The 144179-nt window shown below is 39.5% G+C and overlaps 1 protein-coding gene and 2 pseudogenes across 3 annotated transcripts; 2 read left to right on the top strand and 1 right to left on the bottom strand.

Moving 5' to 3' along the window:
* Positions 1–8780: 8780 nt before the first annotated feature.
* On the bottom strand, positions 8781–9200 carry LOC125403382 (small ribosomal subunit protein eS19 pseudogene; annotated as a pseudogene).
* Positions 9201–16271: 7071 nt separating this feature from the next.
* On the top strand, positions 16272–16556 carry LOC125403383 (ribosomal biogenesis factor pseudogene; annotated as a pseudogene).
* Positions 16557–39867: 23311 nt separating this feature from the next.
* Positions 39868–97051, top strand: Kif20b (kinesin family member 20B). Of its 3 annotated transcripts, none has more exons than XM_048438903.3 (32): positions 39868–39957; positions 42161–42308; positions 45595–45681; positions 45765–45881; positions 46646–46784; positions 48710–48894; positions 55322–55358; positions 55799–56023; positions 56527–56638; positions 57670–57741; positions 57825–57971; positions 58830–58992; positions 60079–60363; positions 63249–63388; positions 63560–63698; positions 64803–64911; positions 66064–66107; positions 67063–67204; positions 69745–70981; positions 71502–71640; positions 72900–73019; positions 73777–73837; positions 74994–75119; positions 76453–76580; positions 79448–79603; positions 83897–84073; positions 86730–86840; positions 89558–89755; positions 91167–91268; positions 91623–91773; positions 93253–93395; positions 96820–97051. In XM_048438903.3, the coding sequence occupies exons 2-32, from the start codon at positions 42162–42164 to the stop codon at positions 96895–96897; spliced, it is 5217 nt and encodes a 1738-aa protein (XP_048294860.3). In that variant the 5' UTR covers positions 39868–39957; position 42161; the 3' UTR covers positions 96898–97051. The 3 variants fall into 3 exon arrangements, with proteins under 3 accessions (XP_048294860.3, XP_085549928.2, XP_048294856.3); XM_085693802.2 differs by having other exon boundaries at positions 64683–64911; positions 71502–71628; XM_048438899.3 differs by having other exon boundaries at positions 64683–64911.
* The last annotated feature ends 47128 nt before the right edge of the window (positions 97052–144179 follow it).

The raw sequence follows: 144179 nt of genomic DNA, 5'->3' as shown, positions 1-144179 counted from the left end.
CCACTGGAGATGGATAGATATACAACTGTAAGCTGCCTGACATGGGGACAAGGAACTGAATTCGGGTCCTCTGAAAGAGTAAGCCCGGTGAGTGCTCTTACAGTCTCACAAAATATGTAAACAACTGTTTTAACTGATGGTCACCGCTACAAGTATTGAGTTTACAGAACTGGGGATATGGCTTAGGGGTAGAACACTTGCCTGCAAAGCCTAACTGTTAGAGAAAAAAAAATCCTGTCAAGTACTAGATTACCTTAATAACTGAGGGGGGGGGGAAATGTCCCCTCCCACTACAGATTGCACATTCTTCTTGGGGAAGAATATAGCCAATGTGTAAGTCAATAAATAAATACAGGTTCTTAAGAGACACAACAATTAAAATAGTATAAAACACAGTAAGTGGAAGAAGGGCGTCTTAGGGTTTACTACTGCTGTGAAGAGACACCATGACATGGCAACTCTTATTAAGAAAGCATTTAATTGAGGGTGGCTCGCTTACAGTTTCAGAGGTTCAGTCCATTATGATCATGAAGGGGAGCACGGTGGCATGCAGGCAGACGTGGTGCTGGGGTTGACAGTGCTACATCTTGTAGCTGTCACACTGAGTGAAGCTTGAGAAAAAGCCCCCAAGCCCACCCCCACAGTCACACTTCCTCCAACAAGGCCACAACTCCTAATAGCGCCACCCCTGTGGGGGGCTGTTTTCTTTCAAACCACCACAAGGGGTCTATTTGTAAGGGAGTCATAAAGAAATCACATTATGTTGGTAACTGAAAGATGAGGTATGACCTATCGTGTAATGAAATGGAAGAAAAAAATGAATACCTCTGTGCATGAGTGTGTGTGTGTGTGTCTGTGCATGTGTGTACATACACTCTTGCCTACATACCATTTCTCTAGAATCAAAGTTCCAGCCAGGCATGGATCTGGAGCAGTAGCTGAGAGCTTATATCGGATTACAAGTACAAGACAAAGAGAGAGCTAACTAGGAATGCTTGGGTTTTTGCAACCTCAAAGGTCCCTCCTAGAGACACACCTCCTCCAACAAGACCTCTCAATCCTTCCCAACTTCCTTCCCGATGTGGACCAAACATTCAAACATAGGAGCTTATGGAGGCCATTCTTGTTCAAACCACAACACTGGGGATACTGGTGAAGAGAGAATGTGCACACGTCCTCAAGAATATTAGAAACGAAGGGAGGTTCTAACATGATAGGCCCTTCTGGACTTCTGGATTTGCCTGACCTGCTTATTAGCTGCAAATGAAGCTACCAGGTTTTCTCTTTTTCATATTTAACACAGCCCACAACATTCCTATGACCAAAATGTATGGGAATCTCCTACCCATCACACATATACCGAGGAAATAGCCAGCAATATCGTCAACCTGCAATCCAATTCAGTTCTGCCACTTTTCAGATCCCGCAGGCCAAGTGCCAGTCTCCTAAGACCTCTACTGTCATCCAGTGCTAAGTGTAAGTGCCAGGTTGTGGCCTCTATTTCTGACCGGCCAGCTACAGAATCAGGGTTCTCATACTTCCTCCTTAGCTTTGATAATTGGCTAGAGGAGTAGCTCGAAGACCTGCAGTGACTGTGAAGGATATTGGAAGGATACAGATGAGCAGGAAGGTAAAGAGATGCATGAGTCAAGGTATTGTGGAGGAGTTGGGGACGGAAATGGACTTTTTTTTATTCTGCAAGACATCCCTTAGATGATTTCAGGATAGATGACAGATGATTTCAGAATGTTAGCAATGCTTTGAGAAGAAGGTGAATGACCTAATTCCACCCATTCCTGTCTGCTCGCTTATGGTAGACATTTGATACAACTGTAGTCCAAGAAAGATGATGTAAATTGGTCGAGAGATATTTTAGAAGTGAGGCATGGTAGTACAGACCTGTAACCCCAGCACTCAGGAGGAAGAGGTAGGAAGATGACCTCAAGTTCATGGCCAGCTTAACCTACATAGTGAGTTTCAGGTCACCCAGGGTTATATAGCAAGACCCTATCTCAAAAAATTTGTTTTGATTTGAATATGAGATATAATCCCATAGGCTTATGTGTTAAACATTTGATCCCCAGCTGGTGATATGATGGTGAGAGGCTCTGGAAACTTTAAAAGATAGGGCCTCGCTGTAAGAACTAAGTCACCGAGGGTGAGTCCTATACATGTGTGCATGTGTGGGGAATGTGTCTTGTGCCTGATCCCATCCCATCAGTCTCTTGGCCTCCTGTTTGTTCTCCATGATGTTAGTGACTCCCCTGCCCCTGCTCCTCTACCCTGAGGACAAACATGAATAAGCTTAATCCTTCAAAACCACGAGCAACACACATTTTCTGTCTGAAGCTGCTTCTGTCAACTGTTCTGTCACAGCAGGGTGGCTTGACTAGGAATGGACCCCAGGGACTCCTGTGATTGAACGCTTGACCCATTGGGAGTGCCAATATTAGGAGGTGTGACTTTATTGGAGGAAGTGTGTCACTAAGGCAAGCTCTGAGGTCTCAGATGCTCAAGCTATGCTCAGTGTGGCTAACAGTGTCCTCCTGCTGCCTGCAGATCAAGGTATAGAACCCTAGCACCATGTCTGCCCAAGTGCTACCGTGTTTCTTGCCATGAAGATAATGGACTAAATCTCTGAAACTGTAGGTCCCAATTAAACGTTTTCCTTTAAAAGAGCTGCTGTGGTCACGGTGTCTTTTCACAGTGATAGAAACCCTAACTAAGATACACAGCAGCACAGAGTAATGAATACAAAGGAACTGACTGGAAACCAATCTGAGGTTGCTGCCAATGGCAAACAACGGGACAAATCTGCACAAAAATTATTTGGGAATTTATCAAAATATATAGAATATGTTGAAATCTGCAAGGTCATCCTGTCTCTTGCATGGCGCTGGGGATTGAACACAAGACTGGGTTGCATGCACTCATTACAAATATTGTCTGAACTATATCCCTAGCCCCAAATTATTATTTTTGAATTGGTTATCATTAGAGAATTTTGATAAATAGATTCTCTATTTTGGATAGTGGTAGGCCAAGGGAGATATAAAACATTTGCTTCTCCTTTATTATCTGTACATGCTAGATAGTTTAATAAGAAACTTTCTTTTCATACATCTGATTTTTACAGTTTCTCTTTATTGAAAAAAAAAGGAATTTTTTCCCTTTGAGACATAATCTCACTATGTACCCATGGCTAGTCTGAGACTTGCTGTAGAAGTCACAAAGCCCTCACACTTGCCACAGTCATCCTGGCTGTAATGGTCTGTCTTGTCCCTTTAATAGACCAGTCCCCCCATTCCCCCCTTTTTGGGGGCAAGGGGATGTTCCTTCTGCTCCCTGTCTGTGCTCTGTGTCCAGTCCCTCTTCTGAAGAGGTGGCTGCTACCTTTGCCGCCCCCCCCCCAGCCCCCGTCCCTCTCACCCTTCCCTCCCATAACCCACTGAATAAACTATACCCAAACCCTCTCTCTGCATGGCATGCCTAATTGCCTCTCACTCACCTCAGCTTCTTCTGGGACAGGCTACCCTGCCAATGACCTGCCGAGGTCTCTCACCCACCTGGGACCCACAGAGACCTCGGGTGGGACCCGGATGCTCCTCCTGGCCACTGCTGGCTGCGCCCCGCAGGAAACTGCATCGTTTTTTATCATTACACTTGCCACCAAGACTGATGACTTGAATTCAATCCCCAGAATCCACATTGTGGAGAAAACTGATTTCGGCAGGTTGCCCTTTGAACGCCACACATGCATTGTGGGCCTGTGGTTGGTTTGGTACAGATGTGTATGTGTATGTGTGTGTGTGTGTGTGTAATGCGTACGTACACACGCGCTCACATGCACGCATACACAAAGTAAATAAAAAATATTTTGCCTAAATGAAGAGTAACTGATCCCAGGCATGGTGGCACAAAAGGCTGAAGCAGGAGAATTATCATGACTTAGAGAGTATCCTGGGCTACAGTGCGACATCCTATTTCTAAACTCAAAGGAAACAACAAATAGAATTAAAATAACATTTTAGTTGAGTGTAAGCCAGGTGTGCAGGCTTCAGCAGAAGGATTAATAAACAGCAAGCCCCTGTCACAACCTAATTGCTACCACCAAAAACCCAAACTAAACCTAAAATCATTGCTTCTCTATTTGATGTTTTTAGACAGAGGTAGCCTGGTAACCCTTATGTAACCTATCTTAGCCTCAAACTCATTATCTTTCTGTCACCCTCCCCAATGTTGGAATTATAGGCATTGAAATTACCTGACGCGAGTGAGAAGGAAGCACGGAACACAACAAACCCACTTAGGAGTTTATTAGATGAAGCGTGTACAAGTCTGGTGAAGTCTGGAGTGCAGAAAGAGGAAGAGAAGGCTGAAGATGGTGCGTCCAGCTTTTAAAAGCTGCCTTGTACATGCGCACAGGGGGTTGGCGTGACTACGTCACACTGATGACATAGCTGATGGGTGACTCACGCATGCGTGCAAAGGTTTAGCTGAGTCATACGCGGATGTAACCACACATGTGCGCACGTGGGTCACGCAGGGTCCTTTGTCCCGAGGGTCTGTCCTCACGTGCCTGCCTTTAGAACCCGGAAGTGCAGCCTTATCTATGGTTGAATAATTACACTTGGGAAGCTCTTGGAGGTTTTGGGGTGTCAACCAAAAGCAGTCCCTTGAAGAGAAAGTCTGATGAAAACAGGTCATTGACGAGAACGGCAGGGGTAATGTGTATCTCATATACGACAAGTCTTAAAGCAAAAAGCCTGAGTCTTGGATGCTGGAGCAAGATTGTGTCTCCTTGCTTGAAGCAAATAGTTGGAGTCCTGGAGGCTGACTCCAGTGAGTTCTCTATCCACCGGAGAAACCGAAGTGTGGTAAGCCCCCTTTAAGTCTTTCTCCAAGAAGGCTCCTTCCTAAAAACTAGGAGCTTCAGTCTTCAGGAGAGCCTATCTTCAACACTCTTCCTTCTCCTCGTTTTCCATTGAGTTTCAGAATTTCCCTCTCCACAGCCCTGAAGTTTCAGGATTTATGAAGTGTCAACTGGATCCCGACTGGCTAAGAGTGTGCAAATCAGGTGAAAATTGTAACCAGTCACGGAAGAACTATCGAAACGTTCTGTCCTGGTTGCTTATGGTGATCCTTGCACAGCTTCTGCCTGCTGCTTTTGGGCATGGTCAGGCTTTAGGTTTTAGCAGTCAAGAGCTGGAATTTTTGTGCAACTGGAGGTTTTGCTTTCTTTGCCACAAATTTGATTTTATTGCCCATCAAAGGTCCTTGAACAGGTTTGGAAGTACTGTATTAGGAGTCCATCCTACCCCAATTATCAGCACACTTTCTTAAGAATCGGGATCTCTCAGCAGGACCCAGTAGCTCATGCTTGTAATCCTAGTACTGGGAAGACAGAGGCAGGGGAAGTCAGCTAGTTTGCGTCAGTCTGAGTGCACAGTGAATTCTAGGCTAGCCTGCATTACAAGAGCAAAACCTCATCTCAAAACCACAAAATCCAATGAATTTTGCCAGGAGTGGTGAAGCATGCCTTTAATCTTATCACTTTGAAGGCAGAAGCAGAAAGGTCTCCATGAGTTTGAGACCAGCCAGGGCTACATAGTGAGACCCTATCTTGAAGTATAAATAAATAATGGGCCAGACACAATGGCATTGGCTTTTAATCCCAGTACTCTGGAAGCATGGGCAGGTGGATCTCTGTAAGTCTGAGGTCAGGTTGGTCTACATAGTGAGTTTCAGGATAGCCAGGGCTATGTAGAGGAACATAGCAATAAACAAACAAAAGCAATAAACAAATAAAATAAAATGGATTTAGATATTAGTCTTTAAAAGCTAATGTGCTGCGGGTGCTGAACCTACTTGGAACTTTTTTTAAAAGCCTTTTCAGACCCTGTGTCTAGATTTAGTGATGGAAAGATAAATTCACTTCTTTCTCTCCTATAAGTGAAATATAAGGTTAGATTATTAGCTTATAAAATGAGGACAAAGGGAGACAAAGTCTTGAGGAAGGTGAAATACATGAAACAATAGGATATCAGATTAATTTTACAAGTGAGTGTTGAGCAACTATTTGAGGCTAGTAAGAGGAATATAACATCATCTGGAAAATGCCCAAGTGATCTCTAACTTGACCTTATTGTTAAATGTTAGGAAAATAAACATCATTTACTATTTGACAACATTACTGCTAGGGGTCTACACAAGTAGGTGCTCTTCTATTTTCACATTTGTTTTTCTGTGATGCTGGAGATGGAACAGTGGTCTTGTGTTTACCAGGAAGGTGTTCTACCATTGAGCTAGCTACATCTCTAGTCTTAGCTTCATTAAAGAAAAGAACACATGGGCTAGAGATGCGGCTGGGTTGGTAGAGTACTCAACTAGCATGAATGAAGCCCTGGGCTCAATTCCCAGCACCACAGAAACACTGTGTACGGTTGAGCAGACCTGTAATCTGAGTTTGTGGGAAGTAGACATAGGCAGATCAGAAGTTCAATATCTGCCTTAGCGAGTTCAAGGTCAACCTAGGATAAATGATACCCTGTCTCAACAAACACTAGATAAAAAATTTCCTCGGCAAGATGGCTCTTGCTTGAATAATCTCCATACTTGGGAGGCTAAAACAAGAGAGTTGCCATGATTTTGAGGACAGCCTGGTCTGTAACGGGAGCAAGGCCCATTAGAGTTACAGAGTGATAGCTTATCTCTAACTATAAAAGAAATAAAATAGAAAATGTAAAATAAAATCAGGTGGCATACTCATGTAATTCAAGTGCTTCGGAGGCAGAAGCAGGAGGACTACTATGAATTTGTGGTCAGCCTGGTGTACCTATGGAGGTCTGGGCCAGCCAAGACTACATACTAAGACTTTCTCTCAAAAAAAAAAAGGAAATGTTCAGTGTGCCCAAGTCCATCAAGTTGCCCAGAGTCATGCAACCAGCTCATGTAGCAAAGCAGAAGAGTGTTTGAACCCATGTTTAGCCACCCTGAAAGCCACACCACCACATACAAGATAGGCAGAGCTAGTGGCTAGAGACTGCAGAGTGATTCCAGAGTGTTCTGGCATTCACGCCCAGACTTCTCGGCCAGACCCTTCCAAGGCCAGCTTTTAGCTGCAGTCCCTGCTGCTGCCCCACAGAGCTCACACACGTGACTAAGAAAGTCTGCCAATATTGACCAACTGCTTTTTAACATTAGGAAAAATGAACAGATGATATGGGGTCAGTTCAGCCAGAGTAGTGTCAGAGGACAAAAATCACAACAACTCTGCTTGACAATTTTTATTGGCTTTATTTTAATTACAGAACTGGGCAATACTACATTAAACAGAAAATGAGCTCCAGTGAAGTAAGCTGAAGTTGGTTTTAAGGCCAGAAAACAGATGAATAAATGTGGACGTCCAAAAATGTGAGCCTATTCCACCTTGTCTGAAGGTCAGAGAGTTCTTCTTTTGAAATAGGAAGCTTGACCAAGGGAGTGACTGCCTTCAGGACACTTGGTCTAGGGTATTTTCACTGCCCCAAATATCTAATACTTTGCTCAGGAAAGAATGATTTGACGTCTCAAGTGTTGGAGCAAATAACCGTTCTGGTTGTCCTTTGTATCATATTAAAGCAGTCTTTTGCCTTCTTTCCCCTTTTGTATTGGGGTATAAAAATGTATGGAAAATTAAACATGGGCACACTCAAGAGAACTCAGACGAAGAATTAAGCATTCAGTATTCGCTGAGCTGCCCTCCTGTTACTATCCTGTGTCTCTGTGTTTCCTTCTTATCTCTATTCCTCCTACCTAAGATTTCAAATTCTCATGCCTCTTCCCTGAGGAACGTGAGAACCAGCCGAGGCTAGGATAGCGATAGCGGCAGAAGTCATTCCAAAAAGGTGGCTCCCAACAAAGAAAGGAGAAAAACAATACACCGTGAAACCAAAGTTCAGCAAGGATGTCTGTTACTTGCCCATGCTGGCCTAATATTCAGTGTGTATACCAGGATGGCCTCAAATTCATGATCCTCCTGTCTGCTGAGATTACAGGTATGTGCCAGCATGTTCGATTTGGTCACTTCAAGGTTACTTTTTTTTTTAAGACTGGTATAGGGATATGGGACAATAGAGAAATAACCTATCTGTAGCACAAATAATAAAAACCCAGAGACAGATATAGGGGTTAAAGCTGAAGATCAGAAAAGCAGAGCAGTCAGCCATTGGAGAGACCTTTAACCTCTACCAAACCTTCAAACCGAAAGGTCGAGATCCTCTCTCCACGAATCCTCAGACTCCACACTCCACTGAGTTCCTGTCTCTTCCCTTTATATTCCTCTCTGTCAAGTCATATCGCTCCTGCCTCCACCTTCTTAGGGCTGGGATTAAACGTGTGTGACTCCCAAACACTGGGATTAATGGTGTGAGTCACCACCACCTGGATCTGTTTCTGGATCAATCTTGTGTAGCCCAGAATAGCCTTGAACTCACAGAGAGTCGCCTACCTCTTTCTCGTGAGTTCTGTGATTAAAGGTGTGCGCCACCACTTCCTGGCCTCTAGTAGTTTAATTTTGCATTCTCATCTCAGGCAAGCTTTATTTACTAAAATACAAATAAAATATCACTACACCTATGAGTTATCATTACTGGGTTACTTCAGGTTAGTTGTTTCTGTGTAAGGATTAAGGTAGAAAGAACGTCATTATCACGTCAATTTGCAGGAAGCCAAGACCTGTATTTTGAGATCTGTATTTTTTTTCTTTGAATGAGGCAATTTATTAACCCAGCATTCTTTGTTCTAATGCTTCTTGTTGGCAGCTGCCACCTGTCCGGCAATCCTGTCCAGATCTCTGTCCCTGAGGTGTTAGCTTGCGGCCCCCATCTTGGTCCTTTCCCACCATTTTCAGCCCCTCCAGGGCTTGGAGAACACGGCGGGCCACACTCTTGGAGCCTCTGCTGAAGTGGCTGGGCCTGACACCGTTTCTCTGCCGTCCTCCATAGATCTTGGTCATGGAGTCAACCCCTGCACCACCACGCAGGTACAGGTGCCGTGCTGTAGAAGCAGCTCCTGTGTAGAACCAGTTCTCATCATAGGGGGCAAGCTCTTTATGTTTGGCCAGCTTGATTATGTCCACCCATTCGGGACTTTTTGAGGACGGCTGCCAGAGCTCTGACCAACTCCTGCTGGTTAACGTCTTTTACAGTAACGCCAGGCATCGTGCGGCCTCCACGCTGATAGCCAGGGAAAGGGCGAGATCTGTATTTTCTTTACAGCCATCTTAAGTTTACAAGTTAAGTAAAATATTCACCTCTATAACCTCTGCAAGGTAAATTCTAGGCCTAGGAAATTAACCTGGTATTTTATCTCCTAGTGAGTCTACAGGCTCCAGGCTTTAGAAGCAATTAGCGCCTCCTTTGTTAGTTAATATCTCTTTCTCTCAGCCAGAGACCTTCCAGACTTGAATTTCAGCACACCGGACTTTCCTGACACCCTACCCTCCCTCCTGCCTGTTTGCTGTATAACAGCTCATGAGAAAAAATAAAATTTGCAGCTTGATCAGAAAGCCTGTCTTACTGTCATTTCTCGTGTCTCTTGCCCTTCCATTCCTCCCCTCCAGGTTTATCTGGGACCCCCATTCATGTCCCTCTGGCTGGGATATTAATTGGGCAATTGAGGAAATGTGGTGTTATCTTTCTAATTCTAGTTTCTTTTTTCCTTTTTCTTTCTTTTTCCTTTTCTTTTTAATTCTAGTTTCTTATAGGTAAGATAAACAGCGTAGTCTCTCCTTTGGTGGCATGGAAGTTCAGACTGATTCTGGTCACCTGAATTACGGCCCAGTGTAGGAATACTCAGTTCAAAGCAATGGTCCACTGTTATTTTTATTTAGCAATAGTATTTGAACTTGTTTTCAACAGGTGCTTTTCATTTAAATATCTTTTGGTACTCCATGGTAGATAAATGGATGGATCTAGAAAATATCATATTGAGTGAGGTAACCCAGATCCAGAAAGACAAATATAATACGTACTCACTCATAAGTGGCTTTTAGACATAAAGCAATGAAAACCAGCTCAGAAATCAAATCCCAGAGAACCTAGACAACAATGAAGACCCTAAGAGAGACATACATGGATCTAATTTACATGGAAGGTAGAAGAAGACAAGATCTCCTGAGTAAATTGGGAGCATGGGGACCAAGAGAGAGGGTTGAAGGGGAAGGGGAAGGGAGGGAGGGGAGTAAAGAAAATCATATAGCTCAATAAAACAAAAAGACACTGAGACCTGGAGAGATGGTTCGGTGGTTAAAAATGCTTGCTGATGTCCTCTGAGTTCCACACAAACACAGGCAACATACAGACAGCTTCCACAGCTTCATAACCAGCAGAGAAGGCAACAGAAAATGAGGAGTAAAACAACTGCTCAGGAAAGGCCAGAATCCAGCATCTAGACTTACAATCTTCTGGAACCCAGATGCCTAGAAGGCAACATAAAAACATAATCAAAAACACCATGGGCAATATGTCTCACCTGGAACCCAGTAACCCTACCACAGTTGGCACTGAAAATTCCAACATACCTGAAGCACCAGACAAAGATCTTAGAATAGCATTTATGAATATGATAGAGATCCTTAAAGAGGAAATGGACAAATCCCTTAAGGAAACCTATGAAAGCACAAAACACAGTGGAAGGAAAGTAATAAAATAGTTCAAGTCACTGTTCTGTTGCTGTGAAGAGACACCACGACCAAGGCAACTTTTATCAAAGAAAGCATTTATTTGGGGGGCTGGTTTACAGTTTCAGAGGCTTAGTCATTATCTTCACGGTGGGGAGCATGGTGCCATATACAGTGCTGGAGAAGTAACTGATAGTTCTATATTCTGATATACAGGCAACAGGAAGAGACAGTGTAGTGATATATTATTTGTGTTTTGATGAATAAAGCTTGCCTGAAGATCAGTGCAAAGCAGCCTCACTAGTCAGTCAGACAGGCCAGGCAGTGGGTGCACACACCTTTACTCCTGGCAGCCGCACTAGTTAGCCATAGAGGCTGGGCAGGGCATGCCTTTAATCCCAGCACTAAAGAGAAATAGAAGATGGAAGAAGACAGGTCTCAGGCTCAGTCTTCAGTCTGAGAATTTTTGGAGGCAGGGTCGCCCATTTTTGGTCTGAAGCAAAGGTAAAAGCTAGTAGCTGACTGGTTTGCTTTCCTGATCTTCAGGTTGAACCCCAGATCTGTCTCTGGGTTTTTATTACTTTTGTTACAAGAGAGTCTAGGTCTGGCATGGGCTTTTGAAACCTCAAAGCCCACTACACACTTCTTCCAATAATCCCATATTCCCTAACCCTTCTAATTCTATCAAAGAGTTCTACTCCCAGGTAACTAAGTAATTAAATATAGGAGACAAACGGGGCCATTCAACTCAACCACCACAATCCAAACGTGGAATAAACTCAATAAGTAAAACCCAAAGTGAGGGAAATCTGGAAATGAGAAATTTAGGAATTCAAACAAGAATCTCAGAACCTATCCTCACCAATAGAGTACAAAATGGAAGAGAGAATCTTGGGCATTGAAGACATAATAGGAGAAAACGTAACATTTTCTTAAAGAAAATATTGAAACAAACAAACAAAAAACAGACACAAACTGTCCAGGAAATCTGGGATACCATGAAAAGATCAAATCTAAGAATAATAGGAATAGAGGAAGAAGAAACCCGGGTACAGAAAATATTTTCAACAAAATCATATAAGAAAATTTCCTTAACTTAAGGAGATACAAATCAACGTACAAGAAGCACACAGAACACCAAATAGACTGGACAAGAAGAGAAACTACCCTCAGCACATAATAATCAAAACACCAAAGGTCTGTGATAGACAATGGGGACTTCAAAGCTGAACTGAATGCATTTTTGCATTATGATATGACTATAAGCCTTTGAGGTTCAGACAGTAGAATGCGGTGGTTTGAAGAAAATGGTCTCCAAAGGGAGTGTCACTATTAGGAGGTCTGGTCTTGTTGGAGAAGGTATGATCTTGTTGGAGGAAGCGTGCCGCTGTGGGCTTTGAGGCCTCATATATGAGGCACACCCACTGCCTCAGTGTACTTCCTGTTATCTGTGCAAGATGAAGAACTCTCAGTTACGTCTCCAGCACCATGTCTGTCTGCACGCTGCCATATCGCACCATAATGATGATGGACTGAACCTCTGAAACTGTAAGACACCCCACTAAATGATGTTTTCCTTTATAAGAGTTACCATGGTCACACCATGGGACTATATAGGTAAATCGCAAATGAAAAAAAAATAAAAACAAAGGTGCAAAACAAAGAAAGAATATTAAAAGTTGAAAGAGAAAAAGACCAAGTAATATATAAAGGCAATTCTATTAGGAAAATACCTGACTTCTCATTGGAGAATCTAAACCCAGATGAGCCTGGACAGAAGTTCTACAGACTCTAAGAGACCACAGATGCTAGCTAAGACTATTATATCCAGCAAATCTTTGAATTATAATAGATGGGGAAAATAAGATATTTCATGATAAAGCAAAATTCAAGCAATATCTACCGATAAATCCAGCTCTTCAGAAAACATTAGAAGAAAAACTTAGACCTAAAGAGGCTGATGACACCTGTGAAAACATAAGGAATAAACAATCCCAGACCAGCAAAATAAAAGAGGGGAAACACACACACACACACACACACTAGTAAAATAACAGGAGTCAACACACACTGCTCATTGTTACCTTACAACATCGGTGGTTTCAATCCCCAAATAAAATGGCACAGACTAACAGAATGGATTCAAAAACAGACTCCATCCTTCTGCTGCATCCAAGAAACACGTCTTAACATCAATAATAGATAGCACCTCAGGTTAAAAAGATGGAAAAAGTTATTCTAAGGAAATGGATCTAAGAAGCAAGGAGGTATAGCCATTTTAATATCTGATAAAATAGGCTTCAAAGCAAAACTAATCAGAAGAAATAGGGATGGACACCATATACTCATCAAAGGAGAAACTTACCAAGAGGATTTTGGATTTTGCAGTTTTTAATATCTATGCACCAAACATAAGGGAACCCAAGTTCATAAAAGAAACACTACTGCAACTTAAAGAACATAATGACCTCATACACTGATAATGGCAGATTTCAATACCACACTCTTGCTAATAGTCAGGTCACCCAGATAAAAAGTAAGCAAAGAAGACAGACCGGGGGTAGGGGTGGGCGCTGGAGAGAGGGCTCAGAGGTTAAGAGCACTGGCTGCTCTTCCAGAGGTCCCGAGTTCAATTTCCAGCAACCACGTAATGTTTCCCAACCATCTGTAATGAGATCTGGTGCCCTCTTCTGGCATGGAGATGTATCTGCACAAGGAACATTGTATACATAATAAATAATTTAAAAAAAAGGACAGACTGGTGGTGGTGCACACCTTTAATCCCAGCACTCAGGCAGCAGAGGCAGGTGAATCTCTGTGAGTTCAAGGCCAGCCTGGTCTACAAGAGTGAGTTTCAGGACAGGCTCCAAAGCTGCAGAGAAACCCCATCTCAAAAAACAAAACACAAAGCAAAACAAAACAAAAGTAAGCAAAGAAATACTGGAGCTAATGGACAACCAAATGGACCTAACAGATGCTTATAGAACATTTCATCCAAACAAACACAAAACAACACCTTCTTCCTAGCACCTCACGGGACTTTTCCCAAAATTGACTGCATATTCAGACACAAAACAAGTCTCAACATAGACAAGATATTTGAAATAATAGCTTGCATCCTATCTGACCACCATAGATTAAAAATGGATATCAACAACACCAAAAGCAATAAAAACCTTACAAACTCATGGACACTGAAAACTCACTACAGAATGAAAATGGGTCAAGACAGAAATTAAGAAACAAGATTAAAACTTTCTATAATTAAATGAAAATGAATATACAGCATACCCAAATTTATGGGACACAGTAAAGGTAGTTCTAAGAGGCAAGTTCACAGCACTAAGGGCCTATATAAAAAAAAAATAGAGCGATCTCATACTAGTAACTTAACAGCATGCCTGAAAGCTCTAGAACAAAAAGAAATGACTGTTGTGTGATTACTTTGTGTTCTGGGAAATAAAACTTGCCTGGAGAGCAGATGGTGGAGCTTACAGCTAATTAACTATAGAGGCCAGGCAGTGGTGGCACACACCTTTAATCCCAGCTTTTGGGAGGAGGAAGCAGGAAGATCCGGAGTTCAAGGCCACCCTGAGCTATGCGAGATTGAACCAGTCTAAATGAAGCAGCGGGACAGTGGCTCAGACCTTCGATCCCAGCACGTGGGATCTCATGCCTTTGATCCTGGTACTTGGGAGGCACACACCTTTTATCCCAGCACCAAGGAGGTAAGACAGGAATATAAGATGGGTGGAGACAGACTCTCTGGCCCATTCAGTCTGAGGATTCATAGAGACATGATCTCCCCCTCCCCCATTCAGTCTGAAGATTCACAGAAACAGGATCTTCCCCATTTGGTCTGAGAATTCATAAAGACAGAATCTCTCCTATTCGGTCTGAGATTTAGTAGAGTTAAGTTTCTGGTAGCTGACTGCTCTGCTTCTCTGATATTTCAGCTTTCACCCCAATATCTGATTCCTGGTTTTGTTTGAGAAGTCTAATTAGGATCATGCTTCAAGTTACAGTGACCCCTGAGAATCCACAGGGGAACTCCAACGGCTGGTAAACACTTTCAGCAAAGTAGCTGGACACAAAAATTAACTCACAAAAATCAGTAGCCCTTGCATAAATAAATGACAGATGGACTGAGAAAGACATTGGGGAAACAAGACCTTTCATAAATGGTCCTAAATAATGCAAAGTATCTTGGCATAACTCTAACCAAGCAAATAATAGGCCTGTATGATGAAAGCTTCAAGTCTTCGGAGAAACTGAAGAAGATATCAGAAGATGGAAAGATCTCCAGTGCTCATGAATCAGTAGGATTAACAGAGTAAAAATTGCCAACCTACCAAAAGCAATCTACAGATTCAATGCAATCCCCATCAAAATTCCAACACAATTCTTCACAGATCTTGAAGAGACCTCAACTTCATATGGAAACATAAAAAACCCAGGGTGACAAAAACCATCTCAAACAATAAAATAACTGCAAGAGGCTCACCATTCCTGATCTCAAGTTATACTACAAAGCTATAGAAGTTTTAAAAGAGCATGGTATTAGCAGAAAAACATGTTGATTAATGGAATCAAATATAAGACCCAGACTTAAATCCACACACATATGAACACCTGATTTTTTTTTCTTATAAAGAAGCCATAAATACATACTGGGAAAAAGACAGCATCTTCAAAAAAAAAATTGTTGGTAAAACTGGATGACTACATGTAGAAGAATGCAAATAGATCCATATTTATCACTGTATACAAAATTCAACTCCAAATTAATCAAAAACTCAACAGAAAACCAAATAAATACATTGGGCTTACGAGGTTTGTCTGCATGCTGGGGTGAAATGTTTGGGCCCAGGCAGGGCGTAGTGGGATTTCTGGCTGCAGTAGCTCCCATGGCTCTTTTATGCCTCCCCCCCCCCAGGATGCCTGTTCCTCAGGACTGTGGACCCACCCACCTAGGCCCGAAACATGTGGCCACCCTTTGGCTGGTTGCCTGTGTTTTGAGTGTGTCTTCACCACAGCCTTCATGAGACAGTCAGCTTTCTCCATCCCTGGCTTCAGTTAGGTTGTTGGTGTGCTTGAACTGTTCTTGTCCTAGCTTAGGAAACGTCTTTTATCATTTGGGTGTGTTACATCTTTACACCTGTGTATGCTTTATGTTGACTTCTTTGTGTATATAAAATATCTAATTATGGATTAGTCCTTCAGATTTACTACTGATTAGTAAATCATTTTACTTTTTTGTCTACTGTTTACTCCTATAATCATATATTTTCTACTGTCGTGTGTGTGTGTGTGTGTGTGCATATTGATTATTGATTTTTCGAGACAGGGTTTCTTTGTGTAGCCCTGGCTGCAGGCTGGCCTGGAACTTAAAGAGATCCGTCTGCTCCTTCCTCCTGAGAGCTGGGACTAAAGGTGTGTACCAGCATGAACCTTTTGTGTGTGTGTGTGTGTGTGTGTGTGTGTGTGTTTGCAAAACAAATCCTTAAATCTTGGCAAACTCTTTGTATCATTTTTTTAAAAATCTGTAGAATGAAAATAATATTATTTACCAAAAGGGTTGTGGTGAAGAATAACTGAGTTAAATCGCATAAAACACAATGGCCAAGAACAAATTAGAAGGGCAGAAGTCCAGGAATGTATTTCATATAGCCAGCCAAAAAATCTTCAAGGCTAAAAACAAGGCAAAATCAGTTACTACTAATCTTAAGAAGATAAACATTATGAATGATGAAAAAGTCAACAAAATGAACAGAGCTTTGGTAGACATAGAGAAAGAACTTGCAAGCTTTTCAAAAAGCCTTTCTCTTAAATCTGTGCAGAAAGAGCTGAAGCAGCTAATGTTGATGAAGCAACAAGACTAACAGCTCAGTTGTAACACAGTGACAGTATAGCACACTCCCCCAAAGATCAATAAATTGAACAGTTTACAAAAAAATACAAAAAAAAAAAACAAAGCAAAAGAATAAAACAAATACATTGAACCTGATAGATGAGAAGATAAGAACAACCTTGAACTAATTGGCACTGGAGAATACTGTCTGGACAGAAGGCTATTGATGCACACACTAAGATCAGCAAAGGCTTCCACATGGTAAAGCACATTGTCATCCAGACAAAGCAGTAGCCTACAGTACAGGAAAGGATGTTTATCAACTGCATTCAATAGATGTGCTGTAGACCAGGCTGACCTCAAACTCAAGACATCTGCCTGCCTCTGTCTCCTAAGTGCTGGGACTAAAGACCATGTGCCTTTATACCAACTGTTATTTTATTATTATTCCTAAGATGTCTGTTGGTTTTCTAATGAGAGAGAGAAAGGGAGTGGATCTGGATGGCAAGGGAGGTTAGGAGAAACTGGAAAGAGTAGACGGAAAGGAAACTGTAATCAGGATATATTATGTGAGAATAAAAGCTATTTTCAATGAAAGAAAAATTATATTAAAACACATTGTGAAGCTGGGCCAGTTGGCCAAAGCTCATTGATCTCCAGCTGCATGACCTTGAAGGAACACTCAGTGTACTTGGCCTGACCTGCATGATTACTCCATATCTGCCAGGGCTGCTGGATGCCCTTCAAGCTGGCATCTCCTTGGCACAAGCAACATGTGGTGAAGTTGTCACTGGATATAAAAAAATCCAGAAAAAAGTCTTCATCTTGTAATGTGTCTTTAAACTTTTGTTTTGTGGGTCTTTACCTTGAGTCAACTTTAAAGGGAAGGAAGGAAGAGGAGGCAATATATGTATTCCACAAGGAAGGAATATGTGTGGGATGGGTAGAGATTATAGAAATGGCATTTATTTCAAATCCTTGTCTTGCCCTTCACTGACTAGCTGTGAGGTGATTTGAGGCAAGTTGCCTAACTGCTTTCTGTTTCAGTTTTCTCAACTTTAAAATGGTGATAATATCTATCTTAGAGAATTGTTCAAAGCTTGAGATGATATGTGAAAAGCAATTTGAACAGTGCCTGGAAGCACTAGTTATAATTAGTAGTAGTTATAATTATTGATTTGAAGAAAAGTATTTATTGGAACCTACTGGTGACAGATATTAGACTGCTAGAAATAATAAATCAAAAAGAACATGATTCCTATTGTGCTAAGAATGATAGGCACAAAATATATGTGGAAAGTAGAAGAATGGGGAGAAATTCACATTCATCTAGGATTACAGAAAGTGGAGCATTTCCTTTCTTATGGGGAAGGTACGAGATATTCCCTACAGGAGGTGATCTTTAATACCAACTATTAAAAGACTGAGTAGATATTTGCCATGTATGTGGGGAAAAAAACGAAGAAGGAAAGTTATTCTGGGTGGACACATATACACAATTACTTCCTGCTTTTCAGGGAACATAGAAGGTATATGGTGAGGTAGGGCTGGTGAAGATGCTGATGTATCTGAATGTAATGCACAGTATGTTTGTGTTATGATGAATATAAATCCCAAACAAGTATTGCAAAGATATTAGTGAACCACGTTTGTTTCTGTGACAGATGGTGATGGGAGTTATTTCCTAAGCAGAGTATGAGAGTTGTTTCTAAAGCAATGGCCCCTTGCAGCAAAGGAGGCATGTGTATTTTATTCAGGAGCCTACACATATAGAAGAATGCAATCAGCTGACAATATCAAGAAGAAAAATGGGCTCATTTTTGAACATGCATAATTCAAAAAGGTTAATAGATAGATAGGAATGCCTATGGGCAACTTTGCTTGTATCACAGTTTTAGCAGAATATATGTGGTAGTCTGAATGTAATTTGCTCCCATAAGCTCATAAGGAGTGGCACTATTAGGAGGTGTGGCTTGTTGGAGTAGGTATGGCCCTGTTGGAGAAGTGTGTCATTGTGGAGGTGGGCCTTAATTCTCATACATATGCTCAAGCCATACACAGTGTTTCAGACCACTTCCTGCTGCCTGCAGAATCAAGATGTAGCTTCTTCTCCACTCTCAGTTCCTTTTCCAGCACCATGTCTGCCTGTCTGCAACCATGTCCCACCATGGCAATAATGGCCTAAACCTCTGAAACTGTAAACCAGCCCTAATTAAATGTTTTCCTTTATAAAAGTTGCCATGGTGATGGTATCTCTTCACAGCAATAGAAACCCCAAAACAATGTAAAAGAATGGATGCTTTAAAAAATGTTTTTAAGATTTATTTTATTTTAAGTGTATGAGTATTTTTCCTGCATATATATATATACATGCATGATATACATATATATATACACACATATATATATATGTATATCATGCATATACCTAGTGTCCACAAAGGCCATAAAAGGGCATCAGATCCACAGATGGTTGTGATCTACCCTGTGGGTTCTGGGAAACAAACTTGGGTCTTCTGGAGAGCAGCCAGTACTCTTAACTGCTGAGTCAACTGTCTAGCCCTAGGACATTGCTTTTTTCAGATAATGTCTCAGTATATAGCTGAGGCTCACCCTGAACATGTGGCAATCTTCTGCCTCAGCCTCTAAATGCCAGGATTATAAGCATGAGCCATGCACAATGCATCCTGACACTTTGTGTACTTGCATGTTTGTGCAGTTATATACATACATGTAGGGACTAGAGGTCAAACTCTGGTGTCTTTTCTCAAGCTGTCCACTTTGTTGGAGAGATAGGGTCTCTCACTGGGACTCAGATCAAGCCTATTAGACTAGGTTGGCTGACCAGCAAACCCCAGGAATCTACACTGGGATTATATGTATACCACCACGTCCATCTTATTATGTGGATTGTAGCATGGAAGGCTGGCTTGTTGGGGTTTCTGTCCCGCCCAGTACCCTACAGCCGGCAAGTCCCAAAGAAAATCACACTGAAGACTCCATAAGATTATAAAACTGATTGGCCCATTAGCTCAGGCTTCTTGTTAACTCTTGTAGTTTATATTAACCCATTATTCTGATCTATGTTAGCCATATGGCTTGGTACCTTTTTCTAGCTGGGCAGCTCATATGTTGCTTCTTCAGTGATCTGGGCTGGAATGGGGAGGGAGCCTCCTGCTTCCCAGAATACTCCCATTCTCTTTGTTCCACCTCTACTTCCTGTCTGGTTTTCCTGCCTATACTTCATGCCTGGCCAATCAGCATTTATTTAAAATATGATTGACAGAATACAGACAATTCTCCTGCACCAGTGGATGTTGGGATTTGAACGCCAATCCTCAAGCTTGTTTGGCAAGCACTCAATTGACTATGCTATCACTCTAGCCCCTGCTTTGTTTTGTTTTTGAGGCAGAGTCTCATGTAATCTAGGCTGGCTTTGAACTCCTGGTTTTTCTGGTTATACTTTGAAAATAATTGCTGGGATTACAGGTATGGTCCATATCTAATTTTATTTGATACTGGGGATCAAATCCAGGTTTTTTTGAAAGCTCGGCAGCACTCTACCAACTGAGCTACATCCCCAGCCCCATAGTAACGTTTTTGAAGGTATATTAATATAGTTTTTTTTTCCTTAAAGTGCCTGTCTTTGGAGTTAATCATGAGGTTGCCAACATCTGGAGGTATATGTGGGTAATTTAACTGTAGTTTGCTCTCTAAAGGAGAGCTGGTTGCAAGTCCTTGAAGAAGTGTGTTTGACGCCTGGCTCCTAAGTGTTGCATGGCAGCTTGATAGATGACCATCATTAACCAGGATATCAATTAGGGAATATTTGTAGACATCTAGGCAAGAGAGCAGTAGGAGGAGAAGTCTAGGTGTAGCCCAGGCTTTTGGCTTAGCAGGCCTGGGCAGATGAAGGAATATGATTAGTTAGAGAGAATGCCAAATGGTCTCAGGTGTAATCCTTACAAATGCTGTATGGCAACATAGGAAAAAACACCCATGATCTTATAGTAACTGACAAAAGCAGCCAAATCGTGTCTGCACTGTTTATGACCAGATACCCACCCATGTTGTATATAGTAAGTAGATGAGGTTCTAGGTTGCTGTGTAATTGGTGCACTCCATCAGCGTGTGTATAGCTGAGCTTTTCTGTATGTGTGTCTGTACATTTGTGTGCATCTGTCTTTTCTTAATTCCCTCACAGCCCCAGTTAGATTTTTAGAATCATACCATATTGGGCAAGACAGGACAGTCTATGGTGTTTAGAGAGACCATATCTCAAACCAGAATTAAAATCCCCCAAACCCAAAAAACACACCAGCTTCTTTTATTACATTTATTTATTTATTGTGTGTGTGTGTGTGTGTGTGTGTGTGTGTGTGTGTATGCATGCGTGTGAATGTGTCAGGGCACAAGTATGGAAGTCAGTGGACACCTGTGGAAGTTGGCTCTCTCCTTTTACCATGTGGCTGACTCATCTTGTCGGCCCTTGCTTCTTTTAATAATTCCAGACTCTCAGGGGCTTTATTCAAGAAGAATCTTTTTGTTGTTCGGTGTGGTCAAGTGGGAGCTTTGCTAACTGAATAGTTTTAGAATGCTTGGGCACTTCACCCAGTGAGTAGATGATGGGTGGAAGAGCATGGAGGATGGTGTGGAATGTTTTCAGGATTATACCTGTTTTAGTTAGTGTTCTATTGCTATGAAGAGACACCATGACCAAGGCAACGTAAAGAAGAGAGCGTTTAATTGGTAGCTTGTTTACTCTATCGAAGGGTGAGCTCATAGCTATTATGGTGGAAAGCATGGCGGCAGGCAGGCAGGCAAGCATAGTGCGTGAGCAGCTGAGAGCTTAAATCTGATCCACAAGCAGGAGTCAGAGAGAGAGAGAGAGAGAGAGAGAGAGAGAGAGAGGATTACACAGAGAGAGAAATACCACAGAGACGGACACTACTTGGTGTGGGCTTTTGAAGTCCCACAGTGCATCCCCAGTGACACATCCCTCAAACAAGGCCATATTTACTCCATCAAGGTCACACCTTCTAATCCTTCTCAAACAGTTCTACTAACTGGGTATCAAACATTCAAACATATGGGCCTATGGGGCCATTAGCATATAAACCATCAGAATATTTGGTGTGACAACTTTGCCCAGGTTTAATTGGCCAGAACTAAATTACCTGGCCCTTTACATTTAACTAACTGTGGCACAGGTGAGAAATGTTTAAGTCAGTGCCAATGAGGAAAAAGAAATAAATTTGGAAAACATATGGCCATTCTCTGCCATTTTTTTCTTTCAGTCAATAATTTTCCATTTCTTCTTTTTCCCATATAGAGAATGTCTTTTCCCACCATGACTCTCAATAAATTAAATTACTCAAAGACACTATATTCAACCAAAATCCCTGGGTGATGTGTCTAACCCTAACTAGTTCATCTAACACTGATACGATTTTTCCTTTGAGTAATTTAAAACCAGGATCTCTACTTCCTTTGCTGTCCACACCTCCAAATACATGTATGGAGAGATAACTTCAGTGGCCAACTTGGAGCACATAGACTGTCACTTGTAGTCGGGGGCTGTTTGTTCCTGGACGCTTTGACTAGAAATAAGCACACAGAAATTATATACCGTTTGGGCAATAACTTAAGCATATTTCTGGCTAACTCTTATGTCTTAAATTAACCCATTTCTATTATTCTGTGTATCAACATGTGGCTGTGGCTTACCAGCAAGGTTCAGCATATCTGTCTCTGGATGCAACTATACAGCTTTTCCCTGACTCTGCCTACTCTCTCTATAGATCTCTTTCAGCCTGGCTTTACTCTGTTAAGCCATTGGCCCAAAGCAGCTTCTTTATTAACCAATGGCAATAAAACATATTCGCAGCATACATCACCTCCCATATCACCTACTCACCTAAAGAAGGTAAAAGATTGATTCCTAGGTCAGAAAACATATGAAAAGTTACTATTTTAAAAAATTGGCAGCGGGGAGCAGCTGGTGAGATGGTTCAATTGTTAAAAACTTGTTACCAAGTCAGACAACATGACTTTGATCTCTGGGACTCACAAGTTAGGATGGGAGGGCTGACTTCTGCAGCTTCTGACCTTCATACACACATCATAGCATGAGCCCTCCCCTCTTGAAATAAATAAATGTAAAAAAATGATTACTAGTGTAGGTACACAGGTCTTTTCCCTTTTCTTCCTTGGCAATTCACAGGGCTGTTTGACCTCTGGCTCCCTGGAGATTCTGCACTAGCACTGGCTTGAGGGTATAGCTTAGGAAGAATTTGGCTCTCTTTTGTTATGGTGATTCCACCTGTAATCAAGGTTCTAGCAGTGGGCCCCATAGGCCTGCCTCCCCCAGCTGATTCTGCCTGAGGCGCCCCTGGGCACCTGTAATCTCCTTCCACTGCTCCTGATGGGAGGAGGCCGTGCCCTTTTGAACCCTCATGCCCACTAGTATAAATACCCGACTTGAGTTTAATAAAGTGGCCATTTACTCTTTGGTAAGTGAGCAGGTCTCTTTTGTGTGTGTCTATTTAAATCCTTAGGACAGTCGTCCATTCTCGTGGGCCCGAGTTCGGGAAAGCGCAAGCCTGGATTGGGTGTGGGTATCTACAGAAAAGTGCGGAGGCTTACATACTAGCACATATTCATTATACAAAGTAGTAAGTTTAAGGCAATTATTTTTGTTCATCTATATGTACTTTGAGCACATTGTCTCTAGTTAACCTTTCTTTTTTCCCTTTCTCTCTCCCCATATTCTTCCCTCCTCTTTTAAAATCACTTCACTTTATATTAATGTTTGAGTGTGTGTTCTACAGATGAGAGAAAACACATGATAGCAGGATGGAGGGGTCTGGCTTATTTCATGTCATATGCTGATCTCCAGTTATTTCCATTTTTCCTTCCAATATCACAATTTCATCTTTATGGTGGCATAAACTCACCACATGTCCACAGCACCTGAGATAATTGTTTCAATCATCTGTCCTTATGAAAATTTGGTTTTATTTCTTGAGAATTCCCTTTGTTGTGCATTACCTTACATGGTGATTTTAAGGTTGGTGAATGGGAGTAGGCTTTCTTCAAGGTTTACGGTGGATTTTTGAGTCCATTTTGAAGTCTACTCTCTTCATTCATGGATCTGAAAGCTGTTTTATTCCTTTACTAGTCTTTATCATAGAGTTTTGTTTAGTTTTTTGTTTTTTGGAAACAACTTTCTTCAGAAATTTAAGACTTTACATTACTTTCATATATAGTTTCTAAGGCCTTATATACTTTCTTGATATAGTCTCATTTTTCTTTTAATTTTTCTTTTGATTTTTGAGACAGGGTTTCTCTGTAACTTTGGAACCTGCCATGGAACTAGCTCTTGTAGAGCAGGTTGGCCTAGAACTCACAGAGATCTGCCTGCCTCTGCCTTCCAAGTGCTGGGATTAAAGGCATGCATCACCACTCGGCTCAGTTTTTTATTTTGTTCGATTCATTCCCTCTTGGACGATGCATCTTCGTGGTAGGCCCTGTAGTGCAGTCTGGACTGATGGGAAGACTACATGTCTGATGTGCTCTTTGCCATAAAATAGTAAATTAACAGACTTTTTTTGCTACCATTTTTCTAAATATAATTCCCTGCAACTTGAGATCAGCAAGTAGTTTAGTTTAAGATCCCTTACATATTTTCCAATTTTTCTTTTGCAAATTGCCAGTGCTTGCTAGCCAACAGTAGCCAATATACATGAACAGTTTGGTTCCCTGTAGCTGCTTCTCTTGGACCAGACAGATCAGAGAGCATGTAGCTTGCCTTCTAAGTTATTATTATAAGGATTTTTGCCAAGTGCTTTGCTACTGCAGATCATAGATCGCCAACTTTTCTGCCTCTAGCATTAGTTTTCTTTCTTTCCATAACTGGTAGTCAGTGTCCCCTATTTTAGTTTACTTCAAGGTTTCATCATGGTTTTATTTGATATAAGTGTTGGTTACATGAAAAATGACTTTCAGATCCCAGCAGCTTAAGACAGAAAACACGCCGGGTGGTGGCACATGTCTTTAATCCCAGAACTCGGAAGGTAGAGGCAGGCGGATCTCTATGAGTTCGAGGCCAGCCTGGTCTACAGAGTGAGTTCCAGGGCAGGCTCCAAAGCTACAGAGAAGCCCTGTCTCGGAAAAAAGAAAAAAAAAAGACAGAAAACACACTACACCAACACTCATTCTGCAGTCCATTAGTAGCTTGAACTGGTCTTCCAAATCATTCTGCCTCATCCTCCAGAGTGCTGGGATTACAAGTCTCTGTTGCGACCAGGCTGAAGTTTCTTTTTAAAATGAACAAACCACTTGTTTTACAATATTAAACATGAGAAATGTCACATAAATGTTGTCTGGCTCTGACTATAAGGCAGATAGTAACTATAACAAAGAGGACATTGGGACATCCACTTACATATGTGTGTGTTAGAATGAAAAAACAAGTAGGCCAAAATGCTCACAGTGAGAATCTGGGAGTCTTTGGGTGGTGGATCTTCAGGATAATTTTTTTTTCATATAAAATATGTCTAAAGTATTTACTATAGAAAATTAAACTGGATAAACAAAATACTATTGATCCCAAAGTCTTCACTTACAGAAACTTGAATTTTATAATTCTTTATTTTGCCTGGTTAGAGGATTTACTCCATCTATGCTAGCTCAGCTTTTTTAAAAGTATCAATGTGTTTTTAACAGTTGAGGTCAATATAAAAAATATTACTATAAACATGAGACTAAGTGGCTTGTTGTTTTCCTGTAGCTTTACTCCTTATTTAAGACAGTATTTTTATTTATTTATTTATTTTAAGACAGTATTTTTTAAATGATCAAATCCATATTGGTGTTGTAAAAATAAAAATTAATCTAGAACAAAAGTGAAGCTTTTGTTGTTTGATATAGGATTAAAGGGGGATGAAAGATCATTCAAGGATTAAAATCACTCACCTTCAACCCTGATGACCTAAGTTTGATCCTGGAAGCCACAGTGAATGGAGAGAATTGACTCGTAACAAACATACACATAATATTCTTTTAAATTTTTTAAAAAAGATGTATTTCATTTTATGTGCATGAGTGTTTTGCATGTATATACACCACATGCATGCCCAGTGCCTGCAGACATCAAAAGAAAGTGCCAGATCTCCTGGAACTGGAGTTACAGATGTCTGTGATCCACCATATGGGAGCTGGGAACTGAATCCAGGTCCTCTGTAAGAGCAGGAGACTTTCTTAACCACTGAGACATCACTCCAGTCCCTAATAAGTTTTTTTTTTTAGAAGTAGAATTGAAAGTCTTCTATGGGGATATATGAGATTATTTCTTGAGTGGATACAATTTAAAAATTCACAAGAAATAATTCTACATGAAAGTCACTCCATTTTACATCTTTCTTATACAAAATATTGATTTCAATATGAGAAGGCATCCAGATTTGTTTCAGTTAAGTGTTCCTTAATAAAGTTGTCAGTCTATTTCTGGCAAGCACAGCTTCCCACAAGCTTAAGTCATGTGGACATTTCAAGATAAAAATAATTCAGATTCTGCTGTTGGGATACATGGCACTTGCCTAGTGTTTAATAATGGGATGTATTGTTGAAAGGGAGACTGTTCTGGCTTTGGATTTCAAACCCAGGTCAGTCCTTGGGCGTCCTGACTTGTAGTCTATCAGAGTGGCCACAGGGCAGCTAGTAAGAGCCTGCAGCTGCTGCTCTTCCCAGGCCAGGAGCACCTGTCCCGCGACAACTGGAGCTTGATCTTTATACGAATTTCTATTTAGGTTTGAGTGGCGAGTGCCTTTACCTGCTGAGTCATCTTGCCAGCCCTATTCTGTAAGCTTGAAAAGGTTTTCTCTAATAGGAAACTGCCGAAAAATGGCAAGAGCTAGTCTTAGTATCTAGGCACACAGGAGAGTGAGGGAAAGGAAGGGAGGAACCAGTAGAGCCAGATGTACCTGAACTATAGATAACTCCAGTGATTTCTAAGTGAATCTTCAGGGTTCTAAGATTCCATGAAGGGTTTCAGTAGCTATAGTGGCAAACAAGGAAGACATGAGTAGTTCACAATTAAGGAAGGCTCTCTCTTTTGTTCTAGTCCAATCATATTGCTCTTATTTCTTTACTGTAGTGACTTTCTCTATACACTTCATTTTAAGAGTAGTATTTGTACTAAAAGGTTTTGAAAACTTCTGCAGAACTGCAACACTCAGGAGGTAGAGGCAGGCAGATTGCTGCAAGTGCATGCATTCCTCTCATGATTGAAACCCTAACAGTTACATACAGGAAATGTCTTTGTGTGCCCACATGTTTGGGCACATGTGTACACAGACACACACCCCATGCTGTAAGACAAATGGGATCATAACTATAGAAAAAGAAAATGGAGTTGAGATAACATTGAAAGAAGAAATCGCTGCCCTAAACTCACGAAAGTGGCAGCATCTGTAATTGTGAAAGGCTTCAGTCTTGCTCCAGGTTTGGGGAAAATAAACCTTGGGACTGTAAGGCATGCCTGGATCAAACAGTCAAGATGATTTTTGTGACATCACCAGCAGCAGGGACAATCAAGCAGCTCTTTTGGTCCTTTCATTGCTCTGGGTAGCAAACAGGAAAAGCAATTCCAGGGCAGTGACAGCTGGGCACCAGAAGCAGTGTAGTACTCCCCAGGAGTGTTGTGTCTCTTAAAAAGCAAGAGATTCCATTCCCAAATGTGCCACCGGCTCCATAACCCTAGAAGGGAACCCATCTCTCCCCTGTGTCCATCAGAAAGATAGAATGCGGCAAACAGACGCACACTCACACACAGACAGGAAGCTTAGCGACTAAGTGAAAGAGCAGACATCAGGACACAACCATAACTCGCCAAATACTTCATGAAAACTAGGATAGAGTTCTGGAGGAAGAGTTTGGTGAAAATAATGAAGAATAAATTTCCGAAGAGATAACAGTACAGCATCTCTCACAGAAAATGAAAGATGGGAACATCAGTGGAAGGGCCTGTGACTGCTACTTAAAATGAGGAGGAAAACAAATAGAAAACTCCAGACTAAATTTGGGTGCTTAGTGGTAAAATTTCAAAAAACGAAGGATAAAAGGAAAAATTATAAAACAAAAGAAAATAAAATCAAATAACAACGAAAGTATGAAGGCTTTGAAGACAGTGCAATATTTTCAAAATAAAACCATTAAATAGAGATGATTTCAAATGAGCCCAAATTTGTTAATTCCCATGAATATCATATAAATAAAGGGAAATGGGCTCATGGAATATTCCCAGCTTTAGGACTGTGATAGAAAAAAAATGTTGCATTAGTGAGATCTGTATCCAGGTTAAATGTAGTAGTAGTAGAATTCATAACAATAAGAAAACAATCATTTTCTTAACTTTCTTGGGAATCTGAGAATGGATGGACTAAAATTCCCCTTGGGCTGCCAAGAGAGGGGCCTGGAATAAACCACCTCTTGTTTAAGCACATTGATGAGTTTTTTTTATTTCTGGCATTCACAACTGGATCTTGTGTAGTCCAATCTGATGCTGAGGATGACTTAAACTCCTGATCTTTCTGCCTTCACGCCCAAATAAGTATAAGACTGTAATGAAACATAATGACATTTTTGCATGGTGACACATACCCTTAGTACCAGCACTTGCGAGGCAGAGGCAGAAGAAATTTTACATTAATAAATCTATCAAAAAATGTAATTTGTTCATAAATTTATTGGTAAATAAAACAGGATAAATATATAATGTGCTCTTCAAGCTTTTTGAAAGATACAACTTTCAAGAAATTAAAAGGCATTTAAATTTATACATGTATGTGTGTGAATATGTAACATAACATAGATACATGGAATAAATGTCATTTCTGGCTGCTTGAGAATCTTGGTGAAAAGGTTATACTACCATTACCATTGTCTATGAGACTAGGCTGGACCTGGACATTCTGTAAGATAGAAATACACTGTCAAGTTTGCAGGAGACACTACCAGAGAGCCTTTAAAAACATTTTTTTTCCCATATCATGTTTTCTCAACATGGGTTTCTGTCTAAGGGTTTCTCTCTAATTAAATACAGTACCATAAGCTCTTTCTCACTGATGAATGCTCACTGCTGAAGGTCAGTTATTAACTGGGCACATGTTTATATCATTTGACCTATAGATTTTTTCCCCCTGTGTTCTCAGTGTTATCAGTGATACTACTGTCTGCATCATGATCTGTATTTAATACTATCTCAGTAATTTCTCCCTCACATAAAGGATGTACAACTGGTGCATCATTGTCAATACTCAACACTTCCTCAATGTCAGCTTCTTCCAGTTTATTTGCACTTTCATCTGACAAGCTTTTGGCATAAGTCATGAGTTTGATATCATGATCTTTTCATTAGAGCCTTTAAACCCTTTAAAACCTTCATCAGCAAGGTCATTTTCAAATGTCCTTGTAACCCAAAGTCTGTGCCAAGCATTTGCTAATGTTGGTAAGTCAATTCCAAGCATTAGCAATGGCATAGATAGCATCCTTAAGACTAAACTGTTGCTGGAAGTCCTGAATTTTGAGACATCCCTTGAAGTAAACGAGCTGTGCAAAAAGAAGTGCTTGTACTTGTTCTTCATAGAGTGTAAGATTCCTAGGTTACAAGGGCGTTGCACCAACCTTTTTTCTTTTGGGTCACCAACCAGCTCCCAAATCGGCTTCTCTTTGTCTAGCTTTTGCCTTGGGGATCTTTATCTTTCTTTCCTTCTGTATATCTTACTTTCTCTGCTTCTCATGTTTAACTGACTGGCAGTGGCTGCCCAGCTTCTCGTGCTGGGTGTCTCCCTCATTCTTTCCTCCTTCTTCTTTCATTCCTCCTTCTTTTTTTTTTAAATATTTATTTATTTATTATGTATACAATATTCTGTCTGTGTGTGTGCCTGCAGGCCAGAAGAGGGCACCAGACCCCATTACAGATAGTTGTGAGCTACCATGTGGTTGTTGGGAATTGAACTCAGGACCTTTGGAAGAGCAGGCAATGCTCTTAACCTCTGAGCCATTTCTCCAGCCCCCTCATTCCTCCTTCTTAAGACTAGATTTCTCCTCCTATTTATCCTCTCTTCCTGCTACTATCCCCACCTATCCTTTCTCTGCCTAGCTATTGACCGTTCAGCCCTTCATTAGACCAGTTGGGTACCTTGGGCCGGCAAGGTAAAACAGCAACAGATTCTTACATAATTAAACACAAATCCTTACATCATTAAACACATGCATCATAAATGAATGTAACACACCTTACACAGTTAAAGTAACATTCCATGGCATAAACAAATGTAATACATGTTTAGATAGTGAAAATAATATTCTACAATAGGCTGTATAATAGATGCCATGTTAGTCAGAAGGTAAATTCCAAAAACATTACTTTTCATGAGAATTTCTGGAGGAGGGTACTCAGAACAGTTGTCTAGAAATAGTAGAATTTTGCAATTTCCTTCCAGTCCAGCCTGTGTACTGCTGCTGGTATAAAATGCTTATTGAACCAGTCAGAAAAGACTTCTCTTGTTACTGATACTTTCTTATTTGCATAGTAATACACTTGTAAACTGTCCACCTTTTTAAATAATTTGGATGTGGACTTCATCCAGTCACTGCTAGCTTCAGCTTGTGTGTGCCTGCAGCATTAGCACACCCAAGAACAGTCAGCCTTTGCTTGGCATCCCTGAAATTCGTTGATGCCTTTTCATTGGCCATGGTTAACGCCTTTCTAGGAACATAGCACCAATGAAGGGCTATTTCACCAGTTTTATAAATTTGTTCAGAGCTGAGGTTTTTATCATCAGACATTATCTTAGCAAGTTCGTCAATATGATTTTCAGCATGTATGATCAGTAGGATACTATCCAACCTCTTTTTAAGATACTTGATTCCAAGATGCTTTGCAGATTTCTGCAGCCAGACTTCTCAGTAGTCACACTCACTTTCAATGTTTTGTTCCTCATGGTATAATCTAGCTTGTTTCATGACCAACAGGCCTGTCTGTGGTGTATCTTTTTTCTTTGTTGAATCCAACGAACACATGATTCAGTTCTTCATTTTTGGTTTCTATGCAATGTTTTTCTATTTTTAACTAGTTCTTGGTTATCACTGTCACTGTAAAATGTAACAACCTATCTTTTTCTGTTTCTTTAAGTCATATATGGTAGTGGTTCCCATACCATAGTCTTCAGTAAGATGTCTCAGTTACACCAGCATCAAGCTTCTGCAATAATTCTACTTTCTGAGCTATTGATAGAGACAAATGCTTACTCTTCTTCTTACCATTATCGAGAGGTACATCTTTAACACTTTTGGACATCTTCCAGTGCAATTAATCATCATGTTGCAAAATTTGAGCAAGTAAAGAGGAACATGTGATGGATGGATGGAGAGAAATCATCCAAAATGAGAATTCAGAGGTTTCATGTTGGCTCACTGCATGTTTTGTTGCCCAATAGTCCTGCTGCCAAGTGTACTAAATACTTTTTTGGGTTTCAGAGTCTTTTCTGCTTTTGTCTTATTTTTCAGTTGCACAATAAAGAGTTGACCTGTATTAAAGTTACCAGTTCAGTGATGAAAAGACTGAAGCTCAGTTAGAAACTTGGTCAAGATTATGAAGCTCTTTCATATCTGTTCTTCTTATTATATTATCTTAAAATTTGGTCATTTGACTGGATTTGTCTTTGTTTTTGTTTTTAGTTTTCTGAGACCAGGTGTCTCTGTACACAGCCCTGGCTGTCCTGGAACTTACTTTGGAGACCAGGCTGGCCTTGAACTCACAAAGATTCACCTGCTTCTGCCTCCCAATTGCTGGAATTATAGGCGTTCATCACCACCGCCCCACTTCACATTTTCCTTGTTGTACTAACTAATCTGTTGGCACTTATGTAGTGATTATTTACTGCTTTGCTGTGAAATCAGGCAAAACAAAGAAAAAGAGCTCATTTTAGACGTATCTCTAGTATCCTCATTATTTTCACAAACTGATTTGTCCGGGGAGACAAATGTTCATTGCTCTGAGACCACACCAATACAATCCAACCTCGATTCAGAGAGTGGAGTCCACATTCAGCTGGCTGGGGTGGACGATAGAGTCCTAGTGGACTCAGAGGGAGATAGAAGGACACACGGAAGAGAAGGAGCCCAGGGGTTGTGTGGTCCTTTTTGATCTAAGATGTGTAGAGAGGCAAGACTGTGTCTCGGTAGCTTTTTTGGATCTCCCGGGTTTGTTTTTTTGTTTTTAGTTGTTGTTGTTCGTTTGTTTGTTTTGCCTTGTTTTGTAATAGAAAAGATCTCATTATGTAGCTCTAGTTGACTTGCTATTCACTACATAGTCCAGACTCCCCTCAAACTCCTGGCAATCCTCCTGCCTCTACCTCCCAAATGTTGGAATTATAGGTGTGCACTATGATGGCTGTTCAACCAGTTTTTAACTGCTTCATAAATTGTAAACCAAAATGCGACTCTAAGTTATTGTTTTCAAGTCTAAAATTGAAATACGTTAGACATTCAACAACTAGATGCTTCTAGAAATGACAGAGTTCATCTTCTGCAATCTGGTCCTTATTTCATGCACTACTTATGAATTTCTACTGAACAGCAACTTTCTCCTTCCTCATTCCCATCATCTTCATATTTTTCGTATCTTTATCAAATGCTAAAGGAGTTTATTACAGAAACCTGAAGACGGTTTATTTACTCTCAAGTCTTTCTCTACTTTCTCATTAGGGGCAAGGACAGTTTAGTCCATTTCTATGATTCCAGAAGTGTGGAAAACCCAGAAAACAAGTACAGAACATTTGTAAAATGCAGCAAGACGGGAAGAAATCACATATTTGTGGTGAAGTGTGAAGACATGGAGACTATTTCAACAGTATTCTTTCCTACCAGCTTGTAATGTGATTATGTATTGAGTGCCTTCTTTGTACTCAGCTGGCACACAGGCAGCCTCAAGGCACTGACTTGTACTTGCGAAGCCCTGCAAACTTCTTATTGACGGAGGAAAGTCGTCACTCCTCTCGTGATCATAAAATCCCATCCATTTTCTCTTTACATCAACACACTCTGCCATACATAAGCACTCTGTAACATTTCTTTCGTTATAATCTTGTCTCCTACCTTATGAGAGAAAGGCATTACATAGATTCCCGGCTCTGTCCCCCTCCTCCCTCAAGATACGGTATCACAGTGTACCTCTAGCTGACTTGAAACTTTCTATGAAGACCAGATTGGCCTCTTCTTGTGGTATAATGTCTCAAGGAGCAAAAATCTGACTGCTCACCACAGGAGCAATATAAACGATTAGTTTAGGGGCTCCTCTCTGAAATAATTGACCAAACCACATAAAAGCCCCTAGCATTTCCCCGTACCTTTCTGTTCAGTGTGCAGAGCTGCTTCAGAACTCAGGCATTGTTTGCTCAGTGGAGATTTCTGAACGAGCAAGGGCAGTGTGAGTGACTGTTAAGTTCTCATTTTTTTCAACTACTGTCAATGAGATTAATGCTTGAGATTCAGAAAGGGAATTCCACAATAATAAAATCAGGTTATTTAAAAATATAAAAAGCTTTCAATGGAAGTTTTATGATAGGTGATTTTCTTAAAGAATCCCATACTATGCTCTCTTTAGTATGTCTTATTTTCTTCCCAAGCACCTTTTCCTTTCTCTTAACTCTTTTTTTTTTTTAAAGATTTATTTATTTATTGTGTACACAGTGTTCAGTCTCCAGGTATGCCCGCACGCCAGAAGAGGGCACCAGATCTCATTACAGATGGTTGTGAGCCACCATGTGGTTGCTGGGAATTGAACTCAGGACCTCCAGAAGAGCAGTCAGTGCTCTTAACCTCTGAGCCATCTTTCCAGCCCCTTTCTTTTAACTCTTGTGCTTAAAATACATATTAAAAACATCCTTTGATAAACACCTCTCTCTCTCAAAAAAAAAAAATTAAATAAAACAAACACGTGCCAAACCTCATCCTAGGTCATCTCACTTGCTGGAAAGGTGAGTATCCCCAAATAGTTCCCACCGCAGTGGCAGCAATGTTCCTGCCTGTAACTGCTTTTCAGTGACGTCAAACTTTTCAAGAGGCACCACTGAATCCTAGCTGGTGGTGGTGGGGGGAGAGGCTATATTCTTTCTTTCTTTCTTTCTTTCTTTCTTTCTTTCTTTCTTTCTCTCTTTCTTCCTTCCTTCCTTCCTTCCTTTTTTTTTTTTTTGGTTTTTTTGAGACAGGGAGCTTGGAGCTTGTCCTGGACCTAGCTCTTATAGACCAGGCTGGCCTCAAATTCACAGAGATCCACCTGCCTCTGCCTCCCGAGTGCTGGGATTAAAGGCATGTGCCATCACCACCCGGCTCTTCTTTGTATTCATATTCTTCCCCGGTACTAAGCAGTGATGATTACTTGTGCATATCAATTAATTTTCCAGAACATTTTATTTTGACTGTAAGAAATGAAAGATCACTTGTAGTTTCTCCCTCCTTACTCTCACTCTTTTTCCTCTCTACTGGGATTGGAGCCAGGGCCTTGCACATGCATTATGTGGCAAGTGCACTATGACTAAGCATTATGGCCAACCTTCTTTTTTATTTTAAAAAGACAAGGTTTTATTATGCAGGCTCAGCTGGCTGGAAATGATCTGCCTAGATAAAAGTGGCCTTGACCTCACAACATTTCTGTCTCTGTCTCCGAATGCTGGTGTTATAGACATGTGCCATCATATTTAGCATGTAGGCCCTCACATGCCCTGATAGTCTATTTCTGTATTGCAAGGCTAAGTCATTAGATGAGTATAAGCAAAATAAATGCTTTTTTTTGTTGTTTTTTTGGCCAGGTGTGGTGTCTCATGCCTATAATCCCAGAATTAGTAAGTAGAGACTGAAGGATTAAGTTTGAGGCCAGCCTGGACCACATAGTGAGCTTCAGGTTATCCTGGGCTACATAGTCTGACACTGTTTCAAACAAAAAAGCAACCCATGCCAGGCGGTGGTGGTGCATGCCTTTAATACCAGCACTCGGATCTCTGTGAGTCCAAGGCCAGCCTGGTCTACTAGAGCTAGTTCCAGACAGGCTCCAAAGCTACAGAGAAACCTTGTTTTGAAAAGCTAAAAAAACCCAAAAACCCCAAAAAACAAAACACCTGAAAAAAAACCAAAAAAAAAAAAACCAAAACCAAAACAACTTACATCTTTTTCCTTTTTCTCATTTTCCTCCCTCCCTTTTATTATTCTTTATTCCTAATATTATAAAGGCCTTATTTGCACACATTAAATTTTACATTTTTACTGAAATTAGTCTGTTTTTGTTTGTTTTATTTTGAGTCAGGATCTCCCTGTATAACTCTGGATGTTCCGGAACTCACTAAGTAGACCAAGCTAACCTCTAACTCCCAGAGATCTACCTGCCTTTGCCTCTCAGGTGCTGGGACTGAAGGCGAGAACCACTGCACCCAACTTTTAGTCTTAATTAATTCAGCAATTAATTATATTAATTCGGTGGCTTTCATTAATTAACAAGCTATCTGTGATATCTTTTCTTGGATAACTGAAATATCATAAGCACATATTAAAACATTTTCTAAATTAAAAGGGTCACCCAGGCATAGATCCTACTGTTTCTAAAGGAAGCTAGAGTTCACCTCAGCAGGCCTGTGATGGTTGCCAAGGATACTCTGTAAAGTCTTTTAGCACCATCTTGTGCTGTTTCCAACCCAATTCCCCATGTGATCTCTGTAAGCATTGCCATTTGGATCTTAAGCAGTTGCATTTTGGCAATCCCAAATAGAACCTTCCATTGGGTGGTGTGGTTTCATGTATTTGACAGATTATGAGCAGTGAGGGAAGGCTCTGAAATGTCAGCACTGTGCTTTCTTTCTTGTGTTCATCTTCATAGTCAGATTCATCTTCATTGACTTTGAACTGAGATTTTTATTTTATCATTGATACAAAGGCAAAGAAATAGTCAATATTCAAATTAACGACTTCAGAAAACTGGTAAGGTAGGACAGAGAACCTTGCACAGACATGGTAGGGTAGGACAGAGAACCTCGCACAGACATGGTTCTTGGCTAGTAGTGAAGCCTCAAGCCATCTTTTACAATTTATGTAAGTATGACACTGGGGGAGCGAAGCCACAAGAAGTGCACATACATACATGCAAGCCAACATACATAAACATAAACAAACACAAATCTTAAAATTAAAAATCACTCCAAGGACAGATTCAACGCAATGCCCAGCAAAATCCCAACAAAATTCTTAAAAGACCTAGAAAGAATTGTATTCAACTTCATATAGAAAAGCAAAAAACCCAGGCTAGGCAAAACAATCCTGTACAATAAAAGAACTTCTGGAGGCATCACAATTCCTGACTTCAAACTCTACTACAGAGCTACAGTACTGAAAACAGCCTGGTATTGGCATAAGAACAGACAGGAAGACCAATGGAACCGAATAGAAGACCCGGATATCAATTCACACATCTTCGAACACCTGATCTTTCATAAAGAAGCAAAAAATATCAAATGGAAAAAAGAAAGCATATTTAACAAGTGGTCCTAGCATAACTGGATATCAACATGTAGAAGAATGAAAATAGACTCATATCTATCACCATGCACAAAACTCAAGTCTAAATGGACCAAAGACCTCAACATAAAGCCAACCACACTAAACCTTATAAAAGAGAAAATGGGAAGTACACTTGAACGCATTGGCACAGGGAATCCCATCAGCACAGATACTGAGAGAAACAATTAATAAATGGGACCTCCTGAAACTGAAAAGCTTCTGTAAAGCAAAGGACACGGTCAACAAGACAAAATGACAGCCTACAGAATGGGAAAAGATCTTCACTAACCCCACATCAGACAGAGGTCTGATCTCCAAAACATACAAAGAACTCAAGAAATTGGACACCTAAAGATCATATAATCCAATAAAAAAAAACAGAGTACAGACCTAAACAGAGGAATCTAAAATGGCTGAAAGACACTTAAGGAAATGTTCAACATCCTTAGTCATCAGAGAAATGCAAATCAAAACAACTGTGTGATTCTATCTTACACCTGTAAGAATGGCCAAGATTAAAAAACACTGATGACAACTTATGCTGGAGAGGTTGTGGGGAAAAGGGAACACTTCTGCATTGCTGGTGGGAGTGCAAGCTGATACAACCCCTTTGAATGTCAATGTGGCAATTTCTCAGACAATTAGGAAACAACCTTCCTCAAGACCCAATAATACCACTTTTGGATATATATCCAAAGGATGCTCAATCGTACTACAAGGACATGTGCGCAACTATGTTCATAGCAGCTTTGTCTGTCATAGCCAGAACCTGGAAACAACCTAAATGCCCCTCAACTGAAGAATGGATAATGAAAATGTGGTACATTTACACACTGGAGTACTATACAGCAGAAAAAAAATAATGACATCTTGAATTTTGCAGGCAAATGGATAAAGCTAGAAAACATTTTAAGTGAGGTAACCCAGACACAGAAAGACACTTATCACGTGTACTCACTCATAGGTGGTTTTTAAACATAAAGCAAAGGAAGCCAGTCTACAAACCACAATCCTAGAGAACTTAAACAACAATGAGGACACTAAGAGAGACTTACATAGATCTAATCTACATGGGAAGTAGAAAGTAGAAAAAGACAAGATCTGAGTAAATTGGGAGCATGGGGACCTTGGGGGAGAATTACAATAAAAATGTATAAAAATGTATACAATAAAAATGTATAAAAATAAAAAAATCTAAAATAAAATCACTCCAAGGTGGCCAGTCTTATTGACTCTTACCTATAATCCCAACAGTGGAGAGGATGAGGCAAGACTGTTGGGATCCAGGCTAGTTTGCATTAGAGAATGAGATATTTTCTCAAAAACCAAAACAAAACAATGTGCCAGGAAGTATAATTGCTTATGTACTGAGTGCTAAGGAAGAGGACACAATGATGAGTCCCTGGTTTTCAATGGAATCATTTACAAGACAGAAGAAACTAGGGAGGAAAAGGATTAGGATACTACAGTGAACCAGTCAGTCTTAAGACTGCTCACGGTATGTAGGAATCTGTCACACTTCATTAAGTGGGTAGTAGAATATTTTCATGTAGTTAAATCGCTGACATAAGGTCTGAGAATAATTTACCAGCTGTCTGCTGTTTATAAGAGTTGATGAACTTGTCAAGTAGAAAGCTAACTAGACAGGAGAGAAAGCAGGGGTCTCAGGACTCGATGTTCCTTTAATTTAGAGCTGGAGGAAAAGAGAAAGGAACCTCTGTGGCGGCTGAGATCAGAAGGGCAAAGGGAGAGTGCTGACCCCAGTAACCCAGGGAAGAGTGTTTCAAGCATGAAACTTGGAAATGCTGCTGAGAGTAAGAATCAAATAAAAGGTGATCCACTGGATTTTGTTTTCTCTCTGTCCCTTGTGCCTGGTATCATGTTTTCTTTGCCTGGAGTGTTTGTATTTCTTAACTAGTTAATTCCCAATGATCCTTGATGATACGGATCAAACATTTGCTCTGGTTTCCCCAGCACAATCTTACAGCCCTAAGACAATTCCCTTTAGACTACTCGGAATCGTTTCATTTATTTATTTTTTTGACTTGACTGTTGCCCCATTAGAATCTGTCCTTAGATGGCATTGTCTTTGTGTTCACCTTTCTCACCTAGCGTCTCTGTCACCCTAAACCCCAGAATATTGCAAAATTTCAACAAATGTTTGCCAAACCAATACATAAAGGTGCCACATGAAGGACTGGAAATAACCAGCAAAAGCAACATGGCACTGTGAGGTACGGTAGACAATTTCGATCCATGGAATAAATGTATCTGCCGGAGCAGTGAAAATTAGCAAAGTCCATTAAAGACTGACATTCAGCTGGGTGGTACTGGAATGCTTCTATGATTGCAGCATTGAAAAGAAGCTGAGATAGAAAGGTACGGAACTTGAGACCAGCCAGAGCTACATAGAAAAACCTTTCGTTAAAAACAAAAATAAAACAAACAAAAAAAGAGCTGCGTGGTGGTAGCACACACCTTTAATCCCAGTACAATGGCGACAGAGGCAGGCGAATTTCTGTGAGTTTGAGGCCAGCCTAGTCTCCAGGGAGATTTCTGGGACAGCTATGACACACAGAAAAAACCTGTCTCAAAAGAAAAAAAAAAGGCTTAAATTCCAGCTTGGAAAGTAAAAGTTTGTATTTTGATCTTTCCTCCTTTTACATTTACTTTTCTTTGTTCATTTTTCCTTTTGGCCTTGTGTCTACTTTTCTAATCCAAACTAGTTCTTCTCAAATTTTATACTGTGTGTGTGGGGGGGTGGGAGTGGAGTAGGCAAACTGAATGAGGCAGTGAGAAGTCCGTGGGAGATATAAAAACTGTATCAAGGGTGGAGAACACTTTTGTCAGGCAAGCGTGAATGCTTCTAAGCAAGAAAATAGGTGAAACTAGGATCACAGGAAAGCAGGGCCACAAAACTCTTCAGCTAAATTTAAATGTCGGTTCTATTTGCCTTTGTGTCATTACGTATTTTAGAATGTATAAAAAGGGACGATAGTAATACCTGTCTTAGAAGGTTGTTTTCTGGACCAGACAATAAAATATGACCTTTTCATGAACTTAGTGCCAGGGGAGGCGTAAGGTAAACGCTCAGTTTACGTTATTCAAAGCGAAGTCTAACCTCAGTAGTAAATCCCTGCCACATGAATGTATTAGTAAATTAGTACCTCACCCAAAGCAGAGAAGTATGCACGGGCACTTACATTTTGGGCACTGCAAACACCGTGCCTAAAGTAAAACTGTCAAAGCACAACGCCTCGCAGCGGTAGCTGGTTTAATACTTTCAGAGAAGCCAAAAGGAAAAAGAAGAGAAAAGAAATATAAAGGAAATGATTCTAAAATGCATTTTGAGGAAAAAAATCTGTCTCATCCACAACAGGTAGGATCACGTGGAAGTGACCCTGGTACCTGGTCCCAAGTATTTTCTGGCCCAGGAATGACACGACTCGGAGGAGACTAGTCCGCCATTCCCCGCTCCTGGGGGCATCTCGGGCCTAAGTGTGTCGGCAGCGGCCTGAGCTCTGGACAGTGACCTCCCCGGGTTTAGGGACCGAATCTGGGAAGGCTCACACCACCCGTGGTCGGGAGAAACTCGGAGAAGGAGCCCGCGCCAGGCCGCCCATTGGTCGCCCAGCCACCAAGTTCCGCCCCCAGATTTGAAAGCCTTTTCCGGAAGCCCAGGCAAAGGTCCCCCGCGCGCTAGCCCAGCTCCTAGGGCTCTCCGGAAGCCCCGCCCACTCCCAGGGTTCATTGCGCTGTTGGCCGCCATTGTTTGAATTTGAAAACGGAGTGGTGCTGGCTCTGCTCGTGGCGTTTGCGGAGGCCGGGGATGCTGCAGGTGAGGAGCTGGCACTTAGGAGGGTGACTGCTTGCACAGAGCTGAGTCTACGACGCCGCGGCAATGTCAGCGTCGGCCGGGCTCGTCACGCCCGTGGTCGAGCGAGGCTGCTGCAGGTGCGGGGCTGAACCGCAACTTTAGGTAGTTCAGACACACAAGACTTTAATCTCTGGGCCTTGGTTTCCTGCTCTGTTAAAGGAGATGCGAGTTATATTTAAAGACATGAATACTTTCCTAGGACAGGAAAAGACTTGCCACATCTAGTTCTCTGAATTCCGGAGGTGAGCAGTTTCGTCCCGTGACAAGGTCTCCTGGGCACAGGCCAGTCTTTTATGTCACGCCACTTTTATGTCACGGTAGAAAAAAAGCTTATTTGGGTTTTATGTGTATATAAAGAAAATGGAAGTGGACCAGTTTTATTTGGGCACTTCTGTTGACATGCATTTTGAAGCCTGCCGTAAACAAATGTAGGTGGATGACCGTCTCCAAATTGGGAATCTCCGTGTAGGTGTTTTAGATTGTTGTTTCTTAAAAACAAAACAAAACAAAACAAACAAGCAAAGAGACAGGAGAGAGGCAGCCTTTTCCCCCTCTGGTATTGTGCATCTGGTAGATTTTTGTTTGTTTTGTTTGTTTTTGTTTGAGATAGGGTTATTCTGTGTAGTCTTGGCTGCCCCGGAACTCGTTCTGTGGACTGGCTGGCATCAGCCTCTGGAGTGTTGAGTGGTGGGATTAAAGGAGTGAGGTCATCATTGCTTGGCACATCTGGTTGATTCTTAAAAATATTTCATTTTTTTGGGGGGGGGGTCAGGTTTACCCTGTAGTGATTTCATGTTCAGTTCAGATTTAATAATTCAATGATGGCTTTATTTCATATTCAGTTTAAGATTTGTGTTTGCCAGTTACCGAATTTTTTCTGATCTGTCTGTCTGTCTGTCTGTCTGTCTATCTATCTATCTATCTATCTATCTATCTATCTATCTATCTATCTATCTATCTATCGTGAGGGGGCGGTTGTCCTGGCCATGGACTCCAGAGCCTTAGCTACCCAGAATTTCTCGTTAAAACCCAGTCCTCTATTTCTCTCTCTCTCTCTCTCTCTCTCTCTCTCTCTCTCTCTCTCTCTCTCTCTCTCTCTCTCTCTCTCGCTTTTGGGATGGGGGTGGGATGGGGGTGGGGTGGGGACAGTTTTTCTGTAGTCTTGGAGGCTGTCCTGGAACTAGCTCTTGTAGTCCAGGCTGGCCTTGAACTCATCTGCCTTCCTAGTGCTGGTATTAAAGGTGTGTACCACTATTGCCCGGCCCAATCCTCTATTTTAAATGTAAAGTTTATATGCATTATTTCACTTTTTACTTAAAGTTGGAAGAATCAAATTGAAAGCCATTTTGCAAATAACTGAGTTTCAGCCCTGAGTGTTAATATTTGGTTTACAGCAATCTTGATTCAACCCATATTCTCTTTTCTGTTTGATTAATGAGATGAGGATTTCAGGTGGCGTGAATATTTCATACTCTTCTTTCACTAATTGCATTTGTTCATGGCATGTCTTTGGATGAATCTACCTAAGAGTTGGATCATATGAATAGTTGTAGGTAGTGGTCAATATTAGTATATTTGGAATCTGTCAATATAATTTGGCCTTTTGTCTTTTAATAGTTTGTTGTAGTGTAAATGAAACAGTCTAATTTTTTTTCTCTGATATCCAATTTCTTTGATGGGGGAAGTAGAAAATTTTAGTTTTTATATTAAGTAATCAGTTGATTTGAGACAGGGCTTTATTATATTGATCAAGCTTGCTTTAAACTCAGAGATCCACCTGCTTTTTCCTTGGAGGGGTCTGGGAACTGGGCTTAGACCATCATTCACAACCTTTTTTTGTTTTTCTTTTTATTTATTTATTTATTTATTTTTGTTCTTTGAGAAAAGATCTTTGCCTTAGCCTAGACTGGCCTTGGATCCCCTGTATAGCTAAGATGACCTGAAACTTCTTATTTTCCTGCACCACCTCTAGTGCTGAAATTGTAGACCCATGCCACCACACCCTGTTTATTGTGCTAGGGATGGAACCCAGGACTTTGTGCATGTTAGCAAAGTAGTATACTGACTGAACTACATCGAAGTTCCCTGGAGTGTAGACTTTAAATTGTGGGTGACTCATAGACTGATGTATTATACTTGTCTAAAGAGGTTACTGCTCTTTCAGAATGGAATCTCATTTGAATCAAGATGGATTGCCTAGACCATCTTATGTTTTTAGTGCTGACCCAATTGCAAGACCTTCGGAAATAAATTTTGATGGCATTAAGCTTGATCTCTCTCATGAGTTTTCCTTAGTTGCTGCAAACCCTGGGGTAAGTACAATGTAAGGAAAACCCTGTTTATTGTGCTCTGGGGAAAACGTGTTTATTTTGCAAAGTTTCCATAAACTTCCTATATTTAAAGCAGACTTGTATCCTGGCTTTTCAGTGGAGCCCTGTATCAAAAGAAATATATAACAGTTCATTTGTTCATTTTTCTTTCTTTCCTTCTTCTGTCTTTCTTTCCTTCTTCTGTCTTTCTGTCTTTCTTTCTTTCTTTCCTTCTTTCCTTCTTTCCTTCTTTCCTTCTTTCCTTCTTTCCTTCTTTCCTTCTTTCCTTCTTTCCTTCTTTCCTTCTTTCCTTCTTTCCTTCTTTCCTTCTTTCCTTCTTTCCTTCTTTCTTTCTTTCTTTCTTTCTTTCTTTCTTTCTTTCTTTCTTTCTTTCTTTCTTTCTTTTTGTTTTCTTGTTTTTCAAGATAGTTGCCCTGTGTAACAGCCCTGGCTGTCCTAGAACTACATTGGTAGACAAGGCTGACCTCCAACTGAGTTCCTCCTGCCTCTGCCTCCCAAATGCTGAGTTTAAAGGCCTGTGCCGCCACCATCTGGCAACAGTTCATTTTTAGACAGTGGGTCTAAACAACTTAGAATGTGTGTACCTGTATCCTAACTGTATCCATCTGAAGCAAAAGCATTTTCAGGTTTTATTCTTTGGTATTTAAACTAACTGGTGGAATATTCATGTGGTCTACTTTATTGTGGTGCTTGCTTTATTGTGCTGTTCTGGAAAGAACCTGCAGTGTCTTCATTGTCAGAGTGCACTGTGTGTGTAGCGTGGGTCCCCCTGAAGAAAGGCAATCCAGGATGAAATTTTAATGCCTATGTGGCAGCAGAAAGATCCAGCCTCTCTGATGGACTTAACCCCAAACAGCCATGCAAACATGTATTTATTGTTAATGCAAATTATTTCTCGTAACAAGGTCCCAAATCTAATGTACATGTCCTACTGAAGGAGAGCATGACATGCCCCCAAGGCTCTAGTCCTTTAATATGTCTCATTTGCATTACACAATAATACAGGAGCCTCAGGTGTGCCTGAGGCTTCTTGTGATCAAAGACTTGGGATGGGCATAAAACAGTTCTATAAATCACAGAAAACAATCACTTTCCCACAAGGGTTCTTCAAAGCCAAAGTACTTCTAAAAAACGTCTGCTCATTCTAATGTTTACCTTATACAGTGACTGCTAAATTACTACAACATCCATTGTATGCAAAAGTTCCAAAAGGCTTCTAATTAAGTAAATAACTGATATGAACATATAAAAGCAGGGTCACAGAAATCTTGAACTTTCTGACAGTAGGAAACTGAGTTTGTGAAGCATGAATAGTAAATATTGAAGTCAGGTAGTGTAGTGCTCCAACTTCTCAGAGCTGTTCACAGTTCTATGTAATTTATACTTTACCTTTCCATATCAGTTTTAAAATCAGTTTATCAGTTTCTTCATAAAAGCTCTTGGGAAGAAAATGCTTAATTAAGAATGCATTCATTGAATCTGTGTATCGGTTTGGGGAACATTCATCATAACAGGATTGAATCTTCCAAATACCGAGCAAGATGTGTCTTCTTTATTTTGGTTGGTTCTTTAATTTCTTTTAGCAATGTTTTGTAGCTTTCCAGCCTGTTCTCGTCTATTCTTATTTTGGAATTTTCTTTATTCTTGTGAATGGTATTGCTTTTTAAAATAAATCTTTAACTGTGTTCCTTTGCAGATAGAGCAGTTAATTGATTTTGCATATTAATTTGTATCATGATGCATGTTGACCTCTAATGGTTTTAGTAACTTCGATTTTGTAGGTAGATGGTTGTGTATGTGAGAAGGCATCTTCATTCCTAATTTGGGTGTGTTTTCTTTTTTTTTGTCTTTTTACAAATTGCACTGGGTAGAGCTATTTCTAGTGCAAGTGTTGAATAGAGTTGTTAAAATCATTCTTTCGTGATTATTTTTGTAAATGCCCTTTATCACGATAATGAATTGTGATTTTTTTAAACTTTTGTTCCTTTTTAAATGAAAATAAAATCACTTTAATTAATTTACAAACTAGAACATCACACAGCAGGTTTAAGGAAGCCACTCAAACATCCCAAACTCTACATCTGTGTGAACTGTATACAGGTAGGATAAAGTTTATTTGTTTATTTTTGAGGCATGGTCTCTCTTTGTAGCTTTCCCTTGTCCTACCCTCTAGCCTTCGCATTTCTGGAGTCCTGATATTATAGGCATGCAGTAACCTACAATCCTGGCCTCTGTGAAACAGCTCTGGATGTCCTGGAACTCAATCTGTAGACCAGGCTGGATTTGAATGTACAGAAATCCATCTGCCTCTGCCTCCCCAAGTACTGGGATTAAAGGCGTGTGCCACCACCACCTGACAGTTTGTTGGTTTTGAGATCTGGAGTCCTGGGATTATAAGAATGCACTTTGTTGGTTTTGAGACAGGGTATATCACATAGTGTAGGCTAGTCAGGAATTTGAATATGACTGAGAATGACATTGAATTACTGAACCACCTACTAAAATTACAGACCTGAGTTTTTACAATTATATTCCTCCTCCCTTCCCCTATCTATAGAGATAAAAACCTTCCCTTATTTATCTGTTTCTAAAAACAACTGAATTGTCTTGATAAAAGCCATGGCCTGTATATGATAGGCAATCATTCAATCACTGAACTATATCCGTAAGATCTTTTGAGTTGCCCAGACTGGCCTTGGAGCTTGTGTATATCTTGCAGGCTTCCAGTTTTGATTTTCTTGCTTTAGTCTTTAGAGTAGCTGGGATTGTAGATGTGTAAGACCATACCTGGACTACCAAGATTTTTCTTTTATTAATGTTTCTTTCAAGTATGTGGGCGTTCTGTCCGACTGTATGTATGTACACTATGTCTGGTGCCCTAGTAGGTCATAAGTTGTCATATCCTGGAACTGGAGTGAGAGATGGTAGTGGGCTGCCCGTGGGTGCTGGAAATTGACCTCAGGTCCTCTACAGGAGCATCACATACTCTTAATACCTAAGGCTTAAGGAGAGGACCAACACTTGAAAGTTGTCCCCTGAACTCCACTTTCCTCTGTCCCCAAACAAAACAAAATACCACCACCACCACCAACAAAAACTGTATTTTTGGCTAGCCTCAGCTATGTAGCAAGGCCTTGGTTGTAGAAATACTAAGAAACAAAACCAATATAGGTTAATGACTGAATAAAAATTCTGTAGGCTATTATGTAAATCAATCATATGAAGACAGTTAATCTCTTAAAAATTATATTTTTAATTTTTTTTTTAGGCAAACCGTTTGGGATCTAAAAATTACCTCCAAGTTTGCCTTCGAATAAGACCATTCACACAGTCAGAAAAAGAACATGAGACTGAGGTTTGTGTTGAATTTTCTTAGATTTTAATATTTTGTTTTCATTCCATCAATGCTACTCTTATTATTGTGTGCCTGTTTTCTAGGGCTGTGTACAAGTTCTGGACTCGCAAAATGTTCTGCTGAAAGATCCCCAAAGCATCTTTGGTCACCTGAATGAGAAGGGCTCTGCACAGATGGCACAGAAATTCAGTTTTTCTAGGGTAAGTAAGTTCCCTGGGAAACAGGGATTTGTGTGTGTGTGTGTGTGTGTGTGTGTGTGTGTGTGTGTGTGTGTGTGTGTGGTGTGGAGAGCTATGTTGTGGACATGTAAAGCACATATTCTATCTCTAAAGAACACCCCCGCTCGCTCTCTTTGCTCTATTTCAGTGTCATAGTTTCTTTTTTCTTTTTCATTTTTTTATTTTTTTATTTATTTTTTAAAATAGGGCAAGACTTGACATGGGCTCAGTTGTATAATTGTGTACAGTAGAGTGCATGTTTTATGCTCATAGAACTTCAGTCTTCGGTGCTGAGATATATACTTTTTCCCCCCCGGAAGTTAAGCCCAGGTCTGTAAATATATAATTTGAAGTGAGTAAGTCACTGAATTAACCTTTTTATTCTAATTAAAAATATTTTTAAAAACTCACGAACAATTGATTGACTGGGTTAGTGAGTTTTCTTAGAGTTGTTTTTTTTTATTATTTGTGTGTGCCTGCCGTGCTGTGCATGTGGAAGACCTTGCAGGAGGCTTTCCTCCTCTTTCCGCCATGTGGTTTTCAGGGATTTAACTCAGGTTGTCAGCCTTGCTGGCAGGGACCTTTACCCACTGAGCCCTTGCCAGTTTTGAAGTTTCTATCCTAAAAGTTTATAAATACTGGTGGTAGAAATATGGTACTTTTCTGAATTAATATTTCAAAATAAATATTTAATAATTTTGAACATGAATTTTATTAAAAGTCTTATCTTAAAAATGTTTCCTTAGGTTTTTGGACCTGAAACTTCCCAAAAAGAATTCTTTCTGGGTTGCATTATGCAGCCAGTAAAAGACCTCTTGAAAGGACATAGTCGGCTGATCTTTACATATGGACTGACCAATTCTGGAAAAACTTATACATTTCAAGGTAAATATTGTTTATTTTGACTAGAAAAATAAACCATTAATATTCATTCAGTATTTTCATAATTACATGTTATAGTTCCATCATCTAGTCCATATTTTTTATTTTCACTATTTTTTCATTAAAATATATAATCACATTATTTCTTCTTCCTCCAACTCCTTTTATATCACCTACTGTTCCTTCTCACATTCATTCCCTCTTTATTATTAATATAGCCTTCTAAATCTGTTAACTATTGCATATACGTATATGTTTTTTAAAAATATTTTTATTTTTTTATTTTAGTTTTTTGACAAAGGGTTTCTTTGTAGCTTTGGAGCCTGTCCTGGAACTAGCTCTTGTAGTTCGAATTCACAGTGATCCGCCTGCCTCTGCCTCCTGAGTGCTGGTATTAAAGGTGTGCACCACCACCGTCAGGCATATGTATATATTTTTAGGGCTTTAAAAAAATTAATATTAAAAAGTACTAGAGGTGGAGGTGTTGGTGTAATCCCAGCATTTAGGAGTTAGAGGCAGGATAGTCTGATCTACATAGTGAGTTCTACTCTAGCCAGAGCGACATAATGAGACCTTATCTCAGAAAGCAAAAAAACCCAAACAAACAAACAAACAAACAAACAAACAAAAAACAACAAAGTATTGGTTTAATTATGCCATGCTTGTACATACATATCATTATAATTTGTTCTTTTCCTTTCCCCTTATTTCAGTTCTCCACTCCCCCAATCCTTCTTCTGGTCCTCTTCCTCCTTGCAAAATAGTCTTTCCTTCTGGCTGCATATACAGAATGCTGTATACACACTCCCACATACACACACATGCATATGTATATACATATATATTATGTATAGAAAACACACACCCACACACCACGTTCCATAGATGCTCTTTTTGCCTTCCCTTAGTATTGCTTCTCCTCTTCCTCCTTTAGTGATTTCTCCCTCTGTCTTTCTCAGTTTAAATCTAGATTCTGCATATGAGAGGAAATAGTTTCTGCGCTTGACTTATTTCCCCAACACACTGGTATTCAGGTCTGTTTGCTTTGTTGCTTGGCAAGCACTTTCAAATTGTACTTTCTCCCCTATCCTGGCCAGCGGGACACGAATGGGGGTCCCTGATAAACCTGGAGGGGAAGAATGGAAGGACAGAAACATGAGAAATGACAGCAAGACAGGCTTTCTGATCAAGCTGCAAGTTTTATTTTTTCTCATATAGCAAACAGGCAGGGGAGACGGTAGGGTGTCAGGAAAGTCCAGTTTGTTGGAATTCAGGTCTGGAAGGTCTCTGGCTGAGAGAAAGAGATATTAACTAACAGATGAAATGCTAATTGCTTCTAAAGCCTGGAGCCTGCAGGTCTTGCAGGGAGCTAGGATTTCCTAGGCCCAGAACTTACCCTGCAGAGGTGATAGAGGTGAATATTTTACTTGTGAACTTCAGATGGCATTAACAAAATACAGGTCTTTGCTTCCGTCATTCCCCAAGCTGTAGTATGTTCTTTTCTTGTTCTAACTCTTCTTGAACAAACAGGGAAAGCTCCTAGCTAGTCATCTTATCTTGCTATCCCTTCAATTTTTTAAGCATATTCATATATATAGCTGATAGTTTTTAATTCAGATATATGTATAAGATTATTTTATACATGTTAGAGAGGAAAATATTGTTAAAAGTTAATATATATTCTAGAAAATTAAGCCTGGAATAAACATTTCATTTTGTGACTATGGGTGATAGGAAATAAATATTAAGACTAGATCTGAATGTAAAATTTCAGGATATTGAATCAGAATATGTTGATAATAAAGACTAAAATAATAGAAAACTAATAATTCCTTAACTTCTTGCATTTTCCCTTTTTTAACTTTATTATTGGCATCAAAGGTGCTTTTTAAATTCAAAAACATTGCCCTTTTCCTGTCTTTTTATAGGCACAGAGGAAAACATTGGCATTCTTCCTAGAACACTGAATGTATTGTTTGATAGTCTTCAGGAACGACTTTATACGAAAATGAACTTCAAGCCACATAGATGTAGAGACTACTTAAGGCTGTCATCTGACCAAGAGAAAGAGGAAGGTGCTAACAAAAGCGCGCTGCTGCGGCAGGTTAAAGAGGTACACCAGGATTTTAGTACAGAAAATAGCAAAATCATGGAAATTTTTTGAAAACTTTCATGATAATTTTAGCTTGTTTGTCTGTGTTTGGTCATGGTGGTTTTTTTTTTGTTGTTGTTTTTGAAAAAATATTTAAGACAGCAAATGGAAATACTAAATAGAAATGTAAACTATAGTGGTCTTTTTTGTTATAGAATTAGTATTACGCTTTTAAAATATGAAACATTTGAAAATAATAAAAACAAAAAAATTAAAAAAATAATGTAGGAAAGGAAAAGTGAATATTTGGAACAGTTTGATTTCTTGAGAGACTCCCTGTTTAGTTCAGCAGATCTCACTTTGCAATCTTCCTACTTTTGTCTCTTGAGTGCTAGATTTACTGAGTGCACCTCATACCTGTCACATGCAGAGGGTTTCTGTCTCTGAATGGATACACACAGTCATATGTAGCTACTTTCACATTTGATTGTTCCGATACTGGTTAGATCCAGGCCTCATGTATGCTAGGCAAGCACTATCATTGACCTATATTTTTGCTCCCTCTTTATATATAGATTACAGTTTTTTCTTTTAATCAGTAGTGAAATCTTATTCTTTTTAAAATAACCTAGTTTTTCACTAACCATCAAAATACCAAATAATTCAATTAAAAAATGGGGTACAGATCCAAACAGAATTCTCAACAGAAGAATCTCAAATGATTGAAATACACTTAAAGAATTGTTCAACATCTGTAGTCATCAGTGAAATGCAAATTGAAGTGACTCTGAGGTACCACTTTACACTTGTCAGAGTGGCTAAGATCAAAACCACTAATGACAGCTTATATTGGAGAGGATGTAGAGAAAGGGAACAGTCCTCTACTGCTGGTGGGAGTGCAAATTGGTACAACTACTTTGGAAATCAGTATGGCAGTTTCTCTCAAAATCTGCTTCAAGACCCAGCTATACCATTCTTAGACATATACCCAAAGGGTTCTCAATCATACCACAAGGACACTTGCTCAGCTATGTTCCTAGCCGTATTATTCACAATAGCCTGAACCTGGAAAAAAACCCAATGCCCCGCAGCTAAAGAAAGGATGGGGAAACTGGTACATTTGCACAATGGAGTACTGTTGTAGGAGGCTGCTTGTTTGTTTCCTGGCTACCCAGACTCAAGAAATAACCACACAGAAACTGTGTTAATTAAATCACTGATTGGCCTATTAGCTCTAGCTTCTTATTGGCTAGCTCTTACATCTTAATTTAACCCATTTCTATCAGTCTGTGTATCACCACGTGGCTGTTGCTTACCGGCACGGTTCCATCTGTGTCTTCTGGAGAAGGTAGACTTCTCCTTCTTTTTCCCAGCATTCAGTTTAGTCCTCTCCCCCCCCCCCCCCCCCCGCGCCGCCTACCTTTATGCTGCCCTATCACAGACTAAGATAGTTTAAATAAAAAATAAAAGCAACACATGCAGAAGGAGCTCCCACACCAGAGTACTACGCAACTGTAAAAAACAATGACCTCATGAAATTTGTAGGCAAATGGATGGGACTAGGAAAAAAAAAATCATCCTGAGTGAGGTAACCCAGACCCAGAATGACAAACGCAGTATGTAACCAGTCATAAGTGGATACTAGGAGTAACATACAGGATAACCAACTTACAAATCCACAGTCCCAGAGAGGCTAGAGAACAAGGAGGGCCCAAAGAGGGATGGATGGATGGATGGATTTCCCTGGGAAGGGGAATTAGAAGAGATTTCCTGGGTTAACCAGGGGCTGGGAGTAGAGGGGGTCGGGAAGGTGGAAATTTGAGGGAGCTGTTGGGCAAGCAGTTTTCTGGCTAGGCACTGCAGGCAGGTTGGGGTGGGAATAAAGAAAGACATTTGATGTGGGTGGGTATTTTGGGGTTAGGGAGAAACCTGTTGCCAGGGAAACTCCCAGGAATCCTCAAGGATGATCCCAGCTAAGACTCCTAGCAACAGTAGAGAGGGTGACTGAACTGGCCGTCTACTATAATCAGATTGGTGACTACTTTAAGTGTCATCAGAGCGCCTTCATCCAGTAACTGAAGCAGATGCAGAGATCCACAGACAAGCACTGGGCCGAGTTTCAGGAGTCCTGAAGAAAGGGAGAAGGGATTGTAGTAGCCAGGGGTGGGTGTTGTTAGTTATTGGCCAGTCAGCTTCTGTATTAAACCAATCACAGTGATATATATTCACACTCTTAGTACTCTAAATCATTGGTGTCTATTAGCAGTTAGGTCAGTGTGTTTTACTTACTTCCTTTAAAAAAAATCTGCTTAAAAACTAATTGTATATTGTTGAACTTACTATAAGCAGTGCTTTGCTTCAGTGAGGGAATGTTCTATTTCAGGTGTATTTCCTGTTACTTTCTCCAGACTGAGTTTAACAGTGAGTACTTTATTTTCCTTCTGTGGACACAGTTTCACTGTGTAGTCTTGGCTAGTCTTCTCAGTCTTCCTGCCTTAGCTCCCTGGTGCTGGGGTCACAAGCATATGCCCCAGCCCTTGGCCCTGGGAGCTATTTACTAGTCTTCAGACAGTCACTTAACAATAGTCTCAACTCAACCTTAGTTTGTTTCTTTATAAATGAGATAATTAGGGCATCTTAGAATTTTTTCCTCTGAATTTTCAGGTGTCATTTGCCATTTGATTTATTCTTTTTGTTTTTAAGAACTCATTTGTTAAAATGTAAGTCATAAGGGCTGTAGATTTAATGTGGTTGGTAGAATTCTAGCATAGCATATATAAAACACTCAATTCAGTCAAGCAAAAGCTAGATGCATTAATAGCTTACAAATTTTCCAAACCGTTGTTCACTTTCTTGTTTATTTTGCTTTTCTTTAAATATGTACACACATACACACACAAAGTTTTTATGTATTTGCATATGTGAGTATGCAAGTATGTGGTGCCCAGGTAAAAGGTTGGAGATCAAAGGACAACTTGGGAAAGTTTATTGTTTCTTCTGTTGGTTTTGGGGATCAAAATTGGAGCATCAGGTTTATGTGGCAAGCACTGTACTTGTTGAACAGTCACGCTGGCCTTTATTTGTTTTTTAATATTCAGTTAGTATGTAATTTTATTAATGCACTGTGATCTAGCAGTGTTTCCAATGTTTAGGTCATATGGTATTGTCATTGTGGAGACTATTATAGTTGTTATAGTTAAGTACTTTGGGTGGTTTATAAAGTTATAATTAGTCCATGGTTCTGCAGCCAGGAATTTTTTCAAAGTTAAATATATGCGTGTGTGCTTGTATGCATGTGTGTCTGTGTATGTGTCCATTTGTATGTCTGTTTGTCGAAGTTGTAGGAAAATTGAAGTCTGTTTTCTCCGGTATTTGGGTTAGGTTCTTAGGCTTAGCAGCAAGTGCTTGTACCCTCTGAACCATTTTACTGACCTCGAAGACAGGAAGTTGTAAGATCAAAATTTTCAGCTGGTGAGGGATTTCTTGTTGGTAGGGAGGTAGTACAGAGTTTCAAGATGATCCAGGGAATCACATGGCAGGCAGGATATACAAGAGCCAAGGTATAGAGCCAAACAGGCTTTTTTAGCACATCAGTTCCTGAAATAACCATTAATTCACTGATTAATGGATGAATTAATCCACCAGGTCAAAGCAGTTGTGATCTAATCACCTTTTCCCACCTCTAAATTGAGACAGGGTTCTCACTGCAGCGCTGGCCTGGAACTTGCTATGTGGACCAGGCAGCCCTGCCTTGAACTCTACCTGTCAGTATTGAAAGTAAAGGAGCCAATCACTGCGCCTGGCCTATTATCCCTTAATAATTCTCAGTGGTGTTATGTTTCAACGTAAACTTTAGTGGGAACATTCAAACCATAATACACTGACAAATAGAAAAATGCTTAGTATGCTATGGAGGGATGCTATTTTATATAAGATAGTACCATTTTAGTTTTAAAGAATTTTAAAATGAGTTTACCATCTAACCTGGGTTTTATGTTTTCAGATATTTTTACTGTTAAAGATATAAAAGGTATTAATTTGTTTTAATTATTACTTTCAAAATATTAATGATTTTCTTCATTAAGACTTTGAGCATGTGCTGTAGTCCAAATTACTCCATATTCTGGGGCAGGAGGATTTCTTAAGTTCAGGTATTTGGTGCCAGCCTTGAAAACATATGAGATCCTCCTTCACTTCTATCTTTTTAAAGACTTTTGTTTTTTATTTTATGTATTAGTGTTATATGTATGCGTGCATGTATGTATGTATGTATGTATGTATAAACATGTCCTTACCTGGTGCCCACACAGGTTAGTATCAGTGGGGTACTCAGCCACAAATGAAGCATCTATATCACACCTCCCTCTCCAAGGCCCAGGACCTGCTTTGGAAGAGGGAACAGAAAGACTGTAAGAGCCAAAGTTTGTAGAGACCAGAATGAAACAGTGTCTTGTTGATATGACAGGAAGGATCTCTCTATTCTTGAATTCACATCATTTGTGGTGGCCTGGACAATATCAATTTAGTGCTACTGCTAGCATGAGTGGGAAAGGGAATTCATGAGCCTCCAGCCCTAACTTAAGGAACTGTGGAAAGTTGATGTCTTTAGGGGAAGGAAAGTTAATTTTCATTAAGGGTGGGGTCCCTGGCCAGTCATTCATGCTTAATTGGATAGAGCCCTACATCCAAAAGGATATGGGTAGCACAAATTGGAGTTGAAAGAAATAAAAACACATTTATGGACTAGATATGTGGTTCCTTTGTTAGTGTTTGTTTAGCATTCACACAGCTCTAGATTCATGCCCTAGCACTCTGCATACAACTAGAATGGTAGCACATCCCTGTAGTTCTGGCAGCTTCAGAGGCATAAGCAGGCACATCAGAATTTCAAGGACATCCTATGGTACGCACATTGCAACTTTGAAGCCAGCCTGGGCTTCATAAGTCTTGCTTACCCCCCCCCCCCCCCGCCATGTGCCAAATTAGCCAAATTAGTGTGTCTAGAGAGATGGCTCAGGGTAAGAGCACTTGCTGCTCTTGCAGAGGACCTGGGGTTCAATTCCCAGCATCCATGTGGTGCTCACAAGACATCTATAACTCCAGTTCCAGATTTGAGATCTCTTCTGATCTTCTGGGGCACCAGGCATACACATTGTGTACATACATTCAGCTCAGGTAAAACATTCGTACACAGAAAAAAAAAAAGTCTTAAATATTAGAAACCAAATTTTAAATAATAATATAATAATAGTAATAGTAATATTAACAATAAGTGATTCACATTTGGTTGGCTGAGGTTGGAAGGTTGCATGTTTCCATACAAACTATATGGTTGTTTCCATACAACCATAGCAAAACCCTGTTTTGAAAAATAAAAGATGGTACTTGAGAGATGGCTCAGCAATTAAGAATGATTGATCTTGTAGAATAACCTTAGTTCCAGGAAAGTTCTGATACTGTATTTTGTAAGCCCTCTTCTGTTATTGTGTTCAGTGTACAAACTTGTGTACACACATCTGCGCATAATTTTAAGAATTTAAAGATGAAAGACGGAAGGTTTATTTGATCAGTGGAGTCCAAAGTATAGTCTCATAAAATGGTATTTTAGCAAATTATGGAGGTCTGTGGGTAATTGCATAAATTGCATAAGTAATTCATAAAGAAAAAATAAAATCATTGGTTAATTCCTAAATGAATTATCTACTTAAAAACGATACTAATCTATGAAAATCTAAACATGAAGGTGTTCTCTTCATGCTTTGCTTGTGAAATAATTATAGAAGGAAGTTTGGCCCTACTGTGTCAACCACTTCATTTTTTTGTTATATATTTTATGAAAGAAAAATGAAATATATAAAGATGTTCTTTTAGTATCACTTTTTACAGGCAAAATTTTGTTAAAAACCATCTGTTTACTAGTAAAGGAATAATTAAGTCATTTTATGTCTGTGTTAGACATTTATCACTTGTTTTTTTTTGGTTTTTCGAGACAGGGTTTCGTTGTAGCTTTAGAAGCCTGTCCTGCTGTCCTGGAGCTAGCTCTTGTAGACCAGGCTGGCCTCAAACTCACAGAGATTCTCCTGCCTCTGCCTCCCAAGTGCTGAGATTAAAGGCGTGCGCCACCACTGCCCGGCTTATCACATTTTTATAAGTAATCTTTACACATAGAAGCAACTTATATTAATTAAATGTAGGGAAAAATAATTAAATGAGCATACTTATATATATTTGCAGATATTTCTGGTTGTCATATATAATACAAGATATTCTTATTTGATACTTTGCCAAATTTCTTATGAGATTCTATTGTTCAATTAGGAAGTAAGCTATAAGCAGGAATCATTGAATTACATAGTTGAAAGATTATATTTATTGGTGGCTTAGTTGGATAGGTAATTTAATATCTCAGTTATTTAACAAAAATATTTTAAAACTTTTTTTTTTCTAGGTTACCATACATAATGACAGTTATGACATTCTTTGTGGTAAGAATTCTTTTCTCACCTTGTTAATTTGCTCATCATGAAATGTATTTGACAGGTTTTAATATCAAAATCTCTCCTAGTGTTAATTTTTGATGATGTGGTTTCTACAAAGTGTTAGAAAGCTATATGAACTGTGAGTAACTGCAAAGTTTCATTTGGGTTCAGTATCACAGATGTATATTTTCCTTGACTCGAATATTGAATTTGTGAATTGTTCCTATTTTTCTTTGTCTTTTGCATTAATTTGTATTTGATTCTTTCAAAATAAAAAGGTAAGATTAAAGGAAACTAAATTTTGATTGCCACAAATAGTTGTTCCTTTGCTCCCTAAAATGTTTTAATGTAGATGGTAAAGAAATGAAAGAGTCTAGGTATTATATTAAATTCTGCATTTTTTTTAAAGTCAGGGTCTTAATTTCATGCTTTTTTTTTTTTTACAGGAAGTTTAACAAACTCTTTGACTATCCCAGAATTTGAAGAATCCATGAACAATTGTGACCAATCTAGCCTGAATGTGGATAATATAAAATATTCTGTGTGGGTTTCTTTTTTTGAGATTTACAATGAAAGTATTTATGATTTGTTTGTTCCTGTATCATCTAAATTCCAAAAGAGAAAGATGCTACGCCTTTCCCAAGATGTAAAGGGCTATTCTTTTATTAAAGGTACATCAGCGAACATTGTTTTAATTTTATTGTTTCAAAGTTCACTTCTAATTTTGTGATAGCTATAGGCAACAGAAATGAAGCTTTTAAAAAATATTTTTATCCATTTTTAACATCAAGAAAATGAGTTTGTGCTTTGGAAATATTTTTTATGTTTATTATAATTGAGTAGAGGGGTGGGTCTGGCTTGATACTGTGTTTTCTTGAATGTTAATTACATTCTTGGTGTAAATGTAGATTGTTCCAATACTTATTATTCTACTTTGTATTTGGAACTTTAAAATATTACTAGTCTTCCATGTGAGCTTACATAACTTAAATATAAATGTCTTGCCTTATGTTTACGTGTCTTGTGGAGTAAGGAGTTGCTTAGTTGACTCTCTAGGATGGGTGACCAACAGAAAGATTTTATATGGTACTAGGTAAATACTTTGCAATGATCATACTGTAGTACAAATGTTACATTTTTATAAACTAGTACATATCTTCTTTATTTGTTAAAGATCTGCAGTGGATCCAGGTATCTGATTCTAAAGAAGCATACAGACTTTTAAAACTAGGAGTGAAGCATCAGAGTGTTGCCTTCACAAAACTGAACAATGCTTCTAGTAGAAGGTAAGTAGTGGGCCCTCAGGTACAATCCCAGGCAAGGACAGTACTCTGTGCAGATGTAGTAGCTGATTTTAGGAGATGTGGCCATCTCCTAAATAGGTTCTCTGAGATGTAGGTTCTCAGAGATGTTCTGTGAATGATAAAAAGGATTAGACAGTTATTTGAATAGTAGGTTTCCCAAATTGCAGGATGTTTTTGAGGTATTATTTTTACTCTTCCTTTATGTCAGCACCCTGGATTGTTTTCCCAGCTGCTTAAAGTAATCTTTCTATCTTTCCCTGGCATATGTACTATTTGAAAAATTATTTGGGTCATACTCTTAAATTGTTAAGGAAGAATGTTTGTGATGAGTGGGATTGGGGTCAGAGACAGAACGAGCTTTGGCAGGGAGACGCTTAAAGTACTTTGTCTTAAGGAGGAAAGGTGAGATGGTTGTGGGGTGGTACTGCGTACAGCAACCTGTGTATAGGCAGATTTATGTTTTGCTTTTATATTTTCAAAAACTATATCTGTTCACCACAACGTTCTCACTAATAGTATGATCTCTGCAAGAAAATTCTTGTTTACCCCCCAAAGTTGTGGAGATTGACCCCAGGATCTCATCTCTGATAGCCAGGCACTCTACTCCTGAGTTACATCCATCTCCAACCATCTTTTTACTTTTTATTTTTAAACAGGGTCTCACTTAGTAGCCCAGTCTGACCTTGAACTTTAGATCTTTTTGCTTTCTCCTAACGAATAGCTGCATACTGAGTCGTTATTACACATGATTTTATTAATAGAAATGGAGTCCTAAAAGGGAAATGTTTGACGGATTTGGGGTTTGGCAAGTGATACGGTGACACTAGACAATTGGGCAAGTGTAGGTGACAGTGCAGTAGAGGGCTGGCATATCTGGCAGCTAGTTGTAAAATGTATCCCTGGTAGATGATAGATTAAACTTGTGTTAAGAAGCCGGTCCATTTAGGTGCTTGTCTCCTGTAGATTGCATGCATTGGAATGGAGTGATAATACTTGGTCTTTGTTTCTTTTAGTCACAGCATATTTACTATTAGAATATTGCAGATAGAAGATTCTGAAATGCCTCGTGTAACTCGAGTTAGTGAGTAAGTTGAACATTCTTTAAATTGTAGTTATTTTGAATCATTTTGAAAAATTTTATAGTAACCATTTTTGGGGTTTGATTTAGATTGTCTTTATGTGATCTCGCTGGTTCAGAACGAAGCATGAAGACACAAAATGAAGGTGAAAGGTTAAGAGAGGCTGGGAATATCAACACTTCCTTATTGACTCTGGGAAAGTGTATCAGTGTTTTGAAGAACAGTGAAAAGTCAAAGTAAGTGCCATTAGTATAAATATCAAACTCTTTAAATTTTAAACTTTGCTTTTTTTAGAAAGTATTTTCTGAAAACCTGTTTCTTACACAGTGTGTGTAGTGATTATTTTCTACAGCAGGTATACACTAATGCTTTAGAAAACATGTCTCTGTGATGTTGATTCAGCCAGCATCTCAAGCTTCTTTGTGTGTGTCCTTGAGACAAGGTCTCAGATAGCCTGGGCTAGCTTTGAACTCAGTGTGCACTGAGGATGACTCTCAGCATGTATTCCTCCTACTTTCACTTCCCACATGGGATTCCAGATTTGTACCACTACGTGTGGTGCTTTAGAGTAAACTCAGAGCCTCGTGTGTGCGAGCTAGGTAACTCTGTTAGCCGAGCTACACCCCAGTCTGTAACTACTTTATTTTTAAGTGATGGATTGTATGCATTCTTGTAGATGTGATAGTTTACAGCATATCTTTTTAAGCTGATTAAATGATAGATTAATTAGCCTTCACAACTTTAGTCAAGGTATTTTATGATATATGCCATAGAGTTACTATATTATAGGGAATACTGTTCAGTTAGATGTTGCTTTTACATTTTTTTCTAAATTTTTTTTTTGGTGGCTTTTACATTTTGCCTAGTAGATTATTGTATTATTCTTAGCAGTATTTCTTAAAATAGAAAGACTATTATAAGGGTAAGTAATTAAATAAATTTTATTAGCAGCCCAACTAAAGTATTTGTTTCTTTAGTACTGGGAGTCAATATTGGGGCCCGGCACATGCTAGGCAGAGAACTAATGCTGAGCCATATTTCTAATCCTACATGAAATTTATTCTAACTTGCTGTGTTTTCAAATTTTCTCATAGGTTTCAACAGCATGTGCCTTTCCGGGAAAGTAAACTGACCCACTATTTCCAAAGTTTTTTCAATGGCAAAGGGAAAATATGTATGATCATAAATATTAGTCAGTGTTGTTCTGCGTATGATGAAACACTCAATGTATTGAAGTTCTCAACCATAGCTCAAAAGGTAAATGTGTTTGGATTGGTGCTAAGCTTATGAACATCTCATAGACTGTTAACCACTTGCCTTGAAAGAGCAAGTGTTTGGGTTTTGTTTTGTTTACTTTGCCTTTTAGTTTTTAAGATAGGCTCTCTGTAGCCCAGCCTGGCCTTGCAGTTGCAGCAACCCCCTGCCTTTGCTTTTTCAGTGTGAAACTACAAGTGTGGACTACTGTGCCTGAGTAATGGTTCTATGAAATAAGTAATGCTTTGTAAGTTACTCTGAGCCTAGGAAATATTTGAAGATAAAATTATAATACTTTAACCAACTAGAAAGACATAGAAAAAATTTAATGTTGTCCCTAAAGGAGTATAATGACATTAATACTAAATATTGTTTATAAGCATAAATTATAGATTCATTAGTAATTTTGGAATGAATTGTCCACTCTACTTTTGATCTGACTTAGGAGTGATGGTCATCAGAAAGTCTTTGCTATAAATGGTTTAAAGAATGCAGGAAGGCACGTTGACATGTAGATTGCATGCAAAGTAGACTTTTCTTCCCAGAAAGTTTATTTAGTAATTCCTTTTGTTAAATGTTTGTTTGCATAGAAAGAGAGAGAGAGGAGGTCACTGGTTGCTTCTCTGATCATTTAGTTCTTACCCTAATATCTGGCTCCCAAGTTTTTATTGATAAAGAATAATCAGATAAATGGTACAACTTGACTAATTTATTTATTTATTTATTTATTTGTTTATTTGTTTATTGGGTTTTTTGGGACTGGGTTTCTCTGTAGCTTTTGGAGCCTGTCCTGGCACTTGGTCTGTAGACTAGATTGGCCTCGAGATCCATCTGCCTCTGCCTCACGAGTACTGGGATTAAAGGCATGCGCTACCACCACCCAACCAATTTTACTACTTTATAAAGTTGTTTTCATTTGGTTAGGTGAAGTGGTACCTTTAACCCCAGCCTTTGGAGGCAGAGAGGCAGGTGGTCTCTTGAGTTCCGGGCAGACTGGTTCTAAACAGAGAGAACCTGTCTCAAACAATTACTTCAGAGAAAAAGTTCTTGTCTTTCCACTTGTAAACGCCACATTGGATATTTTAACAGGTGTATGTTCCAGATGCTTTAAGTTCTTCTCAAGAGAAATCTTTTGAGTCCATCAAATCTTCTCAAGATGTATCAGTAGACAATAATTTGGATAGTAAAATACTAAATGTTAAAAGAACCACTGTTTCATGGGAAAATAGTCTAGAAGATCTGGTTGAAAATGAAGATTTGGTTGAGGATTTAGAAAAAAGTGAAGAAACACAGAACACAGAAACTGAACTTACTGATGAAGATATAGATAAAACGTTAGAGGAATATAGAATCTTCAAAAGTCACCAGAACGAGGTATGCATTAAGATCTCTGTGCTTGGCTACTTTTTTCTGAAATTTAGACTTCATTCCTGAGTCTCTCTTTTTGTGTATGTGTGTGATCATTTGATTGTGTGCATGTAGAGATCAGATCAATATCAAATGTGAGTGTGTGTGGGGGTCAGAGAACAACTTTGTGGAGTAGATTCTTTACTTCCTGGGATCTGCCTGTCTCCCCACCACTGCTGAAATTTACATATGTGTGCTGTGTTTAGCTTTTTATGTGGGTGCCTGGGATTTTTAATTCAAATTGAGTATATGAGGCTATTTTACAAACAAGTATTTCAGCCTACCCCTCTGTTTTGGATTTTGAGATAGGGTCTTGCTCTGGGGCCCTTGTTGGCTTAGAGCATGTATTGTTGTCCACTCTGGCCCTAGAACTACCATCATCCTCTTGTTCCATCTCCCATGTGAAGATGTTACAGGTGCACTCAACCACACTCAGTTTTTCTTCCTAAGCTAGTGCTGGGGATTGAACTCAAGGTTTTACATCTGCTACTTAAGTGCTGTACTGAGCATATGCACAGTATATGCTTGGAAAGAGTGGGTGTGTGTCATCACATACATGTGTAAGTCACAAGACAACTCAAAACAGTCAGCCCTCTTCCTCCAGCATGGGAGTTCTGGAGGCTGAACTCAGGTTGTCAGACTTGTCACCAAACTCCTTTACCTACTGAACCATCTTGATTTAATGGTATAGCTTGTGGTAATGTTCTATAAGTGCATAATGAAGGCAGTAGTAGGTATTTTCAAGAAAAAAATTCACCAATATTTTGTTAAATACTTTTTTTTTTTTTAATGGTATGGAGCTTTGCACATGCTAGGCACACTCTCCTACTGGGATGCGTCCTCACTGCTAAATAGAAATGAGGTTTCCTACTCTTGCGTCAGTTTGAAGTATACTACCTTTTTACTCAGTGAACATAAATTGCATTTTAATTAGATGATAGATACCTTAAAATTATAATAAAATTTGTTGATAGTAGCATGTTTATTTATCCTTAGAATTTATTTAGTTAGAATAGCCAACAAGGATTTTTTTTTTAAAAAAAATCAAGACATTATTTGATGTTAAAAATAGTAAGAATAAGTTATTGGGGTAGTAAGGAGAGAGTTCATTTGATAAGTACTTGCTGCCTGAGCATGAGTAACTGAGTTTTAGAATCAGTTAAAAAAAAAAAAGAGCCTAGCATGGTGGTACCTCTTGTAATCCCAGTTCTGGGGAGGAGAAGACGAGTGGATCTTTGTGTTTTGTTGGGTAGCCAGTTTAGCCTAATAGGTGAGCCCAGGCGAATGGAAACAGAGTGGGTAGCATTTTAGGAGAAATGTTACCCATGTTGTCCAGACATGTTCACATGACTCTTGTGATTACATGCATACAAACCCACTTCCAAAAAGTTTTCTTACATTAATGCAGAATTTCATGTCTATAACACTTCTCCATCATTACTTACTGCATGATCATGATGTTTGCTCTATGGAAGCAGCACAATTGAGGCAATTCCTTGAATTGACTTTATTTTTTTTTTTAATAACAATACCTTATAACTACCACAAAAGTATACCAAGGTAATAAGCCTTCTTCCAGCCAGAAACCTGGACCATGTTAAATAATTATTTTCTCACATTAGTTCTTGATGAAGTTATTTTCAAACATAAAGTTGAGACAGTGAAGGATCTATAGTTTTTGAGAGTTTAATAGTTTGTTGTTGAGAACATAAATCACAGCCTTTAAGAATATCAGGGTGAGCCGGACAGTGGTGGCGCATGCCTTTAATCCCAGCAGATCGGGATTTTAATCGGGAGGCAGAGGCAGGCAGATCTCTGTGAGTTCGAGGCCTATAAGAGCTAGTTCTAGGATAGGCTCCAAAGCTACAGAGAAACCCTGTCTCAAAAAACAAACAATAACAGCAAAAAAATTTTTTTTTTAAAGATTTATTTATTATGTACACAGTGTTCAACTTCCATATATGCCTGCAGGCCAGAAGAGGGCACCAGATCTCATTACAGATGGTTGTGAGCCACCATGTGGTTGCTGGGAATTGAACTCAGGACCTCCGGAAAAGCAGTCAGTGCTCTTAACCTCTGAACCATCTCTCCAGCCCCCAGCAAAAAAAATTTAAGAAAAAACTGAGAATATATCAAGAAAGTATATAAGGCCTTAGAAACTGTTTTTGAAAGAATATCAGGGTGTTTTCTCGATGCTGTAACTTATTTGATCATGAATTTGTACCTGACATGTTAATTGTTAACTGCTATGTATCATATTATCATGTATGTTTTCAAAGTTGTGGAGTTGTTTATATCTTTTTATTATACATGTGCATACATATTTATGTATGAGTATATGTCTACACACACACACACACACACACACACACACGTATAGTAAAAAGCCTAAGACTACAAAGTTAATCTGTTTCTTAGGTATTTTGGAAGGCCGACATTTGTAGCAGTTTCTCTGCTCTGTACCATATGAGTGGTTCAGATTTTGATACTGTGTAGAGTTTGTGTCATTATGAGTGTGTGTGTGTGTGTGTGTGTGTATGTGTGTGTGCACACACATGATTGTAATATGTGTGAATCTGAGCTTGTGCTACAGTGAGTCATATATCCCTTTCTCTGACAGAGTACTTTTTCTATTTTTATGTACAGTCTCACTCTGTAGCCCAGTCTGGCCTGGAATTTGCAGAGATCCACCTGCCCTTTCCTTCTGAGTTCTGCTGTTAAAATCTTGGAGTATTACCATGCCCAGTGAATAGGACACGATTATAGTAGACTAAACTTTAAAGCTATCTTTGAACAGTCTATATTTCTCTTGGAGCTTACCCTTTTCTGTAAAGTATATGTCCTTATTTTAGAAACTTTTGGATTTAATAGAAGATTTGAAAAAAAGACTAATAAATGAAAAAAAGGAAAAGTTAACATTGGAATTTAAAATTCGAGAAGAAGTTACACAAGAGTTCACTCAGTATTGGACTCAACGGGAAGCCGATTTTAAGTAAGTTATTTCTTCATGAGCTAGTAAGAATTGAGATTTATTCATTTGTTAATTTTATAGCCATTTCTTAATTTATATTAGGTGACTTTTAAATGTGATGGCTTCTTTATATAGACAGTTGTTACACTTGAGCATTTAAATTGCTCTTTTAATAGAATTTATGTTTTAAAGGGAGACACTTCTTCAGGAACGAGAGACATTAGAAGAAAATGCTGAACGTCGCCTGGCAATCTTCAAAGATCTGGTTGGAAAATGTGACACCCAAGATGAACCAACAAATACAATTTGTGCCATGAAAGTTGGAACTGAAGTATGTTAATGAAAATATTAAAAATCAGTGAAGTTTTTGGTACCAGAATTTAATACCCCACATCAGTGATGAGAAATGTTAGAAATCATGGTTAAAGTTAAATATAACCCAAGCTGGTCTGTAACTCCAGTCTTCTTTCTATGGCTTCCTTAGTACCTTAGTGTGTGTCACCTTGCTAGACACAAACAGTTTAATAAACTTTCATTTTTGGAAAAGCTGTGTGTGTGTGTGTGTGTGTGTGTGTGTGTATGTGATTTGTTTCCATTTCATTTTTTTTTTGAGTCATTGTATTGCTTGTAGGCTGTGACAGTCATTTTTGTTGAATTACAGAATACCCCTTTCAGAAATGTCTTAAAATTTGTGAAGAAAAGGATATAAAGGGTCGATCACTTAATTGTTCTGATCAGACCAGAAACATTTATTTATATATAGAAAGGCTTGCCTTTGTTGGAAAAGTACTGTGGGTTGCCTCAAGGAAAGTTGATTAGTTTTTGCTGCTCCCACTGAAGCTGAGAGGGATTTTTGGAGGGATTGTTTTGGTTTCCTCTGGGGATACATGCTTTGTTCCTCAGCCACTGGATTCAGTGTCTGGGATAGAGATCTCCGGGCTCTCAAGGGCATTCCATCACGTTGTAATGTGTGCTTGGTTTGTGATGTGGACTTCTGCCCGAGAACAGAGACTAATTTCTGGGGTTACTGTAAAATACCATGTAAGAATCAATATGTGATTGAAGGTATACTTGAACTAGGTAATCAAAATTGTTCTGTAATAACTTATAGTATGGTTTGTGATATACTCCTGAGGAAATAAACTTCATGTTATATATTTTAGAAAGTGAAACACAAATTTTGAGAATTTGGGGGTTTCATGTAACTTAAAGAATTTTAAGTTGTGAGTTTTTGCTGTTTGAAAACTGACTAAAGTATTACCACATGAAGTGAATCCACTGTTAATGGTAGATGTGTGATTTCTGCTATTTTTAGGAAGCTCGTAATTATGTAGGAGTTGAAGATATTATTGATTCTCTTCAAGATGATGTCACTGATATTAAGAAACAGGCTGAACTTGCTCATTTATATATTACATCTCTTGCTGATCCCCAGGAAGCTATTGCTTGTTTGCAGTTAAAATTTAATCAAGTTAAAGAGGAATTAGCCCAAACTAAAGAAGAATTACTTAAAGCCCAAGAAGAGCTAAAAAGTAGAGAGAATGGTAAGTGTATGTGTACCCTTATTTGAGTTTTACAAATACATTAAAAAGTGGAGTATAGAGATTTGTGCAACTTTCTTTTACCTTTGTGACTAGAAATTGTTTTTAAGCTATATAAAAATCTTAACATTTTTACCATTGGTATGTTGATTTACTACAAAAAATACATAAATATGTGTGTGTGTGTGTGTGTGTGTGTGTGTGTATGTGTGTGTGTTGTTTTTGCTTGTTGAGACAGGGTTTCTCTGTATAATAGCCCTAGCTGTCCTGAAACTCGCTTTTAAACTTTTAAATTTTAAACTATTTTTAGACCAGACTGGCCTCTAACTCACAGAAATCTGCCTGCCTTTGCCTCCTGAGTGCTAGGATTAAAGGTGTGTGCCACCAGTCCTGGCCTAAAAGTAGTTTTTAGGGCTGACAGATAGCTCAGTAATGTTGGTGCCATGTAGAAAGCATAAAGACCCAAGTTTGATACCCAGACCCTATACAAAATAAGCTTTGTGTGGTGGCATGTGTTTATAATTCCACTGCTGGGGATGGGGACAGAGACAGGCCCTTGGAATTTGTGAGTAGCCAGCCTAACGTAATTAAGGGTAAATCTCAGAGATTGTCTATAAAAGAACAAGGTGGACAATGCCTAAGGATGTACACTCAAGGCTGATTTCTGCTTTATTCAGGTATATAGATGTACCTGCCCCACATGTGTGTACACATGTGTGTACGTGCACACACAAATAAAAACAACTAAATAAATAGTTTTAAAGCATTTATTAGTTTTTATGTCAGTATTTTTAGAGAAGACCTCCCAAAATGAGAGCAAACAAGCAGAAAATCAACCCAGAACTAAAGCAAGAGTCTTAATTTATAGGAAATCTTAAAGACCAATTGTAAAGGAGTTAATTTTTTTCTTTTTCTTTCTTTCTTTTTTTTTTTTTAATGGACGCTACTGTGCTTCTACTAAATGGCTTCTGTCCATTAGTTTGCTCCAAGTTTTGAAAGTGGCTATTCATGAAGCATCATTGTCTTTTAATTTAATATTTGCATTGTCAAATTTCTTTTTCCAAATTTAATGTAATTTAGTAACCTGTGATTCATTCATTGCTTTTTATTTTTAGAAACTTAGAATTTTCTTATTAATGTTCTTTCTCGTCACAGAATCAGACTCTTTAGTTCAAGGGCTCAAGACATCATCAAGTCAGGTAATGTGAGCTTTACTTTGTCGTGGTAAGAATTTAATGGATTAATGACAGGGTGTAAATCATGACTCTATGCTTATTTAAAAATGTACTTTAAAAAAAACCACAAAAAATGAATGTGTTGCAAAGAATGCAGATGTTGGAACTGGAGACATAGGCCAGTACAGGAGTTCCAGAGGACTCAGCCTTTGGCTTCGGGGCACTTGCATTAATGTGTGTGTGCACAGCCTTGTAACTAAAAATAAATGATTAAAAGCAAGTCAACAGTCACTCTGTTTACCATTGTTTAATCATTGTCAATAGAAAGTTTTTTCAAGACTTCTAGATTTATGCATATATAGAGCTTCTATTCCTTAAAGTGTTATGCAAATGGGATTTTGTCTTTTAGTTTTATTGGACAAACTTGGAATTAATTCTGTCACCACATACTAGGTTCTATTCTTTTAGTAGAACGTGATGTTGATCTGATGTATTAACTAGTGTTTATCTTAAATTGCCGGGTGTTTTAAAATGTTGAATGTCACCATTCCCTGGATTATCTGAACATGAGGTGTTAGGTTTTTTTAAGGCTGGAACCTTTTTTTTTTCCCAGGCAAAACCATTGTCTGCCGTCTACCAATTATCATGCTAGGTTACTGGAAGTAGATGAATAAAAGTATATGTATGTAACTAGTCTTGAACTTGTGTACTTGAACAGTCCTCCCACATTCTCCTAAGTAGCTGGCAACATGAGCTTTTCCCATTGCATCTGAAGCACATGTTTTGAGTGTGACGTTAGTGATATTTATCTAAATGCTTTCTGTTGCCAGAGTCCTCAGTTATTTAGGGTGAAACTTAAGAAACAATTTACAAAGAGTTTCATCAAATTTGTGAATCAATGGATGAGAGTTAGTGTGAGTAGTTCCCGTGTTTGTTGTAACATTCTACTTTAGAATCTGATTTAATTGTTTTGTTTTAGGTTGATACATCTTTAATCATCAGTAAATCAACTTGTAATGAAACAGTTGCAATGCCCAAGGACAGCAGAACACAGACACATCCAGAAAGGAAAAGATTAAATGAAGATGGACTTCAGCAAGGTGAACCACCAGCAAAGAAAGGTAATAGTGACACCTCAGCCTCCTGCAGGGGTGCTTCACAAGCAGTAAATGGCCTGACCAAGAACGTACTTTAGGAAAACCTAGATACCATGATCTAATCTATCAGGGAATGTGTGTACATGAAATTGTCTTTTATTTAATCAATAAGGCTTTAGATACTGAGCTTTTATCATTCTCTGATATTTCATTCTGTGCTGTTAGTAGGTAAAAATCACTTTCAAAACATATATGTGTTTTTGCTTAAACCTTTGCTCATTCTTTTCCTGACTTTACATTTTTGTTCATTTGGACAAAAAGGAGATGTTTGACAGACTTTGAGCCAAATATTACTAACAAAACTTGTACTTGAATTATATTTTAAAATGCTAGAAGAAAGTCCATTGAAAATATTGTAAATTGAATTTTTTTTTTTGAAATACTTAAAAAAGGTCAAATTGGTTTAAAAAAAATGGGGCAGGGGAAGCAAATCCCAAGATCGTAGAGTTGCTAGACTCTAGGGTAAACTGATTCTCTGAGAAATAATTAAGAAAGTATCAGTTGCAGTCAATTGCAAACATAGGAAAAACTTTGAAAATAGGTTCAACGATTTTTAAGAAAGTTGGGTTAGCAGCTGGATGTTGTGCTATGTGCCTGTAATCCTAGACCTAGGGATGCTCAGGCATAGGTCTGTGAGTTTGAGGCTTTCTTGGGCCACATATCAAGACTGTCAACAGAACAGCATTAAAAGAGATACAGAGAGACTGTCTGGCAGGCAATGCCAACATTTTACTTCTTTTTTTTAAAGTTAGAGAATATACATTATAAATATTTTTACTTTAGTTTTTAAAAAGATTTATTTTATGTGTATAGGTATTCTTTCTGCACATATATATGTGCTCCACATGTGTGTTTGGTGCCTTAACTGGTCAGAAGAGGACAATAGGTCCCTTGAAACTGCAGTTACAGGTAGTCTTAAACCACCATCTGAATGCTGGGAACTGAACCTGGCTCTCCCTGAGGAACCATCTACCTAGCTCCAGAAATTATAAACTTAAAATTGTATAACTAATTAAAACTGTAGCCCAAGTTAGACCATGTTAAATAAAGTAGATCTTGGTCTAATGTAATGGAATAAGGTTATATTGACCTATGTTAGTTACTGCTGTGACAAAGCAACTTCAGGAAGGAGGGGTTTATTTTGGTTCACTGTTTAAAGGTCTGTTTCATCATGATGAAGAAGGAATGACTGCCAGAGCGTGACTCAGGTGGTCACATTCACCTACAGTAAGCAAGCAGAGATAAATGCTGTTGTTCACAAAGCTTGTTTTGTCCTTATTAAGTCTGGTTAGACTCTTCTGACTCCTCCTTCCTGACATTCTCTCTGCTCCGAAAATCATGCCTAGTTTTTAGCCAAGTCAACTTTTTATAAATGAGAGCAGCACATTTTCACAGTGTACAGAAGGATTAGCATCATTGATGAGGTTAGACTAACTAGTCAGTAAGCCTTCCCAGTGCTGGAATTTTATGTGTGTGCCAAGAAACCCAACTTTTTTTCTTGGTTCTGAGGATTAATCTTGGCCCCTCTTGATTACATGGCCAACACTTGACCAACTGAGTCTATCATTTGAGCCTGTTAGCACTAGCCTTAGAGTAGGGCCGGCAGAGTTATCCTTGCCCTAGAAATGTAAACATTGCGCCTGCAAACACGCCTTGCATTCATGTTTAATAAACTGAGCTCTGTGTTTTTTTTCCATATTATGTTAATAGCTGTCTTATCTCTAAAGCACAGCACTTACCTTGATCTTTACACCTACAACTTGGGAGCCACTAGCATTGGGTTCCTTTTTCCATCTGAGGAAATACTCAGGATTTAGCAGTTTACTTATGAGAGAAAGGTGAGGCCATATGTTCTAACTTCTGATTTTGAATGACTTCTCAGAATTTCAATTCTCTCATACTTTGATTTATGAAGAAATTGAATAAGGTGCTCAATTTGTAAATCAGTTGCATAGTAACTGTAATTTGAAACTGTTCTTTTGGATATAGTTTGTTGCTGGGAAGAATGTCACTGAGGCTAGGCGGTGGTGGCGCACCCTTTAATCCCAGCACTTGGGAGGCAGAAGCTGGCGGATCTCTGTGAGTTTGAGGCTAGCCTGGTCTACAAGAGCTAGTTCCAGGACAGGCACCAAACCTATGCCGAGAAACCTTGGGTGGGGGTAGGGGGAGAAAGAATGTCACTGGAATTTTCTTTCCTCTGTCCTGACTTGGTGTTAGATAAAGCTCTGTGGAATAGAGTTAGATAATAAATACTAGAAATGATCAGAAAGGGAGTACTCAGAAGTAACAACATTGTTTTGTTAGACTTCTTTTGTCAACTCAGATCTGGAGCTATACTTTTTAATATAAGTGGGTTAAGTTGTATATGTTTTCTTTTAAAAGTTCTTTTCAGTTTTTCATTAGAAGTTTGATGTTTCTGGTGTTGCGAATGTTGGTTTATATGCCACTGTTGCTTTGTTATGTTTTGCTAGATTAATAAAATTAGTATCAATGTTCTCTTTAAGGGCTTATCCTTGTTAGTCTACCCGTCACTGAAGATCAAAAGAAAAGTGAAGAAATAGAACAGTCTTTTGCAGAGAGTGGGGTAGGCATTAGAATTTTACAAGAAAAGAATGAAGAGTTAAAAAGACTTTTAATTATTGGTGAAAATGAACTCAAAAGTGAAAAAGTGGAAAAAGCAGAATTAAACGAACAGATTGTGAGCTTGCAGCAGCAGCTTTGTTTCGCTGAAGAAAAGAACTTGTCCCTGAGGACAGAGGTGGAGCAGATCCAGGCCAGTTATGACAGTGTGGTTGCTGAGTTACACACACAGAGAGCTGTGAACCAAGAGCAGGAGGAAAGGATCCTGAAATTGTCACAGAAGATGGAAACTGCTACAAGAAGCATCACAAGCAATGTTTCACAGATACAGCTAATGCAAGCAAAAATAGATGAACTACGGTCACTTGATTCACCTTCTCATATTTCAAAAATAGATTTACTTTGTCTCCAGGATCTGTCAAATGGTCCTGAAGGGGATAATTTGCTGAACACATCACTACAGCTTCCAGGTAATGACTTGTCAAGCAAAGGGGTTAAAGACTATCATATTCAGGAGCTCAGTAGGGCAAGTTCCTTCCACTCCAGTATTGAAGCCCTCTGGGAAGTATGCAAAGAGATTGTGAAGGCCTCCTCCAAAAAGTCTTACCAGATTCAGGAACTGGAAGAGAAAATTGAAAAATTACAGGTGGAAGTAAAAGGCTGCAGGGATGAGAACAATGAACTACAAGCTAAGGAGAGTGAGGATAAGCATAAAGATCTCCAACTGGAAGAGAAAGAAAGTCTTATACAGCAGCTCAGAGAAGAACTGCAAGAAAAGTGTGATAGTCTTGGTGTTCAAGAACAGCTTGTAGCCGAAAGAGAGCAAACTCTTTCAGAGCTTACCCGGGATGTTGCGTGCTATAAGGCAAAAATAAAGGAACTTGAAATGATGGTAGAGACCCAGAAAGATGAGTGTAGGCGCTTAGCCGAATTAGAGCAAGGCATTTTAGAGAAGGAATCTGCCATCTTAAAGCTAGAAGCAAGTCTGAAGGAATTGGAAGGAAATCACCAGGATCACATCAAAAGCACCAAAGATTTAAATGAAAAGGAAATCAAGTTGAAGGAAGAAATCACACAGTTGGCAAATAATTTGCATAATATGAAACAGTCACTTCAGTTAAAGGAAGAAGAAAGAGAAACTAGCAGACAAGAAACAGAAAAGTGAGCTAAGTTTTAATTTTAGCTATCTAAAATATGTAAAATATTTCATATTTTGTCTGTGTGTCTCTGTGCATGTGCCCATGTTCGCAGAGGTCAAAGAACAACCTGTGGGAGATAGTCTGTTCCCTGTAGCATGTGGGTCCCAGGAATTGAACTCAGGTCATCAGACTTGGCAGAAAATGCCTCTATTCAGTGTCATCTTGCTGGCTCCAAGCATTTATTTTTCTCCATAAATTTTGATGAATTAGATGGACATATTAATTTGGTAGAATATAGAATATATGATAAGTGAAACACTTGAACTTGGTTCACATAAACCTTTAGAAATAAAACTTGTATGTAAAAATTATACTCCTAAGAGCCCACATGACACCCTCTGAGGCACTCATTGCTAATTTACACAGTCTCCATGTGAAAATATGTAGTTCTGTAACACTTGTTCCCATTTCACACAGTGATCCTAAGCAGCCCATGTTGCCTCACCTTAGACAAGTATTTTGTGATTGTTGCTCCCTTTTAGATTGAAAGAGGAGCTTGCTGCAAACCATGTTCTTACTCAGAATCTTCAGGCAGATCTTCAGAGGAAGGAAGAAGATTATGCTGAGCTGAAAGAGAAACTCACTGATGCCAAAAAGCAGATTGAGCAGGTACAGAAGGAGGTAGGTTTTATGAAAAGTCCTTTGGCAATTTAGTGTGGTGTAGATTTTCTCCCCTAGGTTTCAAGTTTAGGATTAGACTGAAATCTGTGAACTTGAATTTTTCTAAAAATGATGACTACCATTAATTTAGAAAATATGCGGCCAAGTTAAATAAGCTGAAGGTTAGCATGATAAAAAAAAATATGTGGATATCATGACTTTGGAAATGATCCTCGCCAGCTGCAGATAATAAACCTTTCTACATTTGAAGGTTTGTTCATGCATGTATGTAAAAATATATACGCTTTAGGTATAGGACTAGAATCTTTTTCTTAAAAAGTGTAAAATTCATGTTTCTCTAAAAACAGAAAGTAGTTTTATTTCTATTTCATATTTAGGGTATAAAGAGTGACTTAAATTTTCATTTTAATTTAATTTAATTTAATTGAATTTAGATAGGATTTGGTACCTTGAGTGTGGTATGACTGTAGATGACCATAATTTCAAAATAGAGAATTTAGTTACACAATTCAAATGTGTAACATAAAAGGAAGTATTTAGGGAGGGGGAAATTTCATTCCATTTCTCCTAGTCATTTTCTTTGAAGTTAGTACATATAACCAGTTATATATTTTTGCTGTCTACTTTCTTTTGCTCTATATTTTTTACCACCTGTGTCTTTCTATGAATTGAGAGACAGAGGAAGGTGGATCTCTGAGTTCAAGGTCAGACCAATCTACAGAGTGAGTTCTAGAGTTCAAGGACAGCCAGGGTTGTTACACGGAGAAATCCTATCTTCAAATCCAAAAGAGCAAGGAAAAAAAAAATAAAAATAAAGAGAGAGAGAGAGAGAGAGAAGAAAAAAATTGTAAACATCTTAAGAATCTTTCTTTCCTCTCCCCTTCCCTTCTTTCCCACCCTCTCCTTTCCTCAGCAGGCAAGCTGTACATCTTGGCAGCTACCTAAAGAGAAGAGGGGAAAAAATAATACTGCTTGAGTTAAGAGGGAGATTGTCCATGTGTCACAGGAAGCCACTTGCTGGGGAGAAGGAGCTCTGAAGAAAGAGTAAGGAGAACAGAGTGTTAGGAAAGCATGCTTAGACCAGAAGTAGAAGAAGTAGCTGAGCCTGGGTCACTTCGTAATAATGTTTTTACCTTTAGCGTTGTCTGTGCTTTTCTGTGGGATTCAAGGGCACCATACCTGAAGATGTGGCCATAAATTTTAAACAACAGCAAAAAGTTTTAAAATGTTCAATTTGCTTTATAAATTTTGCTTTGTAGGTATCTGTAATGCGTGATGAAGAGAAATTATTGAGGATTAAGATTAATGAACTGGAGAAAAAGAAAAACCAGTATTCTCAGGAAATAGAGATGAAACAGCGGACCATCCAGCAGCTCAAGGTAGCAGTTATGTTGTTAATGATGCTTGAAGTCCATTCTCCTGTTAGATTTTACTGACTGAGAATGTGTGTTTTTATTCATTTACAGTATTAAAATTTGGTCGTGTCTTTTGCTTTGTGATAAAGTGTCACTTTGTAGTCTTGACCCTGACCTCGTAGCAAGTCATTTCTTCTCAAGCCGCCAGACCTTAGTACCATATGATTGTTTTGTTAAGATCCAGACACTCCAGCCAGATCTGTAATGATCCATTGTAAAACTGTAGAGATTGTGATGAACTAGCGAGAGATTGGAGAGTATAGTTAGAATTGTATTGAACTTGCATGAATGAAGTGGACTGAAGTCCCCTGCATTAGTCATCTTTATACAGAGCCTCAGACAGTTTATACTCTGAAGGCTAAGAAAGGCCATATGAGTAGAGTTCTCATGGGTTCAAACTGTGTACAGTCACAAGGACAAGCCACATGTGGCAGAACCATGTTTTTCCCATAGAGACATAAAGGATAGTTTAAACATTTGATTGACTAACAACAGAAGACAGTAATGTGAAGTAAACTCACCTGGAAGGTGCACAAAACCAAAAACACATTACAAGAACAATTCCGTGCTTTGAAGAAACAGATCTCAAGATTCTTGTCTTGTTTTCTTGGAGTATTTTCAGAAGCACTCAACGTTCCTGGACTGTGTTTCAACACCTACTGTTAATCATTTTTAAGTATTGATTTATATGTGCCTTTAATTGTATTCTTAATTTTTTTAGGAGCAGTTAAACAATCACAAAATGGAAGAAACAGTACAACAGTATGAGAGAGTGTGCAAAGGTTAGAACCGGGTTCCTCCGTTTAGAATTAAAATGACTTCTAAATAGTTGTAATAACAGTTAATATTTTTTCTTTAAAAATGTTGAAATGATGGCAGCCAAAGGTGTGTTTTCAAAGATGAAAAGCATTACTTCTGCCGATTAAATTTTAAACTTAAACTTGATTATTAGAAAAGCAGTAAGGTAATGGCCAGTGCATCTTAAAAATACTTTTTTTTTTAGCTCTTTGAAAATTTCGTACCATATGTTTAGATCACCTTCTCCCAATTCTCAGATCCACCCTACCTTTCTTTTTCTGTTTCTCTTAACTTTGTGTTTGTCTCCGTCTTTGTCTCTCTCTACCTCTTCCTTCCTCCCCCTCCATCTCCATCTCTCTCTCTCTCTCCAAGGCCAGTCTGTGTTACCACTATATATTTGGATGTGTGGCCTTCCACTGGAGCAAAGCAGATTTCCCAGGGATGATAGGATCCTCTTAGAGAAAGCTGACCTTTCTTTTCCAGCAGGTAACACTTGCCAGTAGCTTCTCGGCTGTGGGTGCCCAGTTTCCCTCTCTGATGGGATTTGGTCTGACTTGGTTTTGCACAGGTCTTTTACATGATGGCACTGCTGCTTCTGCAGTGATGAGGTTGGGGATGTGTCTGCGCTTCCTGGCTTCCTTTAGTACATTATCTTTGTACCATTATTGAAAAACAGATTAACTATAAGTGTGATGATTTATTTTCTGGTCTTTCATTTCTGATTTTTGATCCATTTGTCTTCTTGTTAGCATGCCAGTATTATGGCAACATTGTGATGTGTTTTAAAATTGGGAAATGTGGGTCTACCCATTTTTGTGTTTCATTTGTAAAAATGTTTTGACTCTTTTTGGTGCTGTGTATTGCCGCATGAGTTTTAGGATCAGTCTGTTCATGTCTGTATAACAGCCATGTGCAATTACAGTAGTGATTGTTTGAAATCTGTTCCAGTTGGGAAGACTGCTATTTAACAAACTCTTTCATTAATGTTGGGTATACTTTTGTATTTAGGTTTTTAAGTTTCAGTGATTATTTCTGTATTTTCATTGTACACATTTCTGAATTGTTCTTTATTAAAATTATTTGAGTTCTTTGTGATATTTTGACTTGAACTGTTGACAGTTGATTTTTTTTCTCAAACAGATCTCAGTGCTAAAGAGAAGGTGATTGAAGACATGCGACTGACACTAGAAGAGCAGGAACAAACTCAGGTGGAACAAGACCGGGTGCTGGAAGCCAAGTTAGAGGAAGCAGATTGGCTAGCCAAAGGTAAACTGAGACTGCTCTCAAAACTTATTTCTTCCTTTAATTTTCCTTGATTTTTTTTTTCCTTTTCAAAAGTAGTGTAAAGTTTATAATAATACACTATTTTTTGACTGCCTTGACATTTGCCTTTTCCACTGTTATGAAAATTATTGTTTTCTGAGTAAAATTGTGTATCATAAAAAAAATAACAATACTCCATGATGGGACTGGAGAGAAGACTCAGTGATTAAGAGCACTTTGAACTCTTTCAGGGTTCCAATTCCTTGCACCAACATGGTGACTTACAACCAGCCATCTGTATCTTTAGTTTTAGGAGATTCAGTACCTCTTTTGATCACTCCTCATCCACATAAAATAAAAAAGAATTCTACAGAGAGAAAGCAAACTTTGATTGATTTGTATCTACAAGCTTTTAGCATTAATTTTTAATCTCCCTAAGTACTGATTCCATTGTTAACACCATCCATTTTTCTAGCATGTGTAGAAAATTACAATACTTACTATTAATTAAACTAATTATAGTCTGGCACAAAAGGGAAGAAATATATATGCTTATTTTTATGACAGTTTTTACATGTAATTTTGTACATTTGCTATGTTAGCCTAATTACCTGCGTCTGTGAAGTGTGCTTGATAATGACTGGCGTGTGGCATGTTTGTAGTTGCACATAGTGTTATGATAATGTGAGAGTACTCTGTGAACCCTTGAATTGTGTGCTGGTAGATGAAGTTCTTTCTACCTTCCTAGTCATTTTCATAGATAGAATTTTTCTTTCTTGAGCGCTTCAAGAATTGTATCATAATTTCAGATTAAAATAAATGTATGTGCAGTACTTAATAATCTTTGGGCACATGAGAAATCCCTGTAGTTTCTCTTCACTAAGATTTGGTGAGGGTAACTGCAGAGATGGCTCAGAGATTAAGAACATTTTTTTTTTTGTACTTGTAGAGGGGTTTGGTTCCCAACACCCATGTAGTAGCTTCCAACCTCAGTAACTCTAGGTCCAGGGGATCTGATGCTCTCTTCTGACTTCCTTGGGTACCAGGCATATATGTGATACATATACATATACACACATATATACATACATGTAAAAAGACACAAATAAAATAATCTTAAAGAATTTGGTGAGACTGCTTAAAGTTCAGCTGTTAGACTAATTTTAGTCCCGGCTTCTTGCTTCTTGATCTGTATTTTGGGCTCTGCTTGCTTGCTTGCTTGCTTGCTTATCTATCTATCTATCTATCTATCTATCTATCTATCTATCTATCTATCTATCTATGACCAGTCATACATATTGCTGCATACCATAACATTGTGTGTATTTTAAATTAGAATTGGATAAATGGAAAGAAAAATTCCAAGATCTAGAAGCTAGAAGTAACGAAAGGTCAAATAAAGACCCCGTGGAGGACACAGACGCACTTATGAAGAAGCTCAGTAAACTTCAGGACGAGCTGCAGGTAGTAACATTTCTCTCTCTCCCTCTTTTCTGGTCATTGTGTTTCTGATAAGATAACTCAGCATTTGGTATTTTATAGCTAGTTTTGTGGGGTGAAATAATACATGGTGCTTAGTAATAAAATAGAGAAGAAACTTTCAATACACTTTGAAAATATCCTGGGGAAAAATTCCCAAGACATAATTTATTATGAGCCAACGAAATCACAATGATTGTGTCCTCAATTTTATGTTTGTAATTAACTTTGTGCATGTGTGCATTCCACAGCATGCTGGAAGTCAGAGGACAACTTTCAGCAGTTGTTGAGGCAGACTCTCATTTTTGCTACCAAGCAACTTCTTGAGACTAGCTGGTTCATTAATTTGTGATAATTCTATCTTTGCCTCATATTTTGCCACGGGAGTGTTGGGATTGCAGATGTCTGCCACCATGTATAATTATTTTAAAGCTTGGATTCTAGGTCTATTTTTGAGGTGACAAGATTTTGCCGCTAGTCCTTTAGCCCACTCCCTGATAATGTGTAAGTAATTATCGAGTTGTCACTGTTTTCTGTTCCACTTCTTACCTAGCAAGTATTGCACGGGAGAAGGTGGCCATTGAGAGACTTATTTTGATTATTGATATTTTTTTCCATATTTGATTACTGATTGGAATAGACTTGTACATCTGAACATTGAAACATGAACATATGCTACATACAAGAAATCTTATTTTATATTTGTGGGGCTGGAGAGATGGCTCAGTGGTTAAGAGCTTTGCCTGCTCTTCCAAAGGTCCTGAGTTCAATTCCCAGCAACCACATGGTGGCTCACAGCCATCTATGATAAGGTCTGGTGCCCTCTTCTGGCCTGCAGCATACACACAGACAGAATATTTATACAAAAAAAAATAACCTTATACAAAAAAATTGCCAGGTGGTGGTGGTGCATGCCTTTAATCCCAGGGTCTCACTATGTAGCTCTGGAACTCACTATAGACCAGGCTAACTATGAACTCACAGAGATCCACCTGCCTCTGCCTTCCAAGTTCTGGGATTAAGGTCATGTGTCCTGAGTTATTTACCATAAATAATAGAAAGGTTACTTTTTCTTTGTAATGACTATAGATTTTAGAGTGTGAAAAATTCAAAAGCAACTAAAACAAATTATCCATTGTGACAAACAGAAATACAGCAGCCATATTAAGATTGTTGCTGTGTTTGCATTTTTCTCAGATATTTTGATACTTTGATTTTGATATGGAGTACTGTTCTCTTGTTTTGGATTTAGAGTTTTCTTTTGATTTTCATTGTCTCCAATTAGATTGCTGGGAGCACAAAAAACTATGGGATTCAGTTTGAAAATCACTTTTCTATATTCTCTGACCATCGTTTCTGAATATTTCTTTAACAGATTATCCAAGTTATTTGTCATTCTGCATTTATTTTTGAACTGTACAATCTGCAGTGACTGTCACAGACCAGGTGTCAGTCGTCCCTTCCCACCTCCATTTAGTACTATTGACTAGAGTCACTGTAACTCTTACAGAAACGTCAGTTGTTTAGTTTGTCTTACGGAACTTCATAGGAAAATATTGTTCATAAGTGAAAGCAAGTCAGTTAATGTTTCTGTTTAATGTTGTAGAAGGAGCTGCGGGCTGCATTCCTGGTGCCTGGCCACCTGGCTAGTTTACACCTGAAATAATTACACGGAAACTGTATTCATTTAAACACTGCCTGGCCCATTAGTTCTTGCCTCTTATTGGCTAACTCTCACATCTTGATTCAGCTCATTTCTGGTAATCTGTGTGTCACCACGAGCTTGTGATTTACTGGGAAAGATTCAGCATGTCTGACCTGACAGCTTCATGGCGGGCTGCTCTCTGCCTCTCTCCTTCCTCCCAGCATCCAGTTCTCTTTTTTCCGCCTATCTAAATTTTGTCCCATCAAAAGGCCAAGGCAGTTTTCTTTATTCAACCAATGAAAGCAACACATAGAAAGAAGACCCTCCTATACCAGTTTAAAATCTGAAATAATACTGGGGAGGCAAAAGCAGGCGAATATTTGTGAGATTGAAGTCAACCTGGTCTACAAAGCAAGTTCCAGGACAGGCTCCAAAGCTATACAGAGACACCCAGTCTCAAAAAGCAAAACAAACAAAAATCGGAAATAAATTCATGTTGTTATTATTTAATAAAAACACCTGTTTGATTTTTGCTTTCGGAGTGCCTTCTGCTCCTTCAGCCAATAGCTTTTAAGATACCAGCCCACTTGGGCGTGGTCTCTTTTGCTTTAAAATGCAATAGTAGCCCTGCTCCTGCTTGCTTCTGGCTCTGCTTCCAGCTACTAGGCTCTGTTCCTGGTCACGCAGAGGACTGTTGTCTAGGACAGTGATTTGTAAGTTTTCCCCCAAATATAACCCTTTTATTAATCATAATTCCAACCTGGTGTGGGATTGTTTTGTGACCTCAGTCTACAGATTTTTTTGTTTGTTTGTTTGTTTTTTGAGACAGGGTTTCTCTGTGTAGCTTTGGTGCCTGGCGCCTGTCCTAAAAGTAGCTCTTGTAGACCAGGCTGTCCTTGAGCTCACAGAGATCCGCCTGCCTCTACCTCCAGAGTACTGGGATGTGTTTTAGAAAGTATAGCTGGGCAGTGGTGGCACACACCTTTAATCCCAGCACTCGCAAGGCAGAGGCAGGCGGAGCTATGTGAGTTCGAGGCCAGCCTGGTCTCCCAAGAGCTAGTTCCAGGATGGGCTCCAAAGCTACAGAGAAACCCTGTCTTGAAAAACAACAACAACAACAACAAAAAAGCTAATGGGTGGATTGCATGAAAATATTGAAACTTACTACTTAGCCATGTGAAAATAGCTTTTATCATCTTTACTTTAGGAATCTGAAGAGAAATATCAAGCTGATAGAAAGAAGTGGTTAGAAGAAAAGGCCATCCTTACCACTCAAGCAAAAGAAGCTGAAAATCTACGAAACAGAGAAATGAAAAAATATGCTGAAGACAGGGAGCGCTGTTTAAAGCTGCAGAATGAAGTGGTTGGTAGCACTGATGCTTAAATATAGTTCATCTTTTTCCTTGGTTTGTTAAAGCTACTAGAATTCTTTTTGTGGGCAGGTTGTCTTTTTGTAAGGTATCCCCTTCCCATTTGATCATGACATTCACTCTTATGTTTCCCTAGCTTTTCTTACTTGTATTTCCTGATTGTTAAGGCTATTTAACAATTGTCATGACCATCAGTATTTCATGTTTCAAATTGTGTGTTCTCATGAGCCCAAATGTTTTATTTTTTATTTATTTATTTGGTGTTTAATATTTTGAGGTTTTTTTTTTTTTTGGTCTAGATAGTAATAAGATGTATAGCTAGCAAAGATTCTACATTTTCTTTCTTCACCTTATTATTTCCTTTTCTGAATAGAAGCTTTTTATTTTTTTGGAATCCCTTTTGTTAGTTCTTGAGATTTTTTTTTCCTGAACTAACGGAGAAGGATTTTACCAAGGCTTCTATCTTAGTGTGTTTTCCTCCAACAGTTTCAGAACTTTAGACCTTTTGATCCACTTTGAGTTTATTTTGTGCAGGGCGAGAAAGATAGGATCTTGGCATTTTTATTCTACGTTTCGCTGTCCAGATTTTCCAGTACCATGTGCTAATATGGCTGACTTTGTCCATTGTGTTTTGCTTTATGTCAAAAAATAAGGTGTCTGTAGCTGTGTGAGTTTGTCTGTGTCCTCTTTTCTATTCCTTGTGGAAATACATGTCTGTTGTTAGGTGAGTATCATGCTGTTTTTATGGTGCTTTGTAGTATGACTTGAGATTGGGATGTCTCCAGTGTTGTTCTTTTTGCTCAGGATTGCTTTGGTTATCTCGACTCTTTTGTAGTTCAGTGTGAATTTTAGGATTGAGTTTTTGTGAAGAGTGTCATTAGACTTGTGTAGATTATTTTTGGTGATGGGTGCTTTACTATATTCTTCTAATACTTGAAGAGGAGGTCCTTTTGTGTTCTAGTGTCTTCATTTTCTTTGATGTTTTAAAATTTTCATTGCAGAGGGCTTTCACTTCCTTGGTTAGATTTCTTTTTAGGTATTTTGTTTTTCGTTAAAACCATTGTAAACAGAATTTTTTTTTCTGGTTTCTGTTTTTCAATATGTTTATCATTGGTATATGCAGAAGCTACTGAGTTTTATTCATTTTGTATGTTACTTTGCTCAAGATATTGATCAGTTCTAAGACTTTTCTGTATAGTTTTTATGTATAGAATCATATTGTTTGCTAATCAAAATAGTTTAACATCTTTTCCTGTTTTTATCTTACTTATCTTGACTATTGCACTATAATATCTAGTCTTACATTGAATAAGAGTGGAAAAGTGGATACCTTTGTCTCTTATTTATATCAAATGGTTTACATTTCTGCCATTTAGTATAGTGTTGGCTATAGGCTTATCATGTGGTTTGTTATGTTGAGGCATGATCCTTTTATTCCTGGCTTTTATCATTAAGGGTTGAATTTTGTCACTTTTTTCCCCCTGGATTTATTGATGGTCATGTGATCTATGTGAATCTGTTAGTGTGATTTATTGCATTTGTTGATTTTTGTATACTAACCTACTCCTATACCCCAGGAATTGATCCTATTTGGTAATAGTGAAGTTATTTTTTTTATATGAAGTAGAATTTGGATTATAAATAATGAACTTAGAATTTCTGCATCCATGTTCACTAGGGAAATTATTCTGTAAGTGTTTTTTTTGGTCCTTGTTTGGCTTTGGTATGAGTATGATGCTGGCTGTGTGACAGCATTCCTCTTTCTATCCTGTAGACAGTTTATGGAGCATTAGTACATGTGATCTGTCTGTCTGCCTGTCTGTCTCTCTTCTGACTTTCCTTCTAGGTTTATGAGGACTGAAGAGATGGTTTAATGGTTAAGGCACGTAGTGCTCTTGTAGAGGATGTGAATTCAAGTCCCAGCATCCACTTGGCAACTCAAAACTCCCTCCCTGTAACTCTAGTTGCAGGGGGATCTGATGCCTCTGATGTTGCCTCAGGTACCTGTACTCAGTTTACACTTAAAAGTTTTTTGTCTGTGTGTGTGTGTGTGTGTGTGTGTGTGTGTGTGTGTGTGCATGCTTTGCCTGTGTGTCTGTATGTGCTCCACATGCATTTTCTTACCTGTGGAATCAGAAAAGGGCAGCAGTCTCCTAGAATTACTGTTAACAATAGTAGCGAGCCACCATGTTGGTCCTGGAATGGAATCTGGCAAATTTCTTAACCGCTGAACATCTCTCCAACCCTATAGTGAAAGTTCTCATTTAAAAGTCTGGTAGAATTCAGTTTCGAATCCATCTGGATTTGTGAGTTTTTAGTTGGGAAACTATATTATTGCTCAAGTCTTATTGCTCAGTATATATTATGTTTATTTAAATTGTTTTATTGTCTTCCTATTTTAGTGATGTTTAATGTATTATCTACCTTTTCAACTTAAAATTTTCTCTTTTGAATTTGTTATTTTTCCTCTTTTGGTTATTTAGCTAATGTTTATATTGTCTACTCAGGTTGGATTTGGCACTCCTTTCTTCTTCCTTCTTTCTTTCCCTACCTTTCTCCGTCTTTTCTTTTCAACTAGCGAATGCTTTCTTTTATTTTTTAAGGATACTTTATCTATTTAAAGTTCTTTTCTTCTGATTAACAGTGTCCTGTAAGATACGTTTCAGGGCGTAGCTTGTGACACTTTCTCTGGGTTCCCAGGGTGTACTTCAGAGAGGGCATAGAAGCTGCAGACTTCATAGGACTTTTTAAAACTCTTTTTCTTTCTTTCTTTTTTTTTTTTTCTTACTGCTCTGGTGATGTGCCAAGAGGAAAAGGTTTTACCACTGCCTCCCTTCCTTTGGTAATGCTATTGATGTATTTCACAGAACTTTTGACAACTTTTTCTCCTCTTTAAAGTGCTTGTTCTAGAAAGTGCAAAATGTCTGAGGCTATTCTCAGTTGTGGTTCTGGCCTTCTGGCTGCATTCTCTCTTCCTGGAAGAAAACACCTTATAGTGGGCTCTGGACATTGTTCTGTTCTGCAAAGGTTCCTATTTTCTTTGCAATTAAAACTAGAAACATTCAGTGTTAACATACCTCTCTCTCTTTCTCTCTCTCTCTCTCTCTCTCTCATAAGAAGTATTTGTGAATGTTTTTATTTTGGGGGAAGGATAACAGGCTGTGGGGTTTGTTTTTTTGTTTTTTTTTTTAGTTTTTTTTTTTTTTGTTTTTTTTGTTTTCTGAGACAGGGTTTCTCTGTAGCTCTGGAGCCTGTTCTGGAACTAGCTCATAGAGATCTGCTTCCTCTACCTCCTGTGTGTTGGGATTTAAGGCTTGGGCCACCACCGCCCGAACTTAACTTACCTCTTAATCATAGCTGCTTCCACTGTCTCCAGTTTAGTCTCTGAAGATGCTAGCGGTTTCCACGTTTAGATTTGCCATATGTTTTCTTTAACACCATTTCATTCTTGTTTGAACCTACTACAAATTACTTAATGTTAAATGTTCATTTTTCTTCTAGTTAATTTTTTTGTTATTTGCATTTTATGAATATAGGTATTCTTCATGTATGTCTGTGTACTGTATGTGTGTACCTGGTACCTGCAGAGGCCACAGAGTGTGTTGCATCCCCTGAAACTAGAGTTACAGATAGTCATGAGCTCCCCTGTGAGTGCTTGTCCTCTGGAAGAGCAGCTTAACTGCTGAGCTGTCTGTTCAGCTTTTTATATTATTTTTCTATGTTAAGTAACTATCAGTTGTGACATTTGTTTTGCTGTAATTTTATTCTTTTAGTATTTGAATATTGTTGGAAATGTTTTGAGATGCTATAGCTATAATTATTTATTAAAAGGAATTGCCAGTAATTGATTCTTTTGAAGGCGAGCTAAAAATAAATATGGTATTTAGATATTCATTTATTTTGAGTCAAGGTCTCATTATGTAGCCTTGGGCAGCCTGGAATTCACTATGTAGACCAGGCTAGCCAGGGACACTCAGAGATCCACCCGCTGATGCTTCGTGAGTGTTAGGATTAAAGATGTGGGCCACCACTCCTGACATGAGTATTTAATAAATGTTATTTTATATTTTATAAGCATTTCATCTACACACAAATGCATAGTATATTCTATGCTCAACATGTTATATTTAATGCAAATTTTAATGCATTTTTAGATTCATTATAAAAATTTATGTTAAAAGTTTTAGATTAATTTTTTAAGTTAGGGACCAAGGTGGTGGGTTCCGTTTTTGGTATCTTCTTGCCTACATCATTTTACTTCATTATCGTTTGTGCTTGTTGACTAGGAAACCCTGACAGCACAACTGGCAGAGAAAACTGCTGACCTTCAGAAGTGGAGAGAGGAGCGGGACCAGCTGGTCACTGCCGTGGAGGCGCAGATGAAGGCGCTGCTCTCCAGCAGCAAGCACAAGGACGAGGAGATCCAGCAGCTGAAGAGGGCTGCAGCGGAGAGCACGGGGCCAGTCAGTGCACTTATTCTTTCTGTATTTCCTTGTTGAGATAATACTTCTTTAGGATTACTTTTCAACTTTATTTACTCAGTATATCAGGCAGAACCAAAAGCTTGAACATTTTTTATATCATTTTTCATGGTTTTTGAATTTTCTGGTTTATCATTATAGTTGATTCATCAATGACCAAAACAGCATTTTTCTCTCAATAGCTTGTTCATGCTTCCCAGATTAAAATAATTAGGAAGTCTACAATTTAGGATGATCTTAATCTTCATCCTGGAGTTGTAGAAATGTAGTTGAGCTTGAAGTTTTAGTGACACTTACAGAATTGAACCTCCCTTAATATAATGAAATTAATTAATTAACTAAAGCCAACTTGAGGTGGTTTCATTTTAGCTCTAGCTGTCCTGGAACTCAGAGATATACCTGTCATTGCTGAGATTAGAGGCGTGTACCACCAATGCACCCAGTCCAGCCAACTCTTAAGTTTAGTATGTGAAGATACAAAATGTTTTTAAAGTAAGTCTAGTGATGGGGAGGCACTGTGAGTTGTAGGTGGTGTTGAAAGTCCTAAATGGCAAGCTTGTGCTTTTGTGGATAGCGACATTCTGATAAACAGAGTCGGGGCACATTTCAAGCTAGACTTTCTGAATAAATAAGTCTGGGGAATGTGTAGCTCAAGGTGGAAGGCTTGACTTGTCTGTACAAAGTTCTGGATTCAGTTCAAAGTACTGCAGAACAGGCAAATCTGCTGTTCTAGTCAGGCATGGTTGTGCATACCAGAATTCTTGGCATTTTAGAAACTGAGGTGGAAGGATTGCAAGATCAAGGCCTGCTTGGGTTGTAGAACCAGATTTCATGCATGTGGTGTATATGTTTATGTGTGTTATACATTAGTGATTATTAGGCAAGAAAACCTTCCTATAAAAAGAGGTAGTATCATGCTAATATACTTTATAATATTATAATATACTATATAATAATATTAACACAGAACAGGAAGTTAGAAAACTAGGTGTTGAGTGCTAGTCACTAACTATGATTATAGGATCCTTGTGGGAAATACTGGAGCATTTCTCAGCTATCTAAAATGAGTAATGTGCCAGGTATGGAGCACAATGCTGGAGCTCGGGGAAAGGGGACAGGGAGAGGTGGATTTATGTGAGTTTGAGGCTAGCCTGGTCTACATAGCAAGCTCTAGGCCTGGCAGGGTTGCATAGTGGCACTTTATCTCAAAATAGATAAACTAATCAATAAGATAGGGATCTCTGTCTTCTTAGATTCACGAAATTAGTACAGTTCTTATCACCTGGGTTCTGTCCTCATTGTGAATGCAGTGGAATCTGTTACTTGCCAGTGCTAAAGAGGTGACATGGGACTATTCTTATGGCTGTGCTAAGACAAACATGAGAATTTATTAAACTAAACATGTAATATTTCGTTATGAGTCATGTAAGTAAGGTTTTGGAATATGTCCGATCTTATAGGAAAATGGCTTTTTTTTTTTTTTTTTTTTTTTTAAACTCACAGAGATTCATTCGCCTCTGCTTTCCCAGTGCTGGGATTTTAGGCTTGTGTCACTACCACCTGGCTGTATTTTTATTTTTAAGTGTGTGTGTGTGTGTGTGTGTGTGTGTGTGTGTGCACATGCATATGCACATGCACAGAAGAGGGTGTCTGGTACCCTAGAACTTGAGTTAAAAGCAGGTATGAGCTTCCCGGCATGGAGAAGAATGACTTTTAGGAAAAGATTTGTTTACCATTTTCTCTTTCTATTCTTAAGGCTGTGGTTGCATTACTAAGTAGCCTCTAGATGTTTTACTTTTTTATTTTACAGATATTTATTTATTTTTTAGTGTTTATGTGTATGCATGCACACGCACATACAGACCGTAGTATGTTTGTGGAGGCCAGAGGATAACCATAGGGCCCTCTCCTGTGTAGGTTATGGGATCAAACTTAACGTCAGTCTGTTATGGCTTGGTGATATGAGTCTTTACTTACTAAGCCATATAGTTTTTCAAGAATTATTTTTTGGAAAATTGAGGGTCTATTTCCAGCCAAGTTCTGTCTCTGCCGTTTAACTAGCTAATAATAATATAGCTAGGTGTGTCACTGTTCAGAAAATAGAGGCCATGCAGACAAATCCACACTTACTGCATAGGTCAGAAGATAACCTTGGGCTCCTAGTTCTTTCCTTTTAGCATGACTTCCAAAGATTGAATTTAGGCTATGAGGCCTGAGATACAGTAGTTTTTACCTGCTGTACCACCCTATCAGGCCTGTTGTTTTTTTTTTAATAGATTTTTGAGGTAGGGTGTTACTATGACCTTGAACTCCTGATCCTCCTGCCCCAGCCTCCTGAATGCAGATCACAACCATTCACCACTATGTCCTGCTAAAAGTGACTCTTTCAAACTTAGCTAGACAGTCAGAACAAGTAGAATGGCAAGTGGATTCAGTTTTTCAAATCTCATCTGTGTCTGACTCACAAAAGGCTGGTAAGATGTCCAGTCTTTCCCTAGTCTAAAGATGAAAATGTTGAAGAAATGAAAAGTGCTTTATTGAAGTCTGCATTTCTAATAATTAGTCTGTGCAAGTCTTAATTTTTGAAATTCTATGATATGTGTTTATTTTCATATTAAAATTGATGTTTTTATTTTAGGAAAACCAAACCACGAGTGTCAAGCCTGAACATAATGGTTCATTTGATCTTGGTGGAGTTGAAACTGAACTTCAATCAACAAGTTTTGAAATTTCTAGGAATGCAGCAGAGGTTGGTAATCAATAATACCACCAGTTTTTTGCTCTCTTCGCCTGCTATTAATCATCCGCACTTGCACGTATAATGTAATCAAGTTTTACAGGTACTTTGCTACATAATTAGCTATGTATATGTTCAGCTATGTGAAGGAAATGTAGAGGCTCTTGAGAAATTAGACCCCCAAATTACATTTATCTTATTTACTTAATTGTTTTTAGTTTAAAGTCTTTTTTTGGATTGGCAGTATGCTTGCCACACAGCACATGTGGGCTTCAGAGAACAACTTGGTGAAGCTGATTCTCTTTTTCCACCTTTCTGTAGTCTGTGGTGACTAAGCTCAGATCATCTCACTGGCTTTTATTACTCTTTAGAGTGCTATTGATGGTCAGAAATAGACTACCTCATAAATGATACAATAAAGGTCATTATTTGTTTTCATATCAAAACTTTCTTTTGAAACTGTATCCGTTGTAGTAAATACCACCAACCTCTAATAGCCACATGAACTCACTGTATTTTTTTTTTTTAATTGGGTTTTGGGTTTTGTGTTTAAGATAGAATTCCTCAGATTGGATTACTGAATTCATATTCTATGATACCTAAAATAGTTTAATTATTTCAAAATTTCTTCTTTACACACTTAATACAGTTACCTAGCATTGGGAACTTTGAGACATAATTGCCATCAGCAAGGAGTTAGGAATATTGGAGACAAGTTCCTATTAGAGAGTAATGTTACTCATGAGGGAGTCTTAGAGGGAACCCCAAGGTACATTGTGTTTTGCCTGGAATGTTGTGGGGGTGAATTAGAGAACATGGTATCATGCTGTGCTTGCAGGAGAAGTGAAGCTTAGTAACTAGAGAATGGGAGTGATTTTAATTCTCGGAAAATTACACGTTGGTTTTCTCTTGTATTCTAGTCTTGATTTTAGTGACTAATACAAATAATAGTTTGCGAAACAGTTTAAGGTTGATCCATACAGCAATTTTTTTAGATTATTTTTTATTTTATGTGTATGGGTGTTTTGTCTGTGTGTATATCTATGTACCATGTGCATGACTGGTGCCCACAGAGGTTAGAAGATCCCCTGGAATGGGAGTTACAGCTGTGAGGCACCATGTGGGTACTGGGCATCAAACCTGAGCCCTCTGAAAGAACAAGCACCCTTAACTGCTTGGCACCCATTCAGCCCTTTATAGACAGTGTCCATTTTTTTTAAGTTTGTTTTTGTGGTGCCATTTCTATATGGACATTATTATACTTTGTTCTTATTCTCCCCCCCTCCCAAAAAAAAAACCTTTTCCATTCTTTCTGCTCTTCTCTTTCTGGTCACATGTCATAAGCATTTTGGGGGGTGACATTTTGTCATGGTCCAGCCACGATGGGCTCATAATGTTTCAGGGTAGGGGCATGTGGATTAGAAACATTAGGTAGGATAAGCAGAGATGTGAAAGAAACACAGAGACATAGGATAGTACCGAGAGGGCAACTCAGTGTATACTGAATACTGAATCCACCCATGTTCCAATTTTCATATGCTTTTATTTTATACCCCAATACAAAGGGGGGTGCTGAGAAGGCAAAAGATTGCTAAAGCATGTAAAACATGACACAAAGGACAGCCAGAAGAGTTGCTTACATCAATACTTGAGACACAAAACCATTGTTTCCTGAGTAAAACTTTTGATGTTTTGGGCAGGATATGCAGCAAACACACCCTAGACCAAGTATCCTGTAGGCAGCCACTCCTTATTTCTAACCTCCTATCTTAAAAGAAGGAGCAGGAATAGGCTTGAATTCTCTGACCTTTGGTCAGGGAGAAGAAGTTCCACCTCTGTGGGCCATCTTAATATCCAAAACACCAAGTAACCACACCCTAGGTCAGGGTGTGTAGAAGTACCTGTTGTCAACTTTGAAAGAACAAAAATAAGCTCAAACTCTGACCTCCAGTCAAGGTGGAATAGGCCTTCACAGTTACTATGATGGAACATTACTTTCTCTATAAATTTATATATTTGTCCTAAAATTTCTTGGTTTTAGTTTCCTATTGATAATTGTAGCAGTTATTGTCTATTTCATGGTTTTGCAGGAGTCAAATTTGACTTTCTCTTTGGTGTAGTTTTACTGTTTGTGTAAAATCTGTCAATGAGGTTGAAAGCCCAGTGACTCATTTTGTATAGTGATACTTGAAAAGATGTATGTGTGACCCCTGCTTATAATCTGAGCTTATACTATAGTGGCTGGGTTTGGATTTGGGACATTTTCAATAGGAAAAGTATCCTGAAAACTTCCCAAGTGGGCAAGGGAGCAGGATGCACGTGACGGTGCTTTCTGTGATTGCACGTTACCATGTTCTCTTGTCACGTTTAGTAGCCATGGGAATCATCAAAGAAGGAGAATAAAAGACTCCTTTCCTAAATGAAAAAAGTCAAAAAGAATTTGTTGCTAGAGTTAAATCTGTTGTAATTTGAGTGCTTGTTTGAAATACCAAATTCTTCCTCGGAGGTTTCTGACTTGGCAGGTTTTGTAATGAGATCTAATAATCCTTTAAATATAAAGCTCTTAGGATCATAAAAATTTGGGTAATGCATGGTCCTTTATCTTTCTCAAGTCATTGTCTTGAATAGCATTTAGTTAATTTGAGAAAATTAATTCGTTGTCATTTATAAATCCATGTTAGAAAAATAAATGACCCTTTCTTTTTTTTTTTTTTTTTTCTTTTTGGTAGGGCGGATCAGTAGTTCTTGACTCTTGTGAAGTGTCAACAGAAAATGTGGAAAGCACTCGGTTTCCAAAACCTGAATTGGAGATTCAGTTTACACCTTTGCAACCCAACAGAATGGCAGTGAAGCACCCTGGCTGTGCTACACCGGTCACAATTAAGATTCCCAAGGCACGGAAGAGGAAAAGTAATGAAATGGAGGAGGTATAGTTACCTGATGGGTGAACTTAGCAAGTCAATATTGTTATTAGGCTCAGTTGTTGTTATAGTTAAGTCTGCTGCTCATTCTAGAGACCCATCATCACAACTTATGAATGTTTAAGAATGATGTAAGAGGTTCATAGTCCTCAGAAAGCTGTGCTTACTAGTTCGTTCCTTACTTCATTTCATCTTTAGTAGGTCAGATAATGTGAATTTTACCAGACACTTTAGTATACTGGTTTATACCATACTAGTTAGGTTACCCCCAGTGGGATGGGGAATGTTCAATAAAGAAATTAGAGAAATTAAAATGACAGACTAGCTTGATCAGTGTCTTTGCCATTTAGCTAAATCTTAAGTCTATGATCATGGGAAGTTTTGGAAAATAAATTCTTTTTCCATCAGCCAATATTAGGATTTGGATCTTCATGTAGTAGTGGTAAAGGTTTTATAACTTGTTAGTGCAGCTCCTTGGGGGTAGGGCTGCCAGACTTGGTATTGCATCTTAGCCCCATTGGTGTGGTGAGTCACTTAGCCCTCTGATCCTCAGTTTGCTCGAAAGTAGTAGCATATGAGTGCTTTCTCTCTTTCTGATGGTAGTATGTACCTTAAAGTTACTTGTTTTAAGCTTAAAATGTTTGACCAAAAAAAATTTCTCCAACTTTCCTGTACTTCTTTAAAGAGTAGTGTGTTTTCACGCTGCTGGAAGAGCAAAATTAGTAGTTGCCATTCCTGGCTGTCAGGCAATACATTCCCTGAGTGGGCGTTAGCGAGCATAGCTTCTCTGTGATACCTGGAGTGCCTTGAGTCTTAGTGGTTAGCTTTTTGAAGACATCTGTATGCTTATTTATTTTATAGACATATTTTGAATATGATTAAAATATTTGAATGTCATCATCTTCTGAGCTACATTGATTTTTTTTCTTGGTATATTTTTTCCCTAGCATTCAGAAGGGAAAGCTAAAATAAAAATTTATTTATTTCCCTGGTATATGTTCTTCATGTGTATCTCAGAAAAGATTTTCTGATTGTTGTAGTTTTATAATGTTGTAATGTTATCTGATTTTGTTACATCTTCATTGTTATAATAAATCTGCCCTTTGGCACTTGGGAAAATCTGTTCAGCAGTGCTATAAAAGTGCTGTATTCTGTTCCAGTAAATACTCCCAGAAGCTTTTTACTGAGCTCTCCAAATAACATGGTCCAGTTGCCATCTTTTTTTTTTTCTTCCCTTGATTACTCTTTAACTTTCCAAGCTGCGTCTTCTAACATTGGTATTAATTTTTTATCTCAAACTACCTCGGTTTAAGAAAAATTATCCTAATTAGTAATGTAGCATTTATAGACAAGTCTTCTGGAGTCTAAAGAAATTATTATCACAAAAGTAAACAGTGCTGAAATTTATTACTTCTAGGACTTGGTGAAATGTGAAAATAAGAAGAATTCTACACCCAGAAATAATGTGCAGTTCTCTGCTTCAGAACATAGAAATTCTTCTTTGAAAAAGGATCAAAAGGTTTGTCCTTGCTCCAGTTAACGTTTCTGTAGTTTACTTGATAAAGTGGGGGTATCTAGGTAAGATATAATAGTAGTTTTCCAAAATTTAGTTGTGTCCAATTACAACTCAATTTATCTTCCATTCATACACATATGTAATTCACCTTTGGATATACCTTTAGCATTTGCCCACTTGTGGGCATTTCTTCCTGTGTCACTTCTGCTTGCTCTAGCATCAGACTCATTATGCAGTTGCTTAGCCCTTTGATCTTAACACACAAACTTAATCCCAAGTTCCTTTATTTAACTGTGGCCATAACTGCTTCCATGTAACGTTTTTTATTATTAGTGACAGAAAGTGTTTTTTTCTTAGGTTTCCTTACGTCCATCATCTAAGAAAACATATTCTTTACGGAGCCAGGCACCTACAGTTAGTGCAGATATGACCTCTAAAAAAAGAGAGGGAACACTACAGAAATTTGGAGACTTCTTGCAACATTCTCCAACAATTCTTCAATCCAAAGGTTTGTGGAAAAGTTAAATGATCTTTTTAATGCATGTAGAGTGCTTTCTATTGCCTAGTTGCATATGCTCTAGTCTAATGCCTAGAGCAGGCAGCCATTGTCTTATCCTAGATACTGTGGGAAAAGTCAGATGAGAAGATGATGTGCCTGGGTGTTCACTATGTATTGGAGTAGCAAGGCTCACATTTAAGTAAATTATTCAGATAGAGCAAGCTGTTTAATATGGCAGAGGTAAAATAAAGTGGTTGGACACTATTGAAGGAGAGAGAAAACCTTTCATAATAGTGAGGAATTCTGGGAAACTTTAGGAAGGAAGTGGGATGTGGGCATAGAAATATAGAATTGTACTCTTTGACCCTATGGAAGTAATCACTGTTAGTATTGTGTATCCTTGTGATGATTTTGTTTTTTCTTACATACCTGTAAATATTAACTATCCACCTATATATCATATCAACTTAGAGGAAAGGGTTTATTGACTTATAATTTGATACCACAGTCCATCATTGAAGGATGTTAGGGCAGGAACTCATGCAGAGACCCATGGAGTGACAGTGACCTATAAAGTGGACATGTTGTATTGTGTCTTTGTTGAAATATGTATTATGTATTTCTGTATACATGCATATGTGTGTATTCATTAGAGGGAATAGTTTTAATGCTGGTAGAATAGAGAACAGTATAAAGTATACATGTAATTCTAGGTAGAGGAGAGTGGGTGGAGAGGTTTTGTTGGAATATCTGAGTGGCAGCAATAAGATAAAGACCAGAAGTGGGGGAGATGGGAAAGAAAAGGCTAAAATCATTGTTGAATTGAAACAGAGAGTGCTTTGTCAAGGCTAACTGCAGGTTGTCAAACTTTCGTGATTGAGTGCCTTTAATGTCTCAGCAGGAAATTTAAAAATGTCTAGTCTCTACTTCTTCAGATCTATCCACTATTAACAATTTTGTGTGTGTGTGTGTGTGTGTGTGTGTGCATGCACATGGCGCATGCAGATGCATATATAAAAGGTTTGTGATTATGTCGTATGAGCATCTTGATATATGAGTATCAAAGTAAATCTACCACTTTATTTCTTTTTTCATTTATTTGGTTTATTTAGTGTTTTGAGTTTTTGAGACAGCTTTCCTAATATAGCACAGGCTGGTCTGAAACTTGAGCTCTTCCTGCCTCTTCTAGGTTGGATGCGTCAGGTCTGGCTTTACCACCTGGCTTTTAATGCAGGCGTCCCACAGATAGACCTGGCTGTGGGGAGACCTCCAAGCCATTTAAGATGCCAGGGTCTCACTGTTACTTCCTTGTTTTTCTTCCCTCTTCGTGTTAAATGTTAATTGAATTTTTAATCAATTATTTATTCATGCCGTGTCAGCATTGTATAGTACACCGTTTTTCTTCTTGATTTCTATTTTTTCTTCATTAAGAATTTCAAACCTTTGCAGTTAGAAAATTAACACAAGAATTAACATTTTTACTTACAGCAAAAAAGATAATTGAAACAATGAGTTCTCCAAAGTTCTCAGCTGTAGAAGTAAGTAAAGAAAATGTGTCTCAGCCAAAAAAAGGCAAACGGAAATTATACAGAAATGAAATTTCATCTCCCATCGACATATCTGGACAAGTGGTAAGCTACTATTTAGTTTTCATCAGTATAAAACATTTTTTTAAATTCTAAAGTATTTGTAACCTTGACTTTTATGATTTTAATTTTTTTAAATCATTTTATTTTTAACATGTATGGGTGTTTTGATTACGTTTATGCACCACATGCATGCCTGGTACCTATGGAAGTTATAAAGAGGGGGCTGGATCCTGTGGCACTGGAGTCACAGGTGTTTGTGAGCTGTCATGTGGGTGCTGGGATCGAACCCAGGTCCTGTGAAAGAGCAGCAGTGCTCTTAACCTCTGAGCTGTCTCTCCAGCTCTGGGGCCGGCCGCAGCAGTTGGCAGGTCCTGAGAAGACGAAAGGTGTTGGTGAGGGAAGAAGTGAGTCTGGCAGGGTGGTCTGGAGAATCCTGCTGCCTGCCTGACTAGCAGCCAGATGTTTATTTAGGTATACAGAATTCAGTAAGCAGGGATAGAGTCATGTTGTTCCAAAACATAGGTCATATCGTTTTTATTTTGGGACATGTGTTTTACTTTCTCTTGCATATCTTTTAGTCATCATTGACAGATGATGTGACAGAACACAGTTATCTTTCACAATAATTTTCCCTCAAGTTTAATTATCCTTGATAAACAGTTATCTTTTATAGCCATTTTTATGCGTTAACCCCATAACTCAAGAATCTGGAGGCATATGACAGCTTGTTCTCAGGCTAGTGACTTTTGTTACTACAGGGATGCCAGACCAGACAAGATTTCCCAAGAAAAGTCCTTAGCCCAAAACTGCTGGAGTTTTTAAATTCTGGTGCAATACAGTATTTGCACTTCATGTATTTATAGATTTTGTTTATATATATAATCCTGTCATTCTATTGTTCTTTGTTCATGTGACATCACAATGGCTCTGCATGTGCTAACTTTTCTAAGAAAGGGAGTTCTTAATTCTCATTCTTTGCTCATCAATATAAGTCTCTGTGTAGGACAACGTAACTTCAGCTAATCTAATTTTGTGGCCCTATATGCCACATAATGACCTGGGTATATAGTAGGAAGGGGCTTGCAGTCTGATCTGTGGCCAACCCTTCAGGACCTTTTAAAGTTTACTTTGTTTTGATTATCTTGTTCCTGAATAAGTACAGGGACAGATGTTTCAAGAATATCTCAGAGCCTCGTAAAGAGACCTCTGGCTTCTCTATGTGCCTCACAACCTCCAGGGTGTAAGGAAGACCTTCAAATATATAAGGATATTTCTCTAATAGTGGCAGGGGTAGTAAGTATGCTTAGGACTGTCCTGGAGAAGCTTAGAAGCAGTACTACTGGGAGAAGGTATAAATGATTCATAAGAAATTTTCCATCAATCCAATATCCCCAAATTGTACAAATATTAAAAGTCCCCTAAGTATGCAACAGGTGGAGGTCAAAACCAAAACATGCTGGACATTATGTGGCTTAGCTTTGCTTGCTCTTTTTGAAGCAGGTGTGCTGGCTTTGTGACTTTTGCTATTCCTATCAGATATGGTTGTGCCATTCAACACATGATTTTAATTTCTTTCTGTAACTCTCTTAAGACAGATGCTATACTTTTGGTCTCAGATTTATATTAGCCTTATAGTAATTAAATACCACGATAAGATGTATACACACACATGCGCATGTGCATGCTCGCATACACACACGTATCATGCAGTGGCATTTGAAGTTTCAACAGAGTAATATATTTCCATCAATAGATATACCACAATTAATAATTTATTTACTTCTAAGAGCTTCTTCCTTGTGTTATCATTTTTATAAGAGTTGTATAAATCTGAGCCCATGTACCTTATTAGAAATACAAAATTGATATTTCACCATTTTTCTCTCACCCTTTTCTCTATAAGCCTTCTAGGTTTTTCTTTTCTTAAGATTTATTTGTATTTAATGTGTATGAGTATTTTGTCTATATGTATGTATGGATATGCATCATGTGTGCACTACCCTTGGGTGCCAGAAGCGAACACTGGAACCCCTGAAGCTGGAGGGTAGTGAGCACGGCATGTTTTTAACCACTGAGCTGGCTCTCTAGTCCTCTTTGTACTTTTGAGACACGTTCTTACTATGCGGTCCAGGATGACCTCAAACTTTTAATATTCCTTTTGCCTCTACCTCCCTGTTGCTGGGCTCATCGGTGTGTGCTCACATGCCTGGTTGGGATCATTGGTATGTGTGCACACATCTCTGGCTTCATTTAGGCTCTTTTTTTTTCCCCCTTGTTTTTTCCAGACAGGGTCTCTCTGTAGCTTTTGAGCATGTCCTGGAAATAGCTCTTGTAGACCAGGCTGGCCTTGAACTCACAGAGATTGTCTGCCACCGCCTCCTGAGTGCTGGGACTAAAGGTGTGCGCCACCACCGCCCTTTAGGCTTTTTTAAGAAAAGAAGGTTGTTGTCACTCTGATTCATTGTCCTCATTTTCTCAGTGGATGAAAATGTAAGTAGAAATAGAATTAAAGGATGTTAACAGAGTGGCCAAGGCAAAGAAGAGAGACTGGTTTTTGCAATAGTAGTTAACTAACCTAAGGCTGATATCATAAGGCAGCTGGAACGATTTCAGGTTAGTTAGAACATGCTGTTTCTATACTGTTCTAGTAGTTACATGTCACCATCCAAGCAGTGTATGGTTTCTCCTCTTGGCTGAAGAAAGATACCTGTGTCTACAGATAACCTGTGTCTTTGCTGAGTGTGCTTCCCTCTCACGTTACACCCTTGTTGCTATAAATGGTGATTTCCTAAAATTGGTTTGAAGCACTTTGTGTACAGATATTTTGGTAATTATTTCAAGTTTAGATCTTGTATTGGATTCAGTAGACTATAGGTTGCTTTAATTCTTGAATTAGGTAACGTTGAATGAATCTCTTAGGGAACGGATCTGATGAGAGTTTACCAGGGCCAGTCGGACTGGGACTGAACGAGGACGTGATCTAGCCAGATTCTCGGAATTTGGCCGGATTCTCTGACTGTGGCTGGCCCGGGGTCTTTCTGAAAAGCCATTGACTATGACACTGGGACCTGTTTCCTCTGCATATGCTGGATTTTCGGGATCCAGTCTGTTTGGACGCTCGCCTTCCTGGACCTGGAGGGAGGGGGAGGGAGCTGGAGCTTCCCACAGGGCAGGAAACCCTGACTGCCCTGGGGAACGGAGGGGGAGGAGTGGGGGGAGTGGGGGGAGTGGGAGGGTGTTGGGAGGGGGGGCGGAAATGGAAACTTTTATAATTTAATAAAATTTACTTAAAAAAAAATCTGTATTCTTAAAAAAAACACTCAAATCTGTATTCTTTTACATGTATTTGTTTAGAAGATGAAAAATGAATTTCTAATGTACATATTTTAGTCAGTGATTAAGCATATAAGCGTATTACTCATAAGGAAATTATTTTTACTTACGTTTGAAAAACTGTTAATTTCAGATTTTAATGGAACAGAAAGTAAAAGAAAGTGATCATCAGATTCTCAAACGACGACTTCGAACAAGAACAGCCAAATAAATCGCTTTGGGAGACTGTTTCAATGTCAATTTTATGTTCACAATCATTGTAAATTTTAAGTTTTAAAAGTTAATTGTATATATTATGTGTTAAATGCCTCTGTATAGATTGATGTTTTATATATGACTTTAATACAATAAATATGTCAACAATATACTTTATAAGGCTTTTAAAATTTTTCTTTATTGTGTGTGTGATTGTTTGTGTGCTTGCCACAGAATACATATAGAGGTCAGAGGCAGCTAGCAGGGATCTCGATAGAAGTTGATTCTCTCCTGCCTTGTGGGTCCTGGGGATTGAGCTCAGGTAGTGACTTTCACTTGGTGGCAGGTGGAATAAACACACACACACACACACACACACACACACACACACACACACACACTGCTCTAAAGTAATCTCTCTAATTGGATGTTTATGTCCAATTAGTCTGTGGGTGTTAAGCGCTCTCCTTACTCCCAGTCCTAATAACTTCGTCATGTCTGTCATTGAAGGGGTTGGGGTAAGAGCCTAGGACTCTTCAGGACAGGGGGCGCTGCCCATGTTGTGTTTGCATTGCTTCAGGGCCTCACTGAAGCCCTGCACAGGGATAGTTCTCTCTGAGTGGTGGTACAGTCCAGGAGTAGGAGCAGGGTCCCATCTGTTGAGGTGTGAGACTGTTAGTGTCCCCGTCCTGTCCCCCCATCCTAGGTGAGGGTGTGACCCACAGTTGAGACCTCTACTCCATGTTTGGCTGTGGAGTGAAGGCATAGCAGGGGGAGTGGAAACTGGAGGAGCCCAATAGGCATCGACCATAGCAGCCACTCTGCCAGAAAGAAACCCGAGCATACTTTTTGATTCAGGAAAATAACATTCTGAAGCAAACAAAAGCAGCATTCCCCTTTAGTTTCAGGCTGAGCAGTGCTGCTTCGCTAAGAATGCTGCCATCAGCATTAGGAGAGGTGCCTGAGGTAGAACTAAAGTCTAGGGTGGATGAGCTAGGGTGCAGAGATGGACTCGCAGCTGAGACTAGCTAGTCTCAGATGACTGACGGCAAAGTTGAAATAGCAAGAGAAGTGTTTCTAAGTCATTTTTACTTGTCTTAGTAACTTTTCTATTGCTGCGAGAGACATGGTGAAGAAGGCAGCTTATAAATGAAGGCTTTCAGTCTGTGATCATGGCTGGGAGTGTGGCAGCAGGCAGGCGTGGCGCTGAAGCAGTGGAACTTAAGTCCTGCTCCACAGGCAGGATAGAGAGAGGGTACCTGGGGGTGGGAGCATATTGAGTGCTGTTTGATATAAGCTTGTAGACTTACATAAGGAAATTTAGAATACCAGGACATACAGAGGACCAAAAAAATAATCCTGGGAAAGGATATTCTTAGATTCAAGAACAAAGTAATAAAAAAGCCTTGTTGCTGAAGTCTAATGTGAACTAAACTTAAAACGTCATCTGTACTTCACATATAGGCAGAGATTTTTTTCCTTGCAGTAGATGGTGATTAGGACAGATCCACAACTGGACAATGTGCAGTGAGAAACTTTAGAGCTGTCAGCCTTAAGTGGGATGTCCTTATGAACCCGCTCCCCTCAAGGCTCAGGGATGCACGTGTAACAGATGAGTGAATCAACAGAGATAGAGGCTTTCAGACACGGCAGGACTGACAGAGACTGAGGCACACACAAGATCACATAGATTCAAACCAGACAAAATCCCAACACTAAGAAGGGAGGTGGACATGAAATTCCACCTTTACCAAGAAGCTATTTCAATTAATACCTGCTGGGAAAGGAAAATAATTTTTTTCTTGTCAGTTTTGTTTTTAATTTCATTGGAAACTTTACATTAAAATGATAATTTTTAGTTGTTTTTTTTAAACTATATATTTTTCTCTACCTCCTTTCCTTCCTCCTCTCTCCCTTTCACCCTCTCCCAAGGTCCCCATGTTCCCAATTTATTCAGGAGTTCTTGTCTTTTTCTACTTCCCATGTAGATTAGATCCATGTATGTCTCTCTTAGGGTTCTTTTTGTTGTCCAGATTTTCTGGGATTGTGAATTGTAGGCTGGTGTTTTTCTTTGCTTTATGTCTTTTCTTGTTTTTCTGGGTCTGTGTTACCTCACTCAACATGATGTTCTTTAGATCCATCCATTTGCCTGCAAATTTCAAGATGTCATTTTTTTTTTTCTGCTGTGTAAATGTACCACATCTTTATCCACTCTACAGTTGAGGGGCATTTAGGTTGTTTCCAGGTTCTGGCTATGACAAATAATGTTGCTATGAACATAGTTGAGCACATGCCATTGTGGTATGATTGAGCATAAAAAAATAATTTCAATCACACTCCAGGGAAGGCCCCCTGAATAAATGAATTTCATCTTTCCCTCCCTCCCTTCCGCCCTCCCTTCCTTCCTTTTTCCCTCCCTCCCTTCCTCTCTCCCTACTTGTGGATGTGTGTGTACTTGCTTTTTTTTTTTTTTTGTCTTATTGATGTTTTTAATTTGGTTGGTAGAGAGATGGGGAGAATCTGGGAGGAGCTGGGGAAGGAAAACAGTATAAAAATTTATTGTATGAGACGTTTTTTAAATGAAAAACTAGAATTAGTGGTTGAGGGTTTTTGTTGCGCCGAGGTTTAGTGCTTTACTTTCATATACAAGGCTCTGGATCTGTCTTTAGCATACTCACACACAAGAAAGAAAAAAAGAGAAGAAAATTCCTCTTTTCTTTCTCTGTATAATGAATGACCCAGGTCAGGTGTTTGGTTTTTTATGTTGTGAATTTAAAATTTATTTTATGTGTGTAGATGTTTTGCCTACATATATGTCTGCACCACATGTGTGTCCTCAGAGGCCAAAAGAGTGTATCAGATTATCTGGATGTGAGCCACCATGTGGGTGCTGGGAATTGAACCCAGGTCCTCTAGAAGAGCAGCCAGTGCTCTTAACTTCAAAGCCATCATCTCTCCAGCTCCAGCTTTTCTCATTTTTATGGTGTTGTGATGTGTTAATCATTTTACATGTGTGCTTCACCTGTAGCTTGGGTTGGAGGAGGAGGCGTGCACGGGTGCTTTATATGCTGAAGCATGTGTAGACATGGTTTAGAAAAGATCCTTGGACTTTAGTGAGAGCAGCTTTATGTTTTTTATAATGTAAGAATTGGATTTTTTCCCCTTGGAATAGGAAACATCAGAAGGAGAAAATCGAAAAAGAGAACATCTAGAAGTCCAAACTTGCTTTTTTGGAAAAAAAAAAATAAAGAAATTTTAAACTTGGACCTTAGAAATAACATTTTCTTCGTTTTACAAATGAGATCAAAGCCTGTAGTTTCCTCGTGATATAGTTAATGTGTATTGAGTTCATAGCTGTGTGTACAGAAACCTCAACAGTAGTTGCCTTTTAAATATAAAACCATTTAAATATCTAAAATCTTCAAGATTTGTTTTTAGCATTACTTAATTGTTTTAACCATGCCAGCAAGAAAATATTTTTTGGTGTTGTATAATTATGTTCAAAACCTAAGTGCTGTTAGCATTAAAGTGTGTCCACTATTCTTTCTTGAGAGAGATGGTTGTGTCTCATTATTCATAGACTCCAGACTTGCAGTTCTGCTTGCTTGATAAGGCCGATTTGTGCATCCCATATGAAGACTGCACACTTGTCATTTATAGAAAGGCGCAGAGCGGCCAGAAAGTTATCCCGTGTTTGGAGCTGAGGTTAAACAAGGCAGTACTCTTGTGAATTTGAAAACAGAAAGGTGAAATAAATGAGATAAAGAATCTAGGTACAGGGCTGGAGAGATGGCTCAGTGGTTAAGAGCATTGCCTGCTCTTCCAAAGGTCCTCAGTTCAATTCCCAGCAACCACATGGTGGCTCACAACCATCTGTAATAAGGTCCGGTGCTCTCTTCTGGCCTGCAGGCATACACATAGACAGAATATTGTATACGTAGTAAATAAATATTAAAAAAAAGAATCTAGGTACATTTAACAGCATGAGAAAAATAAATATATTGCATGCAAGATTCTGGCTGGAAGAATTTAATTACAATACATTAATTAGGCAAAGGACTTTTAAATCAAGTCTCCTTTGAATCCAATCAGAGAAATGTATCCTTAGGTGATGTTTGTCATTAGATGCATAGACAGTGATAAGGTTGTTGGAGAAGATAATCAAGGTCATTATGGAAAACAGAGTCACAGGGAGAGACAATAAGAAGAAAAGTAGTGATTGTCTAGAGCAGTGGTTCTCAACCTTCCTAACGCGGTGACCTTTTAATACAGTTTCTCATGCTGTGGTAACTCCAACCATAAAGTTATTTTTGTTGCTACTTCATAATTGTAATTTTGCTACTGTTGTGAATCATAATGTAAATGTCTATTTTCCAGTAGTCATAGTTGCAAGGGTGGTTCAACCCCCAAACGGGTCACGACCCACAGGTTGAGAACCTCTGGTTGATCTGGCGGGTGAGTGTTGAAAATAGAATTGACGGACATGAAGAAAATAGGAAGATATGTTCTCTATCCTGATTATTGTATATTCTGTATGAAATTGGAAAAAATTATCAACTTGAGTTGTATGAATCTACCTTAGAAAGGTGGAAAAAGGTATTAGATTGCATGTGTGTGCATGTGTGCACACACGTACACACACAAGCAGATCATAAGATGAGAACAGGTAAAATTACAAAAACTGACAATATCAAGTGAAAGCTTATAGTGTCTAGTGCATATTAATACATTCTTTTTCTCACTTTACATCAAAGTGTACCCACTTGATTGTAACATTTTGTGAAAAAAAATGCAGATATCTCTTTGTTGGAACATTTAAAGCATAATTAAATGAAAACTAAATTTTAAAAGTTACTTTTCAATTTTCATATAGGTTGAAAACATAGTTAGTTCCTCTTTAACCCTTACTCAGTTTCTCCTCTTGTAACGTCTTGCACTGTTGAGTCCATCTAAGATACTGAAGAGCCCAGCATTGCCGTGTTAGGATCTCATTGACTTCCACATGTGTTCCTGCTCTGAGGCTCTCATACAGGACTCCCTGTTGTCAGGCTGTTGCTTTTGTGTTTCTGGTTTGTGAGAGTTTCTCAGATTTTTTTGTATTTCTCAGGATGTTGGTCGTTTCTGGGTGCCAGGAAGGCCGTTTATATAATGTCTTACATTTTGGGTCTGTTAGTGTTTTTCTTGTGGTCTGACTAAGGATTATAGGAATAATGCCAGGAAAACACCGTAATATTTTTTTTTCCCATAGCATTTCTGGATTATGCACTATAAACTGTGTCCCCGGTCAAGGTAGTGTTTACAGTTATTTCTCCATTGTCACTGATAAAATGTGCTCCGTCTTTTCTTCTGTTCTGTGTAAGCAGCCAACACTCAGCAGTGAGGGAACGGGCAGAACACATTTTAAAGTGCGTAATTCGTTAAGCTCCATACTTTGAGAGGAAATGGTGATCCCATTATTTCATGAAGCTCTTTGTATTGCAGATGAAATCCTTTTTGTTTGAAGCTGTGTGTGATATGATTTACAACAAAGACATTTTGGGAGGCATCTTTTGATGTTTCTCTAAGATACACTGAATTATTACAATAGAATTTAAAGTCTTTTATTTTATAAATATTATTTATAAAAGCACAGATGACCAACATTTTTGAACAAATCTGAACTGGTTTAGTGTTTCACACATACTAAAATCTCTAGTTTTTCAAAATAAACAGCTCAAAGAAATTTAGATAGCCCGGTAAGTTAAACTTTTATGAATGTGAACTTTCATATTGGGTTTCTGAAACTGGGGCTAAGCTAGTGTAGTCAATTTTGTATGTACATTAAAGTAGTATAACCAACCAATAAGTGGATTGCTTTGGGGCTGTAATTAGCTGAAATTTTATTTTATTTATTTATTTTGAGACAGTGTCTTTCTACATAGTCCTGTCTGTCCTTGAACTCACTATGTAGACCAGGCTGGTCTCCAGCTCACAAAGATCCACCTGCCTCCTGGCCTCCTGCTGAGGTTAAAGTCATGCACCATTGTACTCAGCTAAGTTTTACTTTCTATTTCTAAAGCACATTTGCAGTTTTTGGTCATACTTCCTATGCATATTATAAATATAAATCTATGTAAATAAATGCATTTTGTGACACAGACTCAGCATGATTAAGTTCTATGTGGAATTTAAATTCATGTACATAATTTCTGTGCCAGTTTGGCAATATGATGAATGATGGTTGCTAATTCTGTGACATGAAGGCCAGCTTCCCAGGAGTGTGTGGCTAAAGAATGCAGATTATATACTAAGTTGTCCCCTGTGCTGTCACTTCATATTTATTTTAGGATTCTTGTCCAGTGATCACCATTCATAAAATTATTTGACAGTGAATAACCATGAAGACACCAAAAATGTCATTGTTGAGGTACAACTTATTCCTTCCCCATCCCTGTTCCTGCCATGCCCCCTTTCCACTCCATTCTGTTCTTCCCCCATCTCATTTCCTTTCCTTTTCTTGAGGTAGAATCTCACTATGTAGTCGGAACAGCCTGGATTGGAACACACCATCCTCCTGCCTGTCCTGTCTCAACTTCCCAAAGGCTGTAATTATGGCTTGTATCACTATACCTAGATAAGACAGTTTCTGAAAACTATGTGGAGAATTTCAGACAAACTACATATCGTTAACTGATGATGTATAGTAGACTAGGGGTTCTATCAGGCCTCCTCCTAGGCCCAGTCATATACGTGTTGTCTGCGGTAGCTTTTGTGATGGACTGGCAGAACTGAGTAGTTACAATAGAAAACCTATGGTCTGCAAGGCTTACAATGTTTACCATCTGGCCCTATGGAGAAAGTTTGCCAACCCCTGCAATTGACAATCCAGCAGAGATGCCAGCTTCTAAGTGCTGCTTATCCAGGACGGTGCCAAACATCTTGTGCTCATTACCAAGCAGTCTTTCCTGCCATATTTTGATATCATCTTCTGAATTAAGCGGCTGTGTTGACAGTGCCCATGATATATAGCTTGTGTACTGTACATTTATTATTTATTTTATTAAACATAAGTGTTTGGTACTTACCAAAATTCTCAGAAAGGGCCCAACAGTATTTTTTAAAACTAAAGTATCAATAAACATTTCATGGCTGCTGGTACTTGGTAATTTGCAAAACCTTACTTTCCATAAAGCATAGTTGGAAAACTCTGCCCTAGGACTTTGGTACTCAAAATGTGGTGATGGACCAGCATCAGCAACACCTTGCAGTGTTTCTGTGCGTGCGTGTGTGTGTGTGTGTGTAGATATAGCTGTCCTCTGAGGACAACTCTAGGGAGTAGCTTTTCTTGCCTGCCCCCTTGAAGTCTTGTCGTTAGTCCTGGGATGAAGTGGCTCTTCTCACTGAGCCGTTTCACTGGCCCATCTTGGAGTTTTCAAGAATACATTGTTGTGGGTCCTTTCTTAGACTACTTGTTGAGTAGTAGATTGCTTAGCGAATGGCAGATCCAGTTGAGAGGACTGCCTAAAAGCTGCCTACTTAGAGCTTTGAAAAGCTTTAAAGCTGCCCTACTTAAGGTGAGAATGATACTCTCTGAGTATCATGTTGGTTTGAAAAATAAAATCTACAAAACAGCAAAAATACAAATTTCTTGCCCCTGCCCAATCCCTCCCTCCCTCCTTTACTCTCCCCTCTTTTCTGAAGATAATCTCTATCTTGATTTCACACCAAGAATGCCTGCAAGTGTTTGTACTCCCTCAGGAGTATAAGACTCCGTGTGTGAGGTTCACTCCTCTCTGAGGAGCTATGCCTTTTTTGTTTCATTACAGTGTTGTTTTGCATCATACTATTTATAAACAATGCTGCTGAAAAACATTCTCTGCATATCTATGACGTTGCTAAGTCATAGCATTGCTCAAATTTTGAAAATACCACTAAATACTTTCCCAGGCTGATTGTACCAAGTTTCATTTTCACTAGTGAAATATGAGTGTTGCAGGATATTTGATCACACTATGACACTCAAGATTGTCTTATTTACTAGAAAACCTGTTTCTAGTTGTGTGGCCTAGCTCTAGCACACACCTTTAATCCAATAGCTTTCTGCTTGAATATTTTAAACGGGATTAAATAAAGTCAATCATAGGTCAAGACATGTGGAGCAAGAAATCAGTTGACAGGAAGTGAACATAGGATTATTAAGAAAAAAATGTAGAGAGTAAGATGGAATCAGGAGGATGGATAGACACACAGAAAGAAGGGAGGGACATTGAGGTTTTTTTTTTTCTTTTGGTGAGAGACAGTATGGTAGAAGGGTACTTCTGAGATAGCTGAGGAGGAAGATCAGCTGGGTGCTTTCTCTTCCTCTTTGAGCTAGCAGACTTTGACCGTCTGGCTCCTGAGTCTGTTGAAAAAATTAAATGATTGAGGTCTTGTTAAAAACCTCAGAGTGGCATGGTTAGTATTGTCCTTTTGGTTTTAGATACTCTGAAAGATGTTTCAGATGTATGCATTGTGGTTTTCATTTGCAGTGCTTTGATCACTGAGACAACCGATAACATTTAATTAACGTGTATGTGCATGATGTGTGTGGGAGAGAGGCGCGTGAACCACGGTACACATGTGAACGTGACAGGATGATGTGGAGTCAGTTTTTTCCTTCAACGTTTACATGACTTGGAGTCAAACACAGAGAACCAGGCTTGCCTAGCAAGTGCTATTACACACTGACCCGTGACAGCCAGCCTTTAGAAATTCTTAACTAGCTTAAAAAATTAGCATTTATTGTTATGTGTATGGATGTCTTTCCTGTATATATATCTGTGTTACCACATGTGTGCAGTGCCTGTAGGGATGAGGAGAGATTGTATGATCCTCTGGGAGTAGAGTTACAGACAGTTGTCCACTGCTATTTATGTGCTGGGCCTCAGGCCCTGGTTCCCTGGAAAAGGAGTCAGTCAGTGTCCTTAACTGCTGAGCCATCTCTCCAGCCGCCTATTTGTTTCTCCTGTTCTCTACATTCTGGATATGAGTTCTCTAACATTTAGGTATGTTGTAAATACCAATCAGATCTGTCTTTTAATGGTATATGTTGAATTTTTTCAGGTTCTCAGAGTACTCAGAACTATCTAATAATGCTAGAAGTAAAACATAGTTACCTTTTTAAAATACAAAATCATATATATGGTTAAATATAAACTTTATATCAATAAATGCATCTGTCATGATGAAGATGGTCACTATTGGTCAAAATTGGCGTGATGATAGTGACTAAAATTTGAATGTAGCTTCGTTTGAAATGCCTCCTAGAAGAATAAAATGAATTTTCACGCTACATAAACAATATTGGTGTATGTATCTTGAATGTATTTTGCCCTCAACATTATCATCTTTGTGTCTGACCCACCAAATAAATCTCTAATCATCTGGCAAAAAGCAAGGTAAGAAAGAAGCAGATTACATAAACCAAGTTTAAGAACTCTGTTTTATTACTGTGTGCATATGTGTGTGAGTACATGAGCCGGAGATGACTTCTGGGAGTCCATGCTTTCTCTCCACCGTGGGATCTGGAGATAAGACCCAGCTTCTCTGGCCTCTGCAGTACGATTTTTATCCATTGAGCTATATTGTTGACCCCAGAAAAAGCAAGTTTTAATAAATTGCAAGTTAGAGGAAAAGGCAGGGTCTGAATGGCATGTGTACAACTCCAGGGCTTCATACCCAAGGGAGTGTAGACACTTAAAGGAAGAAAGAAAACTCGCTTTGACAAGCATCTAAGAATTCTATGGAAAATACTATCAGTTGTGAACACGTGTGAAACAGAATCAGATTGAAACCACTTAAGACTTCTGCTTAAGGGCAAGTCTGACTGTGTGTTTGCATCTCCGTGCTGCCCCATCAAAGGAGCAACAAGTCAGACTTCTTGTGTTGCTAGAAACAGCTTGATAATTTCAACTCTGGGTGTAGTGGGGCCTTTGGGAGATCTTGTAATTTATGTGCATAGACCACATTCTACTTTGTGGTTGTTTAACAGGGGGAGTTGGCATCCAGGGTTCCCAAATGACTGAGTTTCTTCTAACGCATTGATGAATTTTGAGAGGGGGGGGGGGGGAAGAAACAGAAAAGAAAAAAGAAAGAAGGAAGAAAAAGACACTCTAGCCATGGGCCCTACCTTACACGGTCTCATTGCAACATTAACAATGTCCACCAGATGGAGACAAAGCACTTTTTATACTGGACTAGTTCCTGCAGACCTTGTTTTCTGACTGCATCTGTACCAATTCTAATTTATGTAACACACCAAATAGGGCAAAACTATGGAAAGATAGGTAAGCTTATCTCCAATACTGTTTCTTTCCATCCAAAGTATTTTTTTTTAACTACTGAGAACTCTTCTAGGAACTAATTTTTAAAACTGTGGCTAATATAAGTTTTACTCAATTACCTGAACTAGGATCTAGAAATAATCAAGTCTGTTTCTAGCTAATTTCTGTGAAATATGCCATATAAAAGTAAATAATAATGTTGTTCATGAATTGGTCAATAGAAAGTTTGGAAATATGATCACCTAAAGAATTTTGAAGTCATCATCCAGCAATAGTACAAGTAAATGACTGTTCCTTACAAATATAAGAAGCTTGCAGTGGCAGCAATGTGGGTTAGTTTTGTTCTGGAGCATTTAGTTGTGAGATAGGTAGTTTTCTGTCTCATTTGTCTACGTCCAGCATCGAAGTAAAAACCACAAACCCAAGGTCTTCCCCTCTTGTAAGTAGAGATAGCTAACAATGTAGGTGAAAAGCAAATCACTGTATAAAATGGCAAAGCTTTCACACCATAACCTTTTCTACCTTGCCTCCCTGGCTTTCCCTCTTGTCCCATTCTCCTGGGAGCATGAACTTTGGCGTGCAGTGGCCACCACTGTCCCCACGATGACAAGTGCGAGGGCAAAGTCCACTGTAGTTAAGGATCGCAGATAGGACAGGCAAGGAAGTGCAGGGGTCCCATCTTTGTGACCACTCTGAGCAGTTACTATGCAGTGAGAGGCTGTGCATGTCTGAACTTTTGATGAAGCAAGAGAGCCACTGTTACTCAGTCTTGTTGTTTGGGAATAAATTAATTCCTAGCTAGTCCATCATTAGAGAGTTACTACTGTGGCATACAGACTGTAAGTATGTTTGTAATATTGAATTTATACGCTAGCCTTCCCAGCCAAGCAAGCCTCTTGGGATTTAGATTAAGCTTAGACCTAAGAAACTGATGATCCTTGTTTATTGTTGCTATTCCTAAAAAGCATGAATTAAATGCCTGGTTGTAAATACTAGGCCATGTGCCAAATGCTTGTGCCCTATTGACTCTTCTGGCCCAAAATGTACATCTGACATCTCACCTTATAGGGAGAACTTTTGTTGTTGTTTTAACAGACCTGCACGTGAAAATCCAAGGTGTCGCATTGCCGTACTTGACACAGCTTGTGATCCTCCAGGGTAGACAAGTCAAGCCCATAGATTGCTGCTGTTGTCAAAGGCAGAGACAATGGAGTAAAAGCAAGCGAAATAGTAACAGGTAATGAAGTGCAGACAACAGAAAGGCTTATTTAAAAAAAAAAGATTTAAGTTTTCAGCCTGAAAAATCAAACCCAGGACCTGTGACAAGGGTTCCACCAGTGATCTATATCCCCAGCTCTTTAAAAAATTTCATTTTGAGACAGAGTCTTGCTAAGCCACCTAGGTTGATTTCAAGCTTGAGACCCTTGTAGCTCAGCCTCCTGAGTAGAATCGGGCATAGGCTGTGTCACATAGACAGATCTTCCTATGTTGATTAAGCAGAGTGGTATTCTCTATCCAGGGAACAGAATAGTTGGGCTAATAGCAGCTCCCTGGTCCGCCTTGGGAGTATTTCACTAAATTCATGGACTGCTCACAGAACTGGGGAAAACTAAGTTTCCCAAAGGGAGAGGGAGAGAGTGAGCATGCTGTCACCCTGAAAAGCCATGAAGAAAAAGGCGGGATCTCTCTGAAATAAAATATAGAAATATTTCGATACCCTGGGGCTCTATCAGATGTTAGCCCCATGAGTGATCAAGGGGATGGTGCTGGCATACTTAGAGAAGACCAGAGGAGTTTATGTATTTTGTACTTGTTTTCCTTTCTGAATGTGGCTACTTCAAGAAGGGAGGTTTGCTTTTGCTTTGTGCATCTCTATGTACAGAACTACGCTTTGAAAATGGAATTTGTAGCAGCTCATTATTGAATAGAAATGGAAGTGAAGAGTTTTCCTAGAAAGTAAAACAGTTTGATGTCCAGTCAAGCAAAGATCGATCAATGCTTTGACTATCCAGTTAACCCCAAACGTCGATAGCACAAACGTTACAAATCCCTAAGAGATACATATTGTCATCAGTTCTAAATGGGCACATCTACTTAGCCTACGGAATTGTCCATATATGTGGGAACTTACATGTGATGGGACACGGCACGTCTGTCTCCTTCAGAGGGAAAGCCCTCAGTGTACCCTATTGTGTGCTTAGGGTTGTTATGACAATGGCTGTGAGAGCTTGGATCAACCTAGGACAACTTACTGAAGAATGTGATTTATGGGCTGGCCTTTTAAGTTCAATCTAGCATTCAAGGCATGGTCTCTACGAGCCATACACGGAAATCATAGGCAGTACAGCAAATTATAGGAGGCTGTACGGACCTAGCTATTTAGACAACTGAACAAGCACAGTTATATTTGAGTTGCAACTAATCATTTCTCATTGATAATCTGAAATTGAAATTCAGCTGCACATTCAGTCAGTGTTTTTAACTGGAAAATCCACCTGGGAGTGATGCAAAACACACCCCACATTAGGAGCTTGCAGCCAGTCTTTCCTTGAACTGCCAGCTCCCAAATAACAACATGGAGACTTTTTGTTAATTATGAAAGCTTGACCTCAGCTTAGGCTTGTTCCCAACTAATTCTAAAACTTAATTTAACCCGTTTATATTAATCTATGTTTTGCCACTTGGCTCGTTACCTCTCCTCAGTATCATATGTCCAACTTCCTACACATCTGACTGGCGAATCCCTGTGGCTCTGATTCTTTTCCAGAGCTCTTATCAATCTCCGAAAGTCCTGCCTATCCTCTGACCTGCCTAGCTATTGACCATTCAGTTCTTTATTAGATGAATAAAAATGTTCACTTAGACAGGTGAAGTTAACCAGACATATCTTCACACAGGGTACTGCTGCAGGAGCTCCTTCTGCTTCTTCAGCCAATAGCCACTGAGATACCAGCCCATTGGGGCGTGGTCTCTCTCTCTTTAAAAAAGCAGCGGCTGTCCTCCACTCTCTCTCTGGCTTCCGGCTCCGCTTCCGGCTCCTAGACCCCTTTCCTGTTTGCACAGAGGGGCTGTTGTCTGGGACAGTAATCTGTAAGTTTTTTTCCCCTTTGAATAAATAGCCATTCTATTAATCATAGTTCCAAACTGGTGTGGGATTGTTTGTGACTTACGCCTTCATCTGGCACCCAATGTTTGGTTGTAGAACCCCTCCCCCCCCCACTCAACTGCTTGTCACCAGCTCAGCTAGTCATGAGCCCTCCCTCAGCTGTGGCCTGTGCCCTGTGTGTGGAGCCAGCAGTTCAATTAAACCCCAAGCCTCCCGAGCTCCACAGGCTTGGGACAGTCTCTGTCTGCCTGGTTTGCTCTTCTGAGTTATTTTTAAATTTCCCTTGTAAGTGCGGTGCTTGAGTGGCGTGAATCAAAATGCAAGCAGTTGCCAAAAGCTGCAGCCCCTTGGGGCAACTCGGTCATGTGGAGGCATGCGCGGCTTCCAGGTTGCTCTTTTCTACCCCTGGATTCTGGGTTTCTGGTTCCATGTATGGAATTGATTTAATTACATTTTCTTTGTTGAGCAACTTATATTTCCTAGTTTTTAACAAATACTAAGGCGGACACTGAAACAGGACCCCATTCCGTCACCTTTGCAGTGGTTCTAGTTGCGACTTGGCAACAGCGCCGCCTACTAGACAAGAGGTAATATGGCAATTTTTGTTTCCAACACCAATTTTACTGTTTTCTTTATTAATACAATGGATTATGTCATGCAAGGTTTATATGACTATGGGGATACATTAATTTACTTGTTACTAGGTTTCAGTTTTCTTTTCAATATTCTATCATTAAGAAAGATACGATTTTTATGGACTAATAATGAACAACTAGTTGAAAGGATTAAAATTATTGAAAATCAGGGGTTATCTGAACAAGTGGATACTATGATAGACAAAATTGACTCCATATTCAAGGGTACTAGGAAGTTACCTGAAAGGGTTCAGGCTGTTGAATTTGACGTTCAGATGTTACCACAAACTTTTGATAAGGTAACAGATAGAATGTACCTCCAGAATGGGAACCAAAAAACTGATACCTTAGTGAAATTCCTAGAAACATGGGTAGGTCAGGAGATTCAGGATTTAAGGGAGACAATGATAAAGAAATTAGAAATGATTGAAGAAATTATTGACGCTGGTGAGCAGAGTAAGAAGGCACAAGGACAGGATACAATGCCACTACCAGCTGTTAGAACTGGCTTACCCAGGGTTCTAACGACATACCCTGTAATTTATTCTGACAAAGGGTCAACTTCTAAAGGCTCAAAGGGAGTTAAAGAAGCTAGATGGACACCAATAGCAATGAATGATTTAAAAGAAATTAAGCAAGCTGTCGTTAATTATGGCTTGCACTCTGCATTTGTTAAGGAAATGATAAGGACTTGGGCTTCTAATGTCAGAGCTACCCACCATGATTTCTCTCAGCTAGTGTCTGGTCTGCAGTTTTAGATGATGGACCTTTCTTGATGTTTGGAATTTATTTCAGAGAAGAATCCAAACATATGGAACAGAAAGGAAGAGCAAAAGGTGTGGAGGTTTCCCAAGATCAAATTCTTGGTGTAGGAGCATATGCTGATCCACAGGTCCAAGCTCATGACGAAGAAGTGCTGTCCTTATGTCACAAAGCAGCCTTGAATGCTTTGAATAGAATACAAGATCCAGCAAAAAGGGTCGAATCATATACTAGGGTTAGGCAGGGACAGAGAGAACCCTTTACTGACTTTGTGCAAAGATTAATTAAGGCTCTGGACATAGGGGTAACAGACCCAGAGGCTAGACGAATACTTCTTGAATCTCTAGCTTTTGAAAATGCAAATACAGACTGTAAAAAGATAATTAGGCCTTTAAGATCTAGATCAGCACCTATGGAAGAATGGATATAGCATACAATGAATGTTGAGACGTTTAGCTATAATGATGAATCCTGGGTAGGAGAAGCAATTTCCAAAGCTATGAGGAGACATCAAACTACCAGGTGTTTTAATTGTGGTATATTAGAACATCTGAAAAGGGATTGCAGGCAAAGAAATTCTAGGAATAATATCTCCTCTGGGAATGACCAAAGTAGGAGACCTCAGCTTTCAGGTATATGTAGGAGATGCGGTAAAGGCCGACATTGGTCCAACGAATGCAGGTCAACAACAGACAGACAAGGCAACCCGATACCATCAGGAAACTCCTTGAGGAGGCCTCTTGCAGGCCCCCAACCCAAAAGTGGCCCAGTCATTCCCAGTTACAGTGGAAAATGTGTCTCACCAAGAAAATTGAAAACTCCAATGTCTGCTGTAAAAAGTAATATTGGTCTAAATGATGAATTACATGTGGAGAATGAGTCAAAAAATTCAGTAGGACAGAGTAAATGTATATTTTGGCAGACTTCTATTAATGATCAAAGACCAAAGCTAAGAGTCTGTATAAATGGCATTTTTATTGAAGGCTTATTAGACACAGGTAAGTATCATTACTCTAGAATCTTGGCATCCAAATTGGCCTCTTCAAGAGGTAAATGTTCAGTTCCTGGGAATTGGAACCCTATCTCGTGTAAAACAAAGCACAAGATGGGTAGAATGCATAGGACCTTAAGGGCAAATAGGAAGACTAAGGCCATATATAGCCAATATTGCAATAAACTTATGGAGCCATGACCTGCTACAGCAATGGAATACCCAGATTAACATTTCTGTAGTTCCAGGAACTCACAATTCTGGGAAGGATATAATGAGGTATTATGGAAAAAGGTCACCAGCCATTCAGGCTGTACAAGAACATACAGCCAATAGCAAACCTTTAGAGGTACCAACAGCCCTACCTTTAAAATGGCTAACTGAGAAGCCAATATGGATCAAACAGTGGCCTCTAGCTGAAGATAAATTACAGGCTTTGGAACAGCTGGTACAAGAGCAACTAGATGCTAACCATATTGAAGAATCAACCAGTCCGTGGAATTCTCCTGTGTTTGTTGTAAAAAAGAAATCTGGTAAATGGAGAATGGTGACAGATCAAAGAGCTGTCAACAAGGTAATTCAACCTATGGGTCCGCTACAATCTGGAATTCCTTTGCCTTCTCTATTACCAAGAGGATGGCCTCTTATAGTTATTGATTTGAAAGATTGTTTTTTCAGTATACCTTTGCAAGAAAAGGATAGAGAAAACTTTGCCTTCACAGTGCCTACTTATAATAATTCTCAGCCTACTAGGAGATATCAATGGACTATCCTCCCACAGGGGATGCTCAATAGTCCCACATTGTGCCAATATTTTAATAAGTCATTGGAAATAATTCGTAAGCAATTTCCAAAGTCCATAATTTATCATTACATGGATGACATTTTATTATCTGATCCAAATAAAGATACTTTGGAAAGTATGTTTGAAGAAGTAAAGAAAGTCTTGCCTAGGTGGGGATTACAAATTGCCCCTGAAAAGATTCAAAGAGGAAATTCTATTAATTACCTAGGTTACAGAATAGGGTTAGAGAAAATTTGAACGCAGAAGGCACAAATTAGGAGAGACCGGTTACGGATTCTTAATGACTTCCAAAGATTGTTAGGAGACATTTCCAGTCTATGACCAGCTGTTGGGATAACACCTGATTTAATAGTTCATTTAGACAAAACCTTAAATTGTGATAAATATTTGAATAGTCCCAGAAAATTGACAGTTGAAGCAGAAAAGGAACTGACAATGATTGAGGAAAAATTACAGGAGGCACATGTGGATAGGGTGAACCGAATCTTAGTTCCATCCTAGTTATACTGCCTTCCAGAATTTCTCCTACAGGGATTTTAATGCAGAGGGAAGATATTATTTTAGAGTGGATATTTATACCTCATAAATCAAGTAAAAAATTAAAAACTTATGTAGAAAAGGTGTCTGAATTAATTATAAAAGGTAAACTGAGACTTCGTCAACTAGTAGGTATAGACCCAGCAGAAATTATAGTGCCTTTTACTACTGAGGAAATAAGAAAGTTATGGGAAGATAATGAACCATGGCAAAGAGCTTGTGCTAATTTTCTGGGAGAAATTAACAGCAACTATCCCAAAAGTGATAGACTTAACCTCATAAAGAGAACTTCTTGGATTCTTCCTAGAATTGTACGTGATGCTCCAATAACTGGAGCCTGGACATTTTATACCGATGCAAATAAATCAGGGAAAGCAGGTTATAAATTGGAAGAATTGAGTAAGGTGGAATAAAGCCCTTATAATTCTGTCCAGAAGGCAGAATTATATGCCATTCTTATGGTGCTAAGGGATTTTTAAAGAACCTCTTAATATAGTTACAGATTCACAATATGCAGAAAGAGTTATCTTGCATATTGAAACCGCTGAATTCATACCAGATGAAACAGAGTTGACTTCATTGTTTATCCAGGTACAGGACATAATTAGGAATAGGCTTTATCCAATGTACATAACACACATCTGGTCCCAAACAGGTCTGCCTGGCCCTCTAGCACAAGGTAACGCTGAAATTGACCAATTATTGATTGGAAGCGTTCTGCAGGCCTCAGAATTTCATAAAAACAATCACGTCAATAGTAAAGGCTTAAAGAAAGTTTTCCATTACATGGCAACAAGCTAAGGACATTATAAAGAGATGTCCTACTTGTTCTTTCTATAATCAAACACCGTTGCCTGCAGGGAGTAACCCAAAGGGTACTCAAAGGAATGAAATTTGGCAGATGGATGTGTTCCACTTTGTGGAATTTGGTAAATTAAAATATATACACCACACCATAGACACGTATTCAGGTTTTCAATGGGCAACTGCCCTGAGCTCAGAAAAGGCTGATTCGGTAATCACGCATTTATTGGAAGTTATGGTCATCATGGGTATACCTGCACAAATAAAGACAGACAATGGTCCAGCATATGTATCTAAGAAAATGAAAAGCTTTTTTGCTTATTATAATATAAAACACGTTACAGGTATACCAAATAATCCTACAGGTCAGGCAGTTATAGAAAGATCAAATTGTACTATAAAGGATATGCTGAACAAACAGAAAGGGACAAAAGATACCCCCAGAAATAGATTGCATAATGGTTTATTAACCTTGAATTTTAGTAATGCTAATGAGAAAAGAACAACAGCAGCAGAGAGGCATTGGATAATGGAAAAAAACTTCTGAACTAAACCAACCTGTTTATTTCAAAGACGTGCTGACCTCTCAAAGGAAGCCAGGAGATGTGCTACGTTGGGGAAGGGGTTTTGCTCTTGTTTCTACAGGAGAAGAAAAATTGTGGATACCATCAAAATTAATAAAGGTTCGATTTGAAGAGGAGAAATATCTTGGAAAGGAGAAATGACAGCTCATCTACAATGATGATATTCATACAGGTGGTAAGAAAAACATATAGAATGGGGGCAGGGTTCTGTTCTTATCTCCACAGGAAAACACTCATCTTTGAAAAATTCAAGGGACCCTGGATATTTGAATACTGACAGATGGAAAATAACAGCCCAATAGGGATTATCAAGAAAACTGAATAGGTTCTGTGAGTAAAATATACTAAATCATATTTCTAAATTTATAGAGCTTGTTTTGGAGTTGGACTCTGGCTCAGTCCCTCTCTAATTCCAAACCTGTTGTTAAAAGAAAAACCCAGAGTTTCTGGAGCTTCTGTCTCATGTCAAGAGCTATGATATGGGACAGAAAGAAATATGAGTTTAGAAAACATCTTTACTTTTCTTCATATCTATCATACCTTTCATTAAATATATCTATCATGCCTTTCATTTAATATATGTATGTCTGTATATGTCTATATGATTACTGTTTAAGTTTTTCACAATGAACAATGAGTTTTTCTTGCAGTGACATTTGAAGTTTCCAGGAAGAAGATGGGGCCCCATAACAACAACTCCACCCAGTTGAGATGATGTCATGATACTGATAGCGCTACTACAAGACCTGTTTTGGGTACCAGCTGCACAAGACGGTTCCAACGTGGTTAGCCGAAATGGTGCACATCTTGTACAACATTCTGGCCAGACCTCCACAAAATACTCAGAGACTGTTTGCAATTTTAAAAGACATTGATCTTGAAATTTAACCATCATTTTACTTTCACAGGATCCCCCAGAAAGAACGTCGCCCCTATGACAGCTGGAAGTAATTCTAGAGAACGACGTCCCCTCTCCCAGTAAAGTTTGTTCTTGGGTTTAGGGACGTCATTTAGGGGTTGGTTATAATTAGTATAGGGTTGAGGATTGGGGGAGGAATTTTATAAGTGCAGGAATCTTAAAAAAAAAAAGAGGGATAATTGGATTATGGGATAATAGATTTGTACTTGTGAGTTATTGTTTGTAGACAAATATATTGATATAGATTCTTATATATTGATACAAAGTTAAATTATGTTGACTATTGTATACATGCATGCTTCTACCTCTGTTTAAAACATTTTTATGTATTGATATATATATATTGTATTGATATATGTATATTTACCATATTGCATTGTACACTTCTACCTCTGATTAAGATACTTATATATTGTCTATGTATTGATATATATATTTACCATATTGCAATGTATACTTGCACATTGTTTATATTTGGAGGTCATATTGTCCTCATTTATTGCACAGTTGTTTATTGTCTCAGTCTTTAAGTTAGATAGGTATTGAGAATTATATAGATCAATAGTCATCTAAGTTTGTCATTTATAATTAGACTGATCAGGTTCTTTAGATCCATAGAGATTATATTCAGTATAGATAGATAATCTTCAACCTCTTCAAAGAGCTGTAGAAAATGGCCTTTAATCTAATTCAGAGTTCTGTGGTAGGGAGACACAATCGCTCCTGGCAACACCAATCTATTCCCGAGAGAATGTTTAGCACCAAAGACACTCCACCTGGAGCCTTTCTTCTTGCCAGAACTGGCCTTTGGGTAAAGAAATGCCCATACCTCAACTACTGACAGAGTTACAGAATATCCATAAATGGATAAAACAGGACTGTCATATCCTGCCAAGACAGGGTAAGATAGTTTTGAAAAGTTTCTTGCCTTTGAAAATGGTATGTCAGTTACGTCAGACCTTAGCCAAAGTTGGTTGCTTCAACGCTGCAAACGTGACTTTGGGTGTTTGCCCAGGTAGCCAGTTGTCTCTGTGATTTGTTACATGTTCTGGAAGTTTTTGATTGCACTTCCTAAATACTCAAGTAACATTATTTCCCTTCTCAGATCTTCGATGGGATTGAAGATTGTATAAATGTAGTTACTTTCCTCTCATGACTTGGCCAAGTTATTTGTTATATAAGACTTAAGCTAGTTAGAATAGGATATTTGTATTTACTGTATATAATTTCGTAGGTTTGTACTTATTGTATATAATTTTGTAGTAGGCTTAGAACTCTCTTACTTAAACAAAAGGGGGAGATGCTGCGGGAGCTCCTTCCGCTCCTTCAGCCAATAGCCGCTGAGATACCAGCCCACTGGGGCATGGTCTCTCTCTCTTTAAAAAAGCAGCGGCTGTCCTCCACTCTCTCTCTGGCTTCCAGCTCTGCTTCCGGCTCCGCTTCTGGCTCCACTTCCGGCTCCTAGACTCCTTTCCTGTTTGCGCAGAGGGGCTGTTGTCTGGGACGGTAATCTGTAAGTTTTTTCCCCTTTGAATAAATAACCATTCTATTAATCATAATTCCAAACTGGTGTGGGATTGTTTGTAACTTACGCCTTCAGGATACAAAAAGATGATTCCAACATGAGTTGATTCACCGGTGTTTTGGGAAGATCTTTGAGAGAAAATGTCAGAAAAATGTTCATCTTTCATCCTGCCTTGTATCTCTTAGGCACTGTCTCCTTATTTCTGAAATGAAAGCTCAATATGTAAAACAGGTAAGAACTTTTCAGACTGAGGAGATTGCTCAGTGGGCAGAGTACTTGTCTCTTAAGCATGAGCATTGGACCTTGGATCCCCAGCACCGAGGAAATGCTAGGTGAATTGGTGGCCCACATGGAATCCTAGGGCTTGGGAGGCAGAGATGGGATCCTGAAGCAATCTGGCTGGATAGACTAGGTGGATTGGTAAGCTCTGGGTTCAAGTAAGAGACCCTACCTCAATATATAAGATAGAAAGTGATCAAGGAAGGTACTTAATGTCAGCCTCTGGATGCTACATGTGGTCCTGCACAAAGACATGTCTACACATGTGGACACACATGCATACACACCAAACATACATACACATAATAAACAATAAAACAGAACTGTTACTCTGATTGACCCTTAGGGCATTGCTCCCTGCACACTAAGACTGAAGACTGTAGCACTATTTGGAAACAACTATGGTGGGTGATTTCTAAAATTTCTTCTTTTCAAGGTGATCTGTGACTCTAAGTGAGAAATCACAAAGTCTGTGGTTAATTACAATGTGCCTTTCTTCTTTTGCAGCAGAAAAGGCTTAAGAGAGAAGGAAGAAATTATTTGTGATATTTAGGAAAGACAGAATGGAAGTGTTAAGTGTCTTCATTTGTTTGACACATTTTTTATGTGCTCATTGTAAGTACAACAATATACTACCAGTTTGAAGGGAATTACTAAGAAAAACTCACCTACCTCTAAATTTGGTAGGTGAGTTGTGGAATTATCTTTTTTATACATTGTGAAGATGTGTCACTCTGATTAATTAATAAAAAGTTGAACGGCCAATAGCTAGGCCAAATTTTCAGGCACAGCAAATGCTGGGAAGTAGAAGGGTGAAGTCGCCAGCCAGATGGAGAGGAAGCAACGTGGGAGTTACAGAGTAAAGGTAACCGAGCTACATAAAAGAATGTAGATTTAAAAAAGTATGGGTTAATTTAAGTTATAAGAGCTAGTTAGAAAGAAGCTTAAGCTATCAGCTAAGTTTTCATAATTAATAATAAGTCTCCATATCATTATTGGAAAACCAATGGTCCCATCAAAAAAAGCTAACTGCAGTAGAGGTAATTATATCTATTATTTGTTTAGATTTGCCTTATATTAGGATTTTACTGCTCACAGCTTAACAGTAGTTGTGTGAACACTGGACCAACTCATAATTTTTGTTCCTTTATACAAAACCATGTTTTCTTTAAATTTATTTTCTAACACTTATCCGCAGATAATTCTTTTACTTATTTTAAATCTGTCTTTTGATGTGGTTGGTTTAAAATGTTTGGTTTGTTTTTCTAGGACAATACCCCACCTTTGCTTATGATTAACTCAGTAAATATTTGTCCCAAGAAGGCATTCCTTGGGGATGGAGAGATGACTTGGTAGCTAGGAGCATTTGCTGTGCAATCATGAACACTAGAGTTTGGAGTACAGCATTCACGTAACAAGCTAGGTATGGCTCTGTGAATACCTGTAGCCCTAGCTCTAGGGGAGGCACAGATAGCAGGATTGCTGGCACATGATAGCTTCCGTCCTAGCTGAGAAACCACAAACTCCAGGTACAGGGAGAGACCCTGCCTCGTGGAAATAGGTGTAGGGTTATAGGAGAGGATACCGGACATCTTCTTTTAGCCTCTGTGAAGGAAGACACAATTCAGTCTCCCCTACACACACACACACACACACACACACACACACACACACACACACGCACACACCAGCACTCATTCACTCAGTCCTTTCAAAAACAACATTCTTTTATTTATTTATTTATTTATTTATTTATTTTTTCTTATTTATTTATTTAAAGAATTTCCACTTCCTCCCCTCCTCCCAATACCCTCCCGCTCCCCCCATTCCCTCTCCTCCTCCCTTACCATTCCCAAGAGCAGTCAGGGGTTCCTGCCCTGTGGGAAATCCAAGTTCCTCCCCCCTCCCTCCAGGATGGTGAGCATCCAAACAGGCCAGGATTCCAAAAAGCCAGTCCATGCAGACAAAACAAGACCCAGTGCCATTGTCAATGGCTTCTCAGTCAGCCCCCATGTCAGCCACATTCAGAGAATCCGGTTTGATCACATGCTCGTTCAGTCCCAGTCCAGCTGGCCTTGGGGAGCTCTCATTCGATCAGTCCCCTTGTATCAGTGGGTGAACGCACTCTTCACCGGTCCTGACTTCCTTTTTCATGTTCTCCTTCCTTCTGTTCTTCATTTGGACCTTGGGGGCTCAGTCCAGTGCTCCAATGTGGGTCTCCGTCTCTATCTCCATCCATCGTCGGATGAAGGCTCTCTCTGGTTCTGCTTTCCTTGCTCACGATCTCCCTCCCTCTGCTTCTCATTTGGACCTAGGGAGTTAAGTCCAGTGTTCCAATATGTGTCTCTGTCTCCATCCTTCGCCATATGAAGGTTCTGTGGTGACATGCAAAATATTCATCAGTATGGTTATGGGCCAAGGCCAGGTCAGGCACCCTCTCCTCTGCTGCCCAGGGAACAATCTGGGGACCTCTCCTTGGGCCTGGGAACCCCTCCAGAATCAAGTCTCTTGCAAACCCTAAAATGGCTCCCTTAGTTGAAATATAAACTTCCCTGCTCCCATAACCATCCTTTCTCCCTCCCACCCTCCCATTCCCCCAAGCCATCCCCAATCCTCCCCCTCTCCCCTCTCCCTAACCATCTCCCCTTACTTCCACCCCCCCACCCAAGTTTGCCTGGCAATCTTGTCTACTTCTAATATCCAGGAGGATAACTATATGATTTTCTTCAGGTTCACCTTCTTATTTAGCTTCTCTAGTATCACGAATTATAGACTCAAAGACCTTTAACTATGGCTAGAATCCACTTATGAGTGAGTACATACCATATTCCTCTTTTTGGGTCTGGGTTACCTCACTCAGTAAAGCGTTTTCTCTTTCCATCCATTTGCATGTAAAATTCAAGATGTCATTGTTTTTTACCGCTGAGTAGAACTCTAAAGGCTAGGCTCACAACCAAAAACAGTATTCTTAAGATCAAACTTCTAACAGTTTGATGTGTTTGTAGGTCTACAGCTCACATGTCACTTTGGTCATTAGTCTTATTTACCCATCAAAATCTTGTCATTTTTTATTTTGTGGGATTCTAATTATTTCTCCTTCCCTCCTTCTCTTGGTCTCTCCCTTTGTCAGTCCCTTCTTCCTTCCCTCCTTCCCTGTCTTCCTCATTCTCTCTCTTCTTCTACTCTCCCTCCATCTCTTTCTCCCTTCCCCCTCCCAGGCATTCAAGCATTCTCTTTCAACCCCTCCATTGCTGTCTTCTTTTATCAAGCCTCATCCCCTGTTTCCTTAATATTTAGAAAGCCTCAGCATAAATTTCTTTTAGACACCCTGGATTCTTGGCAAAGTTTTAAAACTTGTTATATTTTCCCATGTGTTTCAAACATTGACAATTCCCTGGTAACCATTTGGGGGGAAAATCAACTTTTGATAACCTACATGGCTAGTCCTTTTTTTAATTACTATTATTATTTTTTGGTTGTTGTTGTTCATAATACAAAGATCATACCAGGTTTTGTGGCTCATATCTATATTTCCAGTACTCAGAAGACTAAAGCAGGAGGATTACCATGAGTTCCAAGCTAGCCTGGGCCATATAGGCTACAAAGATTGGATACCAGAGTGAGATCTTATCTCTAAAACAACAACAACAACAAATACCAAGCCATGTTATTAGCACAAATATACTTTGAAGAGGAATTCAGAATCCAGCTAAGTAGAGCCACCCTTCTACTTAGGTATAGACCAGAAGCAGCCGTGTTTTTGTGGAAAAGACATTTTACATTGCCTATTTTACTTTCTTTTCCAAACTGACTTAGCTCAGTACTGAGAAGATGGCCTCCGCCTGTGACTCCTGCAAGGGCTGGGGGGTCTGTGAGGTTAGTGAGTGCACATGGCCGCTGGGACTCCCAGGGTACGCTTTGCAGCATGGATTTCTATCATGTCTGAATGCCTGGAGAACCTGGTTCCCTAGGACAGCTAGGGGTACAGGGAAGAGGAGAGTGAGCCCTGTCCAGCTGGTGTCTTTGTGGACTGAGAGCAGTGAGAAAACTAACATTGCTCTTCGACGTGGGAGGAAAGAAATTATAAGGTGTTTCACTGTCTGTATTTCAGGGTGTCTCTGTGAGCAGTTTCTGTTTTACCTCATGATGAGCCTGGAATAACTAAGATTGCTCTATTTCCTGGGACAGTTAGCAACAGAGGAGAGAGGTTGTCATTTCTTTCTCTCACATCCAGACTAGCTTTGTACAACCGAGGAAACAGAGTTGAGTCCTTTTCTGCAGGAAGGAGAGAAGAAAGTGGATGGCGACTTGCTCCAGCCATGTGCTTCCTGATGGTTGGTTTCCCTTTTATCTCACTTGTCTATTTCACTTATCTCCCCAAAGCTTGTGTGTTGAAGACCCAGTCCCTACCATAACCATGAGTAGAGAGAGACGCCTTTTGGAGATTACTGCATCATATGATTCTGAACTCTTGAGTGGTCTGATCTGTTTATGGGTTGGTAACTTAATGGCCTATTAGAAAGTCATGGAAACTTTAGGAGTTGGGGCCTCGCAGGGTGAAGTGGGACATGTCTTGTTCTGGCTCTTCCCTCTGCTGCTTGCTGCCTTGAGAGCTGGTCATGTTTTCTCCACACGTGCTCTCATGATTTCCTACATTACCAGGGAAGGATAAAATATTCAAAATGCTGAAAAAAAGAAACCCAAGAGATGTGAGATTAAGAGTTTCTTGGACAAAGTTTGAGAGGTTTTTTAATCATCACTGGAAGCATCTTAACAAAACATACTAACGAAGACCCTCCAAGTTCAGATGACAATATATGATTTATGTACTGTACACAACAGTACATGAGTCACTACATGGTAGGAAAACACATGAAAATGTGAAAATTGTGAACAAAGGTAAGTATGCAGTAATATTAACAGTATCCGGATACTGCAGCTCTTTCTACCCTCCTGCTAAAGTAAAAAGTCAAAAGTATTAAAAATAAATATAATTTAGTCCAAGTACAGTTAACAGATACATGCAGAACAAGCTATCCAGTAGAATACACAGTCTTCCCATGCACACAGAATATCTTCCAGTTTCTATCGTATGTTACATTGCAAAACAAGTTTTAACCAACTTAAGGAAATTAAAATATTACAAACATCTTTTCCTGTCACAAAAGCAGATACCCAGAACTTAATAACAGAGAGGAAGTGAAAAGTTCACAAGTATATGAAAATAAACAATATACCCTGAACAGTCAATTCAGAAGAGAAATTTGGGAATTTTAAAGACAAAAATTATACAACAGATCACAGTGGGTAGGAGTGGCTAAACTAGTTCTGAGAGGGGATTTTATAGTGCCTATACTAAAATATAAAAGCCTCTAATTTTTATAACTCATGGAACTAGGGAAAAAAGGCAAAGGGAGTCCAAAACTAACAGAAAGAAGGGCATGGTACAGAGAAGAAAGAGATGAAACAGATCAGAACAATAGGAAAAATTACATACTAATATCCTTGAACAAGAGAAACAAATCTTCAACAAAATACCAGAAACCCTTGCTTTTCTCCTGCTTCTTTCTCCTCTTAGACAAATATAGAAATCAGAACTCCTGGATTAAGCCATAAAAACCTAGAGCTATCATCCTAACACCCCCCCCCTTCCCTGTCACTAATAAATTCTCTGAGCTGCTTTGTCTGACTTGTAGGTCACGTAGGTCACAAAGAGCACAGAAGGCATTCTAGGCACCTGGAGGAAGGAATGATTCCCAGGTTGAAAGGAAGCTATGAGACCCTTTAAGTTTCCTTCTTTCAGTCTGTTGCATAATATCATTGCTTCTGTGCAGCCACATTTCTACATTGGCTGGTTGTTCTTTAAATCAAAGCATAACAATGGTTTCCTGTGGGTCACTGGGTTCCAGTGTCAAATAATACGTTGAATAAAAAAATGTATAATGCTTTTACTCTTTCCCACCTGCCTTCCCTTAGGCATGTGTTGTCTGTGACCTTCCCGATAGACAATGAAAGGCATCCCTTCTTTCTACCATCTACAAGAGATATGGCTGATTCTTGCTTCACGCCTGAAATCTCTGTGTCCTAGGCGTAGAAAGCAGCAGCCGAGAGAGCATGGACGAGATGAACTGGGGCAGCTGCGCTCCCTCATATCTCCAAGCTGAGACACTTGGAGATGACATTCTAACCGGAAGTGACAGCAGGGACTAAATTGGGTCAAGTTTTCTGAACTGATTTGTATTTAGTAGTGTCATTGCTGAGGGCAAATGATCACACATTAAAGAAACATTGAAATATTCATAAAACTAAGGTGAGTTTCATGCCTGCATGCTATTTATGACTGTCTCAAGCTATAGCTACTATTCCCTTTTGTAGTGTTATTTTGTTTGTGTTTTAACAAATAAAGCTTGCCTGAAGATCAGAGTGCAGACCTAAGTCACTAGAGTTCAGGCAGTGGTCGCACACACCTTTAATCCCGCTATTTGGGAGGCACATGCCTTTAAAACCATTGCTAGGGAGGTGGAGACAGGAGTGATATGTCTGGGCAGAGAGGAATATAAGGCAGAAGGAGATAGGAACTCAGATAGTCTGAGGCAGTCTGAGGAGCAGGACAGTCTGAGGTTTGGTGGAGACAGATGCAGTCTGGAGATGCAGTCTGAGAACAGGATCACTGATGTGGGATTCCCCTCTGTATGCTGTGAATCCAATTGGTTAATTAAGAAGATGCTTGGGCCTATGACAGGGCAGACTAGAACTAGGCAGGAAAACTAAACTGAATGCTAGAAGAAAGAAGGTGGAGTCAGTGAGACGCCATTGTAACTGCCAGAGGAGACAGATACCAGGAACCTTGCTGGTGGGCCATGACCTCATGGTGATGCACAGATTAATAGAGATGGGTTGATTTAAGATGTTAGAGTTAGCTAGAAATATGCATAAGCTAATAGGCTAAGCATATTGTAATTAATATAGTCTCTGAATGATTATTTCAGGACTGGGCGGCTGGGAAATGAATAAGCAGCCTCTGCCAACAGATCACCTCCTTGGTCCGAGCATTGGTAGAGGTAAAAGAACTCTTTAGTGGCTGGCTGCTTTGCTTCTCTGATCTTCAGCATTAACCCCTATATGATGTGGGATTTCCCTATGTATGCCGTGAATATGTTTTATTACCATTAGTTAATAAAGAAACAGCTTTGGGCCTATGGCAGTGCAGAATAGAGCTAGGTGGGAAAACGAAACTGAATGCTAAGCGAAAAGAAAGCTGAGTCAGAGGGATACCATGTAGCCGCCGAAGGAGACAGATGCCAGGTGGAACTTTATCTGGTAAGTAGTAACCTTGTGGCGATACACAGAATAATAGAAACGGTTAATCTAAGATGTAAGAGTTAGTAAATAAGAAGCCTAAGGTAATAGGTCAAGCAGTGTTTTAATTAATGTAGTTACTGCGTGATTATCCGGGTCTGGGTGGCCAGGAAACGAACAAGCAGCCTCCACCCACATCTGTATCTACATCTGTATCTGTGTCATTAATAAGAGCAGCTAGAATTCATGCTCTGACATTTTCAGGTGAGAAAGGAGGCACTGAGATAGGAAGTGATTTATTTACTCAAGGATTTAGTGTTACCAGGTGGCAGAGCTGGTCCTAGACGCACTTACTCATCCAACTCTGCCGGTGCCTTTATTGGGCCAACACCCAATAAAGCACAGTTATGCCCAAATTGAAGATGTTGTCTCTTACGGCAGAGAATGGATAACATGGTGAAATGTAGGATGGAAAGGAAGTGGTCTCAGAAAGCATGTCTTCCAGAATCTGTGCTTGTTGTAGGTGTTTTGGCCAAGGATTAGAGCCAGTGTGACTCAGGAAGCAATCTGTGGGTCAAACAAGCTTTGGGGCATCTTCTCCTAACACAACCAGTTTGGATATTAGTACACCCGTATTAAACAATAAACAGCGGGTAACTAAGAACAGACATGTCACTTGTTTTCCATTGTCTTGAGGAGAGAGACTGGATTGCTTTTGGATAGTTTGACCCATGTGAGTTAAGAAATTAGATTTGACATCATGATGTATTGATATTTCATTTGTATTTTAATAAATAAAGCTTGCTTTAAGATCAGAGAGTAAAACAGCCACCCTGGTCAGCCTTATATACCAGGCAGTGGTGACACACACCTTTAAACCCAGTAGCCACACTAGTTTGCCATAGAAACTGGGCAGTAGTAGTTCATGCCTTTAATCCCAGCCCTAGAGATGAATATGAAATGGGAAGAGATAGCTCTCAGTCTCAATTTCAGTCTGAGGATTCCTGGAGGCAGGATTGCTATTTTGGACTGAGATAGAGGTAAGAGCCAGTGGTTGACTGTTTTGCTTTTCTAACCTTCAGGTTGAATACCAATATCTGTCTCTGGGTTTTTGTTAATCGTGCTACATTATGACTCTGATCTTAATATGTCATCACAGACAACTAGATAAGCTAAGTGTTTTCTGCTCTTACTCTCCATGTTCCTCAAATCACAAGAGCTTGAAAAGTCCCTCTTATCTACTTGAACATAAAGCCCACAATTTAGCCTGAGCATCAGTGGCATTATGGAAATAGTGGGCTTGTGCACGTACTTTTGTGATGATCATGGTTGTAAGCATAATTAACACTTAGTGTTCTTGCCTTCCAGGCACTGCTCAGGGGAAGTGAGACCCTTGGGAGTTCCCGTTACTGACTTCTGTGTTCAGAGAGCCTCTTCTTGCCTATGCCGCGTCAATTAAATCTAAGCTGAGCAAGGTGAAGGAGCCCTGTGGGAAGACAGTGTGTGTGGGAAGGACAGTGAATGTCTCAGACCAGCATGCTGCTGTTAAGTCTACTTCCGATGGTTAGATCTCTGTTTTTTACCTTTTGTCTGTATTACCTTGGCTATGAATATCACCCATTTCTGCATATACCTGTTGGGAAGGGCTAAATTGTCTCATTTCCTACTGAAGTTTTGATAATTTTAGTCTACAAAAGAAATGTAAAATAGCCAGGTTAACAGGAAAAAAATAACAAATTTCATTATGTGCCCAAACATAGGAATCATTCGTGTTCAGTATCAAAACCAGGGTTTAATAACATTTTGGGTTACACAAAGAAATAAGGGTATTGCAACTACTTGCAGGGTAGGCGACAGCAAGCTGTGGCAGGATGATGAGAGTTGTAAGGTGAACAAAATTGTCCTACTGTGCAGATCAAGTTTCCTAGGTAGTAGACTATTAGCAAGGAAGCCCCCTAGGAAAAGTAGTTAAGAGCCCGGGGAATTGCAAAGTCCTCTGAGAGATGTACTTTGGGGCTTACCCCACTGGCGAGACACTTGCAGAATCCCAAGGGCAATGTAGCTCTTCTAGACCCAGACTCTCAGTCAGGGGCTCCTGGGAAATGTAGTTCGAAGCTCGAGGACCAACTGTACCGGAATGCCGGTTCGCCTGCCCCCCAGGCCTGCTCACCAGCCTCCCTGTGCAAGCCGTGGACGCCCAGGTTTGAGGAGCTGAGTGGCTCCACCCATGACTGCTTCCTGGAGAGGCGAGTCGGAGGAGGTCCAGGAAGATGGAGCGGGCTGCTCACACTGGACCACACATCCCAGCTCTTTCCCTCAGCTCCTGCTTCTTGTTCTTTGAAACCACGTGGGACAAACACGGAACTGGAAGGCTGAGACCACAAGAACATGCGCGTTCGCCTAACCTTGGGGACTCAGACAAGGAACATCATCGACTGCGGAAGCCCTCAGCTTAGAGGCATGTACACTGAATGAACGAATGAGTGTAGTTCTGTGTCTAACAGTGCAGCGCCAGCCCCGTGGACTTTGCCCCTCTAAGCCTTGCGATACCAAAGAGTGCAGAAGAAGAGAATACAGTCTCAGATCAAGCAGGTTAGCCTGGAATTCTGTACAACCTGGGTGACTAATTAGCCACTTTTTGTTGATGTGATAAACACCATTACCAAGGCGACTTATACAAGAAAAGGTTTACTTGGCCTTATAGTTGCAGAGGGATGAGAATCAATGGTGGCTGTAGGAACAGTAAGCTGAAAGCTCACATCTTAACCACAAGCAGGAAACAGAGCAAGCTGGGAATGACTCTCTTTGAACACACTTCCTCAAGGAAGGCCACACCTCAAGTGCCCAAGCAAACGCCACAACTGGGGGTCAAGTGTTAAATGCAGTGACAAGGACTCAGTGAAAGGCCTCTGTCCTGGTTCACTTTGATTGTCAACTCCCCCCAGCTGAGAGTTATCTGAGAGAAGAAGCCTCCTTTGAGGAATTTCCTAGCTCAGCTTGGCCTGTAGGCACGTCTGTTGGAACTTTCTGGATTGTTAATAGCTGTGGCATTGCTCACTGTGGGTAGGACCATTCTGTAGACAGGTGAATCTGGAATTTATAAAAAAGATAGCCAAGGAGAGGCATGAGTGACAAGCAAGCTAGAAAGTAATTTTCCTCTGTGGTTCCTGGCTCCAGGTTCCTGACTTCCCTCAGTGATGGACCGTACCCTGGAAGTGTGAGTCAAATCAGCCCTTTCCTCCCCTAAGTTGCTTTTGATCCCAGCAACAGAAAAGTAGCTACAACTATCAATCCTCCAAACTGTATTGTCCTTGCTCTCTTTCTCTGTCTCTCTCTGTCTCTCTCTCTGTCTCTCTCTCTGTCTCTCTCTCTGTCTCTCTCTCTCTCTCTCTCAGGAACCCAACCTACGTTCTTAAAAATAAATAAGTAAAATCAGAAAAAAAAGTTTCCTAGGTAACAATCATCGAGTTAGCTGTGGTCACCTCTGTCTGGAATAGGTGACAGTCATTGGATCAGCTGTGGTCACTTCTACCTGGACCAGGTGACAGTCATTGGATCAGCTGTGGTCACCTCTGTCTGGAACAGTTGACAGGCACTGGGTCAGCTGTGGTCACCTCTGTCTGGACCAGGTGACAGGTGTGGAATTCTAATCTGTCTGCTGTGGAACAATCTTTGTACACTGTAAATATATTGCTCTCATTGGTTAATAAAGAACTGACTGGCCTATACCTGAGCAGGAGAGCCAGACTAGGGGGGTGCTGGGAAGAAGTGTGGAGTCTTGGAAGATGCCACCAGACACAAAAGAAGCTGGATATATAGAAAATGAGGTAACAAACCTTGAGCCATGTGGCAAAGGGTAGATAAGAAATATTGGTTAATTTAAAATGTAAGAGTTAGCTAGTACGAAGCCTGAACTATGAACCAGACATTTACAATTAATATTAAGTCTCTGTGTAGGTTATTTGAGAACTGGTGGGTGGGAAAGAAATGTCCTACATCTGTCTTGTGAGATCTTTCCTATGTAGATAAGGGAATGCCAGATAAGAAAGTGTCTACCACATTTGCTGTTTAGTAATGGATGAAGATTGAGTTTTACAAATTGACAATATTTGGAGTGGTCCTTTGTTTTCAGAGGTCTGTGTACCTTGGGTCTTTCCTTTTAGAAGACTACTAGTTTATAGAAAGACAAGCATTTTGTCTATTTTATCCATCTTTGTTCTTGTAGCAATGTAGTGGTTGACCTGCAGTAAATGCTTAGTAAGATAAATACTGCTCTGAGTTGAAATTTAGACTTCTTCTTAAGGAGGAGAAATAGCTGGATGGTGGTGGTACATGTCTTTAATCCCAGCACTTTGGAGATGGAGGCTGGCAGATCTCTGTGAGTTGGAGGCCAGCCTGGTCTACAGAGTAAATTCCAGGACAGACATGGCTACACAGAGAAACTCTATCTTAAAAAAAAAAGAAATAGTTTGTTCCATGTAGCAGTGCTAGTTAATGCTAACATTGCTTGTCTAAACAGCTTCATGTTGCCATGGAAACTACCAGTTCATGTGGGCACCTCTACCCGTCACTGCCAGGTACCCAAAGAGAGTTAAAAACCCATTTGCTGGTCTCCAGCTGGTCTTCTCCTGCAGTGACAGAGCTCCTGCTGCAAGAGAAAGAAGCTGGCATGGAAAAAAGCAGCAGGAGCCGGCACTAAGAGCCCTGCTCTCTGGACAAGTCAGTCAGATGGGAGTGGACCAGCTCCTCTGTTCAGAAAATACAGCCCTTGGGTGGTGTGCTCAAGGGGAGCCTCTTTGGACAAGGAGGCAAGAGAACAAATCTACTACAGTCTCTTAGGGGCCTTTGTATTGAGTTCTGTTGGTTACTAACACCAATTATGCCAACACTACTTAATAGTACCTTTGAAACAGGAATTGCTGAAACAGGAATACGATCAGTTTCCGTATCTGGTATGGATAGGAATGATCAACATCAAAATGAAGATTGAAAGAAGTGGAGGTTTTTCACTATCGTGCAACTGTGTCTAGGCTTGGAAAGGAGCTGTCGGACTGTGGAAGGCTGTGGTTGTGGAGATCCTTATGACTCTGAATCCCAAGTGGAGTGCTTAGCGCAGCTGTTGTGCAGTGGTCCAAACTCAAGCACAGCCATTAGGCTCCATAATGCCAGTGGCTGATTAGGGTGAGAAACTGGTGAGGATTGTATATGTCCTGCTCACACTTGCCTGGGACACTGTTGTGATAGGTAGGTTTTGACCAAACTCTGCCACACACTGACAGCCAGATCTTCAGTTCTAAGACTGTGGCCAAACATGATATAGAAAGTCATGAGGAAAAAACTGTGATACCCTGGAAGCTAGATTCGTCATGCATTATTGTTAAAATATTTGTTTTATTCTTAATTCTGAAATTGTAGACATACAATACACTTGTAATTCTGAAAAAAGTAGTCATACTGTATAGCATATTTTATTTCTATTATTTGTGTGTGTGTGTGTGTGTGTGTGTGTGTGTGTGTGTGTGTATGATGTGTGTGGGTGTATGTGTTATGGTGCTTGTGTGGAAGTCAGAGGACAACTTTGTGGAGTTCGTTTTTCCTTCCTTTACATGAATTCTGAAAGTCAAACACAGGCCACTAGAGTTGGGAGGCCTTTGCCCATTGAGCCATCTTGCTGGACCCAGGTAGTAAACTAAAGCAGATATACACTGTGAAATTGCTGAAGGAATTCAATTACTGTATTGACTACTTCATAGAATAGTAATTTTTAAATAGTGAGAATACCTAAACCTAATCATCAATTTTCTGGCTATAACATGGCTAGTTGTAGTCTCTATGTCACCCAACATGTCTGTTGAGATTTTTCTTCCTATGAAATTGAAAATTTGTGTCCTTTGATCAGGTTTACTCAGATAACACTTCACTTATGACTCTTAAGATCCAGCATTGTATGCCCTGCTTCTATGGGTTTGCCTTTGCAATACACCACGTGTAAGTGAGATTATTTGGTGTGCGTTTCTCTATGCTGGCTAATTTTACTCCTCCAATCTCATCAGTATTATCACACCTAAAATACAAAATAGCATTCTATCGCATTCCATTACACACACACATGTGCATGCACATGCGCGTGCGCGTGCACACAAACACACACACAAAACATTCTCTTTATAGCCATTTGTCTGTGGATGGATTTTTTTTGTCTTGGCTATTGTGAAAAGTAGTGGTGACATGGTGACAATTGGAGAGCAGATTTTGTCACTGGAGTCTCAGACTATGGAAGTTCCAACAAATTAAGTCAAGAAGCCTAGCTTTTTGACTCAGAAACCAAATGGAAAAAGCAATGGAGAATGGCAGGCAACATATTTTAAATAAATTTATATTGAGAAGACACCAGGGCTTTTGTCCCTAGCTTCACATTCCAAGATTACAAATGAGAGGTAGGAAGGCCAAAGGATGTCAAGCAGTCTTGGTCAGATTACAGGAGGGTTGGTACTTATCTCAGTTCTGATCACGTAGAAGGACATTGCTGCATATGGTGGTGTGGATGGTAATCTCACTCTGCTTCATAAGACATTTATCTAAGAGGCCTGTGGTCCAGGGGAGCAGGAAGATACTCACTCCCATGACACAGTTGCTTCTGCTTGGAGGGGGCAGTCTCATCACAGGGAGAGAGAAGGTCTGTCTTCAAGGCTTTGTTTGATGTTCCTGTAAGGTTGGGGTCATGGTGGAAGATTAGGAACTAAACCTGAGATTGGGAGAAGGATCCGGTAAAAGTTGACATTTGAGAATCTGACAATAATGACCTTAGCCACTCTTTTATGATGTTGTTAGTCTTATGGGAAGAGGATAGTCAAGTTAATGTTAATATGCCTTAAATGGTTGGTATGATTACGTACACACATCAGTAGGAGCTGAAACTTAAGGCAAAGGAGACAGATACAAACCAAAGGCAGAAATGCCAAGATTTTATTCTGTTTTTAGATACCCACAACTGCTTTACTGCAGACAACCTTAGACACAGGATCCGAGCTCCTTTGGATACGTATCCAGTGCGAAACTGCTGATCATACTGTGTTCCAGTACACGCGATTCCCCATTCTCTGCACTCCTTTCCCAAAAGCCACCTGACAGGCAGAAGGTGATTTCTCAGTGTGGCTCTGGCGACCAGTGATGCTGAGGGGCTTTTAAAACTCCTGTTGGCCATTCGTATGCATTCTGGGCCGGGGGAAATGTCTAATCAGGTTCATTGCCTATTTCTAAGATGGATTATTTATTTTCTTGCTATTTGTTTGATTCCTTCACGTGTTTTGGATGCTACCCTTTATCAGATACAAGATTTTCAGTGATTTCCTCCCACTCTGTAGGGTGACTCTTCATGCCTCTGATTCTTTCCTTGTCTGTGCATAAACTTTTTAGTTTGACATAATCTCATAAGTCTATTTTTGTTTCTTATATTTTTGAACCACATCTCCAAACGCGTTATTTATACCAGAGTCGCAGAGCTTTGCCCCTGTGTTTCTTAGGTCTCATATTTAAGCCCTTAATCCATTTAGAGTTGATTTTGGCAGATGTTACGATATAAGGGTTTATTTTAATTCTTCTACATGTGATATCCAGTTGACCCAGCAACACTTATTAAATAGATAGTCTTCATTGTGTGTTCCTGGCACCTTTATCAAATATCAACTTACTGTAAATGTTCAGGTTCAAAGTCATATACACAAAGCAAGAGTCCCCTGAATCAGTATTTTTTCTGTCCTAAACAATGCCTGGGGTATATCCCAAAGAACAAAGACTACTGTTCTTGCTAGATCTTCTAGTTCATTATACAAATGCACAAAGAGCCTTTATAGTGTTTTTATCTAATGCATATGCCCAGAAGGCCATTCATTTCACCAGTGGGAAAGCCAGTGATAACAACATCCTTTTTATTGTCACTTTCTGGGGTTGATGGAGTTGAGACAGTTGTTAGAGTCACCTCCAGGGCATGGAATTTAGTCACGCCTATAGTTTTGGGTTCTTAGGCCAACAGAGCACTCTGGAAGAGCAAACAAGCTAGCAGTCAGTCAATGTTAAAACGTTTGATTACTGACAGAAAACAGAGGAGGGGTGCTTAGGATTTTTCACATTTTCATTATTTTTTCTTAGAATTATTACATTTTTAAAGCATAATTTCTTTATTGATTCTTTGGGAATTTCACAGCATGCATCTCAATTCCGCTCACCTCCCAGCCCCCCATATCTCCCCCATCCCTGCAGTGCTTCCCTAAAAGAAAATAAATCAAATCGAAACAAAACGTAGCAAGCAAACAAACAAAACCAAGAATAACACAAAACAAACAACGCAAAACAACCTCTTTGTTTCTCCATTTTGCCTACCTCTCCAACACCTCTTCATTCACCCTGGTGGTGCTGGGAGCAATGTGTCACAAAGTACACCCTTTCGTCCAATCAGCTGCGCTAGCAAGTGTTCATTGGTTCGTTGCAGTGAGCCATTGGTCTGGTTCAAGGCTTCTGGTTTCTGGCACACCATCATCACTGGGTCCTTACCAAAACTCCACTGGGACATCCCACGGCCACCCGGAGTCGTGGAGATTTTGTGGGAATGGTTCTACAGGACCAGTCTCTTCCCAAGCTCTGCTAGATGGGGGCGATATTAGGGTGCGCCAACTCAAGGCTTAGCTATGGGCCTGGGTAGTAGCTGAGCTGGTCAGTCCAGGCCATTGGGGCCGCCTGCCTCAGACGAGGGGGCAGAACTGGCTCCCCTATACTCATGCCATCAGGGTCAGTTCTCCCTTGCTTATGATGAGAGGTGGCAGCAGAGGTCAGCTCTTCTGCGAGGGTCAGGGCTAGTGTTCTTGCTGCAGTGCCAGTGAGAGGCAGGGCCAACTTTCCCATGGCCAGCGAAGGGTGGGGCTGGCTCAGCATGTCCATTTCATCATACACGGTTTCCATGGCTCCCATAGATGATGCAGGCCAAAGACATCAACACAGACCCCAGCTGCAGCTGGACCACTGACCCAGGCTTGACCCCCGGGTAGCAGCTGTGCCTGGATGACAACTTGACTCCAGGTGGCAGCAATGGGCACTTAGAAAAGGATGGCTCTGGTAGCAGCGTGGTCCCCGGACACCAACAAGGCCACATGTTGTAGCTCCAACCCTGGGCTTCTGTGTGACCTTTGGTGGCAACATGGACCTCAGACTTCAATACAGACCCCAGCCATGGTAAAGACCATGGACCCAAACCCAGTTCTTGGCAGTATCTGGGTCTGGATGTCACTACTGACCCATATGGCAATGCAGGCCACTCAGTTTGGCTCATTCCCAGTGGCATCATGGTCCTTGGAAACTAACGTGGCTCCATGGCTCCAGATCTTGGGTGTTTGCATGGCCTTTGATGGGAGCAAGAGCCATATCATATCCGATATCAACACACCCTGGCTTCAGTAGGGTGATGAGAATTATTACATTTATTTATTTGTTTGTTTAGTGTGTGTGTGTGTGTAGGTTTCACACACACACACACACACACACACACTAGGGTGAATTCATGTGTGTATGTCTGTGTAGAGACCACACACATGAATGGTGTGGTTTGGTGTGGTTCCTTAGAAGTCTTTTGAATCTCTGACTGGTACCTGGGGCTCATCATTTAGGCTAGGCTGGGTTGCCAGTAAACATCACCTGTCTCTATCTCTCTAGTTCTATGTTATAAGTTTGCACCATCCTATGCAGCTTTTTGTGTAGGCTGATCCAGCTCAGGTTCTCTTATTTGTATGACACACACTTTGCTGATTGAGCTGTCTTCCTCAACACCATTCCTCTCCCCCTTTTTTTCAGATGGGATCCTGCTATATAGCCTAGGATGGCTTCAAACTCACTCTCTTTCTGCCTCTGGTTCTCAAGTGCTGGGATCACCAGCATACGCCACCAGACTGACCCAAGCATATTTCTAATGTGGAACAGAACTCATATCCGACCTTTTTTTTTTGCCTCTTTAAAATAATCCTTGTGGTCGGTCTGAATTTGCTTCCACTTCCACTCAACTCCCAAACCAGATTTCATCTCTCCTTGTCTTTCAATCCAGGCTCTCATGTTGGCTTCTCGTAATTGTTTTTTTCCTGCATAACAGAACAAAAATTAGTGAAGGGGTGAGCCCTGGGGACACTCGGGTGGAGGTAACACTGTACCTACTGCAGTAGAAGAGTGACGCTTGAGAGGATGTTGCCCCACTTTTTTGTTACATAAGTCATTCAAACCCCAGCTTTAAGAGGTGAATGCATAGTTTGGTTTATTATTAAAAACGATTCATTTCCAATTTTTATTTCTCTTAATCAGTTCCCCTATACAGTATATTATCCCACTATAATTAGAAATAGTTTTGTTTTAGAGTTACTATAGCATAATGTACATGCCAGTAGGATGTTTTCAAATGTTAGTCACTAATTGGATCACGTATTTTCCCTTATGCTAGCAAAAAAAAGTATTTGTAATTCTACACCTGCAAAGTTTAGACACAGAAAATGATCAGTATAACAACAGGGGACCCATGATTTTGTAAATATTAATCTCAGAGAAGCTTGGCTTTAGCCCATCTCATGGTGGGAGTCAGTTTATTTAACCTGACAATTAGTGAGATATAAGAATAAGAGATGAAGAAACAGTGTTCTTATCCCACGTTTCATTACTCTGTTAGGGAAGGCTGCTCAGAGCAAGGAACTAACCTGCTAAGCAGATTAGCGACACAGCAAGGATGAGAACCTGTCTTTCTACGGCAGAAATGATTTATTTTGACCAGGCTGTAAGAACGCAGGAATGGAATTGTTTGTGTATGTACAGTGAATGGAACTCTGGGTGAGGTGAATTTTAGATAGAAAGAAATAAAGGACGAGTACATCTTCATGGGGCAGAGTTTTTATCTGTTCTCCAGCTTGTCTGCTCATGGAAAAGGAGTTCAAGTACTTTGCTCCGGCTGCTGCTAGTTAACCTGCTCAGTAGCAGCTAGGCAATGTGGTCCAGGCTGAAACATCTCTTGGCCTGCTAAACACAGAGTCTTAAGAAGAGGAGGCCTATGCTGAAGGGGTATCAAAAAATTGTACTCTGGGTAGATTTAAACACAGGTGAAAGAAATATGCCTGAGACTAAGGGGGTCTTTAGATAAAAGAATGATTAAATTGTTATAGTTGCAATCCAGAAAAAGGGCTAGATTCCATATTAGGTTTCTTTAACTTGTAGTATGATAGCAGTTAGAAAAACATCTGCTAGGTCCTAAGCTAAGCAAGTCTTTTATAATAAAGATTTGATGGAGAAAACATGAAACTATTTGTCTTGAGCCAGCATTGGCTCTAGAGAAGATGGGAAGGGTAACATTAGCAGGTACAGCTTTGGGACAGGATGCAAATTCGCTAGAGGAACAGTTACTACTGTTCCATTGGCTGCAGCAGAACACTCTGGCCCCTAGATAGTTATTATGGGATTTTGCTGTGGAATAATCCTTTTGTGCACTGTGAAGATTTGTCACTGGGATTGGTTTGATAAAAAGCTGATTGGCTGGTAGCCAGGCAGGAAGTATAGAGGACAACAAAACTAAGGACACTGGGAAGAAGATGGACCAAGTCAGAGGAGTCGTGAGCAGGTTATCTCATTTAGCACACTTATCCACGGAGCCGTTTCCCCAGTACCTCAAATATTTCTAAAACATCATTTTACTGTAAACTTACTTTAGAGAACATTTCATGCTTGCACACCTATGTGCATGCCAAGCACCTGCCTTATCTTTCCTATAGATAGCTCCGTTGTGTTTACCTCTGTCCCCACAGTCTCTGTGCTGCACTGAACACCTACCTGTGGAGTCAATACCTGCCTAGCAGCTAGCTCGAGTTCCCTGGGCCTGGGCCTGCTGCTCAACAAATTAAAGGGTCGAGTTTTACCTTAGCTATTTTTAAATTAAGTATCACTTTCTCAATGAGGCTTTTTTTGGATGATGCTATTTAATATTTCAAAGTGTCCCCTCACTTCCCCCTTACTTTACCCTTAACATCTTCTCAGTTTTGATGGCATACTTAAGTCTTCCTTATGCTCACAGCTTGTCTTCCATTCCCCATCATGGCAAGTGACTGAAATCAGCTATCTTTGTGTCTTTTGTTTATGGATGCATCTCAAGGGCCTGACACCCAGTGGATATCCAGGAAATGGTCACTGAATGAATGGAAGCAGATGGATTAAAACTTCTCCGAAAGTGAAAGCTCTCTTTTGGATTGAGCAAAACCTCGGAGGGGAAAGGATAAAGTCAGTCATTTCAGAGCCTAGACCTGGAGCCTGTGGGGGGCGTGCAGAATAGTGTTATAACTGAAGTATGCTTCCTCAGATTTGCACACAGAAGCCCCAATCTCCAGTGTTGCCCCATTGGACATAGACCATTTAAAGAGGCCATGAAGGTTAAATGGGGTCATCAGGATGGAATGCTGATCCATTAGGATCGATGTCTTTTGAAAGAGGAAGGAAAATATCAGTGATATGAAGGCACAATGAGAAGGAAGCCATCTGTGAGGCAAGGGGCAAAGCCTTGGGGCAGGCTAGGGCTGCCAGCTTCTTTATTCTTGATCTTCCAGCTCCCCACACTCCCGCTGAAACCTGTAAGAAACAAGTGTCTGAGCCATCCACCAGCCTATGGTGCTTTGCATTGAAGACCAGGGCAATTAACACAGGTTTGACGTGAGAGTCCTTGCTCCTGTCCTGAGCAGTGACGTCAGGGCCACTGATGAGGACCAGAGAAATGGGGCTGGAAACTTCCTCCTAAATGAGTGCAAATATATGTTTTGGCTTAGGTATATGCTCTTGCTGCTCTCAAGTTGAGATGCAAAGGCAGCTTGCCTCAAAGTGCCTTCCTTATACTTCCTATTTCAAATGCAGTAGTGACCTAAGGGGAAAAGTGCTGCGTGACTTGTTTGCATCCATCCATCCATTCATCCATCCATCTAGTTACGTAGTGTGTGTCTGTTATAACTCAGGCTCTCATGATCTAGAGATGGATTCAACGCTTTCCTTGCCACAAACAGGCTCATAGATTCTGGCAGGAGAGTATTACATAGACAAGCAATTACATCATAGTCAGAGAAGCTTAATGATGGAGAGGTGCTTCAGTAGGGCTACGGATAGCAGAGAAACCTGTGTATTAAGTAGCTATTGAATTCTCATTAGTAAGTAGTGAAGAACTAATGTAGACCAGATTTATCTCGGAGTCAAATTAAGCCATAGTTGAATCAGGCCTATAAAGAACTTAAAGTTTGCACAGAATCCTCCAAGATTCCTACAAAACAATGCCCATAGCAGTACTCAGAAGGAGGCACCATTCCTAAGTGGATACATTTCCAAACCACAGTAATTGGAACTCTGAAAGTCCTTCTACTAAAGACTAACATTACTCGACACGTTTTTCTTGATGAGATTTGGGCTCCAAGTATTCTATTGCACCTCAGATCTGCCATCTGTTGTGCTTGACTGTCTGTGGGGACAATGTTTAACCTTTGGGTTAAATGGTTCTTAAATGTCACAGTCAGGAGGATGGTGTCACATCAGCACACTATGAATTACCCCTGTCCCCCAGTGGCACTTTGTGCTTTATAAAACCTCCAAAGTACAGCTTAATGGGAGCTGTTGTCACCGCAGGATGGGTGAGGATATTTTGTCACAGATGTAGAACTGGCTTAGAGACAGGAAGCAAAATGAGTAGAAATGTACATTTGTTAGGAAGGGAAAGGGCAAACACTGCTGGAGTCCTCAGGGACTTGCCCTCACCAATCTTATTTACTACCTTATAAATGATGCAGGGAAAGGGTTGCCCAGTGAAGTCTCCCACATCTGCAGCGTTCTGCCACTAATGCTGAGCTATTGTGGGGAAGGGAAATTGATGGGAACCAACTGCTGGGAGAATCTAGAAGCTGTGCTAATGAATTTCAAAGTTAGGTGAATCTCTAGGTACAATGCATTACACAGACAACAATTAGAAAGAGTCTGAAAGGGTGGTTGTAAAGCATGGGAAAGGGAAAGACACTAGAGTATTTGCAAACCTGGGGAGACCCACAAGGACCTGACTCATCAGACCAGGAGTGTTGGCGGCAATAGACTTGACAGGAAGTGAGTGCTGACGGCAACCAGAGTAGGCCTGTCTTGGTTTTCATGCTAAATGGCGATTTTTGTCCCTTCAGTGTCCCTACTATGAGCTCTTAATCTTGCGTTAACTGCTCTACGTACTTTGTTGGAATGTTGAACTTTATTTCTGAAGCCGTGTTCCCAGAAAGAGGAGTGATGGAAAACTCCTCTCACTGGTTTCTACTCTGGGAAATGGCTCCTGGTACAGGAACGCTCTTCCCTCTCATATTCCAAGCCAAGGTTCATCACCACCCTTCCTTATGACTCCCCGAAGACGCAAGGATGACTTCTTCGCCTGCTCAGCTGCACAGAAGCCCAGACCCTCTTTCATTTCTTTTCCTGAGAGAACATCCCCTTATTATAGTGGCCTATATAAAACCATTTGTTTAATCGTCTTCCGCATTTTGTCTTCCCCCATTTTAATTAGTCAGTTACAAGCAGGTATTTTTTATGAACAACTCTACATTGGAATTGTGCTCACCAGGCACTGTGCTGGCCTCAAGGTGGACGGCTGCAAGCAAAGCAGATATAAAATCCCACCCCAAAGCCTTGTAGGAGCATTAGGCCATTGCCACTCTGGTTTCTGGGATACCTTTGCTTCTAGGGTTGGCACCTGGTAATGTTTCGACCCCCAACTTCTGGCAGCAGGGAGTGCAAGCAGTAGTTAGAGGAACCTTCTCTATATATCTATATCATCTATATCCATATTTATATAACCTATGGTGGCTTATGCTTTTAACCCCCGAGGCAGATGGATCCCTGTGAATTAGAGGTCAGTCTGGTCTACATAGTGAGTTTTGGGCCATCTGAGGTGACATAATAAGACCCTAGCTCAGAAAACATAAGCAAAACAGAAGGGGTTGCTAGTGCAGGAATTCTGGTGCATGTCAAGGGAGCTGGTATATTCTGGTCTTGGACAAATGCTAATATTGCAGCCTTTGGGTTTAGGTACCAGGATTCCCCACTTTGAAGAGAAGCAAGAGGTAAAACTTTTGGCCCTATATATTTAAATTCTAATTTTAATCAGTTATGAAATTTATTATTATGATTCTGTGTGTGCACACACATACATGTCACCGAATGCTTGTATGAAGGGCAGAAGATAACTGGAGTTGGCTCTCTCCTACTTTTATATGGGTTCTGGTGACCAAACTCTGGTTATCAGACTTGTATCCGGCCTATACAGCAAGTGCTTTTATCCGCTGAGTTTTCTTGCCTCCCCCAGGATTCTCCAACTCTTGATGGCATCGGCATAAAAGCTTTCAGCCCTTGTTTGCTGAGTTCCTTTGTCCTTGATAGCAGCTAGTGTTAGCTTTACAACATAAGGTGTCTGAGACTCTGAGCTGACTCTGTCAGCTCTCTGAGCTTTTTTGGCAACAGTTCAGATGTCCCTCATCCCTGTTGCCATGGTCACTGCTACTGCTGCTACGGTTACTATCTCCTCTGCCACTACCATTTCCACTGCTGTTGCTGCTGTCAACGCTGTTTCTTTCTCCCCTGCTACTTCCTTCCTGCATGCTGCCACCTTAACCTGCTCTACTCATGAAGAAGAACAAAAGTAGGCAAAACAAACAAACAATGAAAACGAAAACAAAATCACGAGAGAAGCCTTTTCCTAGGCCTAATGCTGCAACACTGATAAGTCAAATACAAGGGGGTATCTTTCGGCCAGCTCACAGAATGAGCTGAATAGCCGGCTTCTATGCCCAGAATGCTTGCACCAGTCACAGCAGAACTTCATGCAAATGAAGAATTGTGTTCATACCCATCATAACACTGTTTTCTTTGTGCCAGTTACAATACTCCCGCCTCCCACCATGTCGGGCCACCAAAAGAAGTGCTTTTCTTCTGGTCTGGGTAGAAGTGATTGCAGTATCCTGCTAATTTTCCCAAGACTTGTGATAACCAAAAGTCTGGCCCAGGTTATTTGAAATAGTCACAGCTAGGACAATGGCTTTAGGAGCTAGAGTTATTCTTTGGCAGCAAGCAGCTGTGATCTCAGAGTGTTGGTGAAGTGTTTAACGCAACCAGTCATTTCTTGAGGGAAATCTAGTTGGCTTTTTGGCTGGTTGTCCTTTCCTCAAGGCAGCCAGGCACCAGGCAGGGTGTAACAATTGCCAGTTAGAGAGTGAAATCACCCACACCCTGATATCTTAGGTTTTTTTTTTTTAAATGGGAAACATAAACTGTCATTCACTAAAGACACATCATTAATATTAATGAGTTTTAGCAATGCTTAGCAGTACTTTAACACGGCTTAATGTTGTCCAGTGTCCCAAGAAAGTGGGTCTCCTGATCTGTCTCAGGTGATCAGACGGAAAAGGAGAACGGCATGGATTGAGTGTTGAATAGGTGAGGGCGAATTATTAATTCTGAAACAGACAAGTGTTCAACCCTGTTCTGAAAAATGTAACATTTATATTATAAACTATAATGAACTAAGAGCTTCTTTAACTTACACGTCAATGTGTTGAAATTGCTTTTGTTGAACAGTTTGACTCAGCATATAGACCTGATATGAATACATAGAAGCCTGGCAATGCTTCTGTTTGGGCTGTCCTGGGGGTTCCTTGAATGCCTAGACAATGCCATAACCTTTCCCTTGATTTCTTCATGGTACAGAGGGCTTTGCTATTCAACAGAAGCCCACCACTCTCAATCTTCTGTGGTCTTCAGACCCAGGCTTGAAAATAGAATGAGAAACAAAGTATATTTTATTTGGGGAATTGATCTGAATTTCCAACATGACACAGAGTTCCAGGAACTTGATAATAGTCCATTTAGGAGACAAAGATGAGTCAAATACTCTGAGCATTCGAGAGACTTCCTTTAGCCCTATTTTCTTTGGTATATTACCATAGCAGTGGGGTATTGGGAAGAGGCAATATTTTAACTTCCTTTTGTATATAAAAATCATTCAGAACTGAATTGGTTCCTAGGGCTTTGCTCGACTTCTACAAAAGTGTGAGAAACTTTGAGTTTCAAATACATGCCTAAAGTCTAGGCATTGAAACACTTGCTAAAGTTTAGATTCAACCCAGGACTTTGAAATAGTTGGTGGCAAATATATATGTGTGTGTGTCATTGATACGACAAATTTTAAAGAAATTACTTAAATAATAAACTTTAACAATACATATGACTGAATATTATGACAGAAAATAATCACTATTAAAATGATCAATTGTGAAAATTCAGAGAAATGATTAAGAATAAGGAAATATTTGTCAATTTCTTCTCCCCCAAATGTAATTATCATTACCTTTATTTTACATATGAACAAATTAAAGTTTAAAGTTAAACACCCAAGTCTGATTAAGTGCAGATTTGACATCCAGAACCAGTGTGCTGTACTTTCTCTAAATCTTAACATTGCCATATGAATTCGATAATCATCACCTTTAAATTTACTACTATAAAAGAGAAGGGAATGTTTTTAGACAATATACTTTCTTATCCTCAATAAAATACTTGAACAATTTTCTGGTAAACATTAACGAACACAGCTTTATTCTGGAAATGACTCATTTGCTTATCTTGATGGATACTAAGCAACCTAATAACTTTTAATTATTGTTTTCTCTCTCTCTTTTAAAAAAATCCCCATCCAATGTTTCTACAAGGAATGGATTTTTGATTGGCTTGTGCTCTTGAGGCAGATTGCAATACACCTAATTGATCTGGGCAGTACTCAAAACTGAGCTGTTAGACTTGTTTCCTGAACATTCTCTACCATGGAATGCAGCTTCATTATAAATCCATAGGCTGCTTGTCCTCTCAGCTACAAAGCACATACCAAGCCACTTCCATCTTCTCCGCTGTTCCTTTCTCTTCTCACATTCTCTTCTCAGGGATTGGTGTTTCTAACTGATCTGTACCCAAGATACTGAGATAGTCTAGTGCCACCAATAGAAACCTCTTTTGGGTGAGAATGAACACAGTTTTTTTGGATGTCGTGGGAAGGATTCCTCATGAGGGTAGGCTAATAGACTTAACTCTTCAAGAAACAGAGGAAAAAGAGTGATGCATAGGGAGATAAATGTCCAACTAATTTAAAAGACCATTGTCCGTCTTATTTGGATATCAGTGGATACTGTTTCTTCAAATCCTGAAGCACCAGACAGAGAAAGTAGGCTCCTTGGCAGCTTAAGTAAAGAATGCTTAGGATAAGGACAAAAAACAAACAGTGTACTCTGGGCATAACAGGATTGTTGAACCCATAGACTCACAGCGTCTGAAATCATAAACTGCATAGGACCTGTGTTAGATCAAGCCAGTCAACATTCCAACACGGAGGGTGAAGGGGTCTATGAGCCCTCACTCCTGACTCAGGAGCTAAGATCACTTCTGGGTGTGGAAGTGTCAGGCTTCTTTAAGGATGTGGCTTCTGGTTAGTCTTCCATGCACTGGTGGATGGGGTCACTCAGGCACACATAGACAGCACAGATTCGAGTTGATGGATTATTGAATAATCAAAAAGTGCTTAGGATGAAAGCAAAAACAAAAACCAAAAACAACTCACCACTTGCTCTAATGAATAGTAAGCCAAGGACTCTCACGGGGTTGGAAATGTTTTTGTGTTCATGGATGAACGAGCCCC

The sequence above is a fragment of the Myodes glareolus genome, chromosome 7 (assembly GCF_982192425.1).
Source record: "Myodes glareolus chromosome 7, mMyoGla1.1, whole genome shotgun sequence".
NCBI lineage: Eukaryota > Metazoa > Chordata > Mammalia > Rodentia > Cricetidae > Myodes > Myodes glareolus.
The sequence above is the reverse complement of the archived record's forward strand: the minus strand, read 5'-3'. Positions and strand labels throughout refer to the sequence as shown.

Coding starts and splice junctions, on each gene's coding strand:
- Kif20b (XM_048438899.3), top strand. CDS start 42,162: ATGGAATCTCATTTGAATCAAGATGGATTGCCTAGACCATCTTATGTT. Junction 63,389..63,559: donor CAACGGGAAGCCGATTTTAA/GTAAGTTATTTC, acceptor TATGTTTTAAAG/GGAGACACTTCTTCAGGAAC. Junction 93,396..96,819: donor TCGACATATCTGGACAAGTG/GTAAGCTACTAT, acceptor TGTTAATTTCAG/ATTTTAATGGAACAGAAAGT.